Source organism: Triturus cristatus, chromosome 1_2 (genome assembly GCF_964204655.1).
Source record: "Triturus cristatus chromosome 1_2, aTriCri1.1, whole genome shotgun sequence".
In the NCBI taxonomy this organism is placed as follows: Eukaryota; Metazoa; Chordata; class Amphibia; order Caudata; family Salamandridae; genus Triturus; species Triturus cristatus.
The window spans coordinates 452,578,749-452,722,927 of record NC_140580.1 but is presented as its reverse complement, the minus strand read 5'-3'; the positions used below and the strand labels follow the sequence as shown (position 1 = coordinate 452,722,927).

General features: G+C 43.8%; 1 protein-coding gene across 1 annotated transcript; it reads left to right on the top strand.

Moving 5' to 3' along the window:
- The first annotated feature begins 48,253 nt into the window (after positions 1-48,253).
- On the top strand, positions 48,254-140,154 carry CCNJ (cyclin J). Its single transcript, XM_085606169.1, has 6 exons — positions 48,254-48,485; positions 49,347-49,461; positions 76,283-76,493; positions 107,900-108,199; positions 108,290-108,449; positions 137,197-140,154. The coding sequence occupies exons 2-6, from the start codon at positions 49,393-49,395 to the stop codon at positions 137,603-137,605; spliced, it is 1,149 nt and encodes a 382-aa protein (XP_085462295.1). The 5' UTR covers positions 48,254-48,485; positions 49,347-49,392; the 3' UTR covers positions 137,606-140,154.
- Positions 140,155-144,179: the final 4,025 nt, after the last annotated feature.

The window sequence follows — 144,179 nt, the reverse complement described above, 5'->3', positions numbered from 1 at the left end:
AATGGTTTTGAAGAAAGTACAACTTTGTTTGAAGTTGGTGTTGTTTGAAAAGGGCAGTTAGGGGAGTTCCATCAGGGTAGGGAAAATGTGGTCATCTGTCTGTACACCCTTGCTGCTGTATGTAGGATGGATGCAAAGGGCGCCAGCGTGGAGGCTGTGGAGCACTGCATTGCCGCAATCTCAATTTGAGAATTCAAGGGCTTGAACAGAAGCTCTGAAGTTGATCTCTGGGAGGAATAGTTTCATTTACTTTAGCAGAGAGAGATGGTGCTAGGTTGTCTTACTTTTCTTGCAGATGCATACCTTCAGCGTAAGACTGATGTCCAGGGTAAACCCAAGAGACTTGGCATTGGGTGAAAGTTAGGGCTCTAATTTTTCCTGGTTCATCACAGTGAGCCAAGTTTGGACTAGTTGTTGCTTGTTTTAATTACATTCATGTCTGGATGAGGTGCAAGAAGTGTTTGAAGCTTTGGATAACTGGAACAGAATAGACTGCACCAGTCCATGCCGTGCAGGAGCTGCCTTTGACGCTCCCATTGCGGTGCCTTTTTCATAGGCACCACCAAAGAACTGCCCACCAGAGACTGAAAAAGTTGTAATCTGGCGGGCGGTGTCAGTACGGCTTTGGCGGCCTAGGAGCAGGGCGGCGGCGTGGTGGCCTGCTCCCAGATCACCAAAGTCATAATTAGGCCTTAAGACCATTGCTATTCACAAATTGCACTTCTAATGTTATTGGAGACACAATGAGACCCAAGACAGAACTGGAGTAGGTCCAGCACCACACATGGCTAGCAACTGGTACTGCAGCACCCTCTCACAGTAAATAATGTAGGTAGGGACTTAAAATAAAACCCCATAGGAAATAATGTTACATGAAATTAAATAATTTAAAATAGTTACAAATATAAATCAAAATTATAAAATGTTGAAAAATCTAAACTTAATACATTGTTATAATTTATATAGAAATATTTTAACAGATTGTATGATTTAAAAATTAATACAACATTCATTTTTATTCAAATATAATTCAATTACATGTATTAATTGTATACATCACTTTTAATAATTATTAATGCATAACAAAACAAAAGAATAGGTGGGAATTTATTTTTTATTTATTTTTCACAAATATATTTTTCCTTTTTAACTGCATTTAAAGTACATCTGTAAAATAATGTAAAATTAATTTACATTAATATTTAAAATGCAATTTTTTTTTCTAATTGGTTTTAGTTAAATAAACTTTTTTACTTTTCCCTATACTTTACCATAGGGAGACTCTGAAGTCAGGTAAGAAATCTCTCTATGGGAAAGTATAGGGGAAATTTCCACTACTGTGTGCTCAAATTGCCCTGGGCCTACACCATGTTAGCATATTGCTCTGTGCAGTCACAACCACTATGTGTGTGCTTGCTGTGTAGTATGTGTACCTGTCAGTGGCACAATACATGGAGGCATGTGGGTGCCATTTTGGAAAACGAGGGCCTTGGAGAGGCATGAGTAGCTGGAGGAGCCCTCCCAGACAGATTTGTAGACTGCTACATTCCTGAGAGCTGAATGGGAAGCACAGTGGAGGATGGGATAGTCAGGCTCATTTGTGCCCTTCAAAGGGACTCTTTGAGTCTGGAAAGGTCACTGGTCAGTGGGGCCTGGGTACATCTCAAAAAGAGGATGGGGCTGCTAAGGGAAACACTGCAGATACATTAAATCACACAGAGCAGGGCAGGGGAATCTGTAACCTTGTGTTAGGCATAAATCTGTATTTCACTTGTGTTCGTATATAATACTACTTTTGTCATAAAAGCTAGTATCTGGCTAGACATTAATCTATTGGTATTAATAAATGTATTTTGAAACCCCCCCCCATGCCCGAGAAGCCTTGGACTACTTGCCCCGCACTGCCACTGACAGCCAAGTGCTAAAGGGGTATTACTTGCCCGTTGCTCAGAGCCTATAGTAAGTCTGGTCCCAGGACATCTGGTCTAAAAAAGGCCTCACCCCCACAGTTGAGCCCAGTAGCTCCAGCTTGCTCTTTGCCCTCTGAAGGTGGTTCAGACATAGGGGTCTTGTCTATCTCGCCTTCCTGCTTCTGATTCAATGGCTTTTATTCTTTTCTTTTGTTTGCCCCCATCCCCAAAGGAGCATTTTGAACTCACTGCGTTTTGATTGGATAAGTTGTATTCTTTCATTGCTGATGTTGGGGCCTTGTATTGTAGTGCACACTGTACTATTTTCTCTCAATGTGTGTCTCTCTCTGTCCCCCACTTTCATTATTAAAATGTTATCACTCCTTCTTCGATAGATTGGCATTTAAATTTTGAGGAAAACTCTGTATTAGTGCACAGTAATTGGTTTTACAAGGGATGTGGTCTCTCAGACTACACCAATAAAAAATAGCAATTGTTATAAAATAGAATCAATGATATAGGGAAAAGGATGGATTCATTAGGAGAAATGCAGGCGTACTGTTAATAACAGCAAAACACACCATGGGAAGTTATGAAGCAGACTGCATGTTGTTCGAGTTTAATCCTTCTGCCTTTTCCCTTTGAATCATCATTCAGAATCAGAGAGAGAGAGAGAGAGAGAGAATCATTTATAATGTGAAACAAGGCACCATGGACCATGATGCAGGTGACACATTTGAGATGGTCCGGTTGTTCTGTGCACTATCATTCTAATTCAGACATATACATTTAGATATCTTGCAACTTTGTTTGTGCCCTGGCAGTTTGGATCATTAGTTAGACCGAGTCCTCTATACTTGGATGCCAGTTATCATTCTTAGTGTTGCACAGGAATTTTTACAACTATTGCACCTAAACACTCCTTGTACCTTAGTGAAATAAATGGGCATAACTTTTTGTTTTTTGCACTTTAGAAATGTATCATAGTAGAGGAAATGGGTATTTATTTCTAGGTTCAGAATTTTTACTTTTTCATTGTCAGCCAACGATGTTTTTCATTAACTCTTTCAAAGCCGAGTCAAAGTCTGAAGGGCTCAAAATTAAGTACTTGTTGGTCATAGAAAGTTAATCTTAAAAAAAAAAATAATAATTTGAGATCCCTGAATGAACATTCGGTAGGGGATTACAAATGCTGGAGAGATTTATTTAGTTAGATCATCGGAAAATGTTCTTTTTCAACTACATCACACTCCACTGCATTGCCAACAATATATTTTTACTAAAATGACAATTAGAGGAATTAGATTGGCATAATCAAAAAATATATTTCACTACGATTTCCAAGTGTGACAACCAACTGAATTTCTAACATATTTTTGTGCTGCCACAAATGTTAATGTCTTCTTGAGATGCCAAAATATGTTTCAAGTCGAGACCATGTGCTTATCATGGTAAAATCAAAGCTGTATTTGTTTTATTTTATATACAATAAATTCCCTGAAAATAATATAACAAAGGGATATAATTTCATATAATTTCATAAGACCAACATAAACGCTAAATTAGCATGCAAACCAAACCATTATCAGAGCATTTTGCCTCACTTTTAGACTTTTATCTAAATAAACATTTAATTATGCAAGAATATTCTAAAAAAGTCCAGATAATAAGTTCATGGAGATACAAAACAGTATAAAACATTACAGAAATCAATATCTCTTATAAACATCAATAAAAGTGGTGTAGCCTTAGAAGTCTTTCATCACTTTGATATATCAAAATCTAAAATATAATTAAAACATATTTTATGGAGTAGAAAAGGATAAGTGTTTGCATGACCAAATACTAAATCAGATCCACTAATTATTATGTTTTTTGAACTACAAATGTACTCTATTTATCTGTTTGTTCTTGAAATGACTATCTACTATACTCAAAAATGAGTACCTAATGAATGAAAAGGAGAAATACAAATCTACTAAATGTTGTGTTTTAATGATACAAACAAATAAAACTTGAAGTGAAAAAATGTAGAATGTACTTTGCATCTTTCTGTTAGAATATATACCATACTGTAATTCCAATGAAAATCACTTCAATTGCAATGGTTAAACCAGTTAAGTACTTCATCAAGTGTTAAAGAGTACCTAAAATAAGATTAAACAACAGCACAAAAAGACGTATTTAGTAACAGAAAACTGTGTTAATACTGAAGAAGGGTAGTATTGTAGTCAGAAAAGCATTCCCCTTTTCTTAACAGGTATGATACATTACTATATATTTTTGATTGTACGATTCCAGCGTCTTCAGTTGTGGTTCTAACTGAGAAGTTATACTTACCCTTCCAGGATTTTCAAATGATTCCACATTTGAGACCACTTCCTACAACTTATGACAGTAACATCTTCTTTTGGTCTTTTCTGCCCAGTAGAAATATATGAATTTTGGAAAGCTTGCAGTATAAAATGAAACAACGGCAATTTTTAGAAAATGTGAAACAGTTTTATGAGCCTAACAACATTAATGGCTAATTAATATATGCAACTCAAGGTTGGGAAGGCAGTTTGGTATTTCAGTGTTTGGATTGTTTGCTTGCAGGTTAATAGATGGTGGCTTTCTGCCACTAAAATGTAATATTCAATGTAAAACAACAGAGGGACAAAAGATTTGAAGGTGTTGATGAATGTATTTGAATGAGCTTGGTCAATTATAAGCCCAGTAAAAAACATGTTGCCGAAAAAAACAAAAATGTAGATTTATTTTTGTTGCAAACAGAAGCAGAGGCACTTGTCAGACTGAAATGCAATGGCTAAAATCATGAACCAGAAAGACTCTGGAGATTAGTTGCAGATTAAAGTGATGATTCAGTAGAGCATGAGACATATAATTATATAGCTGAAAACAAGTGATGCATATATATATTTTTTTTCAATCGGACTATTCAAATTCAGTGTATAATGTTGTCATATTCTATGCCCTATTGTACCATAATATAATTACAGAGCCAGAAGTCCTCTGGAACCTTCATTTTAGTAGCCAAAGGTCTAATGTTGTGGGACCTGGCTGGGGCACAAATGGCGCTATTTGCGACATCCACAAAAAATGTAATTGATGGATCTTGGCTAATTACTATCTGATTGCACACCTGGAAGACACAGCTAAACTCTTTACTAATGGTCCATGGAATGAATTGTAAGCCTGGAGGGAGAAGACTAGAATTTGATACATTAAAGGCAAACCAGCTTTTTGGAAAGGGATGCCATCAAGTATCAATGTATATTAGGTATCAGTCAGCAGGGTAATTTTACCAGGTTCACCCTCTGTCTACTGTCAACACTGATATTAATTCCCCTTTGAATGATCCAATCTGTTGCAATCAAAGTGGCTTGCTTAAGCTGCGGACGATAAGCTCTTGTCTTTGATACGTTTGATGTTTACTGATATATGGTGCAATTCTCAGCATTTTACCTTTGAAGATAAACTGTGTAATCTCATCCCTAATTGTTTTAAAACAGGATTGCATTATTTCCCTGTTGTTTAAATGTGTTGTTATCGGAGATATTCACATTTATGTGGCACATGTTGACTCTTTTAGTCCAAAATTATGCTAGTTTCATTTGTACCTTGTCATATAGTAATGCTTTCTCATATACGCCTAGGTTTTTAACGAGCACCAAGAGCCATGGCTTCATAAAAGAAATCAAATTATTTTGAGCCTGATTCACAAAAACTGTGGCATGCCTAAGTTGCCTTGAGGTGGACAAAATCCGCAATTCACATCCTGATTCATTAAATCAGGATTCGTGGTATATCACTCTTGTAAATTGCACTTACACATATGGAAAATCCACCAGTATGACAGACTTTCCACATTTAGAAATGTAGGAAGGGCAGGGAGGAATATGGATGCTCAAGAGGGCATGGCCATACAAAATCAAAAAAATACTCACAAGGATGGGGACAGTCACAATTGAAAGCTAATTTCTCACTGTCATAACGCTTGCAATTCTAATCAGGTGAAAAGCAGGAGTACTTGTTTTCCAGTGTGGAAAAGAGATAGAGCTCCCCTATATTTTGTGCTTGAATAATGACAGGGACAAATATTCCTATAGATGTTGCACTTTGGAGCACTGCTGGAAATGTATTACTCCAGCTGTACTCATCAGAATCTGTGTGAATCCCACACAAGTTGAATGTCGTCTCCAAGCATTTGAACAAATTTTGGTCAGGGGACTTTTGAACACTGCCCTTTGTGAATCAGGCTGCAGAAGATTAATTATTCAAATAATAAAACGATGCCTTTTGGGTGAGCCAAAATTAAAATTATATGGTTTATGGGTGGAGATAGCCTAGACCAAGTTACTGATTTTAATTACTTAGGAAGACATTTAATTTACTGTGATAGCTATTTGAGCTTTTTGGGCATTAGAGTCTCAACAGTATAAGATATCTCTCACATCTTAACAATAAATATGATTGGATGAATTTTCTTTAATTGTTGCTGGTATTTCTCACTGCTCCTATGTTACTCTTTAACAGCATTTTGTATAGGATGTGTTAGCAAAAACTTCCACAATTTACAATAATGCCCTCAGATTGCTAATGAAGTTAAACTCTAGTGGAAATAATAAAGAGAGAAAATTGTATCCCTGGTGAGAAACGCCATTTAATATATTGATGTATATTTTTGATTGGTTTTGTTTGAGTTACATGCTACTCTATACTCCATCTGAAGAGAACGCCACTTTATTTTTATTCTAGTTTTATAAGTTAGAGAAATTCATACCATGTTGATTTGTGCTTTACCTTAGCTGTGCATACCCAGAGTTTTTGTAAAGAGATGTTTAATAATACTGCTGAAGAAAGCTCAAATATATCTGCAGGGAGCTCATCTATACAGTATTAGTGTTTTAACATAAGCCTACTTTGCTTACTCACTGCTTTGCTTAAGGCGCTGCTGGTATTTGGTTTAAATGTTTTAATTCCATTCAAGGCATATGACTGTGTAGCAAAGTGCTGGAGTGTACTGTGTTAGTTTATACAAAGGGGAGGGGGAGAAGGACAACGCCCAACCTTGTCCTCCTCAAGCACGCTAAAAAAAACAAAAGGAGCTACGGCGAAAAAAAGTCACAAGAATTATTTTACGTAAATAATGTGTAGTAGCAAAGAGAGCACAAACACATTGTTAAAACTGCCCTCACCCACAACAAGTTGTGGCATGCTTCAACATAGGGCTGCTACTGTACGTCTTTGCGCAACCCAATGCTAGAGGCAGACCAATAGGGAGGGGAAGACAGCACAAACAATCAAAGAAAGGAAAAGAAAAGGATCCATAAAAGGTGCAGACGAACAGTGATATTAAAACTGACTATAAGATATGAAAATAATAGTTTTATTCCTAGATTCTCTAGTCAGATATAAAAAAGGGTCTTGGAAAACCCTTGGATGGCGGTGATATGAATGAATGAGGTCCTCATCACCCCTCCGTTCTGCGTAGCAGTCGACATGTTTCTGCCGGAATCCGTTCCTTTAACCGGCATTCATCAGGACAAGGATCCCTATGCTACTCTTCCAATTCAAAAATTTACAAATCCCCTCTAGTAAATCCGCTGTACTAGTAATTACTCCACCTGTAAGTCTGGAGCTTTTGAAAACAATACTCATCAGAAGATAACTGTAAAATAAAAAATAAAAACAGTGAAAGCAATATGTACAGTGGTAAATCAGTATATACAAAGTTAAAATGAAAAATTGTGCTCACAGTGCTCTACAACATGAAAACAACCTGTTAGGTGCAACTAGGGTGTTTCTGAGAGATAACAGGTATCACACCCTCAATAAAGGGCAATCAATGGCCCTCTAAACCATTCATATCATAATCACAATTTGTGAGTGACAAATGTTTATAACATAGAGTGCTCCAGAGAGTCATGCTGATAAATGAACACATTCAGATAATAAAATGATGTAGAGGTACCGTACCCCACATGGTACTCATAATTGTAGGCATATCGTTGAGTGTGGTAACTCTAGCTCACATATGTACTCTTACTCGAAACAACTTACCGAGTTTATTATGATGAGTGCTAGAATTGGCACAGAAGCAGAGGGCGACCCCCTGTAGTCACACTCTGTGGAAAGATAGTTGTTAAGTGAGTCTATATGCCTCCAGAGTACCCGTAGTCATAGGGCACTATTCACCGCATTGATGTCTGCAATCAAAAGATCACACAGCACAACATAGTTAAAGTAAATATAAAAGCCATTATTTGCAGTAACGTAATAAACAGTGCATGTATCTTGACTTCAAAGTTCAGTAGGTTCAAATAGATTAACACCATATGAGAGAAGACTCGATGTCTGTCCATTTTCACCCTGCGTGTAGCTAATAGCCATGCCCTGTGGCGGACGCTAACGCTCCATGGTAACAAAAAGAGAAGCGGCGCCATCTGAATGAAAATTCTCCCCTGGCTCGTATCTTATCGAGCATATGGCTGGCTTACATACCCCTAGAGAGGTTTCTTGGCAAAGGGACACTTTCAACCCCCCACAAACCTCCCTACTTCATCAAGGGTGGTTCACCGCCACCTTGTTGGTCTTTTCTAAGTGCCGTGAAGGTACATGGACTCACGAGACCCCAGTATGCATATAGACACGTTTGTTCCCCGTCACATGCGTGCAGCGTAAAACGTCATGCGCCTTGGAGTAAGTGACGGAGGAAGCTAGAGTGCTAACCTTTACTTGTATTGATGCATATTACGGCAGCCATGACAGCCATAATGTCAACAAGCATTGGCATATCCAATAGGTCTCGCCTTTGGGACCTTATAAGTGTTTAGCCATGCAACAGTTGATGTTGTTGCACCAAAGATATTGTGCTGCATAACTAAATACTTATAAGGTCCCAAAGGCGAGACCTATTGGCTATGTCAATGCTTGTTTTAAACTTGCTGTGCTCTTCCACCCGAAATTCAATGTGCTTTGTGGCATGCTGGATGTAAACCTGGGAATGTATGAACGTGTAAAAAAAGTACCGACTGGCAGTTTGTAACAGACCTCTGCTTCTGTACACATGAAATGGAATGCAAACACACAAGGATTCCCTCTCGCAGAGCTAAACAGAAAGCTCATAAAATCTGAAATAGGATCATCAGGGAGCTCGGTTGAAATTAAAGGGTTGCTTGTAATCAACATAAATTATTATTCCTGTACATAATGCGCTTTGTTTCCTTTCAAGTATTTATTTTGAAGAATAAAGGTCCTTAGCATAAGAGTAGATAGTGAGAGCATTTCGACATAGACTACAATGAGCGCTATGGAAAGTCTTCCACTGTCCAGCCGGACAGAGGAACATTTATTCAAACAAATACACAGGGAATGAACGGAATAAAGGAAACAGCAAAAGGTGGAAAAAAGGCACAATCCTGTACCGAGCTTGGAAGGAAAGGAATTGAAAGAATGGAAACAAGAACGAAATAGCAGGCAAAAGATTAAAGAGCAAAAGGTGGCTTACATTACACAATAATCTTAAGTAAGTAAGCTCCTCTCTCTCCCCTCGATGTCCGATCTGAGACACTCCCGTGCCTCCCTCCTCGTATCAGGCACTCGCAGAGCCTCTTGCAAGGCTTTTTAAATCTCATCAGGCAACAGTTCAGATTCTAGTCCTAATGATGATCCCACAGTATTAAGAGCTAGGGATCGAAACGTCGACTTGTTTAGCAACACCGCAATTTAACCACTGTGTAAATCATATTGTGATGTTTGTTGGTATGAGCTTACTTAAGATTATTGTGTAATGTAAGCCACCTATTGCTCTTTAATCTTTTGCCTGCTATTTCGTTCTTGTTTCCATTCTTTCCATTCCTTTCCTTCCAAGCTCGGTACAGGATTGTGCCTTTTTTCCACCTTTTGCTGTTTCCTTTATTCCGTTCATTCCCTGTGTATTTGTTTGAATAAATGTTCCTCTGTCCGGCTGGACAGTAGAAGACTTTCCATAGCGCTCATTGTAGTCTATGTCGAAATGCTCTCACTATCTACTCTTATGCTAAGGACCTTTGTTCTTCAAAATAAGTAATTACCCGAGGTCCTTAGGCTACCAGATCGGGTCCCCTTGTTATTGTTACTTTGTTTCCTTTCAAGGGCAGTTCGTCTAACAGAATTAATTTCAAGGGAATTTAGTATTTTTTCAAAATAATGGGGTGCATTTATAGGCATGCTAGGGGAATGTATGCCTAAAATCGACAGATTGAAAATTCATAACAGATAGCTAATTCTAGACCTATTAATCAAACAGAAATTAGATCCAGTTTGCCATGTTATAAATTAAAACTCCTAGTGCTGTTTAAATTTAATTTGTAGATTTATCATCCGTGAGGTGACTACCCTGAGGTTCGAACCCGGATCCTCACCTCCCGAGTCTGCATCATATCCTCTTCTTTTCTATGATAGGTTATATCGGATGTGGACGAGCAACTGAAAGCTTGAGCTGCATGCTTGAACGTGTGCCCCTCTCTTCTACTGTTTTGGTTGTAGCCTTTGCATCTGAATACAGAAGTTGCATTGGTGTTTTGAAAGACGTTTTTGTGAGTAACAATAAGTGAATGGGCAGATGGTGTCTTGGTCTGAGTGACTTGGTTGAAATCACGGAATGTGTCTAGCTAACTCATTAATTCCATATTGAGGACGGGTGAATGAAAAGAAAGCACCTGCGAATTGTTCTAAAATTGCAATAGTCTTGGAAGTTGTAACAAGCACTGAAATACAAGCACGGCCGCAAAAGTTAATTGTGAGAGGGGGAGCACGAGGTGAGCCCACGAGTGGTGCGCGCGCGCGATGGGGAGAGCAGTCTGCTGTTCATGCTTGTGGCGTGCTCCTGCGCGCTCCCGCAAGGTGTATGCCGCCACAAGCACGAGTATGTGCTTCGAAAAACAGCAGAATGACGGCTAAAGGTCCTCCTAAGCAGCGCATGCGTGCTGCATAGGTGAGACCTAAAAACGTGTAGCACACATACTGAGGTCGAGCGGCAGAGACTGTGGGGTAAAAAAGAAAGAATGTTATTGGCACACATATTTTTATCTCAATTCTCTATCCCAATTTACTCATAAAAGGAGTAATATCTGTTTGACATTACAAGATTGTGGAAGGATACCCATATAGGTCATCATTAAGGAACTGTATGTTTCAGTAAGGGATAAAGTGTAAGTCCAACCTAATCTACATAAGGGGGGCAAATATATACATTAAAAAAATTTTTTTTTTTACATATATATATATATATATATACATACATGGAGCCAAGCTGCTCTATGGAGGAGTACTAAGCAACTGGACTAGAACGGGCCGGGTTGATTATTGTCTACCTAAGGATGCCCATGGAATATCATCATTGAGTCCTGTCACATGGCTTTGAATCCTATAGATCCACTTCTGCTCTCGTATAAAAAGAGCACGTGAAGGGTCCCTTGTGTTGGATGGGATAAACGGTTTGTCCAATACGGTCCAATAGATATCATCCACAGTATGATCCTTCTCCGCATAGCGTGAAGTGAGGCGCGCAGTTGTTCTGGTACAGCGAATGGTGCTTCTGTGCTCCATTATTCTCACTTTGACCTTCCTGCATATCATGCCCACATATATCAGGTCACACAGGCACTTGATTATGCAGATGACATTGGTAGAGTTGCAATTAGTATGCACTTGTTGTTCCCACGGATGATTCAAACCCACATCAACGTGTTTACTGTTGATGGTCAATCTACACACGTCACACGAGCCACACCGAGTATGGCCTGTGACTCGTGGAAGATCCCTAATACTCCGGGGGTCCCCCCGGGGTTTATTCTGCATCCTTGAATGGACCAAGTGGTCCCCGATATTGGAGCCTCTCCTGAAAAAGAACAATGGTTTTTCTAAATGGAGGCCACTGGAGTTAGGTATCCACCAATGCTTTAAGATGATGCATTTTATCGCAGTTGAGGATGTGTTAAATGTTGTAACACAAATGGTATTCTTTTTTTCAGGCCTCTCTACTTTCTCCAACAAGGCCTCCCTCCGGCAGCTCCATGCCCTCTTCTGTGTCCTGCGAACCACTTGCTTAGGGTAGCCTCTGTCTTTCAATTTATCAGAGAGAAGGGCTGCCTCCTCCCTGAAGTTCTCTGGTTCAGAACAGTGTCTACGAAGTCACAGAAACTGTCCTACCGGGAGATTTTCCCCGAGAGATTTGGGGTGAAAATTCCCTAATTCGAGCAGGCTATTTCTGTCCGTGGGTTTGTGATAGACTTTAGTTGAAATCTTTCCTTCATGCAGAAAAATCACCAAATCCAAAAACGGAAACCTTCCTTTGTAATGCTGGTGGTAAAATGCAGAAAAGGGTTGCGGCTATTGAGCCATTGCATGAACTCCTTTATAGATTCCTCATTGCTTCTCCAAATGAGGAGGACATCGTCTATAAAACGTTTCCAGGCTCGGATGTTATTTGTCCATGGGTTACCTGTATCAAAGATATGTTTCTGCTCAAAGGCAGCCACATACACCCCCGCCAGGCTATACGCGAAAGCACTCCCCATTGAAGTACCATGGGTTTGTAAATAGTAGGTGCCCATGTACTCAAAGAAGTTTTTTCGTGAGTGCTAACTCTGCCAGATGTAAGATGAATGGCCTGGGGGTCTTATATTTCCCTTCCTGTTCTAAGAGAAGCTCTTCCACTACCCGTAATGTTTCCAGTTGAGGAATATTGTTGTACAGGGATTCTATGTCTAATCCCACCAAATATTCATCATCCGGATTGAAGTTCATATTATTGAGAAGATTTAAAACCTCAGTGGTGTCTTTAAGGTAGGCCATTCTATTCTGGACCAATGGTTTGAAAAAGAAATCACAAAATTGTGATAAAGGTTCTAGAATCGAACCTATGCCAGCAACTATTGGTCTGCCTGGCGGTGGCCTTGTGGTCTTATGGACTTTGGGTGATGTGTAAAATGCTGGTGTAATGGGATCCTTTTGCTGTAAAAAAAATGGCCTTGTGCTCCGAGATCCAGTCATTGTTCAAGGTCTCCTCTATAGCTGTCGAAATTTCACTCTTTAATTCAGGTGTTGGGTCTCTCTGGAGGACCTTGTAATTTCTTTCGTCCCCCAACAGTCTCTGGCATTCTTGATCATATGCTGCCTTAGTTTGAATAACTATTGCCCTACCCTTGTCGGCTGGCTTGATGACCAATTCTCGATTATTTTTTAGTTCATTGAGGGCCTCTTTTTCTGCTCTTGTGATGTTCCTGAAAGGATGTGTCTGTTGTTTACCCAGCTCTTCAATATCATGGACAACTGCTCTCTCAAACATAGTGACTTAAGGAGGGAATGTGGAGCCCATTGGAGGGAAGGTGGATTTTGGGCGAAAATTTGTGTCACCCCTGTTCTCAAGTCTGTCTTCCCGGCCCTCAAAAAAGGCCTTCAGTCTCACAGATCTAAAAAAAAGTCTAAGAGCTCCTGGCACAGCCTGAAGTTGTCCAAGGTATTAGTAGGGACAAACCCCAAACCTTTATTAAGCAATGTCTCTTGGGAAGTTCTCAGTTGGACATTCGTGAAGTTAATCACTAGATTACCTCCCGGCTGGTGCCCGGTGAGGGATCTCGTGCCTTAATCCTGGTCACTCTCTGGTTGAGATCTTCCCACTGGACCCCCAGTGTTCCTCTTTGTTTCCCCCTGCATCGGTCCCTGCCTCTGCCTAAAAAAGGGGGACCTGGTGTCTGAGGATAGTGTTGATTGTTACCCATGCCCTGCATCGGTGGATACGGTTGGTACATCTGTGGCCACCCGAAGCCTTGTCCTGGATAGTTCTGGTACATTGGGTTGTAATTAAAACCAGGACCTTGGTGCTGTCCTCTACCTCTGCCACTCCCCCTTCTCCTTGGTCTGTTGTCAGAGTCACTGCCATCACTATTTGAGCTCACAGAGTCAGAACTTCTACGTCCTCCCTGTTGTCCTTTCTTTGCCTCTTCCAACTTTTTTTCCACATACTCATCTGAGGTGTATGGGTAGGGGCCACTGTAGAACACATCACCATAACCATGAAGAAAACCCACTCAGGAGCCCCTAAAGACCCCTGCCCTCGCACATATTCCACAGGGCTGCCGCCGCCATCGCACCCGAACTAGGACGGACCATCAACACCTCCTTCATGTCCGGCATCTACCCAGATGACTGGAAGCGGGCGGAGGTTAAACCCCTCCTCAAGAAGTCAACGGCCGACCCAACAGACCTGAAAAACTACCGGCCCATTTCTCTCCTCCCCTTCACGGCCAAAGTCACCGAAAGACTCGTAAATGCCCAACTGACCACCTTCATCGAAGAGAACTCCATCCCAGTCTGGATTCCGCAGCAACCACAGCATCGAGACTCCCCTCCTCGCAGCCACCGACGACATCCGCATGCTACTCGACCAAGGACACACTTCAGCCCTCATCCTGCTAGACCTCTCCGCAGCCTTCGACACCATCTCACATCGCACACTCACAGCCAGACTTCATGACGCGGGGATTCAAGGAACCGCCCTTGACTGGATCCAATCCTTTCTCTCTGGCCGAACCCAGAGGATCAGACTCCCTCCCTTCCTCTCCGAACCCACCAATATCAACTGCGGAGTACCCCAAGGATCATCGCTAAGCCCCACGCTCTTCAACATCTACATGGCCCCCCTCGCCACCATCGTCAGACAGCATGGGCTCAGCATTGTATCCTACGCCGACGACACCCAGCTCATCCTCTCACTCACGAAGAACCCCGAAGACACCAAATTCGGTTTCCAGGAAGGAATGAGGAACGTTACAGCCTGGATGAAAGACAGCTGTCTGAAGCTGTCCTTCGCCGCCATTGCCACCCACGAGTCGCCTGGCCACGCCCCTCGCAGTTAGCCACATCCCCTCCCCTCCTTATAAGTATGCACACGCCTTGGAAGCGCAGCGGGCACGCACTCTGCATGCCGAAGACACGCCAAAGACTAGCCCATCTGTGCCCGTCCGGGCCAGTACGGGGCTCGGGGCAGAGGACTATACACCCCCCGTCCACAGACAGCTGGTCAGATCCTCGCTAGAACTGCGTGCGTTACGCCCATCTTCCAACCCAAGTTGCTCCACACTTAATCTCCATAGCATTGGAGTGGTGTCGTGTAATAAGTGCAAGCAAACCACAACCATCCTCCAACCGTTCCCTGATGCTGTTAGAAGACACAGGAAACACAAACAACCTCGTCCTATCGAGGGAAGGGAATTCGTGCTTTATAGTACAAACTGCCGTTCACTTCCCAAGCACAGAGTGGACATTTTCAACCTCTTATTAGAGGCAAATCCCAGTGTCCTCTTTCTGACTGAAACATGGCTCCACGAGAGTGCGGGCCCTGATGTGGCTACTGCCCTCCCCGCTAACTACGCTATCACTAGGATTGATAGACAAAACCAGTCAGGAGGTGGAATTGCTATCATTTTCGACAGAAATGTGAAGTGTACTTTTGAACAAATTTCCATTCCGGACTGTGAAGCGGGCTTTTTTAAAATCTCTCTGAATCCCAATTGTACAATGTCCGGCATATTGATGTACCGGCCCCCCGGAAATTTTTCCATATGGGCTTCAAATTTAGCAAACTATATTACTCCGTACTATTTGGCATCAAAAAATTTCTCACTTATTGGCGACCTAAATTTGCATTTGGAGGACCCATCTATTCCCGCTTGTACTAATTTACTGGATGACCTGAAGGCCCTTAACTTGTCCTTAATTAACACTGGGCCGACACATAATAAAGGTCACCTGCTCGACCCCATTTTTTCCAACCTGACCGAGCTCAAATGGCATAACACTTCTCCTATCTGTTGGTCGGACCACTACTTAATTGAACTGAGTATTAAACTTCTACCCACTGCTGTTACGACTCCCGACATTCCTGCCATATCCAGGAAAAATTGGAAATCACTTGACATGGCCAAATTAAATGAGGCACTCCATGAAAACCCTCCTAAGAAGGGCCATAACATGAACAGCCTGGCTGAAGCCACTCATATATGGCTCAGCGATGCTGCTGACCACTGCCTATCTTCCACTTCCATTAAAAGTAACAGACACCGCCATCCTGCTCCATGGTTAATGACCTACTAAAAATAGAAAAATCAAGATGTAAGGCATTGGAGCGAAAATGGCGTAAAGACTATGACCCTGAAGCTAAAAACATCTATCACGTGGCCAGGAATTTATACCACTCTGCCTGTGCTAAAACATGTGCAGCTTTTGTGTCCCAGTCTATCACTGAAGCTTCAAACAAATCGAAAACTCTGTTTAACTTGGTCAAGGATCTGGCTGGTGCCCACACCACAGCTGTGGCTCCCCCATTAAACTCACAACAATGCCAAGACCTTGCTTGTTTCTTTTTTGATAAAATTGAAAAAATCATCAGGGACATTAAAACTAACAACACCATATTTCCCTCCTCTATTGATTTGGATTTTGCCCCATTCGGTGAAACTACCTTGGAATCGTGGCCACTCATAACGGTAGACACAATGAAATCCATCCTTAAAAACATCAAGTCCGGTTCCCCCAGGGATCCTGTCCCAATTAAATTCCTCAAACAACTTGATGACCAGTCCTTAGGAGTTATAGTTGATATGCTCAACGCTTCCTTTGAACTTTCTTCAGTCCCGACTCTCTGGAAACACGCTATGGTTACGCCACTGTTAAAAAAGCCTACAGCTAACCCAGAATGCCTGGCAAACTATAGACCCATTTCCCTGCTCCCTGTATTTTCCAAGTGCTTGGAGAGACATGTTCACACGGCTTTGTCCACCTTTGTCGAAAAGAACTCTCTCCTACACCCCTCACAATCTGGCTTCCGAGCTGGTTTCTCGACGGAAACCACTCTTCTTGGAGTCACGGAACATATTCGCAATCTCCTTGACAAAAGTCAGACGGTCGCGCTCGTGCTCCTCGATCTGAGCGCGGCCTTTGACACTATATCACATGATATCCTCATTAAGGCACTATATAGAAATGGTGTCCGGGGTAAAGCGCTTGATTGGATTCGATCTTTTTTGGGAGACCGGACATTCCAAATAACATCCTCTACGGCCTGCTCTGAATCGTTCAACGCCCCTCACGGCGTGCCTCAGGGATCAATTCTGAGCCCCTTATTTTTTAACATTTATCTCAGGCCCCTGGCTGACCTTGCTGAAAAATCCGGACTCTCCCTTATGACCTACGCAGATGATTCCCAAATCATTTTTTCCCTATCCCAACCAGTCACATCTTCCCCATCTCCCCTCAAACTTGGTCTTCAAAACATCCTTAATTGGATGACGAGAAATCAATTAAAACTTAATGGAGACAAGACAGAGGTTCTTCTCTTGGGAAAACAGCAGGAACTCTGGAATCCCATTCACTGGCCTGACCAGTTGGCCGCTTTTCTAACACCAGTGACTCAAGTTCGTAACCTGGGTTTTATCTTGGACAGTGCCCTTTCTATGAGCAAACAGGTCAATAAAGTTGTTGGGCTGTGCCTCACCATTATCAAATGGTTGAGGAAAATTATCTGGATGCTGCCCCCTTCCACCCAGAAGACTGTAGTCAATGCCCTCATCACTTCCCGGCTTGACTATGGTAACATTCTGTAACTCGGGTCAAATAAAGCTGTTGTCAGTCGACTGCAACTTGTTCAAAATGCCGCAGTCCGTCTGCTGTGTAAAATTCCTAAAAACTCCGAGGTCTCTAGCTACCGCCGTGAGCTTCACTGGCTCAGGGTTGATAGCAGAATTCGCTTCAAAGCCTTGACGTATATGTTCAGAATCAAGGCAGGTACAGCACCTAAATACCTTCTTGCTTTGGCCCATCCCTACTTCCCCAAACGTAATCTCCGTTCCCAATCTCTTTCAAATTTCTGTGTTCCAAGATTTAAATTGGCAAGAATGGGAGGCAAATCATTTGCCTACCTTGGTCCGTCCCTCTGGAACACTCTTCCTCCCTTCATTCGAAAAGAGGATAACTATGGCAGGTTTCGAAGAAATGTTAAGATCTGGCTTTTCGAACAATAACTTGAATAGCCAGTTTTTTCGCCCCTGACTGTCTTGGCTGTATCTCGGCGTCGGGAAACCCTTTTTGGGTAGCTGTTGCGCCTTACAAGTTCAAAAAATGAAAATAAAATAAGCTCAACTCAGAGAAATCCGAAGTCCTCATCCTCAGACCCTGCACATCCGCCTGGGACAACACCTGGTGGCCCTCTGCCCTTGGCAACCCACCCACCCCTACAGACCATGCACGAAACCTGGGCATCATCCTTGACTCAACCCTCTCCATGAACCGCCAGATCAATGCTGTCGCCTCCACCAGCTTCAACTCCCTACGCATCTTCCACAAGACCTTCAAATGGATCCCCCCCCGGCTGCAGAAGGACCGTCACCCACGCACTCATAACCAGCAGACTCGACTACGGCAACGCCCTATACGCCGGAATCAAAAGAACCCTTCTACACAGACTCCAAACCATCCAGAACGCCGCAGCCAGACTCATCCTCGGGACTCCACGCTACAAACACATGACCCAACACCTACGAGACCTCCACTGGCTCCCCGTGGAGAAGCGGGTCACTTTCAAACTACTCACCCCCGCCTACAAATCCCTCAACAACATCGGGCCCAAATACCTCAGCGAGAGAGTATCCTTCAACGCACCCAAGAGGAACCTCCGCTCCGCCGAACTCGCCCTGGCAGAAGTCCCACGCATCCGCAGAAACAGAACTGGGTGAAGAGCCTTCTCCTACATCGCGGCCAAGACCTGGAATGATCTCCCTGCGAACATCCGATGTGCACTAACCCTGCACACTTTGACGAAGGACCTCAAGACCTGGCTCTTCGACTGATCCAGAGCTGACCCCCACCCCCCAGCACCTTGAGACCCTCACAGGTGAGTAGCGTGCTTTACAACCCCTGATTGATTGATTGATTGATCTTGTCTTTTGAAAAAAAGTCAAGTCCTTCTGAAGTTTAGAAACCTTCGATTGCATAAGATAATCCTTATACTCTCCGATCTCTATGTTAGTCTCCTCAAGTTTCTTTTTATATGTGGCCAATACCACACTTGCCTTCAAACCCTGCTCACTGCTCTGTATCTGTATAAGCAGTGTGTCTGCAATCCTCCTAGCTGTCTTAATTAAAACCAACCAATCTCTGGTGCATTTCCATGCAATTAATGCCCCATCTTTCCTGAAAGATGAATCTTCCAAGACGATTAGGGGTTCATTGGTGACTAGTAAACCCCTAGGCGCTGCATTTGCTCTCAGATATTCTGTGAGAATGGCACCATGTAAAATGGATTATACATGTGATTTTCTAAGTTCAATCAAGGTGTCCCACCCTTCCCCTTGGGTAAAAACTTGGTTGATGGTTGTCTCTCCTAATAATGAGGGACCTGCTAGGATCCCCCAGACTGCCTCTTCATCAAAGGCTAGGCCCTGGTCTAATGCCATAATCGGTACTTGAAGTGTTCAAAAACAACAAACGCTATATGTAAGCACTGCTATATGTGGTGTCACCCAGGACACCAGAGGACAATAAATCCCCTACGGCTTAGCAGCCGTGCTCAATCCAGTATACACAAAGAGGGGGGGAGAAAGACAACGCCCTACCTCATCCTCCTCAAGCACACTAGAAAACACAAAAGGAGGTAAGACGAAAAAAAGTCGCAAGAGTTATTTTATGTAAATAATGTGTAGTAGCAAAGAGAGCAAAACACTTTGTTAAAACTGCCCTCACCCACAACAAGTTGTGGCATGCTTCATTATAGGGCTGCTACTGTACGCCTCTGCGCAACATAACGCTAGAGGTGGAGCAATAGGTGAAGATTATCAAACAACCCAGGCACACAGACCTGTACCAGTGTTATCACAGCACAATGTTAAGGCTGGTTGAATTTCATCTTCTCCATAGAGAAAGTGGTCAGTATCATTTTAAAAAGAGATGCTACCTGGTGCAAGTTTTATGTCACAATATTGTATAGAGAAACATTGTCTAACAAAAATTATTGTGTCCTAAATATCATTTGCTGAAATATTGTCCCATTGGTTTTAATGGGAGGATGTCTTTGTAAGCAATATTTAGGGCCCAATATGTAATAAGACAATATTCTGAGTGCAATATTCCAGTACCATGCCAGGGTGAATAGGACAGGCTGTCTTTTCATAAGATTTTCTGAGGAGGCATTCTTTAAGGAACAAAATCCAAGTTAGTTCCAGGTATAGGACGTTACCTCAGATCATCTCACTGTTAGCCAGGGCAAGCTGCAAGGATCCTGGATATAGGCTGAAGCTGTAGAGACACTCATTGGGGTATCAAAGCACTAATGGTCAGAGGTAAACCCTAAATGACTAGACTTCTATGTGATTTGTAGGGGTCCTAAGAGGTGCCACTCCCTCAAAGAGTTCCTTTGCAGGCTGGTGATTGGCAACAGATAGTAAAGATGATTGAAGGGCTTAATAAAAGTTGGATTGCTCCCTGTTAATTGGCAGGGTACCATAATAACTGATGGAGCATTGGGGGATAAGAATTGAAATACTCTCAACAACATCCCTGTAAGAAATGGGGTTATTAGTTGAAGGGGATAAGTCCCCACCTAACGTAATAAACACAACCATTGTCAGGGTGAACCATGAAAGTCTCTAAATAAATCTGAGCTTAATCTCTTGGTAGCTATGGCACAGAGCAGGCAGGTTTAACTTAGAGGCAATGTGTAAAATATTTATGTAGTACTAAAACACTAATAAAGTTGAAATGTAATGCAATAAAAATCCCAAAACAAATTAGAAAAATAGAGTACAGTGTATTAAACAAAATGGCACCAAAATGACAAAAGTCCAGTAAGGAGAACCGGAGATATGAAATGTTAACGTTTTAAGTACAAATAGCACCCAAAGCGCACAGTGACAATGACAGTTAATAGTCGTCGCAGAACAGGACCTAGGAACAATTTGATGCTGACCACATTAGAGCATGGTTCGGAAATGCCAACCGAGTTCATCCTGGGCAAAATATTTTACCGTCTCACTTGGAGAGCATTATTTTGCATTTGCATAATTAAACACATTCATTTGTTATGTATTAGATGACTGAAAGTAAGGTTCCCATTGGGAGGAGGAAAAGATGCTAACTGTACCTACCTGTTTGTCCGGTGTAACAACTCAGGAACGTAGCCATTCATGGTTCATTGTTTAGACATGTGAAACTGGAGGTATACCTGCTCACAGAGTTTGGAGAACACTGATTGGTTCTAGAGAGTGGGAACAAGCTGAAATGTTGCAATTGGTGATTTTGTTGAACTATTATAATTAGCACTCCCGGTTTTATGGTATTTATTTTTTAACATTTCCGTCTGTATTCATCCATATTTATGTTTTGTTAATGTTGTCTGTACTTACCCATATTCATTTTGGATTCTGTGAAAAAAATAAAGTTGAAACTAGTATATTTCCACATTTATGTAACCATTATATATGCATTTGTGCTTGAACGCCTGATAGGTTTCAATGATATGAACACCCACAGATGATAAATCAATGCCAGTATATGAAAACATGACCATTTTAGTATCAAGGTTGTGCATATCTACTGTTGTTTAACCCTCTTTACAAAAAATCCTTTCTCTTTTTTAGCCCCCTACTTGTCAATCCACACAGCTATTGGCCAAGCAGTCATGGCTGACAGCATTTAGAATAAGACAAAAAGAATCAAATTTCCAATTTAACTACATTAAAAAAACAAAAGACAGGAAAATAAATGGTTTTCTGTCTGTATTTATCTGTAAAAATCAGTCCAAATGGAAAACAGGGAGCCTTAATTATAATGTGTGTTCCTTAGACTAGGAAGCACACCCCTGCTTCCTGTCGATGGCATACTTTTGTGCACTAGAGAGATGCTTGCTGTCATCAGTCCGAGAAAATCTTTCTAACCTCTGCACATCTCAAAATTTGAGTGCAGAGGCTTAATGCTTAGCTTTTTTTATTCTCTCATCAGAAACCTTTATTTGGTTTTGTGAAGCTGATGCTTTATCTTTTGCCTATCCAAATGGCCTATTTTTTTACTTATCCTTGTTAATTTAGATTAGGGGTTTTCCTTTATGGAACACATTTTTGGGATATTCTGTATTCTTTATATAATTTTGGTACTTATAATGCTTTTTCTCATACTAAAATATCCGATTTTAGACAATTTAAATATGTAATGATTATACTTTTTTTGTAAACAGAATTTTATTGGTTTTCAACCTGTATACAATAGTTGGTAAAACATACAATCCACACTTCTGATCTGCTTTCTCAATTACTTGAGATAAACAACAACATAATCCCTCCCACTCCATCCCACCCCCCTCCCTGAGCCATGTTGCGAATCACCAAAACATTGTTAACAGTCTCTGATCCTGCGCTGAGGGGGTGATCCCATCAGTCTCCACTGTAATGGGTACTGTCAAAGGGAAATCAACATTAACTATGAAGACTGCTCTAGCAGCCCTGCTTAGTCAGGTTTTGTCAGCTCCCAGTGCACCGCCACCCCTCAGGGAGGACACCTCCAAGGCAGGGTCCAGCTCCTTCATATCATCAACCAAACTCTCCCACACTCAAGCCACCTCAAGGAAACCACAACCTCTCTTGGCCTCTTGAAACAGCACTCCACTATCATATCCTGCCCATCTTTCAAGCTCTTTCCGCCAAGTCATTTCTCTGGGCCCTGAGTGGCCTTCCAGTTCTGAGTGATTTCCAGCTTTGCCAAAATAATTGCCCAGTCTATAAACCTGTTTGTAACCTTATTTTTTTCCGGGTGTGGGAACCAACTGAACAGGCACCACCCTGGCAAGCACAGAACTTCACATTGGATAATATCAGCCACATAGGACGTGACAATCTCCCAAAACTCACCTAAGGAAGGGACTGACCATAACATATGATATATTTCCACCCCTACACCTCCACAACTAGGGCATGCAGCACCCACGACATGAAATAATCTATTTACCCTACCTGGAATGAGGTACACCCTATGAAGCACATACAAGTTTATTAATTTAAATCAGGCATTTCTAAACACCTTAGAGGTTTGCTCCAATATGCTCACCCAATCTCCCTCCAGGATCAGGATACCCAGATCTTCCTTCCACTGCTTCCGGGGGATGTCCAGGGATTTCATCGCATCTGCTTTAAGGGCTCTATAAAAGCAGGAAACTGCCGTGAACGTACCAGAGGTCATACATGAGAGATGGCAGCTCTTATGTATGACCTCCGTCTCCATCTATGACATATTCCTCTGACTGCCCAATGGAGTAAAGAGTGTTCCATGTCTGGCCATTCGATCGCCTGCTTGATTTAGAGTGGGCGGTCGAATGGCCAGTTTTCACTTTCTGTCACCGCCGGGTAAAACCTGACAGTAAGGATCAGTGAAAACTGAAAAATGACTCTCACAGCATGGGATGCAGCTCCCATGGTGTGGGGGCCTTTAGTATTTGTATTTTCAAAATCAAAATTCTGCTTTGGTATTTTGTTTTTGGAAATGCAAAAACATGTTAATGTTCGACAGACGGTACCATCATGTTGACGGTACCATCCATCAAACGTTTAAAACATTGACAGGTACCACATTGAAGATGGTTCCTGCCAAAGTTAAGAGATGTCCTCTTGGCCGGTACACATCTCTAAATTTGGAGAACCGTTACTATGTCAGGGCAATGGAGTATTTTACTTTGTCTCCCCAGCGGAGTAAATAACATATTCCTAAGTCTAAATTAGGCCCTTAGTCCTTAAAGTTTCAATCCTCCACAGGAGTAAACTTCTAAACGCCCCCAGGACCTCATGGGAGGCACTTAAGAGACTCATTGGGTGTCAGGCACAAGCCAACAACAAGGTCCATTTGCCACTGGTCAGCTGGGCATTTGCAGGAAACGGCCTCTTGTAACTTGTTGCGTCCCTGTAGCTTTAACAGGAGATCAGCCTTCTGACCCTGGTGTCCACTTGTTTTTCCTGGGTACAAGAGGAAGGGCAGGCCCAGCCTTCGGGCTCTTCTCAGATCACAGACAGCAGGGTAGTCCTTCATCTGTATTTCTGAGGTCCAGAGTGTGTTCTGTGCCTGGAAATGCCTGGCATGAGCTAATGGGTGGGAATGACCCCTTGAGATGCAAAATAATGGAATAAAGATTCCCAGGGCTAACACTAGTTACTAGGCATTTCCAAGATGGCTAAATACTTCGGCCACACTCAACTTGGGATCTAGGAGCTGGGGATGTGTGTGGGGGTGTACTGTTTTAATCATAGTGTCCCACATCGAACACTAAAATTTAGTAGATGCACAAGAATTGTTTGCCATTCTGTTCTCGCCCTACGAAGTGCTCTTCCAGTGTTATATGTAAAGCCGCAGTAGATCTGTCAAGCAGACTTTGACACTGTAATGTCAAAAATAACCCCACCCTGATTGGAACATTCCTGGCTGGGGTCTAAGGAAGGGCCCTGCCCAGGTGTCAGCTAAAATGTGCCTGTGACAGTGGAGTCCTCTTTGAAGTGTGCCACAAGTGTTATATGAAACTCCTCAGCAGATCTATCTAGCAGGATTTGTCAATCAAGCAGGATTTGATACTTTAATGTCAAAAAGGATGCTCAAAGCCCCACCATTCATATGCTGTTAAGTTCAAAGCAGTCATCTGTGGAATTCAGGTCAGCCTGTTTGCTCCCGGGAAGCACTTTACACGTATTCACACCAATTCAAATGATAATTACTGGCTGGCAGAAGAGGCAGAGCAAATGCAGATAAGCATCCAGGAATTTCAGATAGGGATAAAGTAGCTTTCCAAATGTTACCTTTCCTTAATATTTAGGAAAACTTATTTTTCTAGCTAGTCCCATTCTCACAATACACTACGAGTATTTAATATTGCATCCCATTGTTTTCCTACGGGCCAACCAGCCTTGCTACAGTGAAATAGTTTTGGGGCCTTTTCACTGTAAGGATATGTGTAAAGTTAAAAGGCTACGTTTCCTACTTTTAAAAACCATGCACCCTGCCTTTTGGGCAATAAGGCCTACTTATGCATACCTTATAACTATGTAAAAGGAAGGTTTAGCCCTTTCATAATGGGTTATTTTGACAGGTCGAATTTGTAGTTTAAAACTGCAACAGGCAGGATATAAATGGGAGGCATGCCATCATATTTGCACTGTCACTCTGGCTGATGGCACAATGTGTGCTGCAGTCCATTGGTGACATTTAACTTACAGGCCCTCAGTACTCTTTGGTACCTGTTAGAGTTGGGGGTCTCTAGTTGGCACAGGTAGGTACTTGTGACAAATAGGGACCCTTGCCTCTAGTCAGGGTAAGGGGGGTACACTCCTAAAATAACCCCTGCTCACCCATTTGGTAGCTTGGCACGAGCAGACAGTCTTATCTCAGAGGCAGTGTGTAAAGCATTTGTGAACACATACAGTAATCCAGTAACAACACTACAGATGGACACCACACAGTTGTATATTAAAAATAAGTATTCTTTATATAGATTTAACACAAGACCATAAACGACAAAAATCCACAATACTGTTACTTTAAAATGGTAGAATTCAGCTTAGTTCTCTTTAGATCTTGTATGCGACACTTTGAGTCAATGGGGCCGATTCACAGAACTAACTTAAGACAAAATCCTAAACTTACTACTTTTGGTATTCACAGAAGTTAGGATTTTGTCTTAAGTTTGTCTTAAGACAAACTTAAGACAGACTTAAGACAGACTTAAGACAGACTTAAGTCTGTCTTAAGTCTGTCTTAAGTTTGTCTTAAGTCTGTCTTAAGTCTGTCTTAAGTCTGTCTTAAGTTTGTCTTAAGAGAAACTTAAGACAAAATCCTAACTTCTGTGAATACCAAAAGTAGTAAGTTTAGGATTTTGTCTTAAGTTAGTTCTGTGAATCGGGGCCAATGTACCTTAAGATGCGACACGCAGGGCAACGAAAGTGTTGCAGGGAAGGTGATGCGGTAGGTCCTTACACGCAAAGGCGGTGATGCGTTGAAGATCTGGTGCAAAGAAACAAAGATGGCGGCTTCTTGGTGATGCGACACGCTTCTCCGATGTTGTGAGATGTCTCGGCTCGATGCGTCAGCTGCAGCGGTGACACCCTTGTCCAGTGATGTGACGACAGCGGCTTTGGCGGCGACACTCTTCTCCGACGATGCGAGACGCTTCCGCTCGATGCGACAGCTGCAGCAGCGACACCCTTGTTCAGTGATGCGATGACAGTGGTTCCGACGGCGGCACACTTCTCCGTGGATGCGAGGCGCTTCTGTGGTGCAGTGCGACAGCTACAGCTGTGACACCCTTGTTCCGGGATGCGACGTCAGCGGCTGCGACAGCGACATGCTTCTTCTTCGTTGCGAGACGTTTCTCGTGATGCGGTGCAATGCGACAGCTACAGCAGCGGCATCCGTGATGCGACGGCAGCAGCTGTGATGGCGACACGCTTCTTCGGTGTTGCGGGACGCTTCTCGTGATGCGGTGCAATGCGACAGCTACAGCGGCAACACCCTTGTTCAGTGATGTGACGGCAGCGGCTGCGATGGCGACACGCTTCTTCGGTGTTGCGGGACGCTTCTCGTGATGCGGTGCAATGCGACAGCTACAGCGGCGACATCCTTGTTCAGTGATGCGACGGCAGCAGCTGCGAAGGCGACACGCTTCTTCTTCTTGAGTCGCGCTTCCAGCTCCTTGCGACACGCAGTCCCTCAGAAGGCCCAAATACAGCTACAGGCACTTCCAAAAATCTCTTGGGGAGCTGGTGGTTGAAGTCTGTTGTCCCTGAGACTTCAGCAGGAGGCAAGCTCTTTTCTCAAGCCCTTGGAGATCCTTCACAAGTTGAATAAAGTGCACACAAAGTCCTTTCTACTTACTTTTGCAGTCAGGCAACCACTGCAGGCCAATCCCCCAAGCAGCACTTCAGCTTAGGGATAGTCTCTCCTCAGTTTCTTCTGGTTCCACTCCTCAGCAAAGGTTTCTTCTTGTTCCCAAAGTGATCTAAAGTTCTTGGGTTTGGGTCCCAATATTTATACCCAGTTTCTCTTTGTTCTCTGTAGGCAGAAAGGCCTTTGCCTAGTCCAAACCAGTTCTGGTCAGTCCTGGAGCACTTTGTTTACATGACTCCTTCTTTACTTTCAGAGTGCAGGGCAGAGACATCAGACGCACCACAGGAGGTGAAGCCAGCATTGTGGAGGGAAGGCACAGCCCTATTCAGGTCCCAGGTGCAACTCCTCCCACCCATCTAGATGCAGATCTCTCTATTCACCACTGGGCTGACCCACCCTGTCTGCTGGAATCCCCCAGCCCTGTCACTCAAACTCCAGACAAGGAATACACAGCCTAGCAGAGGCAGGTTTGAATGGTTAGACAAGAAAATACCTACTTTCTAAAAGTGGTATTTTCAAACACAGAATATTAAAACCAACTTCACTAAAAGATGTATTTTATCATTCTGAGTTCAGGCATACTAAATTCGAATTTCTACCATGTTCCCTGAGTCAGTTAGGATTATAAGGTGTAATAATCAAACTGCCTATTCTGGCCTATGGAGAACAGGTAGCCTTGCAATAGTGAAAAACGAAAATGGCTGTAATTCACTATTAGGACATGCCACACACATCAGGGCATGTCCTACCCTATACTTACAATGCACCCTGCCCTTGGGCCTACCATAGGGGTGTCTGATATGAAGAAAGGGGAAGGTTTAGGGACTGGCAAGTGGGTGCACTTGCCCAGTCAGCATGACAGTACCAGACTGCACGCAGGCTCTGCAATGGCAGGCCTTAGACACACTTTTACAGGCTGCTTCTGTGGGTGGCACAACCAGTGCTGCAAGCCCACCAGCAGTATTTGGTTTACCAGCCCTGGGCACTCCTGGTGCACTGTACTAGGATCTGACAGGTGAACCAAACCAACCAATCATGGAATCACTAATTACCTTACAATAGGGAGCACTTGCACTGTGGCACTGGACGGCAGTGGCACAGTGCCCAAAGCATCTAACACCAGCAAAAACACATGAGGCAACAGCAAAAATGGAAGGGAGACCCACGCCAAGGTGCCAGGTCTAACAGTACCATATACTACGAAGTTAAATATGCCAATTAAGAGTATCTCGTCTTACCATGTTGAAAGGGGGAGTACAAGCACTTTATCTCTGGTTTGCAGGGGTAAAGTGCATACAGTTCTACAGTCAGCAAAAACAGTCAAGGCAAGAATATGGGAGTACAATAGGCAAAATAATTGTGTAATTATCAACTTCACCACATTTCAAAAAAATAAATGCAGAGCTCAGAGTTTTTCTGCAACAGCAGCAAATCTAATTCAGTATGACCTCATGGAACAGGTATCCGGTCTTGTGAAGCCCTCTTCAGCTACTGCCTACACCTAGCCCAGCTGGAAGAATCCGAGCTCCAAAAAAGTGACTACGTTCAAAGGTAGAAATCTTCACCTGGTGAAGGCACAAAAAGCATCCAGCCGGCAAGTGACCTTCTCTGGGTGCCTTCACGGAAACCTCTTCCAGCTGCTTTCTGACGATGTGGAGCCCTCTTCAGTCACAGCCTGGTGCCTCACTGAGGATTTCCGAATTCCATTTCTGCGACTAATTCCGAAGGTAAACCTTCTGATCACGCTGAACCTGGTTTCTGTATCCGACCCGTACTCCATCGCAGTCTTAACTTGCGCCTAGGTACCAGTCAATGGAAAGCAGATTACTGTGGTTGATGTTTAATGCTATTTTCACATTTAAACTTTAAAAATTCATAACTCCTGTTTCACTTATCAGGGTTTTGTCATTTTTATGTCATTTTATGTATTACAATTAATTTTATAAATTGGTTTGGGACTTTTCTTGTGTTTTTTTTTCTTCACTTTATTACTGTTTTGGTACTGCATAAACACTTAATACTTTGCCTGTAAGTGAAGGCTGTCTGCTGTGTGCCATACCTACCAGGGAGTTGAACTCAGGTTAAGTGTCTTTAAGTGTTCACCAGGACAAGGGTTGTGGTTATTACTTGAAGTGGTTGCTCACCCCCCTCAACTAATACCCCAATTTCTTACAGGAGGTGGGAAACAGAAAATAAATATTCTTTTGCGTTCTCCTCAGTGCCCTTTAACGTGACTGACAGGACAATGGTGCGAAGACTAACTGACAGGGGGTTAAAAAGGGATAGGGTTTTCTAATAAATCTTTAAACAGCTGCAGAAGTGCATGTGTTTATAGTACAATAATAATGATAATGTTTTTCCTATAAGCTTATTTCATTTGAGTGATCCGTCGCATATGTCTTCTTATAGCACTAAAGCCCATCAAGAATTTAAATATGAGTGTGCCCTTATGAGTTAAATAAAACTGGGAATATACTAGTTGCAGCTTCATTTTTTTACAGAACTCACAATAAACATAGATAAATACCGATAACATTAGTAAAAAATAAATATAGAGAAATACAGACTGAAATGTTTAAAAAATAAATATCATAGAACCACGAGAACAACACGTGGGAAATTGGCTGCAGGTCACTGGGACAGAGAAAAAATATTAAAACAATTTTTTGAATCAACACTGAAAGATTTAGTACCTCTACCTGTAAGGTAATTTTTTTTTAAATCTTTTTTTATTAACAAACTGATAAAGCAGTCAATGCATACAATCAGGTCATGAAATACATATGTAGTACATCCATGCCAATAACAGGTTGTTTGGAACATTAGAGCTGTGGGAAAGAATGTTAGGATAATAGAGACACACATCAAGGAGTCAATGGCTTGTCAAGGGGGGCCACGTACGGGGGTTCACATATGTTGCCAAGTTAGTTATTCCATCTTGTCCAGATGTCTATCCATTTTCGGGGACAGCCACATGACACATACACAGTTTTTTCTCTTATCATACACCAGTCCATATCGGTTTTCCATGAGACAAGCGTCGGTGGTGTTATTGCTCCCCATAGGCGAGCGATATTTTGCTTAGCCACCATCTGACCAAGGGTTGACCAGATTTTGCCTGTGGTGTTAAGATCTGTCGGTTCCCATACATTTAAAAGACACCTTTTGGCTTCAAGCCGCAGTTCAACCCCCCAAACAACACTCATACATTTATGTACCTCCTTCCAGTATGCATGAATCAAAGGACACTCCCAAATAATGTGGAGGAAGGATCCGTCCTGACCACAGTTTGTTCTACACATCCCCTCTTCACTTCTACCCATGATAACCAGTCTGGGACCAGAGAGATATATACGATGTAGGATTTTTATTTGGACCAACCTAAGTTTTGCTGAGATAGCCACCTCCTTCGGAGAGGAGAGGGCCTCCTGCCATTCTTCGTCATCTAATTCCAGGCCGTTCCGCCCCACTTCTCCCTTAGTGCCTTTAAAGGATCTGGGGTATTGCGTATAAGTTTATTGTATGTGAGTGAGATAGCTTTCTCTGATAAGTGACCGTCCAGCAGCCTATCCTCAAGTGGGGAGAACTCTGGTAGGTTGGAGCTGGCCGGTATGTTAGTCTGGAGGGAGTGTCTGACCTGTACATGTCGGAAATAATCTGAGTCCGCTAACTCGTGTGTCTGTTGGTGCGCGTCAAAGGTGATCATCCCATTACGTCCCCAAAGGTCCCCTATCCGTGAGATTCCGATTAGGTCTCATTTATCGAACACCTTAGAGTGCCCCAGTGTGCCCAGGGCTTCCGAGTCCCATAGTGGGGTGGCAAGTGTAAGTCGGTTTCCCCACCCTAAAGTGCGGTTTGCTGCATGCCAGATTTGTACCGAGAGCTGTGTGGGACCTGTAAGAGGGAATTTGTTTGGTTTGGTGTATAGTGCCTGTTGGACTTGGCCCTAATGTTGGTAGTGGTTTTAGGCCTCTGGGCACTTAAGCACTGTGGCCCAGTGTAAAGTGCGTGCGCTCTCTGAGTGCGTGTGGTGAGATTGCCCTGCCTTCCCATAGGAATGCATGGAGGATATGTATGTCCATGGTAATTCCTGATGTGAGTGGAGTGCAGGGTCGAGTTTAGTATGTACGAACTCGTGAGACTAAATGATGCGCAATGGTGTGCGCAGATTTATTGTGACCAGTGGAGAAGTGCCACTTTTAGAAGTTGGCAATTCTCTGTGCTGTGTGATGTGAATTGCATGTCTGGCTTGTGATTGACAGAAGCTGAGAGGGCAGGGGAATTCCAGGAGCCAGGGTGGGTCTGCCCGGTGGTGAATAGAGAGATCTGCATGTAGATGGGAGGGAGGAGTTGCACCTGGGACCTGAATAGGGCTGGGCCTTCCCTCCACAATGTTGGCTCCACCTCCTGTGGTGAGTCTGATGTCCCTGGCCTGTCCTGTGAATGGAGAGGGGAGCTGAGCAAAACAAAGTGCTCCTGAACCAGTTGTATCTGGTTCTCCCCTTGCCCTACAGTTGTAGAACAAATGAAAGTGCTGTATAAAAGAAGGGGCTGTGACCCCATGAAAATGTTCTTGATTGTGGACTTGAATCTACCAGGGGCGTGCTGCTGCTGGGGCTCAGGGGAAGGTTTGCCTCCCTGGGCCCTGCCCTGCCCCTGGATGCCTGAAGGACTGCTTCTTTGGACCCTTCTTGCTTTTCTTGATACCCATGGACTTATTCTCTTTCTTTATTTGGGCAGAACCTTTGCTGGGACTTGTCCTCCTTGGAGAACAGGGCTTTTGGTGCTTCTAGCACGCTGTGAGCACTTATTTTCATTTTGCCAGGAGAGAGGAGCTGGCGTTTGCAGCACTGCAATGCCGGAGGAAAGCGTGGGAATCCCCAGCGTAGGGATTCCCCTGCCGTGTGCCTTGTTCGGCGGGTGCCCACTCCGCCGGTATCTTTATTTAAACTAGCGGGAGCCCACCCCGCTTTATCTTTATTTTAATTCGCGGGTGCCCACCCCGCTTCAGAGAGAAATCACCGCCGCGGCCCGAACCACACATCGAATCCCTTCCGGGCCGCTGCCCAGCGCGACCCGGAAGGCAGGCAAGGCTGTGACGTTGTGGGCGGGGCTTCCGAGATTTGAGAGAAGAGTCCGGTTCTGGGAGGAATGTGGGCCCCCATGTGTGAGGGGGAGCCCCGCGGTGGTGGCTGCCGGAAAAGAGAAGTCCCGGGTCCCAGGAGGGGGCCCGGGTGAAGTGCAGAGAGTTGCCGGAGGAGTGCCCCATCAGCTCCGGTGAGTGAGGGCTGGGCGGGATCCAGTGCCGGCATCTTTTTCTTGAGCGGCCCCGCCTACCAGAGGGCCGCTCCAACGCTGGGTGCAAGTGCTTTTTGTTGGGCATATTTGTTTTGAGCGCCAGTGCGCTCCAACGATGGGCAAAGCTTCTTTAGAAACCCTGTGTGGTGCCAGTGAGGGCACCGTGCCAGACAGAGCCTGTCTAGTGGTGGGCCGCTCCAACGAGAGGGGCATGATGATCTTCAGAGCCCGTGCGTGGCTCCTACGCTTGGGCAGAATTAGTTTAGAGCTCCGTGTGGCCCCACCATGTGGATATTTATTTAAAGTGCCAGTGCGCTCCACAGTGCTTGGGGGCAAGATCTTCTTCTTCTTTAGTGGCGCATGGTTATTTCAGGAGCCCGTGTGCTCCATGGGGACATGGTTATTCTCAGAGCCAGATGGCTCTAACGTTGAGCACATTTGATTTCAAGGGCCACTGAGAGCCCATGCCGCATTTTAACTTTTACAGCTGCCCAGCAAGTAGTGGGCAGCTGCACCATTTAGGTCTTTCATTTTAGGGGACATGCTGGATTAAGGAGTGAGAAGCACTCCTTCGTCCCCATCTTTTCCTAGTGCCAGCTGCTACGTTTAGGCCTGCGCAAAGTGCGCACCCTTGACTGTCGCTGCATTGGCAGCAGCCCTGACTTTTGGACAGAGGGCAGGTAAGCCCCTTTGGGATGGCCAGTTGGCCAGGGGGATTGTTAGGTTTATAGGACACCAGGCCCTACTGTGATTTTGGGTGCTGGGAAATGTGATTCCTGTAGAATGATTTACGCACCTGTGTTGATACCTCTCAATGTGTTTTATGATTATGAGGTTGGCTCGCATATTATGGTTTATGCTAGTGAGATTTATTCCCTAATGTAGTTATACTTAGGAGGTCAGGGTCTAATGCGTTTAGACTTGTGAGATGATGGCCTCATGTGTTTATAATGGTGAGGTTGGCGCAGAATGTAATGTGCGCCTGATGTGATACTGAGCCTAATGTAGTTTATGTTACAGGCTGATGCTAAGTACAGTGGTTACCAGTAGTTACTGGTTGTGTTCTATGTTTATGATAAGTTCTACATTTACTAAGTTCACTTCGTGATAGTTCTGACAGTGGTCCAGGTGGCCCTGTCATGTGTAAATAATCCCTTGTAGATATGACCCAGTGCCAAGTGGCACCCTGTATAATATGTGCTTACTATTCTAATGTGTTATGATAATACAAAGGCTATTTTTATATATAACCTTGTGTGGAGTTCCTTTTGTGGTGTGCCTGGGATGTTGTTGCTGTGTGCGTGCGCAAATGCTTTACACATTGCCTCCGGGATAAGCCTGACTGCTCGTGCCAAGCTACCAAGGGGGTGAGCAGGGGTTATCTTTGGCGTGTAACTTCCTTGCCCTGACTAGAGTGGTGGTTTCTGCCTGGCTTTGGCGCAAGCCTTAGCCAACCAGAAATCCCATTTCTAACAGTAGCTAACACCCGGGAGCATCCACCTGTCCATCTTGTAACCTGGGTCCTCGTCCCCACGGTAAACACCCTGGTTTATGGCTGCAAGGTGAGCTGCTCAATAATATTTCCTGATATCTGGAAGTGCAATACCTCCATCGTACCAGCCAAGTGTCAATTTCTGGAGTGATATACGCGGTTTACCGTCTCATAAAAGGGCTCTCTGAGTGGATTCAATGTCTTTAAAATACTTTTTGCGCCACTTGGTCCGGGAAATTTTGAAGGGCATAAAGGTAACGAGGCAGTGCCATCATTTTAAAGAGTGGCGCACGACCCAGGAAAGATATCGGAAGCGACTTCCAAGCAGCAGTGTCCCTCTTGAACCGCTGTAAAGGTGGGAGGAGGTTTCGATCATAACGGAGTTTGGGATCTGTGGAGATGAAGATACCCAAATAAGTGAATCCATCTTTTGCTGTTTGAATTGGGCAGCCATTCGGGACCCTTGGAGGGTTACCGTGCAGGACATACATCTGTGATTTGCTCCAGTTGATTCTATGGCCAGAGTTTCTTCTGAAGCTCGTGAACATATCAAGGACCACTGTCAGTGATTTCTGAGGGGAAGCCAGATACAGGAGTATGTCGTCTGCTTATAAGGAGGCGCGATCCTCCCAATCAGCTGCCCATCTAAGTCCCCTAATGGATGCAACTCTCCGTATCCAGGCCGCCAGCGGCTCAAGGGAAAGTGCAAAAAGCAATGGCGAGAGGGGGCACCCCTGTCGTGTCCCTCTTTCAAGGGCAACAAGCATTTGCAATGCATTAGGTCTCACATTTATAAGAGTTTGAGCTATTGGCATTGTAAAATTAAAATGCCTTTTATTTATGTTTTGGTTTTAAAACAAATAAAAGGCATTGTCATTTACGTCAGTAGCATAAACTCGCATAAAAGCAGTGTGTGGAGTGCAGCAGTGTGCGGCGTGCAGCAGTGTGCGGCGTGCAGCAGTGTGTGGCGTGCAGCAGTGTGAGGCGTGCAGCAGTGTGAGGCATGCAGCAGTGTGCGGCGTGCAGCAGTGTGCGGCATGCAGCAGTGTGCGGTGTGCAGCAGTGTGTGGTGTGCAGCAGTGTTTCGTGTAGCAGTGTGTTCCATGCAGCACTGTGTGGCGTGCAGCGGCGTGCAGCAGTGTGCTGCATGCTGCAGTGTGCTGCGTGAAGCAGTGTCATGCAGTATGCAGCAGTGAGTAATGCAGCAGTGTGCAGCAGTGTGTGGCGTGCAGCAGTGTGCGGCGTGCAGCAGTGTGTGCCGTGCAGCAATGTGTGGCGTGCAGCAGTGTTTCATGTAGCATTGTGTGGTGTGCAGCAGTGTGTGGCATGCAGCAGTGTGTGGCATGCAGCAATGTGTGGCGTGCAGCAGTGTGTGGCGTGCAGCAGTGTTTTGTGTAGCAGTGTGCGGCGTGCAGCAGTGTGCGGTAGTGTGCTGCGTGCAGCAGTGTGTGGTGTGCAGCAGTGTGTGGCATGCAGTGGCATGCAGCAGTGTGTGGCGTGCAGCAGTGTGTGGCGTGCAGCAGTGTGTGGCATGTAGCAGTGTGCGGCGTGCAGCAGTGTGCTATGTGCAGCAGTGTGAGGCGTGCAGCAGCGTGAGGCGTGCAGCAGTGTGAGGCGTGCAACAGTGTGTGGCGTGCAGCAGTCTGCGGCATGCAGCAGTGTGCTGCGTGCAGCTGTATGTGGCATGCAGCAGTGTGTGGCGTGCAGTGGCATGCAGCAGTGTGTGGTGTGCAGCAGTGTGTGGCGTGCAGCAGTGTGTGGCATGTAGCAGTGTGCAGCGTGCAGCAGTGTGCTGCGTGCAGCAATGTGTGGCGTGCAGCAGTGTGTGGCGTGCAGCAGTGTTTCGTGTAGCAGTGTGCGGCGTGCAGCAGTGTGCGGCGTGCAGCAGCGTGCTGCGTACAGCAGTGTGTGGTGTGCAGCCGTGTGTGGCGTGCAGTGGCATGCAGCAGTGTGTGGCGTGCAGAAGTGTGTGGCGTGCAGCAGTGTGTGGCGTGTAGCAGTGTGCGGCGTGCAGCAGTGTGCGGCGTGCAGCAGTGTGCGGCGTGCAGCAGTGTGAGGCGTGCAGCAGTGTGAGGCATGCAGCAGTGTGTGGCGTGCAGCAGTCTGCGGCCTGCAGCAGTGTGCGGCGTGGAGCAGTGTGCTGCATGCAGCAGTGTCGTGCAGCATGCAGCAGTGAGTAATGCTGCAGTGTGCAGCAGTGTGTGGCGTGCAGCAGTGTGCGGCGTGCAGCAGTGTGTGGCATGCACCAGTGTTTCGTGTAGCATTGTGCGGCGTGCAGCAGTGTGTGGCGTGCAGCAGTGTATGGTGTGCAGCAATGTGTGGCGTGCAGCAGTGTGTGGCGTGCAGCAGTGTTTTGTGTAGCAGTGTGCGGCGTGCAGCAGTGCGCGGCGTGCAGCAGTGTGTGGCGTGCAGCAGTGTGTGGCGTGCAGCAGTGTGTGGCGTGCAGCGGCATGCAGCAGTGTGTGGCGTGCAGCAGTGTGTGGCATGCAGCAGTGTGTGGCGTGTAGCAGTGTGCGGCGTGCAGCAGTGTGCGGCGTGCAGCAGTGTGAGGCGTGCAGCAGTGTGAGGCGTGCAGCAGTGTGAGGCGTGCAGCAGTGTGTGGCGTGCAGCAGTGTGTGGCGTGCAGCAGTGTGAGGCGTGCAGCAGTATGAGGCGTGCAGCAGTGTTTCGGGTAGCAGTGTGAAGCGTGCAGCAGTGTGCGGCGTGCAGCAGTGTGCGGCATGCAGCAGTGTGTAATGCAGCAGTGTGTAATGCAGCAGTGTGTAATGCAGCAGTGTGTGGCGTGCGGTAGTGTGCGGCATGCAGCAGTGTGCGGCGTGCAGCAGTGTGTGGCGTGCAGCAGTGTGTGGCATGTAGCAGTGTGCGGCGTGCAGCAGTGTGCGGCATGCAGCAGTGTGAGGTGTGCAGCAGTGTGTGGCGTGCAGCAGTGTGTGGCGTGCAGCAGTGTGAGGCATGCAGCAGTGTGAGGCATGCAGCAGTGTTTCGTGTAGCAGTGTGAGGCATGCAGCAGTGTGCGGCATGCAGCAGTGTGCGGCGTGCAGCAGTGTGTAATGCACCAGTGTGCACAGCAGTGTGTGGCGTGCGGTAGTTTGCGGCGTGCAGCAGTGTGCGGCGTGCAGCAGTGTGTGGCGTGCAGCAGTGTGTGGCGTGCAGCAGTGTGTGGCGTGGTTTGTAAACAACAAGAAAAGCGGACATCAAAGGAAGGGTGGGAGGGAACGAGCATATGGGGTGTGAGTTATAACGAAAGTTAATTGTTGTAAGAGGGGATGCAGGAAGTGAGGCCAAGCGCGCGCTGGCGAAAGCAGTCTGCTGCTTTCAAGTCCGATGCCAGATGCCAGCTTTGCGCTTGAATGCCTCACATGCTCTGGCCATAAACCGCATTCCTAAGGTCTTGTGCCCCTTACTAAATCTCTCTGAATGCGTGAGGCGGTACACGCGCAGGAAGTAGCTGGTGGCAAATGGAATGCGCGTAGTTGTGAGCGTAACCGCCACCCGATCCGCCTGGAAAGCCTTTGGGAGCATTTTCTGAAGCCCCTACAGAAGTCTCGCTGTGCGATCGCTTACGCGATAGCCAGGCGAGACCTAAAAACGGATGATATTTTGTTATAGACTACCACTTATGCCAGCGGTTCGCTATAAAGGAGTCGTACCCATCCTATGAAGTTGGGCCTGAAGCCTAGTCTTTGCAGCACTGCCATTAGGTATGCCCACTCGAGAGTGTCGAAAGCCATTGTTGCGTCCAATGATACCACAATGGCGTCTTCCTGAATGGAGGCATGTCGCCCCAGAACCCCGTGAAGTCTTCTAAGATTAAGCGCGGTATTTCTATGCGGCATGAAGCCCGATCGGTCGGGATGGACTAGTGTGGTAATCACTCGCCACAGCCGAAGTGCCAACAACTACGCAAGGATTTTTGGCTCAGCATTAAGTAGGGAGATGGGCCTATATGAGGTACAGTCCTGCTTAGGTTTCCCTTCTTTGGGAATAGCCACCAACGTGGTGATACGCTGATGTCGTGGGAGTTTGCCCATGTCCCTGCTGTCTTCAAACATGCTTTTTAAATAGGGGGCCAATTTGTCTGGTCTAAGCTTATAAAGTTCGATTGGCAGGCTATTAGGGCCCAGAGCTTTCCCTGGTTTTAATGCTCTGATCGCCACAGCTATCTCATCGGTCGTGAGAGGACTTTCTAACACCTCTGCTTCCGAGTCAGAAAGGGTGGGTAATTGAATGTCTGCCAGGAGGGCTATGGAGTCCTCTTCCGGGAGAGCCGAGCTGCTTCGGTACACTTGAGCAAAGTGGGTGGCGAACTCCTGTACTATATCATTGGGTTCTGTTAACCTAGCACCCGTAGCACTCTTATGCTCTGGGACCAATCTGTTTGCCCGTTCCTTTTTTTCCAACCAGGCAATCAATTTGCCTGCTTTATCCCCTTGATCGTACAAGCGACCGTCCTTATCTCTAGCTAGGGTATCGGCCGCCTCTGTTGCTAATACTCTGTATTCGGCTTCTTTGAGCTGCAATCTGTGGAGCGCTGCCTTGTCACCTCCTTCTTGTGCCTCTTCTTCGAGTCGAAGCAAGTTGCGCTCACATGCGACCATATGCTTAGTGTTTTCTTTTCGTAGCCCAGCTATGGCTGAGAGGGCATTGCCCCTGATCACCGTTTTGAACGCTTCCCAAAGGGTGGAAGGGGAATTTACTGTACCGTCGTTTTCCTGAAAATACTGATCGATGTTTTGGGTTAGCGTGGTTTTAACCTCTGGATTACGGAGATACCACGGGTTGATGGGCGCTATACACCCCACCCTTTTCTCCCCAATCGTGAGGTGTACCCATAGGGGAGAATGGTCTGATATACCCCTCGCCAGATGCCTAATTTCTTGTATAGTAGTGTTAAATTGTATGGGCATAAGGATATAGTCTATTCTAGAGATTGTGTGATGGGACCCCGAAAAGAAGGTGTACTGTTGGAGGTGTGGATGGTGCAGTCTCCAAAGGTCAGTGAGGCCAAATGCTTCCGTGAGAGTGGGAAGCCATGTGTGGCCGTGGTTGATGTCTCGGGCGGATGGCGGTCTAATACTCCCGATATAACTGCATTAAAATCCCAACCCAGACTGTGGTGTCCTTCTGGGAGAGAGAGCAAGAGCGTCCCTAAGTCTTTATATGATTAAACTTGAAGACCTGGTGGGATATATACTGCCAGTAGGGTTAGGGTTCGCCCTTCCCATTGCCCCGAGACCCCGGCGAATCTCCTGAGCGGATCGTCCCATGTGTGCGTGATACTGAATGGGAACGTGCATCTAAAAAGGATACCCACTCCACGGGAACCGGAGGTGAAGCCAGCATGCGATACCATTGTGTAGCCCCACCTGTTTAGAGCCTTACAGGAGCTACCAATTAGGTGGGTCTCTTGGAGCAATGCAACGTCCGGGGATTGACGCTTTATGTATTGAAGCACTATGCTTCGTTTGACCTTATCCCCAAGCCCATTGACGTTCCTGCTGATGAGTTTCAAACTTCTATCCCACTTCATAATCATGTAAGGTAATTTTTAATGTATTGCAACTGTCATCAATATAATCTGCAACTTGTGGTGGGTCAAGATGGCACATAAATGTTCACTCCTGTAGTGCTGAACATGTTAATATGTCACAAATGTTCTTTTCCTACAACTGCATCCTACCTACCCTAAATGTGAAGTGCTCTGATACCCTCTAGGGTCATGTACGCACCATACAAAACTTTATTTTAAAAAGTTAATGATAATAGGGGGAAAATATGTGACACAGCTATACAAGACTCTTACAAAACCTACAGCAACTGAACTTGAATGATGTGCAAGAGAAATTGCCTAGAACTTTCGATAAGAACAGTGAAGATGCAGTCTAGGAGCTGATTCTCAAATACACCCTGAAAGTTTCTAGAAATTCTATGCTTAAATGTCTGCAATTTAATATTATACACAGCTCTTCCACCTAAGCGGGTGGAAAAAAGGTTTTTGATACAAGAAGCAGCATGTCCATAATACATAAAAGTAAAAGCCACGTTTCATCACGTTATGGCTATGCCCAATTGTTATACCATACTCGGAAGAAATTACTGAAGTATTAACTGCAGTAACAAGACGGATGCCACTGCTGACAGCAGAAACCGGTTTGCTGGGCCTGATGCAAACAACTTTGGAACAAAGAGTTAATTTCAAATTCATAGACCTTGCATCACTGCTGGCAAAGAGAGACGTAGCTATAAATTGCAAATCACTCAGACCACCTAAAGTTGCTAGATGGAGAAAGGAGGTGGTGAATGACTGCCCTAGAAAGCAAGGTATTGCACATTGAGAGAAATAAAGCATTCCGCAATTCCTGGGATATTATGCTAGTGGAGATGCCTGATCGAACAGATGACAAAAGCATTAATGGAGTTAATTGAAATGATACAGAAATTGGGAACCCACACTTCAACACAACATGGGAGGGATGGCAATGTTAGCATTCTAATAAAGAAAGCACCATTAAGGTTGATGTTAGTTGTAAAAATGGAGTTTGCGCAATCAATATGAGGTGAACAAATGTAACACAATAAGAAATCATCCTGGCACTATCCCCCTAATTGAATGATTATGAGTCCCTTCTGACCTAATGTCATTGGGGGTGTCAGAACAAATATTGTTGCATAAACAACTCATAGATGAATAGCCTACAGTAAGCAAGCAGGAAGAACCTTGAAAAGTATCTTAAGGGTTCCTCCAGGGTTCTTCCAGAACAACGTCATTACAAAACAAACAGTGCACATTTTGTTGAGTACAGTGTCAAAGAAAAATATAAACACATGATGAATGTTTAAAGCAGTCATACATATACAATACAGTGTCAAAGAAAAATATAAACACATGATGAATGTTTAAAGCAGTCATACATATACAATACAGTGACAAAGAAAAATATAAACACATGATGAATATTATAAATTAGCCATACAAATACAATAGTTTCAAAGAAAAATATAAACATATGATGCATATTATAAAGCAGCCATACAAATACAAAATAAGGTTTAAGACCTAGCTTGGCAAAGGCCAGGAAAACATAGTTTTATACATCACTTTAGTGTTTAATTTGTAGAAGATACATATTATTAGGAATGTAGCTACATCAAATCCTACAAATGGTCATATGGTCCTGTTACCACCTCAATGTGTATTGTGCACAAACCCCTACTGATGATGGAAGAACACTAGAGGAATGCCACTGAGGGTAAGGTGGGGTGAGTTTGGGGTCTGAGGTGTCTCAGTCACTAGGGCCTCATGTAGGTAGCCCAATACCGGTCGGTAATGGTTGATTTTCGCTAAATATACCGTTACCGACCGGTATTTAGGCTTTTGCTATGTAGGGGGATAATTTCTGTATTCGGTAATTTACCGAATCGGTAAAATTACTGAATCGGTAATTTTACCGATTCGGTAAATACCGAATACAGAAATGAGATGTGGGGGGACTGTGTGGTGGGTGTGGGGATTCGTTATTTACCACCAACTAATAGTTAGTGGTAAATGACGAATAGGTGTGAAAATGCATTTTTGTGCACTGTGAAGTGTGCAATGTGGCAGACATACATGCCCCTAGGGCATGTATGTGCGCCACATGTGCACACATGGAAGAATCAGGGGTGCCACAGGGCGTCAATGTGACACCCTGCCACCCTTGAATGTGCTCCCCCCATTACCGAATCGGTATTTACCGATTCGGTAATGAGGCATACCTTCCCATTGATTCAATCAATGGGAAGGTATGCCTCATTACCGAATCGGTAAATACCGATTCGGTAATTACCGACTTACTCCGATTCGGTAACATTTACCGAATTTTTACCTACATACACTTTACCGATTCTTAAATACCGAATCGGTAAGATTCGGTATTTAAGAATCGGTAAAGTGTATGCCACCTACATATGGCCCCAAGTGAGGAACAAAAACTTCTGAAGTATGTAGCCTCATTATCAACGAGTGACAGAGCCTAAATGGGTGAGTTATTATATATTTTTCCCTGGATGAGAGTGATGTGTCTTTTGACTGTACTTTTGCAAATATAGTTTGGAGGATTTGCCATAAAGTCGGTGAAAAGACCTAGGAGCCCATCCATATCAGAAATTGTCCATCTGGGAACACCCAGCCAACTAGGTGCAAGTCTTTATTGATGAACTGTAAGGAACATATAGGTTGTTTTCTAAGTTCCGGTAGCCAGGTGGAGGCACAGTTTATATTAGGATGTTCAATTTTATGCCTGCCTATGCACACAAGGGTGACCTGCAATAGGGATCTTTGGTCTGTGAATATTCTGGAGCAAATTCGGGTTCAGCAAGTACCCTCCAATGAATCTTTAGTTCTGACTGAGGTGGAGATTAAAATGCAATACATTTCAATAACATGAACCACATTTGGCAGCACAAAAAAGACAGCGAGTGATTATGTTTCAAACCATTATGGTTTAATAAAAGATAAGTAAAATAACAACTCAAACCATCGGAATTATTTTGTAATTCAATAGCCAATACATGAATGCATTGGTCAATATATTCAAAGCAATCCAAAATCATAAGAGCAAAGCCAAACTGTTATAAAGTTGTCTCCAATAGAGGTCAGGCTAAAGTGTTTTTGCTAGAAAGCCTCTGAAAGGCAGTAGCAAGTATCTGCTTGAAAGAAATAGGAGTGGGAGTTCTACTTCTCATCTCCTCCGTATTAGCCTAAATCACATATTTCGAACATATGATTTTCATGAGAAGAAAAATAAGGTAAAAGTACAAATAGATAAAGCAAATTCATTTCTCTCTGAGGCTAAGGCATAATGAAGTATCTCTAAATGTCCTTAAGACTTTGTTATCTGCTGCATAATAAGATACATTCGTCCATGCTGTTCTCTACAGGTACTGGTAACCCCATGCTACAGAATTTCCTAAAAGTTATGTTATTATAATTTATAACGCGCACAGCTACTCAAAAGAGTGTCCTGGCACGAACCCAAGAGTCAACAGCAAGAGGGAAAGAGGCAGTGGAGAAAGAAAACAAGCTTAGTTGAACAGAAAAGTTTTAAGTTTCTTCCTAAATTGAGTAGGGTTCTGTAAGCTGTGCAGGCCAAAGGGAAGAGAGTTCCAAGACACAGCAGCCAAATAAGCCAGGGAGCTGCCCCCCTTTCTTTTCAGGCAGACTCTGGGGATGGTAGCCATAAGCATGTTCAAGGAATGCAGGAGTCTGCCAGCGATAGAAAACTGAAAGCGCTTCCTAAGATAGGCAGGGCCATACCCATAGAGCGCAGCATGAGCCGTTACCAGAGCCTTAAAGATGACCCTAGCTTTCACCGGTAACAAGTGCAGATTGCGCAAATGCTGCCTAAAACTGGTACGTTTGGGAAGGTCAAAAAGCAGACGGGCTGCAGAATTTTGGACCACCTGTAGTCTGTCTATAAGGTACATATAAAGAGACCTCTTATCTGACCATTCTGATTTCACATTGGTGATTACTCAAAAATAAACATTCCCCATAGACAAAATTTAATTACAAAACCTGATTTCTTTTTAGTCTTTTTATTTATCAAAACATTTATATTTTTTTATTATATTGGATATATATCATTTTTATGTATTTTCATAAAAGCATTTACACATAGGAACAATTTCAAAAGAACATTTATATTGAGAAACAATTGAAATGGCACAGCTTCTTAGTTTTGAAAAAACTATTTTGAATATCCACCTATCCTCTGTTAGTATGGATCCTAAGCTGAATGTTCTAACCTCTACAACCCTATAAGATAAGGATACTTTCACTAACCAAGCAGTAACACAGAAGGGGATAAGAATTTTATCATGGAATGTTACCGGGCTGAAATCCAAGGTGGAACTACCGGACTGGGGAGATTTTATAGATGCACATGAAATCTACCTGTTCCAGGAGACCTGGGCCCTGGACCCAATACATAGGGTAGGGTACGCGACCGATTGGGAGGCGGCCATCCAGGGTGCTAGGGGCAGACCATCAGGAGGACTGTGTGAATGGGTTCGAACTCATCTGAACCATATGGTTGGATGAGTGGATACTCATTCACCGGATATCCTGTGTTTGCTTATCTCCCATAGGAACTCACCTAAGGTGGCGATTATTAATGTGTACTCACGCCCGGCTAGCTACGGCCAGATTTCTAAGACACTGGATAGCTTGGACACCTGCTTGTCCTCACTTCCAGACAGAACACAAATGGTCATTGGAGGAGATTTTAATTGTCATTTCGAACCTCTTAATGGCCTACAAACCCCAATCACACATGAAGAGGATGCTGCTTGGGCTATCCCTGCATGCAATGCAGATCACACGAGGGGATGGACTCCGCTAGTTCTCCAGTTGACTTCACTCACCCTTAATCACTCACTTAGGGCTTGTAATAGCAGGTTTTCAGCTGATAACCCTGGGAATTACACCTTTCAGAAAAATGCCCATGCCTCCATAATAGACTACATTATGGTCAGCTTGGAAACATGGCATACAGTTCTAAACTTTAGGGTGCAACCACGTGGGGAAAGTGATCATAACCCTGTAGTGATAACACTGGATGGTTATCAAGAAGAATTAATGCAGGTAAATGTCAACCCCCAATCCTCTAATTTGATAAAGGTTGAAGGTGGCCGACGAGTCCGATGGGAAAAATTAGTTCAATCGCAGGAAGAATTCGCTTGTATGTATGATCAGATTGTTCCATTTTTGGAAAGGGCATTTGATGTCTCTGACAGTAGCGAGGCATTAGAAACACATGTCTCCCTAGGGAAAATTCACCATGACCTCTTTGAAACTATGGCGGGGTTCTTCTATAGTGCTAAAACCTGTAATAGCTCGAAAACTAGGGTGAAAAATCCCTGGTATAATAAATTATGCAGGGATACAAAGAGTGCACTGCTGATGAAACTTAGGGAAGGAGAAAGGGTGGCCATAAGGGAAGCGAGAGCTCTCCTAAAGAAAACTCTATTAGACACAAAAATTGAATGGGAGACCAACAATTGGCAGGCCATAAAGAAAGCATTAGACCAAAAATATACAAGGAGTTTCTGGAACCTGGTTAGAACAGGGACAGCGGAGGGTTCCCCCGCAGTACAGCCAAACCTTGGACAGGAGACTTGGCGAGTATATTTTGAAACGCTATACTCTCGCCAACAACCACCTCTATTAGAAACAAGCGCCCTTGACAGTGATCTCACTTATGAGATAACTGAGGAACCCCCGCTATGCACGCTGGAAGAGGTTCAACGCGGGACAAAAGGTTCAAAAGAGGTTCAACAGGCACTGGGGAAGGTTCTGCCAAATAAAGCACCAGGCCTGGATAGGATACCAGGGGACCTGTTTAGGAACGAACAGATAGTGTGGGCTCCATATCTCCAAATTCTTTTTAATGCTATTTTCAGAGGTATGGCTCTCCCTCCCACATGGGTTGGAGCAGAGATCATCCTGATCCATAAAAAGGGCTCTCCAACTGATCTAGCTAATTACAGGCCGATCAGCCTCCTTGACGTGGCCCAGAAAATGTTTGCCCGCATTTTGTTGAGCAGACTGCAAGAGTGGATAGAAGACTCTAATATTTTATCCCCAATACAGGCGGGGTTTAGACCCAAGACCTCAACAACGGATCAGCTGTTTAGATAACAGCTGATCCATTGGAAAACCGTAACTTTGGGAGGAGGAAGTCTTTATCTCACTTTTGTAGATTTAAAATCTGCATTTGATATGGTTGATCGCCAGCAGTTGTGGAACTTGCTAACCGATATGGGAGTCCCTGATTATTTGTGCCATCTTTTGAAACGTTTACATCTTGATACATTTGCCAGAGTAAGATTTGGCAAAAATGGAGAGTTAACTGATCCCTTTCCGGTTGAGAAGGGAGTGAGACAGGGGTGCGTTTTGGCACCAACCTTTTTTTCCCTCTTCCTAAACGGCCTCATTAAGGAACTTTTGGCAGTCAAAGACATTGACTCTCCAAGGTTGGCTAATCGTAGAATTCCCGCTTTAATGTTCGCGGATGACACGTTGCTCCTGTCTAAAACACCAATGGGAATGCAACGTGTCTTAGAGGGATTCAGCCTCTTCTGTAAGAGGAGGAACTTGGTGATTAACATACAGAAAACCAAGTATATGGTATTCCACGCGGACACAACCAATCCCCCTCACCCTAAAATGGATCACATGTTTCTTGAACGGGTACCCATCTTTGATTACCTGGGTCTTACATTAAATGACAGTATGGAGTGGGGCCCACAAATTCATAAAGTAAACCTGAAATTGATCCAAATGGCTGGGGGATTACTGAAAGTCTATAGGAAATGTGCTGCCAAGGTTATTGGACCCCCGGTAGAAGTATACAAGGTCCAAGAAAGGGGGGCAGTTGTCTATGGAGCGGAACTTTGGGGCCACTGTTCATCTAAAATGTTAACGCTCACTGAGAATAACTTTATGAGACAACTTTTGGCACTCCCTAAAGGTACTCCACTCATCCCACTAAGGTTGGATCTAGGTATAGTCCCGATTGCCGATCTGGTTGCTGCCCGCCCAGTCTTATACTGGAGACGACTGTGGAGCACTCCAGAGTTAGACTGCTATAAGGAGGAATTGAAATCGGTTATTTCAACAGTGGGAGCAGGGAATATTCCCTGGTTGTCCTTTGTTAGAAATTCCCTACAAGCAATAGGCTGAGACGATTTATGGTCAACACCGGATGTGTCATGCCCGGTTATGTAAAAAAAAACTTTATTGTATGCCTTGAAAGAACATCAATTGCTTTGAATCCTCCAGACGGCAGATTCCACCACTTTAACAACTAAGTTTGTGGAAGTCAAATCCCAATACTACTTAGAGCCGGCACTGGACTGGATTCAACCCTTAATGGCAAAAAAGCTCTACATCCAGTTTCGGCATGGTACACTCCCGCTGAATACATTTACCAACAAGTGGGTAAGCGCCACGAAGCACCCATGTCCAGCCTGTTAAGTGACGGAAGAAACTGAAGTCCATGCTATTTTTTTCTGCCCAGCCTATGTTAGGCCTAGAAAGAAATGGATTAAACAACTCTGTAAAAATCCAGGCATAAGTAATCATAGAGAAGCCTATAGGATAATGAAATATGACACTCAACCGGTTATCACTGTAGCAATCTCTAAATTCCTCTTTGCTATGTGGACTAGGGACGGAACATTATGAAAATGTCAGCGCAGAACCACATATGAATCTTTTGTTGGATATGCATCCTTTTAAAACTCTGAACTTTATTTATTATTTTAATGGAAATATGTAAATTATTGATTTGTGGTTCTTATTTGTTCATATTTTTCTTGCACATATTTTATATGAATTCATATTTGCTTCGAGGTTGAGAGATTGATTTTATTCTTCAGTGTTGGGATGGTTAATTATATTTTACTATATTTTAACTATATAATGTTTAATTGCAATTGTGTATATTTTGTGCTTTTGTGGCAGCAATGGCCGAAATAAAGGGTTTTTTTTTTATTTGATTTGATTTTTGAAAAGCTCAGTTTTGAAAAAACCCCATAAATAGCACCATCATCCTTTCATTCTCACCTATCATTCTACTCATACATACCATCAATCAAACCACACAAAAGGTACAATAAAAAAACACATCTATAGTGGAATCCTACTAGTAAGTTTCTGTCCACAATGTTTTACGGATCTAAATTGAAAATTAAACGAAAATTCTTATTCAATGTATTGGCAATTAGTTCTTCTGTAGGACTCCCAGATGTGTGATCACTGACCTGATAAATGCTGATCCAGCAGATTCTGGTTTTATTGGGTCATAACATCGGCCTAAACACCCGGCCACTCATAAGGATGGCCTCTGTACCGTTCCCCTACACACTAATGTAGCTTTATCTAAAAAGAAGTGCACACGCCTCATTGCTTGTCCATTCCGTTGCTCACAACTGAAAGGGTTTATTATTTTGTTTTATCAATTACCATACCAGTATTTGCAAAAACGCAAATGTACGAGATAAGCTATCCAGAGAGGATGCATTATGCTTGTTTCACCGAATGAGGGTCATAAAAACCAAAACATTTTCTGTTAGCCATGCCACTTTTTTTTCAGGAATTTGATGACGGCTTTCGGAGTTTTAAATCTCAGTCGCTAACAAAGTGAACAGTTGCCACAGTCTAACACTAGTTTGGATTTTGCATTTCGGTATTTGCTGAAAAAGTGTCATTTTTTTACATTGTAGACAATAAACATTTTAATCCATATAAATTGGTAAATTAAAGTAGAGCAAAAGGAACCTATGTTTTGATGTTTCTTTACCTTTTCACTAGTGCTTCTATACCCCAATTTAGAACCAAAATTGACACTATAAACCTTTTTTATGCAGTAAAGTTCTGCCCATAACAAAGGTAAAATTGAACAAATGTAGCAGAAAAAACAGTTCAAGGGTGGCCGAACATGGTCACGTGACATGAGCATTAGCTATAGTACGGCAGCCAATGGGATGGCCAATTATCTGCACATGTGACAAGGGCTGCACGAAAGTCTTTACAAGCCATAGAAACAAGACAACGGTTGGTTGAAAAAGACTGAGCAGATTGTAAGGAGAGCTGAGATTGGAGAATCGCGGGCAGCGTGGGTCGGAGTTCTGCCTTTGTATACACCGGACAGCTTTGGCCCTTTAACAATGGATGGCCGGCGCCCTGCAGCTGGATGGGACACTTCAGTGATATACAATTAAATACTGCCAATTTGGCCAAGAAATCCTCGAGGACATGCCCCTGGACTTCTCGGGCCGCGGTGAGGCGATAGGTAAGCGGAGCTCCCCGCTGCACTCCTGCAGGTTGTTGCAAAGTTTGGCTGCTGAGGCGGGATGGGCAGAGACAGCATGCCCAGTTCTTTGTTGCCGCCCTGTCGCGTCCCGAGTGGAGTGCCGTTTCCTCTTCGCGAATTCTTGTCCATTCACGTGCACTAAACAGAGTTCTCTGTATACGTTACAGTTCTTAATAATATACATCGAGTGGATTATCACGGGTGCTGGCGGTATCGCAAGCGTGGGAGAGTGATGCTTTTTCTGTGATAAGTTGCTGGGTTTCAGCTGTGCAGCGTCGGTCGTCTCTTGCGCTAGTTTTGTTGTGATGAGAGCCATGGTCGTTTAAGTTTGCTAAACTGGGATGCCCCCCCCCCCCCCCCGAAACTTTTATAATTACCTCCCCCAAAAATTATAATTGACATTCCTGTTTATCATGACCGATATCAATGACGAGGTGTCCGTAATAAGTGTCTGACTTTTTTTTTGGGGGGGGGGGGACAGGGGACACAGCCCCAACGGAAACTGCAATTAGCACAAAATATATGATTGACGTGCGGTGACCCGAGGTACCTCTGTGGTACTATCACGAATTGCATGCATAATTCACCGCACTGCCCCTCCTCTGCACTGGAACAACCTAGATACACGAGTGACAAACTAGTGGCATTTAGAGCAGCTTCTTCTTTAGCATATTTGCTATTAATCGGCGGGCCTGCACAATTACTGGCAGCTGATGGGTAAAGAAGGCTGTCGAAATACGATTGGGCCCCTTTAATTGGAGGCAAACGAAGTAGCATTTAAGAGGTTGTTGCATAGTTTTCGCTTCCTAGTTGTTTTCATTTTCTTTCTTGAACCCACAGGTCGGAGCAGTGTACGGGGGTCCCGGAGCTGCGCCTCTCCCATGCCATGGAGTTGGAGGGGCAATGGTGGAAGGGGCAGCTGGCTGCGGACATCCACCAGGCGCTTCGCTACAAGGTGAGTTGGAATCTGTTCATGTGTGCACGCGCATCTCCTCCTCATTGCGGTTCACTCTGCTCATTAGGATAGCTTTTGCTTCGCGCAACTGTTCCCACAGTAGCGCGTTGGGGCAACCCCCACCCTGAAACTATGCGAACCCAGCTGCTCTCCTCGTATGACTTCACACACAAGTACCAGGGAGCCGGGCTGCCCCACCCTGGGCCAATTTATCCCTCCTACCAGCTGCTCCGTTCCTGGAGGATCGTGGCTCCACCCCGGGCGTATTCAATTACGCCCAGTCCTCGTATCTTGTCTACAGCCTTTTGTTTTTAGTGCGGGAACTTTCGCGGTAGATTCCCGTTGCTTTCTGTTTTCTTAATCTCTTTATTCGTGCTATTTTAAATTCGTCTCGAGAGACACCTGGAGCAGGTGTATTATATGTCCGTAGTGTTTTCTGTTTCTGCCCATGGGGTTTCGTTTTGAGTTTGGACGGTTTCCACGCTTAACACATTTTAGCTCTTCGTTCAGTCCTAATTTTTTTTCCTGACATTTCCTAATTTACTAAACTGCATGTGTGCGAAAGCAAAAATGGTTCATTAGATACAGGGCAGCGTGACATTTCTATGTTCAGAAAGTTGCCTGCTGCCAGACAGTTCACCCGTCGTGATAGTTTCAACATAGTAACATAAAGTTCTCATGATCTCACACTGTGCGGCGTTTTCAAAATGGTTACAGTTGCTGTTTGATGCATTTTAGCGGTGCTCTTACATGTGTTTAAGTCTACATGTTTAAGTCGCGTTACCTTTAGTCACAAGTTGCTGTTTGGTAAACGAGTTCGCTTCTTGAAATAAAAAAAACATTTTTGGCAAGTGCATTTTCACTAAATTTGCACTCTTAGTTTGTGAAAGCTTTATCGCTCTCGTGGACGAGAGGGTGCCAGTGTATGTTCGGGGCAATAATGCCAAGCTGATATAGCTGCAAGAATTGAACTTATTTCCATAACTGTATCGTTTTGGACAGCTAAATGTTCCCCTATCACGTGCAACACTTATACATGTTTATGTACTGTCACGTCACAATCCCCGTTTCATGTGCACGCTTGGATTTGCATCATGGAAGTGCCCTTAGCCCACTCTTTGCAGAAAAATGGTTTATGTTGCCAGGTGTGATATTTTGCAAGCAAGGCTTTGTACCGCCTGAGAACAACTGTATGAGAACGTTTGGGAATTTTATTTGTACTGTTATAAATGTAAATGCATACTAGATTTTACTATTTTATTACTTTTACTCACTCAAACAGTGACATCTGAGGTAAAGCTGCAGACTGTATTCGCCTCATTAATGAATTTCAGGCAATCCTGGTTTTGCTCTAGTTGCGCTAGGTGTGATGGAACTTGTAGTTTTCAATTTCCACCTTGCATTTATGACCTACAAGTTGCATCATCTTTATTGCTGTTGGCTGTGTATGGAGCTGTTGATTACAAGAAAGAGTATGTAAGAGTTTTTGAAGATGCGTGGAACAGACCAGGTCAAGTGAAAGTAGTAAGATGGTTTTATCATAAGAGCCAATGCACTGAGGTGCTGAAAGAAGTAACGCTCTGCACAACTCGCACAGAATGCCTTCCTGGAAAAGCAAGATAGGGAATGGAAGATTAGAATGAAGTACGCTGAATGAGGGTAAAAGAAAGGAGAACTAGAACATAGCACATACAGCACCTGCATCCTTTGGGAGAATATCCCACACCTCCTCTCCCTGCAACATGCCAAGCCTAATATTAGTATTTATAGTAAACTATAAAGTCACTGGATCTTTCTGATAAACTAGCTCTACGGACCAGTATACAGGCTGTAACCGGGTTAATGTTAGCGGAGTCCTTCAAATTCTCAGCCACATCAGACAGTTAAGTCATTGTTCTAATGATCGTGAACACAAGCTTTGGCACAATTAACGTTTGAAGCAGAATTGCGTTCAGTAATTTCCTGTCACATTTTCAGAGCTGAACCCTTAAACTCGGCTAGCTTTGATCGCCTTTCCCCAAAATAATCATTGTTCTACAGTACCAAAGCTTTCCCGTATATTTAACGGTGAAGCCCTTAGAAAACTTTGACAATCCTTTCTTTGCAGAAGTCAGCCTCTTATTCTTAAAGTCCCCAACGCACAGCTTTACTTGCTTAACAGGTGTTCACTCATACTGTTATGTAGTTTTTTTCCCCTACGTTTTCTATTGTTTGTTTATGCATCTCTTCCAGAGAAAATAATTTGAAAAACTCGAATGAGCCATTCCACATCCATACCTGTGCGAGGCTTCCTACATTTAAGTAACTCAAATGGGGTGAAACGTATGGTGTAATTGGGAATATTATGTTATTATGACATTACTGAATTGGCAATATGTTATTGTTTTTGTGGGGGGTGGGGGGAATATCAACTTTTGGCTAGCTGGATGCCAATGCAACCACCACATTAACACTTTACACCAAACCGTTAATTTTCAATGCGTACAAAGTAGTATGCCTATGTGTGATTCCGAACATTGTGAAGTAATGAGTTAGTTTTTTGGTGTCACCTGAACGCCATTATCAGCAGTAATGGGATTGGGCATATAATCTCTTTGAAAGCACTTGCCAAGAAACCCTAACATGGGATTAGTATTAGGATTGTAAAGACTTTTAAGCTCTACCAACTTGGAAAAATAGTCATTTAAAATCTGAGTTTACCAGTTTGCTACAGCTCAACCCTCACAAGAACCCAACCAATTGAAACGCAAGCTCAATCCAATCGACATGGGAATGGGCATGAAAAATGACAGGGAGCATTTCAAGGCTTTTATCTAAGTTAACACACTGGTTGCAGTTTTGAACATTAGGAGGAATTGAATCCTCCATAGAGAACACCAGTGTATTGTCTTTAACTTATATATATATATATATATATTTTTTTTTTTTTGTAGGCCATTTTCTCTGTTATTTCCACAATGAGCAATGGCAATGATTTTCTTGTGAAAAAAGAAATGACATAAAACCATCACCTTTCATAATGAGGCCACCTTCTAAATATAATTCTTTATTCATGTTCAATTTCTTAAAATCATGTCATGATGAAATGTGCAAGCCTTGGTTTACAAGCAAAAGTGCAGTGACTGATTCTAGCAGACCTCTTCTCGATCAATCTAAGTATTACATTATTTTTATTTAAAAAGAGACGATAAAATCAACGTTTCATTGAGTGTATGAGACATGTGAGCAGCTGGATGGCGGAGAACTGCCTCAAATTGAACACCAATAAAACCGAAGTTTTACTTTTTGGCAGAGACCCATCCTTCTGGTCCACAGACTGGTGGCCAGTGGAGCTGGGTCCTCTGCCCATTCCAGCCTCCATGGCCTGAAATGTAGGGATCATCTTTGACACTACTCTGTCTTTCTGACATCACGTGAAGTTGCTTATCTCCTCTACCTTTTCCACTTGGAAAATCTTTCCATTTATACCACCAGAATTCCAGATAACAGTGGTGGCAACACTGATCTTGTCTAAACTGGACTACTGTAACTGGCTTCTGGTTGGTGTAAACAGGGAATTAATGGTGAAACTGCAGGTTCTTCAAAACTCGGCAGCCCGGTTGCTCTTTGGCATATCCAAATATTCATCAGCCATACATGCCCTTAATGCTCTTCACTGGTTACCTATGGAAAAAATCAATTTTAAGTCATTGTGCATCACCTTTAAAGCGCTACATAATCTCGGTCCGGTTATGTGAGTGATCGTTTTCAATGGTACAGCCCATCTCATACTCTTCAGTCTGCCTCTCTGAAACTAGTGAAGGTACCAAATTTCCGACTCCAGAGATGGGGCGGTAATAGCTTAATAAGCACCACAACTAGATTGTGGAACAAGCTGCCAATGGAGCTTAAACTCACCAACCTGTTCTCCTTTAGAAAAGGCCTAAAGACCTGGCTATATACATTATAGTCTTAAACCCATTCCTAGAGCCTCAATCAAACCTTTGGTATGCTCTTGTGTTCAGTTGCCAAGCACCTAGAGGCCTCAGGGTATTAGTTGCGCTATATAAATAAACATTTCATTGTGTATCATTGTGAATTCGTACACCATTTCATTGCTGGAGGAGACAACGTTGTGTGCAATGTGTATTTTATGTTTTATAATGGTTTATTTCTCCTAAGAAGTCAATTTTAAGAAAAGTGCTAGTGCTTAATAGTGCAGTTTGGTGAAGTTAAAATGGTGGATAAAAGATTGCAAAACTAAGGATTAAAATGCCTGAAAAGGCTGCATGCTTTTAAAATGGCTTTTCAGGCTGCCCTTTATGAAGAGTGCTCGTATTTAACAGTCTACCAGGCAAAAGCAAACTTCATTCGAGAGAGGACTTTACAGATTGGCTAATAGACGAGCCGCTAGCGTGCAAATTATGCGTATCGAAGGTCAGGTGATGTCTTGACCAATGGGGCTCTTCTCTAAATTTGGACCCCCAAGAATTAAAAAAAATATATATGTTTTTATTTTTAGCCAAATGCTAGTAACAGAATCTTTAACTCTACCCAAATTGGAGTCCGGTTTTAGGGCCTCCAACCATGCGTTCCCTGTGGTGATTTGATTGATTTCTACAGAAGCATCATGAGCATAACCTACCCCACTCTTCCATAACCTCTTCAATAAACATGTCATTATTTTGCCTGGTTATTCAGTATGATTTGATATTCTGTGCACGGGGGATATATGAAGTGCTGAAATTGTACTCCTATAATCTCCAAAATTATTTGAATAATCATGTTGACGCCCTAACTAGTTATGCTTATCAGTGGAATTGGCATACATCAAAATCTTCCTGGAATGCTACCACCCCTTGGATACTCCCAAACAAGATACGCATATTAGTTTCTAGAACAGAGAAGTGGCAGAGGCCAACCCAAATAGCATCCTGATAAACCGTGCAGGTCTATTAGGTGTAATAAATGTAGTGATAAAGGTGCGAGTCTTCCTTGAGTTTGATCTGATGTTGCGCCAGCTTGAGATTCAAAGTTCTGTAGAACATCTGCACTGGCTATCTTTGCCAGTAAATCTGGATGCGTGGAAACTGATGACAAGCAATGAGGATTTGTTTGTTAACAGATCATCCACACACATCTTCAGGCTATATATATACACAACCTAATCAGGTGCGTCAGCAACCTCGATGAAACCAGGTAAACATACCTCTTACAACATGTTGGGTAACTCTGCTCTAGCACTCATGGTAACACCTATAAGTTTGTTCCTAATGGAAAGAGCATCTTTCTTCAGAACCATGTTGAGTGAGTGGAAACCTTGTCACTTTACTGAGATCTTTGCGAAACACAGACTTGTATTTATCCAATAAAAGCCCAATAACCTCCTCTGTACTGCCATTCAGTATTCCTGATTATCGAAGTGCTCAAAACAAAACAATTCCGCAGCTTTGACATTAGGATTAAGAGATTCCGATCCTGCCTCGATGCCGCCATCCGACCACACTTCGAACATCAGTGGCAACATAAACTTTGCCTCTTTCTCTAAAATGCTTCTTATTTGAAAGCAAATAGTAGAGATGAAATATAACCTGTTTTCGTTTTATCATACCCATATACCTTAATGTCATTGGGTACCAATTTTGTCCTCCCATTGCTGATGGAAGTCCACATCTGATGCAACAGTAAAAGGAGAACCTAATTCCACCATGAATTAAACTTCCTTGACAACAATTTGAATAATACAGTTTGATGTTTTTTTTAATATTATTCAATAATTCCTAGAAGTTTTTGCACAAGTTCTTGCCTGACCAAACACTTTGTCATTGGTCCCCACTTTCTCAGCCATGCCTAAATCTGCAGCATCAACATCATTTGCACATAAACTTTTTGTGAAATCTCTTCACCTACACCAAAAAATCACCATATACCAAATGTATAGTTGCACTGGATGGCTTCATATATACATTTGAAAATTGTCCTGCACCCCAACGCTTAAAACATTCTTTGCCTGTAGATGGGCACTGTTTGAATGATGCTACATGAAACTTAGAATCACAACAAGTGCACAATAATTTTTTACATGGAAAATTAGTACCACTAGGTTGAGTTTGTGTGTTTTTAACCATGCTGTATTGTTCGGAATTACTTTTTATTAGCTGCTACTTTGGAGTTCAAGTTTAGAATGAAGAGATTGAGAGTTCAATGCTTTTGGTGGTGTCAAGTGTTTGACAATGAAAAGTAACTGTACTTGGATTTTCTTATTGGAACATCTAATAATGATTTTGGGCTTTTGGTGTCAACGTTGCAGTTTACTGTGAAACTTAAGACTAAAGATTCATTGATCTTTTGACGATGTATATAAAGCTGGAACAGATGTGTATAAAAATGAAACCGTTCCTTCACAATGTGTGGTTTCCTCATAAAGTGAGCCTTTTAACCTGTCCAACTAGTCTGTTAAGCAGTGATACGTTTTGGCATCTACACCCAGGGTGCTTGAAAAACTCCACCCGTTCCGTACCGTACAGATTCAGTAAAAGTGGTTTCTTATTGGAGTCAAGAACTCCCCTCTTCCCCCCCCCCCCCCCCCCATCATTAGAAAGCCCATACTTTTTAACTAATCTTAACAATTTTTCCCATTTACAGTCTCTGGCCCAGTTCATTTAGAAAGGGTGGTGAATGATTGCCACACTGCCTGGTTCCATACATTTTTGATTGAATGAGGCTGTTGGTGTAAAACCAAACATAGTAATAATGAAAGCACAGATGAAGCCCACCTTTGTAAAATGCAAATTTCTGCACAGGATTGTGGAAATCAATCTGATACACAAGCATGCTAGCAGTATACAGTACAAAGCTATAAGAGGACTCCAAACCGAGTACTCAAACTATTTAACGGTGTACCCGCAAAGTGTTATTTCCAACCTGTAGTGCTGGATAGACCGGAATCTCTGCAAATCATGGACATGAAAGATGCTAGAATTGCTTATGCTAACCGATCTTAATACACTGTATATCGCTGGCTACCTAGAAGGATTATGTATGTAATCTGGCTCTTAATTTTTTGGCACTGGGGATACTAAAGATCCACGGATTAACAGACGGAAGACAGCCTTCTGACTGATGGCCCACTCTGGCCCCCCGCACACTCACCCCACCCCTGCTTCCCCCAAATGCATGCTTTGACTATCTGCTTAATCCATTAATACATACGTGACCTTTTGGTCTCACTGCACAGTGTGTTAATTAGATGAGTTTTATGATTTATCCGTTGTATAGTTTTTTTTGTTCCTTTTTTTTATCGATAACAAACTATGGGATAATTATAGACTGGCATACAACAGAGCATGGTTTGAATGGCTGGAATTGACCTTTCCCATATTCTACAGACGAGAAAAGATTGCAATAACTGTTATTTTGATCTTAGTGTATATAGCCGTATGGAATACCGCTTGCATGGTCTACCCAAATTGTAACCAAGGGTGAAACAAAATGATTCTATGTACCCCACAGAATTGAGGTGCCCTAGTGTGAAATAATTTACTAAAAGCTATGACAGTGGTTGGATTTTGTAACATGCCAATATAAATGTTTGGAGAAAAAAAATGAAAGATGCTAGAAGCCAGTTTTGATGTTAAAAATACCGCTACATTGACTGTTACAGTTTGCTTCCACAAATAATCTTTCACCAAGGACGCCATGACGCACACAGCCCCTGGGTGGCTTGTGGCCTTGATCAGCACCTGCACTTTGCTTGAGATTGCACAGAGCATTGCTAGGCAGTGCCAAACGGGGGTCACCAAGAGCAAACAAGCGCCAGATGGCTTGCAGCAAGCCATCCCCTGCGCAAACCCCTACTGGGATGTAGACGTTGGAAAAAGGCTACCGTCGTTTGGGAAGCACAAGTCTGACTTCAATATGGCCAGTGCCTTCCATAAAGCTCTGCACAACTTACTTGGAATTATATAATTCAAGGGAAAGCGAAGGAGGGAATGTAGGGATGGAACGAAGAACATTGAATGAGGCTAAGAGGAGGTAAATTAGAATGTGGCACATTCAGCAATATCTTCCAACAAAAGCTGCTTGTCTTTAAGAGAATACCACAATCTGTCTCATGCCTGCTGGAGTGCGTTGTTCCTGTGTTTGCTTAAAGATGTTCCACAGTGATGGTGCCCATGGGCGGAGGAAGATCACCATTGATCATTCAGTGAAAAGGAGAATCGTTTGACTGGAACCACCTGCCATGTGTAGCTGGGAAATGTACATGCAGAGGCGGGGAAAAGTATGTTAGAAACTATAATGTTTGTGATTGGTGAGTTATTTATTAAGAAAAGTTGCAGAGCGCTGTAGACCTACAGTGCTTTGCTTTTGCACTGTGGCCTAAAGGTTTTTTGCTTGATGACCAGAAGTTAGAAGAGGATCATCCTTGATCTAGTGGTTAGAACAGACCACACTAGGCATGGTCAAGTTTCGAGTGAGAGAGACTCCAACAAGCGGTTGTAGAGATTCACTGTACGCCAAGCACTGTACTTTGCTGAAAAGTCATACTTTGAAAGAGAAAAGTCTCGGTAGCAGAGCTCCCCTTGGCAGATTTGACATTCCCAAAATGTATATTATAACTATTGCATGGAGCACCTGGGATGGGGGGAGGGGGGGGGGTGGATATAGAACACACTTGAATGTTGCTCTCTTGGGCAGATGTGGCCTAAGTTGCATGCTTCGAACCGTCCTCATAGATTTCTGGGTGTTCTCAGTTTGGTGTTGCACAGAATTCATAGTTCTCTCATGAGTGACGCAGCCCTTGTCATCTGAATGTTGAGGGGGGTAACTAACATTTACTGTGCACCCAGAAACTAAATATCGGTGTAGAAGTGTGACTTGGGAATCTGTGGCTCTCGCAGTGACCGCACTGTGCAAAATTTGCCCCAGCAACTTGTTCCCCTCCCCAACTATTTTACTATAATGGGCAATTCATTTTGGCAGTATTTTGTAAAAAAGGTCTGAGGTTCAAACAATAATTGGTGCAGGCAGGAGTGACGGTAGCCTCTGAGGACTTCCAATACAGTGTATATTCTAATATGGAGGCACAGAACTATAATCCATTCATTGAAATAAGCTCAATATTGAAATAAATGCTTGACATAGGTGTTTAGATTGTGCCTCAGAGCAAAAAAAAGTCAAAAGACCACTCGGTACAATAGTTGGAAAAATCCAGATGAGGGTGCCTGGGGAAAATCTCGTGGTTTTCTGAGAGAACAGAAGTAGTTTGTGAGCCCAATCATTCCCCGCATCTGCGGGGACAGAAGCATACTGTGGCTGCATTCTCTCCCAGCACGAACTGTCCAGGCTACTGTGGTCAAATAATTGTCTAGTGGGCTCAATCTTTCTCTACGTTTGCGGGGCCAGAAGTGCTTTGTTGACCCACTCTCTCTGCATCTGCAGGGACAGAAGTACGTACTTGCCGCAATTTGTCCCAGAATCTGCTGGGACTGAAGTGTTTTGGGCCTATTCTACCCTCAAATTTGCGATTAACTTTGTTCCTATCGTGGCTCTAGCTTTTTGTGCATTGGATGCCTTGCATGCCCAATTTTCGCACGGGGGACCTTCTTGAATTTGATACCTGAAACACGACTTGTAAGGATGAGCATTTCTTTCTGTGCCGTAGCCATATTTTCTCAGGTCGTTAAAATACATGAAAGTTAGTAATTTCATTTCTCAATCATTGTTAGTTATGTAACATTGATGTCAGGTAATCAGTCGATATTCCTTACATAATAACTGTGCAGAAATGGTTTGAGAAATTATTGAAAGGAACGGATGACCCATTTCTTTAGTTAATTTATTGTGATGTAATTTAATACTGTCTCATAAGCACTCATCTTATGTCTATTAAGGTAGTGCTAAACAAAAATCGCAGTCTCTGCTGTCTTATGCAGTGTATTTTGTCTGTATAGTGTATGCTTGATTCAATATGTGTTTGCACAATGATTTGGCACACAGAAGAAAGCTGATGACTGCTTATCTAGGTTACCATGTGAGGGAGTAGTTAGCTAGGGTGCAGATACTCAAGATAAGGTTTTGTGTGAGTTGTTTGAAGAAGCAGAGTGAGTGGGTGGTGGCACTGGAAGCTATTGATTAGAAAAGAGAAAGGCCGGACTGTGGTTAATGAAAGTTAAGTGTTGTGTTTTGTGGATGGTGAATTATACATACACTTGTATATAATGGAATCACGTTTGCAAATGTGAGGGTTAGAGGAACACTTGCTCAGGAATCACACCCTGGACATCAGACTAAAACAAAATGATGGTTCAGAGGGGGGCTACTGGTCACCTGGGTTTAACGAGTAGTTGCAGATCGTGCTACTTATTTAACGTATGATAAATTGTTTCAAGTTAGAATGGTACAAGTGATTATAAGGAACTTTGAAAAGTTCTGTTTGGTTTTCTGAAGCCCCAGTATTTGTTGCTTTTTGGAAGACCGCCAATTGGAATGACCGAAAATGTGCTGCTCATGGACATGTCTATAGGCAGCATGAATACATTCTTATCAAAGGAAATCTAAGTATTTCTTACTACTCTTTTAATTGATTCAATTGGTTTCAAGAGACATGAAGGATCCTTTGAGGCATTATGACATCAAGCATGTAAGTAAGTAAGTAATTTTTTATTAGCATAGTTACTTCAAACCATTGCTATACAAAATAGATTAAGAGCAAGTATAATAAAAGTACAATTCTATATAGAATCAGAATAAAAACAATCGCATTTCCTTAAATCGACTGTACACACGGCAGCTTCTTGAATATAAAAGTTTTTTTTTTTTGTTAAAAGATTGATCAACTTCATGTTGGTGAGATTATTTCTTCTTTCCCGGTTTCCTCATGAGCTCATAGGATCAGTAATGTCAATCAACAAGCAATGTTAAGACGATAATACAGGGACCGTTGTAGATTAATTTTTGGCATCTTTTTACCCACTGCCTTCATAAATTTTACGAAGCTGCAGTTCAAGCGAGGATCATGGGGAGAAAAGCAAGCAAGAACTGGCTTCCTTCGTGTGCGGATCCCTTGCTGATTGAAGTGGTATTTCAACAAGTGTTTCCGTTCATCGCGTAGTTTCTCACAAGTGCAGATCAAGTGCAGCATGTCCTCTTGCCCCAAGCCACATAGCCGACAAAGAGGATCAGCTTTTATTTTAATCCAGTTTGGAAGGTTATGAATGCAGGGGAGCAGGCCCAGCCTGTGCTTTAAGAAGCACATTTTGGCGGATTTAGAGTATCCCTCACCAAAATAGCTCTGTGGTGCCTTCGTTGTATACAAGTTTAGGATCATCCAGCCATGCGTTCTTTTAGAGAGGGCTGCCTTATCTTGAACCCATGATAGTTGTTTGATCGATTTCTTGACCAATTTTTTGAATGTTAAGTGATTTACTGGGGTATCCCAGAGCTGCTCTGATCCCGTGTTCTTCAGGCTGTCCCGTAGGAACTTGGCTGCTGCTGAGGACGGGTGTTGGGCTAACTCCATCCATAGATGTTCATTTAATGTTCCTTGTTTCGATTTCCTCACTTTGTCCCAGGCTATCATATAGGCTCCCTGCCTTGCCAGGACCTGAAGATCAATGCCAAATTCAAGCCTGATTTGAGCTGGTGAAGTTTGCTTGGGCAGGCTGAAGATGATTCTGTAGGCAGCTGTTATTGTATTATCAAGGATCTTGACGTCCCTTTCTCTAAGTGCCTCACTCCCGTAGGTAATCGTTGGGAGAAGTTTAGCGCGGATTACTTGCGTCAAGGGCAAAAGAGACGGGCCAGAAAGTTTGTTGTTTAGAGACTTCAGCGAAATTGCCAAAGATATCCCTTTCCCTCGAATGCTCATTCTTTGGGCGGAAAACTGCCCACCGTTGTCAATCTTCACTCCTAAATATTTATATATTGGAGTATCTCCAATTCTTATCTTTTCCCAGTACCTTGATGTTAATTTGCTTCTTTTCTTGCTGATGGTCATTGACTGGGTTTTCTCCAGATTTATTGTAAGCTCATTTTTACTTGAGTAGCATTGTGTTGCATTCAGGAGGTGCTGAAGTCCTACCTTGGTATAGCTTATAAGGACGATATCGTCAGCATAAAGTAGACAAGGTAGTTGCAGTCCTCCTAATTTGGGAGCGTGGGAGTTGCAGCCATTTAAAATGGGGACAAGGTCGCTTAGGAACAGATTAAATAGGGTGGGGGCCAGGACACAGCCTTGTTTCAGGCCCTTGTTGGTCGGTATGCGCCTGGACAGGACGGATCCATCCCCCACCTTTATCTGTACCCAAGTCTGTGTGAAGGTTAATTAGCAGGTCCAGAAGGGGTCTCGGTATCCCCCAATCGTTCAGTTTAGACCATAAAAGGTTCCGATTTATGTGGTGAAAAGCGGCCTTGTAGTCAATAAAGCAGAAGTGAATGGGCATTTTGTTAGATTCTGCCTTGTCTATTAACATGCCCATGCTCAAAATGTTAGTCATTGTGCCTACTACTTTGGCAAAGCCTGTCTAGTTAGCCGGGATTAAGGATCTCTCTGTTGCCCAGGCCATCAGCTCTTCTAGAAGGATGCCTGCAAAATATTTTGCCTGATTGTCAATTAAAGCCACCAATCGATAGTTTTGAGGGGAAGCCTTGTCTCCTGCCTTATGAATTGGGGAGATAATTGAGCCCTTCCTGGAGCTTGGCAGGATGTTGTAATGTCTTCTCTCCAGAAAAAGCGGTTCCAGGGCTGCTGCCCAGCCTACCACATCTTGTTTATAGAGAATTGGCGGGATTCCGTTCGGCCCTGGTGCTCCCTCACTTCTTCCCTTCTTGATTAAACGCTGAATGATGTTTTGTAAGTTCAGGAGATTCTCTCTATCATTTCGATCTGCCATACTGTAAAGCTTATATTATTGCTCGTTAGAGATTTTTGAGTGTCAAACTCGTGGGCCTAGTTGTTTCCCGCAGCCTGGTGAAAATGGGTGCCAAGATAGTTTGCCCATTTATCCTCTGTGATGTTAGATGAGACCCCATGGTGCATAGGTCTTATAAATGAGTTTATTGATTTCCAGAACCTTGCCCCGTCGTTCCGTTTGATGTCAGAGTGAAGTCTCGCCCATAGGTTATCCTCAGCGGATTTATTTGCTTCCCATTTTGATTTTTTCAGTGTTAATTTTAATTTCCGTAGTTGATCACGCTTTGCTAAGTCCGTAGGTTTCTGTTGAAGTTCTCTCATTATGCGATAGATTGAGGTTTTTATGCCTCTAATTTTTCCTTGATGTTCTTGAGAGAATTTGCTCGATCTTTCATTGCCTAATTGTGACTGTGGCTTAGGTCTTGTAGCGTACGTGGACATAGTATTTGTAAATTGTTCCCATTTTGTGATTTCGCTGTATCCAGTGCAACTCCCAAAATGCTGTTTTGCTCTTTCCACTAGAGTTCCGTCTATTGCTGCTGAATACTTTACTTTTTTAAAGTTGACGGTGTGGATTGACTCTCTTGGTTCTTTCGAGAGCTCAAAATTGGGTTTTGCAATCTTAAAGGTGGTTTCTTGGGGGCAGTGATCGCCGTCTCCGCTACGGCGTATCCGGTATGATTTTAAAAACTGGAATAATGGTAATGAAATGAAGGTATAGTCTAGGATGCTGCTTGTTCTTGTTGAATGAAAAGTTGCGGCTGGGGGATTGTCTCCAGAGGTCCTTCCATTTAAGGCCCTGATGTTAAAGTGTACCAGATCTTCCAGAATTGTATTACCTAGCTTTGTTTGCTTGGAGATTTGTGAGGTCGCTTGTGGTGGAATGTCCCAGATTGCATTTTGGATTAGTGGCTCGTCTTCTTGCGTAACACCCATAAGGTTAATGTTGAAGTCCCCAGTGAGAACAACATTTGTTGTGGGTCTTTCCCTTATGCAAGTCTCCATAAAACTACAAAGGTTTTTAGCTGCTTTTCTTTTCTTTCTCGGATGAATATAGATGTTAATTAGAGTAAAGTCATTTTCAGCGGAACCTGTTATAAGTTGTGGCAGGTGAATGTTTACCGCCAGCAAGGCTGTAAGAGTTGGTCTGACTTCTTTTGCCGTCAAAATGCTTGTGGCCGCTATATAAGTTGCTAGACCACCTTGAAGGTGCCCGTATTTAGCTGACCTTTTTGCAGCGGAAAAGAAGCGTAAGTAGCCATGAAGGTGCGGGGGGTCTGCAAGCCATGTTTCTTGAAATGCCACGACATCGAAGTTTCTAATGTAGGTCATAAACTCTGAGTCAGATATTTTGGAGGCCAAGCCATTAATGTTCCATGAGCATGTTCTCAATGAGTCATGTGCGGCCTCCCCTGGCTTGAGGCCGGTTTGTCATTCGTTATTATTTAAAGTTCTGGCTATCCATCTTTAGTCAGGCAGTCCAGATGGTTGTATGTGTTCGTCTACTATACGACATCAAGCATGTGTATACTACACTGAATCATCATTAGCTGAACGAATTGGTAGAGCTGCCAAATCCAACATTGACTGGATTAGTGTAGATTGGTATGAAAACTGTAGAAAACCTAGAAAAAAAATCATGCAAGTATTGCCATACAAGTTGGCTCTGCCTTCTCGTACAGGTTTGGTTCCTGTAGAATTACGATGTGAGTGAAAACACAAGATCACGTGAAGGATAGATGTGTCCCATTCCTGGTATTAACCAAAGTAAACACTGACCAAGAACCGCAGGCCTGATATACAAAGAAAAATTGTGATCACAAAGTCTTTCATTCCGTTAATCGTAAGTTTTGCGAAGAATGGCTATTTGTTATGTACGAAACCCATTTACAATTCGATAACAGGTTCCCGGATTGCAAAATGGGTTTACAAACCCAAATTGAATCACTATGTGGAAACGGTGTGTTTGGAGCATCCCTTCCAAATAGACATTTGTTCAGAAATGTATGAAAGTTTTGATACCAAAATCCAGTCACAAAATATAAACAATTTTATCGGGACCTCAAAGGATGTGTAAACCCATTTAAAGTGGGAAGGGGTCCCTTGGGGATGCCTTCCCATTTGTGAATGTTGTAAGAAAAAAAACATTAAAAAAGTTGATTGGGGAGTGGGCAATGGTCCACGGGACTACTGCAGACTCTTGAGCAAACAAAAAAACGTTTCTTTTTCAAACGTTCCCTTTAAAAACCAAATTAAACAAGCATTTGCAATGCAATAGGTCTCGCATTTATAAGAGTTTGAGCTATTGGCATTGTAAAATTACAATGCCTTTTATTTATGTTTTGGTTTTAAAACAAATAAAAGGCATTGTCATTTACAATGTCAGTAGCATAAACTCGCATAAAAGCAGTGTGCGGCGTACAGCAGTGTGCGGCGTGCAGCAGTGTGCGGCATGCAGCAGTGTGCGGCATGCAGCAGTGTGCGGCGTGCAGCAGTGTGCGGCGTGCAGCAGTGTGTGGCGTGCAGCAGTGTACGGCGTGCAGCAGTGTACGGTGTGCAGCAGTGTGCGGCGTGCAGCACGCAGCGTCCTGCGTGCAGCAGTGTCGTGCAGCATGCAGCAGTGAGTAGTGCAGTAGTGTGTGGCATGCAGCAGTGTGTGGCATGCAGCAGTGTGCGGCGTGCAGCAGTGTGCGGCGTGCAGCAGTGTGCAGTGAGTGAATATAATCGCAGCGTGAAGCACAAGGAAGGGGAGTGAGGAGAAGAGCAGCGTGAGGCCCAAGGAAGGAAAGTGAGGATAATCGCAGCGCGAGGCAGAAGGAAGGAGAGTAAGGAGAAGAGCAGCATGTGGAAGAAGGACGGAGAGTGAGGAGAAGAGCAGCTCAAGGGCGGAGAGAGATTACAAGAGCAGTGTGAGGCACAAGGATGGAGAGTGAGGAGAAGAGCAGTGTGAGGCACAAGGAGAGTGAGAAGAGCAGCGTGAGGTAGAAGGACGGAGAGTGAGGAGAAGAGCATTGTGAGGCACAAGGATGGAGCGTGTGGAGGAGAAGAGCAACATGAGGCACAAGGGCGGAGAGTGATGAGAAGAGCAGCGTGAGGCACAAGGACGGAGAGTGAGGAGGAGAGAAGTGTGAGGCAGAAGGAAGAAGAGTGAGGGGAAAAGCAAGGCAGTGTATATATACTCCAGCAAAGGACCTCAGGTAAAAGAAGCTTCACATTGAAATGCATACTGTTGTGTCTTGATATCAGGTAGCTCATGGGTTGCCTTAGTGACGGAGCCTGGATTCTTCTGGGGTATCCATGGGAACTGGATGCTAGACAGAGGAGTGCTGGCAGTTGCGGGGAGCAGATGTAACTGGGGGTTGCTCTCATCATCTTAATAAAGATGCTACAACTTTCTTCAGTCTGCTTGTCATAAAAGTGGCGACAGAGGATGGGATCATTTAAGCAGACAAAGGAAAAAGAGAGTCAAGAAGAAGTGAGAAGCGTCAACCCCCAGATGAATTGAACACACACTGCTGTTTGGCATCGTGATCCGGATTTCAGGACTTTCGAGGACGAATTTATGGTGAGATTGTTCCAGAATGGAAGTAGATGCCGTGTGTAAAAGTTAACTTACAACTGCGAACTCTGTAGGAAGAAATTTTTTTTTAGCCCTTACTAAGGAATACAGCAAGCGTGAGTAAGATTGGGCATATTCACTCACAAGCTGTGGAAGTTGTGAAAGTCATAGTCATTCGCGAGAAAATACTATATGTAGTAAAGGAAAATTGGACTGTTGACTTGGGGCATGAACGATTTTAACTACAGTGAGCGTGTGCGTGCGATTGCGTGGAGAAGAAACGCAGCGCATTTGAAGCGGAGAGTGAAGAAACCAAAGGAATTGGTTTTTTTAGCAAAGTTTGATCGTCGAGGGAGCCTCGCGAGCGCTATATTTAAGATTGCTTACATTTGAAACAGCTGTTGTGGCCACGATCCCGTTGCTGCCATAGATACGCATCGCGTGGATCAGCTTCGTGTTCTCTCCGTGTTCCTTGTTCTACGGCGGATGCGTGTAGTGCATCATGGGAGCGGCAGCGCGTCAAGACGTATGAGCCGTCAACGCTGTGAGATCATAATACAACGTTGCCATAGTAACTTATCCACCCGATGCACTGTGTAAAGGGAGAGATCGGCGCTCATGAAGTGTGCAAAGAGGGAATAAACAGTGACTAAAAAAGCAGATTTTTTTTTTTAGAACTTCAACAAAACGTATTCCAGGATTTACATCGTCATTTTAACGAGACACAGACAACGGTGACCACATTTGTTTTGTTAATTTGTTGTTTTATTTAACTGTTTACTTGAACTGAGTTCATCAAAACATACACGCTTGACTTTAACTAAGTTAAACAGTACACACATTACAAATACTGCATATATACATGGTATTAATTATAAATTAATCACGCTAGTGTAATTAATTAATAAGATGGATATATCATCTATTATTGCACCTCCTAAATTTTTACAAAACCCAGGAGAACCTACTCTACCTTGGGAGGATTGGATAGAATCCTTCGAAACTTACTTAGAGGCCATAGGTGGAGAGGACTTCCTAGCTTCCAGGAAAGTTGCAATATTAAAACATAATCTGGGTATAGAAGGAAGGAAGGTTTTAAAAACATTACCTATTGGCACTAGTGTGAAACAAATAGTCATTGATGAAAAAGGCAATGAGGATGAGAATAAGGAGGAAGGTGATGTAACAGAGATATTGTATGAGGATACAGTTGTCACTGAAATATGTTTGTGTAAAGAATGCTTTAGAGGAAAACTTTGGGAAGAAAACTAGCATAGTAGTAGAAAGGCATAAGTTCTTTTCTAGGTCGCAACAAGCGGGAGAAACTGTAGAACAATATATTTCTGTATTAAGAACACTAGCTTCTACATGTAAATTTAAAGATCTTCATGAAGAAATCATAAGAGATCAATTCATAAACAGAACCAGCAACATTAAAATTCAAGAGAGGCTTTTAGATCTGAATAACCCAACATTAAAGAAAACCATAGAAATAGCAAGAAGGATCGAAAATACTTCAAAATATGTAAAAGAATTAAGTACAGATAAATCAAGCACAACAAAAGTATGTGCAGTAGAAAATAAGAACATACACCAAAGTAACAAGAAAGAAAACATTAGCAATAAGACATATACTACTCAAAAATACAACAAAGCATGCTACAGATGTGGTAGCACCAGACATACAGCCGATTCCGAGAAATGTTATGCAGTCAAGGAGAAATGTTATAAATGTAAGAAAGTGGGTCATCTGGCACGCATGTGTAAAGCGGGGTCTGTATTTAATCCAAAATGGAAACATCCAGTAAATGCGATAGAAGAGGATGTTGAGAATGACAGTTCAGGTAATGAAGGAGAAGTAGAGATAATGGTCATATGCGATAATGTGATAAATGAGGTATCAGAGAACTATAATCCCCCCAAGTGTGATTTAGGAATCAATGGAACTAAGATAACGGTGTGGGCAGATTCATGTTCTCCATATACTATCATTGACAAATATGCGTGGGAGAAAGTTGGTGGTCATGAATTGAAAATGCCTGATGTTGAACCAGTGGGATATTGTGGGATTAAACTTCCTTTGTTAGGGTACTTTGAATGCACGTTATCTCACAAAGGCAGGACGACTACTAGCAAAGTATGTGTAGTGGAAAGGGGAAGAGCGTTATTAGGATGGTGTGAACAAAAAAAATTGGGGATCACATTAAATCCAAATCACCCACAACAGGTTCTCACTATGGAAGAAGCAGAAATTAGCAAATGGTGTACCAAGTTTCCAAAATTATTTAGTGGGAAACTAGGGTGCTTACAAAAATTTGAACACTGTATTAAATTAAAAGCACAAAATGTACCATGTGTTCACAAGGTGAGGAGTGTACCATTCACGTTGAGGGAGAAACTAAAATTAGAGCTACAAAGATTGTGCGAAGCTCAGGTAATAGAACCTATAGAATCTTCGGAATGGCTCAGTCCGGTAGTTTTGGCACAAAAACCGGACGGAAATTTACGAATGTGTGTGGACTTAAGAGATCTAAATCGAAACATTCTTATTGATCGTTATCCATTACCTCACATAAATGAAATGGTGTCTTCTGTGAACAATGCGGCATATTTTTCTCTGATTGATCTATCTAATGCTTATCATCAGATTAAGTTGAATCCATCTTCCAAACACCTCACATCTTTTATAACACCGGAGGGAGCTTTTCAATTCATAAGAATGCCTTTTGGCCTAGCTTCGGCATCGGCGGTTTTTCAGAGGGTGATGTCCAAAATTTTATCAGGAATACACAGAGTATTGGTGTTTCAAGATGATATTTTAGTCTGGGGTGCAAATCGTTTAGAGCATGATGAAACGCTGACTAAAACTTTGGAGAAGTTACAACAGGCAGGCTTAACTGTAGGAATCAAAAAATGCAAATTTGGTGTCCAAGAAATTGAATACTTAGGACATACCTTGTCTAAAGAAGGAGTCAAACCAAAAAAAAAATTATTAGATGCAATTACAAATGCTCCATCACCACAAGACAAAGAACAGTTACGTTCCTTCTTAGGTCTGGCGGAATTCTATTCCAAGTTTGTCAATCACTTTGCAGACAAAGTACACAGACTCAGAATCTTAATGAAGAAGGGAGAGAAGTTTAATTGGACAGAAGAATGCCAAAATGATTTCACTTATATTAAAGAACAGATTGTAAAATCTGTTCACTTGAAACCGTTCAATCCGTCACATCGGAGTATCATTGTAGTCGATGCAAGTGCTTATGGTTTGGGTGCTGTCCTTATGCAAAAGTATTTGGATCAAGAACGAATAGTAGCATTCGCGTCACGCACTCTGAAAGGGGCTGAGGCAACTTACTCTGTAATCGAGAAAGAAGCACTCGCGTGTTGGTGGGGTGTAACATATTTCAGGAATTACATATGGGGCACTCGCTTTGAGGTTAGGTCAGACCATAAACCTCTGATAGAGTTATTCACAACCAAAGGAGCTGCTAAGGCTACTCCTAGAATAGCCAAATGGCTGTACAGATTACAGGGATATGATTTTTCATTACAGTATGTACCGGGGAATCGCAATGTTAATGCTGACTGCCTTTCACGGTTACCATTGGAGGGTGATGACAATGACACAGACCACAATGATGATTGTGTGGTAGCGGAGGTAGTGGGATCGTGTAAAGGTGCTATATCTTGTGATGAATGGAAGGAAGCTTTAAACAAAGATAAGACCATCACAGAGTTAATGAGTGAATTATCAAATCCATCTGTTCCGGATATTATCTTAAAAAAAAAAATTTGGTGAATTCTGGACAGTATGGACAGAGCTATCTGTGGTAGAAGGTGTACTACGCAGGAATGGTAGGTTAGTAGTCCCGACTAGCCTTTACAACAGATTACTCAATTTGATACATGAGGGACATAGTGGCATGTCGGGAATGAAAAGGAAGGCCAGAGAGACATTTTGGTGGCCTGGGATGGACAGGAATATTGAGGAATACGTTCGTGACTGCATGGAATGTATGTGTAGTGACAAAACTCATAGGGTAGAAGAATCAACCATTTCCTCAACACAATTTCCAAGCAGACCATGGGAGAGGGTTGCTATGGACATTTGTGGCCCATTTTCATCCAAGGGCATCACCAATAAGTTTGCAATAGTACTAATAGATTATTATTCTAAGTGGCCGGAGGTAGCTTTCACAAATGACATTAAAGCCTGTAATATTATAGAGTTTTGTGACCAGATCTTCCGCAGGGAAGGGTGCCCAGAAAAGTTACTAACGGACAATGGTCCACAACTAATATCTAGTGAATTTAACTCATACCTGAACAAAATGGGCATCATACATCACACTACGGCTGTCTATAATCCAAGAGAAAACGGCCTGGTAGAAAGGTTCAACAGAGTGTTAAAGGAGTGTATACAATTAGCTGAGGAAAGTGGTGGAGATTGTAAAGAGGCGGTAAAAGAAATGTTGTGGAATTACCGTACCACACCTCACTCAGTTACCAAGGAGTCACCATTTAAACTTCTTAAAGGCAGGCAACCAGGTACCAAGGTTACTCCAGGGTGGATGTTAAAGGGATTTTCTAGACCAGTTTGCACTAGGAGTTTGGAATATAGGGTAATGAAACATCAGGATAAATATGTACAAAGACACAATGCAAAAATAAAAAGGAATGAGAGACATTTCACCATTGGTGACTGGGTGAGGACATATAGTGTTGGGTCTCAGAGGAGGGGGTTATCGAAGTGGTCTGTACCGAAGCGAATAACAAAGATTCGTGGTAACAGTGTCGGGTTAAACGATGGTAAGGTGTGGAACATTCGTAATGTAACCTTATGTAACAAATTGGAGGTGAAGTCTTGTGCATCAGGGAGTAGTGACAACAATGGTCACAAGGGGGTCGATGAAACATGTAAAGACAAACGTACCCGGAAGACTCCGAGATGGCTTAATGATTATGTAACTTATTGATTGTTCTTGTGTTGATTAGGATGTATAAAATGTATATAGATACCATTGTTATTAATGCTTAAAGTACACTTGTTATTCCAGTTGTATTATTATATTGTAAGGAAAGGAGATGTGTTGTGTCTTGATATCAGGTAGCTCATGGGTTGCCTTAGTGACGGAGCCTGGATTCTTCTGGGGTATCCATGGGAACTGGATGCTAGACAGAGGAGTGCTGGCAGTTGCGGGGAGCAGATGTAACTGGGGGTTGCTCTCATCATCTTAATAAAGATGCTACAACTTTCTTCAGTCTGCTTGTCATAAAACATACAAATACAAAATAGCATAAAATGTATAAGTAAGTAAAGCAACTATCTCCAGACATATACAATAAAGAAAAAACTCCATATTTGTTCTCTTTAAAAAAGTAAGAAAAAGAAAACAATATTCAACAGTCATTGAAGAAGGCAGCCCTTCACGTTTCCCTGTTTGCTTGTTTTTTATTTAAATTACGACCCCCCTCTTTCTTTAAAAGACAAAGGTAGGACCGGAAAACGACTTTGTAGCTGAAACTTTTAACAGCAGCATAAGAAGCAAGTACCAGACAGCTTTGAGTATTTCTGTTCAGTGTTCTGGCAGATCTGAAAGGAATGCTGTCAAACAGAAATCATGTTATCTCTTCAGTTACGGCAGCAATAAAGATGCTGACATCGAGCCAAAATGACAGCTCTGCTTGAGCTTGCAAAAAAAGAGTTTTACATAATGCTAGCAGTATAAGGTACTTGCAACATAAAGATGCCCATACAAAATGCACATGCACAGGATGGCTCCTCTCGGCATCTGAATGGCGATCACTCCACTCGCAAAAGCCATAGCTGACAGTTATTGAGTGGGACACTTGACAATTATGGAGTGGTTCACTTCTAGAAAACGCATTTATTGATACTAGTTGTACAGATTACAGTTGTACAGATTTAGTTGTACAGTGGGTTTTTTGTTTTAAATGATGTTGTGTCCTTTATTCACAGTCTGGTCTTTGCATTCGAGGGATACTAACATACCACACAGCACTGCGTTGAAGAAGAAAAAACAAGCAGGAAATGTGGGTAGCCCGTCCCCCAGTAAATGCGAGACCTATTGCATTGCAAATGCTTTTTTTTCTTTACTGATCCTACGTGATTAGGTGGAGGGAAGAAACCAGTTGTGGAAAGCAAAAGAGGGGTGGAATCTGAGAGAGCGGGTAAGCAACACAAAGGGCAGGCAGAAAGAAGCACCACTGGGGTGTGCAGGGGGAAGCAGCCTGGAAGGCACAGGTGGCGGACGCAAACTGACAGAGCAACATGGGGAGCTGGAAGTGAACGAACAAGAGTGCAACGTGGAGAGTAAGGGCACATTATGGAGGCTTAACGTGCAAATCTCCATCAAAGTGACCGCTTAAGACAAAGTGGTGGAAAATATTTTGTTTATAATTCTAGGGAGCGAAATGTGCTGTGAGAAGTGGGAAAACGCAAAGCATGGGGGAAACACATGCACTCTCATGGAGGGCTTTTAGAAAAAGAAGAAAGTCCCCGAAAATCCGACACTTGCAGAATATTTAAATGAGTCGGAGAGATAACTAGGCTAGGAGCAAGGACAGGCTAACACAAATAAAAACCATCGAAGATGGGGCCAAAAATACGAGTGTCAAACAAAAAGCTAGTGGAAAGCAATGTGTTGCTATCGGCAAGGCGGGAGGGGGAGGGGAGGAGACAGGCAGTACAGAGAGCTAGAGGGTTACGGGCAGGCGGGTTTGGGTGGACAGGGAGGGCGAAGGAACGGGGCGGGCAGGGCTGGGATGAAAGCACAGCTGAAGGCAGGGCCGGGGACTATCAGGTCTATATGGACAGGCAGAGATGAAAGCACGTAACTGGGTGAAGGCAGAGGCAGGATGGCGAGGCACGCGGGGCAGGCAGGGCTGGGGCCAAGCAGGTCGACTTAGACAGGCGGGACTGTTTGGACGGACAGGGATGTAGGCGCGGCCGAGCCCGGCGATGAAGGACTGGCTCTGAAATGGTTTTGCAGTGAGGGGTCTCTGCGGGTTAATGAGCTGACATCATGATTAAAGCTGACCATTTGTAATGTGTCTGGACCCCTGTGCACAGCCCGGAAAAGGTTAATGTGCTAAAGACGACTGCCCCTGACTCCCACCCCTGCACCTGCTCTCTCACGGGAGAAGGGAGAGCGAGGGAAGAGGGTGGAGAGGGAGAGACCGAGGGTGGAGAGGGAGTGGGCGAGGGGAGAATGAAGGGGCGAGAAATGACTGGGAAGAAGCGACGAGCAGAAGGAAGGGGAGGGAAAGGTTCGACAGAAAGGGAGCGAAGCGGCGACGGCAGAAGAGTGCAGGAGGGCAAAGCGTGGTGGAGCGGGGAAGGAAAGAAAACGACAAAACGAAAACAGAGGCGGATGGGAGGGGAGACGCCGGTGAGGCAGAGACCACAACGGAGAGTAAGATCGAGACAGGGAGAATAAGAAGCAGAAGGTGTACAGACAGGAAGAGTAAAGAGATCGGATGACAGAGAGAATGGTAAAGAAAGAGGGGGCGAGAGGCTGTTAGATGGAGGGGTGCGTAACGACGGCGTGAGGGGGCAGAGGTTGATAAAATCACGACCCTCCGTCATTAAACTGGACACCATAATTAAAACCGAGATTAGTGCGTGGAGAGTCATGAAACTGTAGATAAAATCAGAACTGACTAATGATGAAACCAAACAAAGTTACGAGCTGTTCTTACAGAATCATGAATTGCAGAGCTCAAGAGGTTGCCTTGGTATCGGTCTGGCCTCGACTGCATAGAACCTCCCTGGTGGGATGTTAATTGTTTACTCGAAGATCGTTCACGCTGTAAGAAATCCCTGAATGTGGCCTTAATACATACACAAGCTTTGGCAATGATGCGGCCGCGAAAGTGAAAGTGATCGAGATTACGATCACGTGCTACGGAGGAAAGACACATGGCGCTGCGCGCGTGCATGTTCACGTGCACTGAAGCTTTAGGCCACGGCAGCACTTTGAAAAGCCTGTATACAAAATGTCTCGGCCAGATCAGCGCAAGCGCTGAATCAGACGAGACCTAAAAAACTGGCTACATTTAAAATGCGTTAACAGATAATGGTGGTCTGCTTTACCCCAGCAAGCTACAATTCCTGTGATGGTATCCTGCCATATTGTTTTGTAATTCACAACCTACTGCTTGAATATTGATGAGTAAGGTCTGATTACGGCCTACTGCGGTTCAGAATTCTGTGAACTAACCCACAAGTACACAGGTCGGTTTGCAAAATTGCTATTCGTTCGTAAAAAGTCTGAGTACGGTTTGCAACCAATTTTTGTGAATATAAATTTTGTGCATCAGACCCTTCATTCTAATTGAGGGCGATTAGAGCTTCATGAATGTTCGCTCACATTCTGAGCAGTGTATATGCTTATGTTCTTCGATTCTGCAATTCGGATGGGTGAAGTTGTTCTAGGTCTGTTGAATTCCCTAACAAAATTCAGACCGCCAGTGCTAAACCTCCCTTATAGTAGGAAGCCTATCTTGAAAAGCTGCTCATGCTGTACTTGGATCTTTATTTGAGCGTATTTATTGCTTTAGTTCTGTATAATTCGTGGGAGAACTAGGTGAAGGCACTGTGTATTTGATTATAATGTTTAGTTAGGGACTCAGCCTCCAGAGGTGTTCAAACCAAGCCCTTCCTGAGCACCAGTCTCGCCCACTTCCACCCTCTGCTATACCGGGTAACGGGTTAGTGAAGACAATTCAGAATTCCAGTAGATTCAAAAGTTACCCTACATCCTCCAGGAACTGGGGCAATAAATGACTAACGAAACGTTTCCTGAGAGAATACTTGTAAGCAATTATTTGATCATTTTAGGAAACTGACACCTATTCGAGGTGAATGCCTTCTGCCTACTCTTCATGAAGTACCACTTGCAAGTCATGGGTACATCAAAAAATGCAAAACTTATTAGTTGTGCATGGAACACCAGCATGTAAAATATTTTGCAAAGAAATGTGTATACGTTTTGATAAATATGACTTCTTAATGGCACTCCTTAACGCTTGGGAATAACAGAAGTTTTATCTTTGAGATACCCTAAAAATAGATGTTGTGCAAACCCGATGTGCAGTGATTCAAGTATAGTTGCATCCAGAAATGTGCACAACTTTGCTCAAACACTACTGAATGGTACTTTCAAACAGTCCTTGCACAATTAACTAACCGTTTGCATTTTGTGTTGTGTATATATCTGACCACTGCTTCAGTCCTCTAATTGTTTTTTCCACGGGCCTTTTCTGAACTGCTAATTCAAGCAGCAGATAGTGAAAACTTGTCACTTTACTTTTTGCGTTTAAAGTCCTGGATGCATTACCTTTGCTTAAAGGGGTTTAGTTCACAGTTAAAACACTGGATTTCCATCCAAAAAGCCCACTAGAATCTTATAGGTTATTTAAACCACAGAAAGAAATATTTTTTTAAGTCTCGTCTGACACAGCGCATGCGCTGTTCTGGCGAGACTTATTGAGAGGACTCCAGAAAGTGCTACCAGGCCAGCCTATCTCGCCTGACTCAGCGCATGCGCTGGTCTGGCGAGACTTATTGAGAGGACTCCAGAAAGTGCTACCAGGCCAGCCTAGAGCTACAGTGCATGTGCGCGGGTGCGCGCGCCACGCTTTAACGCGATTACTTTCACTTTCGCGGCCGCAGGGCCGCTTTGCATAGCCAATAGGTCTCGCTTTTGGGACCTTATAAGTATTTAGTTATGAAACTGTTGCATGGCTAAACACTTATAAGGTCCCAAAGGCGAGACCTATTGGCTATGCCAATGCTTGTTTTGCGTGCCAACATGCAGAATAGTCACTTCCAAGATGTATGTGGTAAGCATGACGTAGAAGGGGTTATTCCTGAAAAACAAAAGTCTAAGTTATCCTCCTGCTGGCTTGGCTGGTGGTATTATTCTAGATGGTGTGATAACTTTGTGCATTTTGTTAGTAGCGTGGGGTGCACTTTACCATGTTTTGTTTTACTTGAAATACAGTTGTGTGTGTGTGTGTGTGTGTGTGTGTGTGTGTGTGTGTTCTCATGAGCCCTGAAAACATTTTGGGCGAGTCCAACCATTTAGTTTATGCAGGGCTTAAGGGGATGACGGGTTATGGGTCTTACTGATTATTATTTTTTATGGCACTTTGGTGGTCATTGTATGGAACGAACCATTGAAAATGTGTGTTGCCGTAAAATGCCTCTACTGCAGCATGTCATCCTGTTTTTAGTTTGTATTGTTGTTTTCCCAGTCTGTAACTTATTTATTAAGCTATTGGAAGATGCTCGGCAATTTGTTTCCATAAATGGGTATGCTTTTTTCCCCCCGTCTTCGTAGGAGCTGAAACTACCATCTTACAAAGGACAATCTCCACAGTTGAATTTAAGACGGTATTTTGCAGATCTGATTGCCATTGTGAGCAATCGATTCAAGCTATGTCCGGCTGCACGCCATCTTGCTGTTTATCTTCTTGACCTCTTCATGGACAGATACGATATTTCAATCCAACAACTGCATGTGGTCGCTCTTTCCTGTTTACTTTTAGCAAGTAAGTGTGTGACTGGCTGACATTGCTTTAATACAGTGCCGTATCTGGATCTGTAAACACTTAAGTCTTTCTGCAGCGTATACACTTTTCAGGCGCTATTGTGCTGTTCTGCCTTCATAAACTTGTAATGTAGGTTGCACACAATGCAAGTGCTCGATAGCTTAACACATTGTATACATTGAAGTTGACTTATAGTCTTCCGGCTAATTAACTCCGCGTCGTACTATCTGTTTTGGATGGGCACTGTCATTACTGTCTGTCAAAAAAGTGGTTGTTTCACTGTATCTGTACCTTTTATGCAAGATATTGTGGACAGATAATGTGTTTCCAGTATATTTGATCTTCTGGCTTTCTGCCTGGCCTAACAAACTGCCCTAGCCTAACAAACTGCCCTATTTAGCTCTGTGTTCTCACCCTGTTTTGTTCCCACCCTTCTTGCTGGAAACAGTCCAGTGTATTCCGAGACACACCTTAGAAACCTTAAGGAAGGCATTTAAAGCAGACCAGCAACTGCAGTTAAGGGTGATCCAAGAGTGGGGTATATAGGTAGATCTATTCACAACACCAGAAAACGTGAAATGACAAAACTTCACATTCAGGCACCTGCACCATCGGTCCCTGGGGAATGCCCTGTTGATAGCTGGGCCAAGGAAATTTGCCTATGTTTTTCCACCAGTCCCTCTGATAACAGTAGTGGTAAGCAAGTGCAACAGTTGCTTGACTGTAATCCCTGTAGCTCCTCAATGTACATGACAAACATAGTTTTTATATCCAACGAAGATGGCAAAGGGATAAATGATGAACTTGCCGACATCAAAGAACATTCTCTCCATCCATGAGGGAAGGTTATTTACCCAGAGACAGTCATCCTAAGTCCTACAGCCTGGTTCCTGAATAAATTTAGTTTGGGCATTTAGCTCTCCCAAAAAGATGTATGGACATTATTAAAGAGGTTTGAAGACCTAGCACACAGCAAAATGGAAAAGATATGTCTTGTAGTACAGAAAGGAGGAACTGTTTCTCAGTAGCTCACAGGACCCCACAGTTAACAGATATATAAATTACCTGCTAAATGAGAAGTCAACTCAATTTTCCCTAAAACCTCACTTGGCAGCCACAGTATTATACACAAGGGCACACAGGTAGCGCTTGACAGACTACAGTTTTTGCATGATGGCTTTACATAATGTTGCATGGCTTGACCCTGTATATTAATTGGACTGATTGCAAGGAACTCTGGAGGGGATGAATTACATGATGGTGCAGCTTTTGATTTTGGGCTCTTAATGGATTTTTTTCCACAGTGACCCATCTCCTTGTATATAACTTGGGGATGGTTCTTTGAGCATACAGATGGGTTATCCTTTTGAGCGATTGAATCAGACTGATGTAAAATGTATGAACTCCAGAAGCATCTTCTTGCTACTACCTCAGCCCGACGAGAGGGGGGGGGGGGAATGCACCCTTTTTTTGTTTTTGTTTATATTCATTCTGAAGCATACTTTTAGGGTTCAAGTCAACTTGTTATACAAACTCAAAATTAGCTCTTGGTTTCATTGAAGCTAAGGAATTATTTTGCCCACTTTATTCCTTACCTCCTTCCAAGGAAGTTGAGAAGATGCACTGTTTGGACATTAGAAAGGCAATCCTAACCTACTCTAAGACACAAACATTCTGCTTGTTGGTTAAATTGTTTAAAGCTTGTGGCATTTCCAGTCATTGAGGAAGACTTTCAATGGTGATCTAGATCGGTTTAGGTCCACAGTTGCATGTTACTGTCGTTTTGCAAGGGTTTTTCTCCCCAGGCGGTTTCAAAGCCACTTTAACAAGGAAATTTTAGCCTTTTAGACTTTGGGTGGAGGAGTCCATTTCGTACAGCTAGTTGGGTGATGGAGGAAAAGAAGCAAGTCTTTGTTTCTCTTTCTTGTCCCATTTTGTTAAGATTTTCTTTGAAAGTAGGGTTCTTATTGGGAAGATGGGGGCAGATCCTCCGTTCAGATGGAATGTGTAGCAAGAAGGACTAGGAAAAGTTCAGATTACTGTTCACTAGCACAAGCATTAACATTGGAGATTTAATTGGGTAGGATTGTGGTTTCTCGCCAGTTCACACTGGTACTAGTCACTTTTGCATCCAGTCATCTCATGTTTTTGGGGTTAACTTTGTCTCTCCTCACAAACCGAAATGAATATAGTTTAAACATGAATCTGAAGGCCTAATTATGACACCGAGGGCTACAATGTTTTTGGACTATCTTAGTCTGTTGTTTAAATCTACTGTTTTCCTGTGCTGGTGGACCCCCAGCTCTTGATAGTGCTGGAAAGTTCATTAGCCTAGATTACTTTGGTTAAGGTTAGTTTAGTTTTATCTGTGACAAAAAAACAGGTACTTGAGTTCTATAATTTGAATGGCGGTATCCCTCTGACAAACATGGATGTTTTCTCCTGATCGCTGTGGAAGCGAAGGTTTGGTAAGTTTTCTGGTTTTCTGGTTTTCTGGTTTTCAACAAAGACTATAACATTTTACCACCTTCTGATAACAAAGGATATGCCCTTGCTACTATACTATATAGACATGTACCCATCAGTGCCTCAACAAGACTCTCCTATATTGAAATGCATGGTTGCCAGCTGTACAAACCATTCCAACTTCATCTGACACCTAGATTCAAACTTCTCACCTCCACCCATCTTATTCAGAGTTCATTGCTAAACTCCTTGACCTTCTCTTCACTCTGCCTTTTACACCCTTTAATTTTCCATAAGATCATCATCTTAAACAATTCTCTTGTCTATAGGCCCATTGGGGAGAGACCAAGTAATCGACAGCCCAGCCGTGTAGATGTTTTGTTTAAAATAAGTACATAAAGGGCCTCCTTTTATTGCCAAAGATGTTTGTTCTTTAAGATTCTCAGCACCTTAAATAAACCAACACAGCACCTCCATGCTTCGCACAAGTTCTTGAACCATATTGTATACAGACTACTTTTCATTAGTATTGCCTCTGTTCTGATCTAATACGATAATTCACAGAAGATTGCGATTTATTTTACTGGAATGTAAACCTATACAGAATCCATATTTGCATTATAATAGTCATAACGCTCCCAAGGCGACTCTACCATCCTGGAGCGAGTCCACGCCTCCGGCAGTCTAACACAGCATACAGGGTGCCCCTCCTATCACACCCCTGAAACTCGACTTAATGTGATATACCAGAATATACAGGTCTACTTTAATATAGGAAAAGTATATTTTTAAATGAGAAGATTGTAACGTATTGTGAATAAACGATCATATAGGACGCTAGAGGAAGGGAGGGTGGGGGATATTGTTAAATTAAGTGTTAAAAATGTATTTTATTGAGTAGATACTAGAAAGAACTGGAAAACAGCTTAGCAGTGATGACACTTTTAATTTACTGTTTCCCTCATATAGTTGTAATACAAATATCGTTGTATATGATTGTGTATATGCACGTTTTTGGTTTGAGTATCACAATATGCCATATGTATTTATACAAATGTGTGTTATGCAAATATTACTACTCATCTTTTTGTGAAAATCTCAATAAAATTGTGTTAGTCATAAAGCTCAAGTTAAAAATAAAAATTCATTACAATATCATGGACTTATATTTTGTTATAGGAGTGATAAAGAAATCTTAAACTACGCCCTACAAAGAAAATAAAAAGACTAACTGCATAATCTTATTTTTAATATCGCATTTAGTGGAAAAATATTTCTTGATCGAATTCATTAAACCCTCCCCACATATTCTATACAATTTTCCATTAAAGAAACAATATCACCTTTTATAGGGTGAGATGAAATGGTCACTTCTGCAAGCCATGCTTTAATTTTCAGAGCAAAAGGTGAATGGTAAAAGGTGGTTGGAGCAGCAACTCCAATCTATTATAAATATCAGAATATAAAGGTAAAACATTCCTTTTGTACAACACCATCTCTTGTGACTCAAACAGCCATTCACTGATCACAAGGTGGCATTGGGAGAGCAAGTTCAGAAGGATAGCATAATGAGGGCAGGGGGCCAAAGGTTCCACCTAACCCACTCTCGTATCCTCTTTTTGATGGGTTTAGAGAAAGGGCATTGAGGAAAAACGAAAGCAAATGGTTGATTTCTAGTTTGCTCTTCTGTAGGTGGGGGTACGCCTTACTTCCACATTTGTGGATTTAAACTGCATCTGGAAGTACTGTAGTACCGCTTCTCCCACCAAGCATTTAACTAGGTTGCCATTGGCACTGACCGTATGTACCCAATCTCTTTTAGTCTTGAGGTGCAATGCATCCAAACACATTTTTGTTTTCCATTTCCAGCCTAAGTTTGATTCCATAAATAGCCCAATTTGCCTGCCTCTTCAGCTCTACTCAACTTTGAACATCCATAACTGTTATAAGTTGGGAAAGTACCCAAATGTACAAATTTTCCCTCACAAATGTTCCCGTTTGTCAGTTGTATAAGCATGTTCTATTTTATGGGTGCTACTCTTTTGCTCCCTTCCTTAGCAAAATACTTGTATTATGTTAGGATTGCTGTTAAACTTTCCCACATCCTTTATCTTCTGCCTAAGATTCTTTGCAGTTGTTAAAATCCGTCATAGGATTGAACTGGAAAATGTCTTTGGCAAATGGAAGTGCAGGTTCTTAGCACTTATCGTGGCACCCACCATATACAAGAAGCCTATTTGACATAGTCTCGCTTTCTTTTCATTCTGCCCTGCACCCTTCGTCCAGGGCCCCTCATTCCACGTCCATCGCTCAGTGCACTGAAGCAACCTAAACACTGTACGTGCATTGCCACCATCCCCTGGTTTTGTTCCATTCTTAATTTATTAACCCCTTCCATGCTCATGACGGAACGGTCCCGTCATGAGCGTCGGTTGAGCTGTGCTCATGACGGAACCGTTCCGTCATGAGCCCGCCCGCGCAAGAAACGGTCAGCACCGCGGCGGAATTTGCGCCGCATGGAAGGGGTTCAAGTATTTTAGAGCCCACTTTTACCTCATGCTAGGGAATCTCATTACTAGTAACCTAGGCACTATTGTTTGCACCAAAATTCAAATGTTGAGAGCATAGAGAACTTGTTTTATTGAATTCTAGTGATTCCTTTGCTTCGCCATACTTTCCACTTCTGTTCCTATGTAGCTCTGTTAAAGTAACACACATTTAACCCCTTGTGTGCCCCGCCCTTTCCACGCCCTGTGCCGGGCGTTTCATTAGCGGGCGGGGCTCATGACGAGATGGTCTCGTCATGGGCCGCGGTTGCACTGTGCCCATGACGAGACTATCTCGTCATGGGCACTCAAGGGGTTAATGTGACAATATGCCTGTTTATTGCACAAGATAATAACATAGGAACATATTTATGATCAATATAGAGCACAGAGGCCTAGTGTTAAGCCACCTGCAACAGGCTGCTGGGTTAAGGAGTAAAAGACAACAGATCAAAGTAGAGGAGTGCCTCTCTCCACAAAGAATGGGCATCTGCTTGCAAGTTATTTTTGTTCGATGCCCCAACTCCCAGGATCTAAACATTCCTTGAATTCTCTTGGCGTTAAGACTTGATGAACATCTGTCTCAAATCCTTTGTTCAGCAAGTATATTCAATATACGCTACTTGTGTTGATGCCACATACAGAGCCTGGAGGACTGCTTTGACATTAGCCAATCATTCTCTATAATTGTAAGACCTCCACAGCATAACGTCAATTCCAAGAATAACTTGTACTCGGAGTCATCTTTTAAATTTAACTATGAACAGTTTTACATGGACTTTTATACAAATGGATCGTCATGATGTTCCTGTCTACTGCCTATTGGTGGTGCCTGTGGAAGTGCTTCACTAAGCTCAAACTAATACAACTGTGAACAGTTTATGCAAAGTATCAATAGGATTTGTGAAACTGACACTCATCCTGATCAAAGCAAGGAAGGTGATGCTGCAGGGATCTTACACATAGATTCAGACAAAACTATATAAAGAACACTAATAATTTCAGATGTGGAGAATAGATTACTTTTGCATGAATATGATGACCTATCTCTCCTGTTTGAATGGTTTAAATTCAGAGCCACATTACCCTTCTTATAATTTAGAAGCTTCAATTGGCAGCAGGCTTCACAAAGCACTTCATTGTGAATTTAGTCTTTCAACAGGCTGTTTGGAACTGTCACCTAGGTTGTTAAATGTAAAGAGTTACTGCAGTCGCGTAGTCTCAGCTTATATTAATTCTGTTCAGGGCCACTGGAATTCTGTATTTATTTATTCATGCCTCTGCAATGTTTTCTGCAAAATTCTGCGTCTGCTCCATAGTTTGTGGATTTGAGCCCAAAAATAGATTCTGGATCAAAAGCGCTAAATATAGTTCTGTGCAGCGCCAGATCCTTTGCGAAGGTTAATGATTCACCTTCCAGTGACTGTTACTGGGTCTAGGTGTTAATGTGGAGCAACTTTGCCCAGGCATTATTTAAAGTTGTTAAAATCCTGAAATAACACTATGTCAAATTGTGCTGTCTAATGTGTGTGTTTTTTTTTTGTTTGTTTGTTTGTTTTGTTTGCCGCTTGCAGTCGATCCGGACGCCAAATTCCAGTAGACTGATATAATATTCTTCTCACTTTTTGGGAGCTAGGAGTACATATTTTGCTTGGGCAGAAGTTGAGTGTTTCTACAAAAAAAAGTGCTTGTCCTCCACACAGCTGTGATCATTTTATTTATACTTTCAGGCGCATGTACATGACTTTGTAATGCTATTAAAGTGGCTTAGGTTTTTAGTTTTGTTTCTGGCAGCAGCACAAATGAGAAGAGGCCAATTATTAACCTACTTGGATATTTAGGTCTGGCTCGACAGTGCAACTGTCAACCGACCATTTAACCTACATCGGTATTATTCTACAGTTCTTCGCTTCCACACAAATACATAATCCATTCCCATGCGATCTACTTCTAATGCTTCACATTACCGGACAGCGTTACTTTAAAGTCAAACTTATTGACCTTGTCAATACTTGTTGATATAGTGTCACAGGAATTAAAGGTTGGCAGTGCAATCACATTTTTGTCACCTCTGTCTTATCTGATGCATGTTAAAGCACCTTTTTTCTCTAGATGGCCCTTGTTTAAGTTGGAGGATGGAGTGTTGCTGCTGAGTGTAGGTTCTGAATGATGTGAAAGGAGGCATGGGTAACAGTGGCATCATTTTACCCTATTGTATCACCAGTGCATTCTGTGAGTGACTATTTGTAAATTTTAGCTATCCCAGGAAGTTTAGTTTTTTTCCGTCATAGTATATTGGTGCAGATTTTCTAGGCTTTATTTTGGGCAGCCTGATTTACTACAGCACAGAGAAGGGACTTGGCTGACCTGAGAATATTGTATGCAGTGGTGACTTTTTTTTTCCGTCAAAGGAAGTGGAACATCATGCCACATATGGGAAAACCAGGTGTTGCACCATTGGTGTTCTCCAGCCCTTTATTCTATACACCAACAATAAAGGAGTTCACCCTTCCATATCAAACCCAGGTAGAAAAGTCTTATGGTCACCAGTCTCAAAGGTCACTGGCTGTGCTCCTGTTTTCCTAGTACTTCAAAATGCTGATGTCTCTTCAAACACTCCTTTCTGGAATATTATGTGACATTGTATAGCATGTATTTGCCACTATTGTGGCTTGCACATCTTGCTCCCAAAGAAGCTCTTTGGTGTACTGCATAGATTCCACAATCTGGCAGTCAAATTATGGCTAAAGCCTCAAGCATACTAACATATCAAACTAGCCTTGAAAGCACCAAGTTGGCCCCTGGTGGATGTAACAAATATGTTCAAAATACAACGCTGACAGAGTAGAGAAGACTCCGTTCTCTGCACAAATGTACACCCCAGTTTCCCCCAACTAGAAATCTATGCTTAGACAACAAAACATCTAATTTCCCAATGTACCATCAAGCTGCTGAGTCGTGAAGGAAAACACCACTGAGTCCAGGGCCCAGACTGGAATGCACTGCAGCAATACCTTTGGGCAGAGGCCAAATATTATATGTGAGGGAAAAACCTGGAAACAAAACGAATGTGAGCTGCCTTAAGCCTGGTACTATCACATGGGTAAACCAAATACTGTGTTAATTCCGCACGGTTGTTCCTGGGTGGATCCTTTTTAGAGCACGTTTATTCTGGGTACCTATAATTTGTGAATACCTTGACCTGCTCCCAGTTTCTTCTGGGTAGTTTTGGTTGGGGGGGAGGGTATGCACCTTGACTGACTCATCAGTGCATGTAATTGCTGCTTCCTATTACTGTTAAGGGGTGTGGGCGGGGTGGGGGGGGGGGTAGACGGCGAGGGACACTATAGCCCATTTACTCTGGATGAAAATAAACCCTGCATGTAGGGCTGCCTGTTACAGGGTAAATCTAAAATGGAGCCCACCCACCAGCGACCAAGAAGTAAACTCTGAAATCTGCCTGGTACTAATGGTGAAGGACTGAATGTTACTTGCGTATCAGACCATAGCCTTTTTGATTTGTACATTGCCACAATTGTTTGTTTGTTTCCCTCTTAGTAGGTTGTCTAGTTTCATTTGTTTGTGGTCCTGCATGCCAGATTGTGACCTAGGGCCATGGCTGTAACCAGAGTATTCTGGGGTGTGCTCCTCTCACTAGTGGGTAGTCGCTTAAGAGTACTGTATTTCTTGTGCATAGCTTTGGACTATTCCTCAATCAGAGCTGGGTGGACTCTATGTATCACATACACTGGCTGCCTGTAGCCAATGCATGCATATCACTTGTCTGCTCCTTTGCCACTCCTGGTTAGCCTCTTAGATCTTGTGATCTAGCTGCATGTATTGATTTGTGCATGTGGTCACATACCTGTCACTCCTGAGTACACACTGTAGAGCATTTTCCCAGGCTGCCTGTAACGAGTGTATTCCTATGGGTTGTTCCTCTGTCGCATCTTGATGGACACTTTAAAATGATTTGTCAAGGCTGGCTGTATCCAGAGCATGCTTATGAGTTCCACCTGTCCTTGCTTGGAGGAATATAATGATATGCCTTGACTGCCTGTATCCACTGCCTGCTATGGGATCCTACTCTGTTGTTCCTGGATGGACTTTATAAAGAGTGTTTCAAAAGGGCACAATAAATTAATGCATAACACATCTTGTATCTCTCGCTTTTGCCTTCTTCACACAAACACAGCTGCCAATGTCTGGCTAACAGCACCACACTGGTTAGTCAGGCAATACTCTAAAATGCTTCCCACATGGGTCACGCTGCCTATCGCCACTCTTCCAACTAAGCAATCTGCCAAGATGAAACAGGCTATCTGTCCGCTGATGTGCTTTGTTGCCTCTTCAGTGGTTGAAGCGCTATATAATGTGACTACAGTACAATGCAAGCTAGTTGTGTGATATAATTTCCAACTAATTTTATGCAGAGAGTGGTGTTTTTAGTATTATTCATAGTTTCAGTAATATAAGGGAGTAATATACTGTTGTGTACCACTAAGTAGCTCATCTGGTTGTGATGTAATTCAGAAATGTGTGCAGAATGTACATCATTCTGTTTAGAAGGTACTCAGAAAATGTATCGTCATAAATGGCTGAAAAAGTAAAACTGTCTCAGTGGTATTTATAGGATTCATGTGTTGGCGGCTAAAGAAAATAAAAATTGTCGTTGACCTCAACACAAGTGAACAAACTGAGACCTTGACATTCATACTGTAGAACAGTGAAAGGTGGATACCATTGCTTGTTAGAACAGCATCATGTGTTTCAATAGTTGAGGCAGTTAAAGCCACATAAGGGTACTAGATTAGCTCATGCAGCTTGCCGCCTAGGATCTTCTACTTGTGCCCACCCCACACCTTATCTAGAAGTTTCTTCACTCCCACTTAAGTAACTTTCTGTGTTTATTGGCAGAAAAAATATCTTGTGGCGAACTCCTGGAAGACCATGGCCATTTGATCAAATGTAACTTTGCACACAAAACAATCTTTTATGTTCAATCGATTAGACATCGCATATGCTGTCTGTTGTGAGGCATATTGTGACTGTAAGAATTTGGCTTACAATTTAGATAGGGAGGGGCTTGACCACTTCAGGGAATAATCAGCCTTTGCCAGGGTTAACTCTCAAAGTCACTAATTTAACCTGAGCTCAACCCCCTGGTAGTTATGGCACAGAGCAGGCTGGTTTAACTTGGGGCAATGTGTAAAGTATTTATGCAGTACCAAAAAGTAACAAAGGCAAAATGCAAAACAATAACAATCCCAAACAAATTGGAAAAAATAAGAGTAAACTTTAATAAACAAAACAACAATAATTGATTAGGAGAACATGAAATATGAATTGATTAAAGGTTTTAGTAGAAATGGTGCCAAAAAGTACAAAACACCAATGATAGTCACTGGTCACGGTGGAGTGGGAACTAGAATCCATTTGAGGCTGGCTACAGTGGGGCATGCAGCAGATGCTCAAACTAGGTTTATTCTGGTTAAAGATTTTGCCTTCTGTCCAAATCATTTAAGCTCACAACCCATCACAGGAGTACATTTGAAAGCCCCCAGAACCTCAAGAAGGCACTTGGAGACTTGTAGGTGTCAGGCGAAGGCCGACCGAGTCCAGTCCAGTCCAGGTCAATTTTCCACTGTTCAACTGGGTAGTTGTAGTAAAGGCCTCTTGTATCTTGCAGGAGGTCAGCCGTATAACCCTTGGAGTTCACTACTTTGCCCTGGGCACAAGAGGGAACAGGTCCAATCCTTTCGAGTTCCTATTAAGCCACTGGCAGCAGGCCCAGTTCTATTCTTTCTGATCTTCCACAGGTCCAGGAAGTGTTCTGATGTGGGTGCAAGGTGCAACATGTATGCCTGACACTAGCTAGTGGACTCCTGGGCATGCCTTGACCAGTGAGGTAACAGTGCCCGGGGCCTAACCTACGCACTTTGGGTAATTTCTAGATATCAAGTCTTCAGCCACACTAAACCTGGGCATGGAGGGCTAGGTGGTGTGTGTGCATAGTGTACTTTGTTAAACCTAGTGTTAGCTCACATCTAACATTAAAATCCAGCTAGAGGCAGCCACTGTTCCCACAAAAAATCTAGGAACTGGTGGGACCAAAGCAGAACCCTTCAACAACCAAACAGTGGAACCACTAGAATTGTCTTGGCATACAGTTCTATTCCCATTTCTAGTGTGCCCTAAGGGTTTATGAAAACCCAGAGGCAGAAGTATGGTAGGACAAACGCAGAGTACTTCCGCAACCAGACAGTGGAGCCACAAGAATCGTCTTGGCATCCTGTTTTCTCTCACTTCAAGTGTGCCCCTAGTGTTATATGTGAACCCAGCAGACCTGTCAACTAAGATTTGAAACTCAGGCAGGATTTAACACTGTCGTCCGTCTGCTTCAGAGGAGTCCTTACTGCCCATTGAGGTCAGTACTCCGTATTGTTTGTTTGTGGGAGGCATTTCGCACCTATTCAAGATAATTACTGTCTGGGTAAGGTAGAGAGACCATGCAAATTAGCCTTCAGGAACTATAGGCAGGTAAACGTAACTTTCTAAAAGTACGTTTTCCATAATATTATTAAGCCATTGAATTGGATTTTTAGTAACTATTAAACATTTTGTTTAATTTTTCTAGCTGGTCCCATTCCTAAGGTACAGTATTAAGATTTTAATCTGCACTCATGCCACAGTCAAAAGTTGCTTTTGGGTGCTAGTCTCCGTAAGGATATGTTAACATTCCATTTCTACATGGCCTACCTTTAAATACCCTTACTTGTGGCCTGCAAGACCTACAAATGGGCGACTTAATAATATTTATAATTTAGGTTTTTACTTCTCAAAAGGATTAATTTTGACAGGGTGTATATGCGAAATCGACCATCTTTAAGGGGTGAGCACAAGTGCGTTACTATTGATTTAACAGGGGTGAAATGCACAGAGTTCTAAGTCCATCAAAAAGTGAATAAAAGCAGGGGGACCATGCAGGAAAGGTGGGATATCTACAGTAGCTTACCAAAAATAATGATGGGTCCATTGCTAACGTTTGGTTGGCTTTCTCTAATTCGCCTGCTTGTTGTTCGTGTCCCATATCTTGTTTGCCCCTCCCATAGAGCATTATCTCTTTACCATCTTTGATTGGCTGGCATCACTGCTTCCTCTGCTTGCTTTTCAAACGTTACTTTTTAGGTCTCGCCTAGCATTGGAGCGCGCATGCGCTCCTTGCGGGGTCTTGTAATCTGTAAGATTTCTGAAGGAGGCATGAAGCGCCGCCCATCATTTTGATGGGCTGGCGTCCTCATTTATGCTAAACGCTGGCCTCCGATTGAAAATGAGGCTTATTGGTTAACCCCCCTGTCTCCTTTTGGCCCTGCCCATCCGGGCTGGATCGTTTCCTTGTGGCGTTACATGGTCTCCTTGAATTAGTCGGTGGGCACTTTTTTCTGATTCTGGCAATGACGACAGCTTTTCATTATTTGTATGTTCATGCTGAGCGCGGCGCCCGCTTTAGGGACACCGCAAGTTTTATTTTTTGCAACTTTAAGACTCCGCGTGGCGCTCGCTCCAGGCTCTCCGCGCTTGCTTATTTGCGCTAGCTAAATGGCTTGTTTCTCATGTAATTTAGTCAGCCAGCACACGAGCAGCTGCCCACGAGAAGGCCAGCTGAGGAAGCTGAAAACGCGGTGGCGCTGAGAAGGAGTCTTAGAGGAAGGCGGAGGGGGAAGAAGCAGCATTGCGGTCCGGCTGCTGCAGGGCAGCTCCCGCCACGGCCATGCAGCCACCAACCTCCTGCTGTTGGGCGCCCTCAGCTCCTGCATGGACTCCGCCAAACAGGGGTGCAGCAGCAAGGTCAGAGCGCGGTGTTTTCCAGTCCATGAGCTTATTCAGTCCTCTTACACCTCCTCCTTGTCTGCTTCCTCCCTTTCACGTTAGACCCCCCTCATGTCCTCCTTTCTCCTCCAGCATATTTCCCATCTTTCCCGTTACCATCTTTATTGGGCTTTAACCCCCCTTCCCCCCCCCCCCCCCCCCCCCATCCTCAGCCCCCTAAGTAGCGTCGCTTGTTCTACGGCTTTACGTCTTTCCATTTTTCACTTATTTTTCTTTTCACTTTCACCAAGTCTTGAACTTGTCTCTTCAAACCCTGGACTTCCTTTCTCCATCCTTACTTCCTCTGTTTCTTTCTTCCTCTCTCCTATTTCCCCCTCCCCCCTGCCTGTGGTGCATTAGGGACCAGCTGTTGCATTTTTCTAGCATTAACAAAACTAGCACATGCAAGCGCGTCCTTCTCTGCCTCCTCTCTCCACCCATACACTTGTTTGGCCTCCCATCTCCTGGCTGCGGGGCGCTCCCTGCTCCCACCGAGAACAAGCATTTGCAATGCAATAGGTCGCGCTTTTATGTGAGTTTTAGCTATTGGCATTGTAAATGACAATAACTTTTATTTGTTTTAGTTTTTAAAATGTAAATAAAAGGCATTGTCATTTACAATGCCAATAGCTTAAACTCGCGTAAATGTGAGCCCTATTGCCTTGTAAATGCTTGTTTCTTTTGTGTGAAGCACTCATTGGACTGCATGTTTTCAAGCTGCCTTCCTCTTGTATCTCTCTCCCCCTTCACCTGTGTTGCTCTCTGTTGCCTGGTTGCTGCTCGCTGCCCTCCTGTGCTCTTCTTGCTTCCCCCAAACGTGCCCTCCATGTTGCTTTTCCCCAACTGCATGTTGCTTTGGTTGCAGCCCACCCGTTGCTTTCTTGTCCCCTTCAGCCATCCCCCATTGCTTTCATGTGCCCTCCTGTGTTTTGCCGTTCCCCCTCCACCCTCTGTTGCTTCTAATCCCATTGCCTGCAAAAAAAATGGTTTGCACATTTCTTTTCTTACAAGTTACTGATTCAACTGTGATCTGTAACTTAAGGGAAAAAAAAGCACCCGTCTCATTTTGTAATCCCTCATATGTATGGTATCGCTCTGCACAGCCTTGTGGATGCTGTGCAGCATGGCTTAACACCTTTGGTAATGCCAAAGGCCACAAATGCATGACCTATTGGTTTCATCAATGCTTGTTGAAATTTCCACAGTGGGAATCTCACCAAGCAACCAGATTAAAAAAAAGACTGGTCACGTTTTGGCATTCATTGAAGACCTAGTGGAGGTAGTTGTTTTTTAGGTCTCTCCTAGCAGCGCATGCGCTGCTTGCTCTGCGAGATCTATTGTCGTCGGGTTGCTTTTGGAAGTGGGGTAGAAGCTCCGCCCATGCTTTCTATTGGCCAGCGTCATCCTTTATGGTAAATGCCGGCCTCTGATAGAAAGTGAGGCTTTTTGACGACCTCCCTGTCTCCTTTAGGCCCCGCTTACCCGGACGGGATTGTTTGCAAGACTGCTGTCGTAATGAGTTTTCCCCACTGCAGGCAGGCACATGGCACCCTTTCACTTTCCATGGCGTGGCAACCGCTTGTTTATTGAGATGCTAGTTATGCTAAACACTACGCTATCTTTCTGTAAAGACAGTACTTCAAAGCGAAACCGGCTTGAGCAAAGAAGCAGTCTGAAACCGTGCAGGCCCGTCCACGTCCCTCCCTGATTACGTTACACTTTCGCCCAGCCTCCCATGGACAGTCCCTGTCGGAAGCGCGCAGCTTCCAGCATGTCGCCGAGCTGCCCTAAAGTCCGAAGCAGCCCTCGTGTTCCCACGCACGTCTTGTCAGAAGTGGCCTCTCTTTCCTACTTTCATTATTAGCCCAGGCATTCGACCAGGAGGGATGTAGTTCGCTGCCATTCTTCACTTAGGAGATTTTAAAGCGCAGGAGACCCTGCACCATGTGCACTGCCAGGCTGCGAAAGGGCGTCCTCCTGTCCACCGGCTACCTGCTGGTGGGAGCGGTGGTGTTTCAGTGGCTGGAGCAGGGAGCAAAGACTGGGGTTAAACACAGGACCAGCCACCACAAACCAGACTTCCTGCGCAATTTTTCCTGTCTGCGGCTGAAAGATTTGGAGCTTCTTATTGAAGTAAGCAGGGTGCGACAGAACCACCAAATTCATGGAAGCTGCCCATATTTGGTTGACGCAGACTAATATTGTATTGTAACTGCATTTATATAGTGCTGCTTATCCCTGACAAGGCGCTGGGCCGTTTTTCTGGATGGGTACTGTGTAGCATGCTACTCCCTGACTTAGTTGGAAAACTATGTCTGTCAAATGGCCCACAAGGGTACTGTCGATTATTGTCCATGAGGACAAAATTTCTGCTCTAGTCTTGTTTTTGTGGCTCGCAGCACCCATGCAGGAGTGAGAGATGGCATAAATGAAGGTTAAGAAGTGCTTCATGCAACTATGCAAGCCCTCATGCAGGCAACCTGCCAGTGGCGTAGCAAGCCATAATGCTGGTGAGGACAGCAATATCAGGGCTGTAACAGGCCCCTCAGCATAAAGAGCACTGGTGCCACTGCACCTGCTGCACCATTGATAACTATGCTCCTGATACCTACCTACCATTTGATGTCACAGTCTAATAATAGTTGTACGGCTTGTTCAGTACAGATTTTGTGCAGTTCAGACAAGACTTAGTAGCGATTCATTTGTTTTTTGTCCTACGTTACTTAGCGTACAACAATTGTATCGTACAACCTGTAATATTTACAGGTAATCAAATCTAATGCAGTCTCATATCAACTGTGAGTAGTTTACTCAGGTCTGGTTTTCACTTTACATTTTGATAGCTGTAAAGTAGTTTTCCGCTAAAATGTGGAATTGCAAATATTATGTTGCTGAATGTGTGTTATATTGTATGTTATCGTGTGGTGTGCTCTTTCGCTCTCTTAGAGCTCCGTACTGAGTTCCCTGGTACTATGGTTCTGCAACACAAGCTCTTGTACTTGAGTGCAATAGTTAAAGAAAGAGGAACAATTTTTACCTGTCAATTTTTTTTTTTTTTTACTCTTTAATAATAATAAAATTATGTGATTAGCACTGGAAATCCAGCAGCTCTGGCCTTTCTGTAGCCTGTGCAAAAATGTACCTCACATGGTTTCAACAATTGCATGTTGGGCATGAATAGTTTGCTGGCTATACAATGTGGTTAAAGGAGACTTTGTGTAGGAGTCAAGCGTGCTGAATCAGTTATTAGATTGGGTGTGTGTGTGTGTCCACACGACTAGAAGAAATAGAGCGATGTATGAAGTTATGCCAAGTTATCTGGTACTTGCATTGTGCCAGCAGCTGCTACTAGTGTTGCACCAAGGCTAGTAAGCTTAGAGCAGTGTTAACAGTGAGACGTCTGTCTTGATGTGATAGATTTACAGTGGTACAGTCAGTGTGCTATCCAGAGACTGGACTAGAGAGATACAGAAAATGTTAAGTACAGGGTGTGGGCTTGTGCCTCTGGTTTAGAGAAGTGCCAGTGATGATACTCTGAGTCCCAATGCCAAAAGCCATCAGTAGCTTGGCAACTGTGAGCTGTGACTTGCGATGTTCACCTATCTTTTGGGCTACTTTTTCTAGTCTGAATCAAGGGGTTTGGGGTTCATTGAGATCTCCTTTCAGACCTGCCCTTTTTTAGGTCGAGCCTGGGCAGCGCATGCGCTGCTCTGCGAGGCATGCTGTACTACAGTTTGGACTTAAAGCTCCGCTCACACTCCGCCCATATTTTTCATTGGCTTGTGTCACTGTCCTTTGTAATTGCTGGCTTCTGATTCGTTAATAGGCTTGTTAATACCTCCTTAGCACTGCCTTTTCTTCATTTGTAACCTCCCATGAGGACTGGCCCTTTTACTTCTGTTGTTACACGGTATTTCTTATTTAGTCTGTAAGCACTATTTTCTCTAATGAGTTTCTCCATCTGCAGGCACAACATGCCTTCCTGCAACATTCAATGCGCCATGCGCACTTTCACTTTCAAAGCTGCCCGTAACAATGGAGGCTGCGTCTTTGAAATGAAATAGGTCTCGCATTTACAAGAGTTTGAGCTATTGGCATTGTAAATGACAATGCCTTTTATTAATATGTTAGTTATCAAAACGGATAAATAAAAGGCGTTGCCATTTACATTGCCAATAGCTTAAACTCTCGCAAATGCGAGACCTATTTCATTGAAAATGCTTGTTCTTGATAGTAAGTTGAGTGGCGGGTTTCAACACGTGATGGGTAGATAAGTCCTGAAACAAGTTAAAGTTAGACGACCTTATAACTAATATCCTACATGCATCAAAAGACCTGGAGCAATGACAACATCAGTAGTTGACATTTATTATAGCTTTTAGAAGATGTTACTTTCACTTAATACACGTTAAACAGTGGTTTAAAATAAACATCTGTGCTTTAGCAAACGTTTGGACATAATATAACCATCTGGAATAAATTATCAGGATGTTTCTTGATGCATGTACACATCCCTCCATAACAGTGGAGTTCTGTTATCTTTGGGGAACAGAACTGCAATCCTTTTCAGCTACCTGATATGAGAGTCTGGTACAAGGCTTTGTTGGATGCTAAGCACAGATTCTTTTTTAGGTCTCTCCTACGTGCCAGGTTTTAGCTGTCCGATTGTGAAAGACAGTTTGTGGCCATACAAAAAAATTACAGGGTGCTAGAACCTGCTCATTGTTTACAGTGGTTGGCTTTATGTCCCTTTCATTTACTTGCTTCTTATCCAGTATTTTGTCATCCTCTTCTTGTACCTCCCCTGAAGCTCAGTCTCTGTATCATCCTTTTGATTGGCTGAATTTGTATCCTTCCACTCAGGGCCCAGCTTTAGGGTGTTCTGACCTGTGCAGCTTCTCTGACTTCTGAGTTTGGTGGGCGTTGTGTTTGGAAATAACTTATGGGTCTCTAATTACCTGCGGCAAAGTTCCTTGTTTGCAGCAGTTTTCAAACAACACGAAATATGCCAATAATAACTCTGATTGCTATTCCTTCCGGAGAGACGTTGGAGTTTTGTCTAGTGACCGTTTCACTCCTAAAGTAGCAGAGGAGTAATATATCGGCTGCAAAGAACGCGCACCATGCAGATCACAGAACTTGTGTATGTGGATAGCTCTATGCTATACTGCTTTTGAAAGAGCAATCCTTTTGTTACTTGCAGTTCATAAGTTACAATACTAAAATACCTATGGGTTCTATAAACTCATCAAAGAGCTGCATGCAAATCTCATGGTATAGTTTGAGATGTTGTTTCCCCCCCCCCCCCCTCAGTCTACCATTATCATAATGTCCCCTTTGTGTGAGAACCCCAGCGATCCCATTCATGTTTTTGCTTTTGGGGGCTTCTCAGTAAGGTGCAGCTTGCGTGCCATAAAGCTAGAGGACCCACATCCATGAAAATGACCGGCCCCTATCTGTATTAGCACACATCCTATGTTGGCGGCTTATGAAATAATAAAAAGCGACCCTGTCTCCAGCATTGAATCTGACCTAAACTTCGGCTAATGAGGTGAAGTTACTCTGGGCTCCACTCCTCCCCAAGAGGTCATCACAGTTGGCATTTCTACAGCACCTCCTGTTTGCAAGTAGTCTCCACATAGGTCTGCTCCAAATAGGTTTTTCCTTTGCTGTAAATCTTCATTTTTCTTGCTTCCTGGACCACCTCAACCTCCTGGGCAGCTTTTCGCTGTGGATTTGTTGTTTCTGAGGACATTTTGAGCCAGGGAGCTCACTCTCATTTTCAACTTTTTGGGACTAGTGGCAAAACTACAACTATACCGATGTTCTATACAGTAAATTCACCTGACTGCTCCATTACGAGCATAAGCCAGAGGATTATGATATCTGCTGAACATTCTTTACAAAACAGCCCATGATAGATCATACATGCCAAAAAGAGGCATCATAATCTGGTGTGGAATTGTCAGAGAAATTGCCACCCTCAACCTCAAAGGTACAAAAATGGACGAGTCTACTATCCTCGACAAAACCATCAGGGATGTTCCTCCCAAAGAAGATACCTTCCACAACCGTACAGTTGACGATCCCACTGTTGACAAAGGACTTTTAATTGCTGTTGACTGTGGTTACTTCAGTATTGGGGTTTTAAAGAATTTTCCTCGTTGATTATACCACCCTCGATAGCACTTCGGTCATCCGTTCCAGCGTTCCCTGCTCCAAGCTTTGCTTTGACATTCCATCCACACTGCTGCCAGCTCATATTTACCCCAGTAAGGTGCTACCTAGACCACATGCAAAGATTTTCAAAACTGATATTGGAGTAGAGATAATGACTCTGCAGAGGAAGGCCACTTTGGCTCTGCAGACATGCATGTCAAATGACAGTATGGTGCTGACAATGATGGTGACTATGGACAACAATGTCATGGCTGCCTGAAGGCATTCCCATTTACCTACCACAATGAGGATTCTCCTCATAAGTATGACTATCGGAACCGACGTTACGACCAACATTATGACCGACTTGAGCAAGAACATAAAAGGGCAAGATTCAATGAGCCATCAATGATTCAAGTGTCTTAGAATATGCTATGAGACCTTATGATGTCCAATTACTCTGCCGGATATCTGGTAATACAACAACCTTGGCTGCGATTTCAATTCACCCTCCGTACAGATCCATAGCCTGAACCATGCCAGTTGCCAACTCATTCCCTGCCACAGCAAACCACATCTTCACTGCCTCCTTTAGCACTATCACCACCACTGCGACTCGACTATCAAGACTCCGATTTGAGTATTAGGGAGAAAGAGAAAGTAGAAATTTCTGACAGCCTGTCATTGAAGATGAAGAATAGGACAATTATATGTTGGTCTCCTGACTGCTAGATTCTCCATATGACCTTGCTAGGTGTAATACTCTTACTGAAAGGCATCAAAGTACTTTATTTGACCCCCTTATCGGTCCAACAGGTGGACTGTTTTCTGTATGATTTCTGTATATTCCTTTATATGGCTACTGTTCCAGCAGTAGTGTCAAAGTTGGAGAAAAAAATACAGGACACCATAAGCAGACTCCTTATTGTACATGTAGCTCAAAAACACTTCGGGGACTCAACACCTTTGCATAGCACCCCTGGAGAGGGAGGGTTGGCATATGGGCAGCTTTGGGAGACCAGGTTTATCCATTGCTGCCAGAGTAATGCTTGCTACTAATTCCCTAGCTGTTCTTGGCATATGTGTCTTGCAAATGTGGAACAACCACATTTCCATCTGAAATTACTGCCAGAAGATAAGGAGGAGGCTAGAGTGATTCTCCACAAGGAAGCAAAAACATCAAAGGCTACTGTTGGCTTATCAGGGACTGATCTAATGTGGGTTTCCACATGCGCTGACGTTCTGAGATGGCAAGGCTGGCTCCTTTAGAACAAAGATGCAGAGTCAAATTCTGGGCATGTCCTAGGATGGTGATACATTGTTCAGATGCCACGTCAGTGAGCCGCTCAAACCGGTCAAGATTAACGCACAAACTGCTAAGTCATTATGAATCCCACAAGTCTGCTACCCTCAGCATTTCGAAGTCCAGAGGAAGGATTTCTCAAGTCTTTACAGGATACTGTCAGTAATACCGGCAGCATTATTCACCTTAGCAGTACTACAGAGGAGCATATTACCCGGCTCGCAACCCTAGAAATTTGGGATAACAGTAGCAGTCTTACTCCACCCAGGCCAGGGAACTTGGCCCCATAGACGACCGTGGGATTTCCCCAGGTGACAGTTTGAACCTCTACCACGGTTCGACCTCCCATAGATATTGGTTCGAAGGATCTCTGCTTATTTAAACAAGTGGTCATGCATCACCTCTGCCAAAAGGGTACTGAATCTTGTCCAGTGGCAACATACACTGAAGTGCCTGGATACCCTTTTTTATTGCGCTATACAAATCAGTCAGTCAAAATACTTTATTCGGTCATTGCGACCATGAAAGTGCAAGTGCATACAGTATAAAATTACAGTATTACTAGAATGTTGATAATTCAATGTATGAACGAGACTGATAGATCAAGAAGTATCAACTTGATATAGATATAAAACTATAGTTAAAAAGATAAAAGGAAAAACGATGGAATGAAAGAAACTAAGTACTGATAGGTGTGAACCCCTATTGGGTTATATGCAAGTGCAAGCAGTACTAGAATACAATGTGGCGAGAATGACCATAATTCAATCAGGACATAGCAACCATTTGTCCATCTAATTGCCCTAGATAAGAATAAAAGCTAAAAAACACCGATTTAAAAAGAGATAAAAAGACGTACAGTATAAAAAGCGAATTAAAACAAACATTAACAATTCTGGGGACATGCCTTATGTCTTCTTTAGTGCATGGCGCCTGATAATCCACATTTTCCCTAGACATGTTGCCACTCTGCAGACAATTAATGGCCTAGAGTCTGATTTTAGAATGTGTAATGGTTCTTGATGGCATCAAGTTCCCCTCAGCCTGCAAACGGGCTAGCCATTTAATTCTCGGGGATATGTATAGTGGACAGGCAAAAAAGAGGTGTTCTATCGTCTCATCTGTCCCGGGGCAGCTATACAAATCAACATAACACTTGTGTCCCTCGAGAGACCACCTTGCAACTCTCCTTCATCCCTCACAGGGACATCAACATCTGTTGTACTTAAGAGAAGAGAGCCTAACAATAAACTTAAAAGGTCCATCAAATCTGTCCCTACAAATAGGGGTTTCTATTAAAGTGTCTTTGTTGCAAAGAAGACATCTGGGAAGTGGTGACTGATGTTTAGATCTGCGCAATTTAAAGAAGTTCCTCAAAAAACAATCTTCGAATTAGTCACTCTACAAGATGTTCTTCTGCTTTTACAAATGGGAAGCTATAAGGCTTCTCTAGATGCACATTTATTTTCATACCCCTGTACAACACAACACTGAAAATACCTTAACTGTTAAACCCTGTCAATTTTTAGGTCTCGGCCTGACGTAAGCAGTGCATGCGCTGCTCTCGTCTTACGAGGCTTCTTGGCATCAATACGATTCCAGAAGCCTCGTGCCAGCTCCGCCTTCAGTTTTGATTCGTGCGCGTCGTTTGGCGTCACGAATTATGCCAAAGGCAGTGCAATGATTGCACTGAAGGCATGTCAATCCCTCATTGTTGCCACCCTGTCTCCTTTTAGCCACGCCTAGCGGGATTGGATCTTTTACCCGCGGTGTTAGACTATGGCTTTTAAATACTGGGGAAGCACTATTTGTTTCCCCTTCCCTCTGGCTCTCTCCCCGAGACTTGTTTATTTCATTGGTTTGCCGCGCGGGCCCCTTTCACCGCGCTTGTTAAAGAGGCAGTTGGTGGCCCCATTAAAGATAAGCTGCCCTCCCATGTTTTACGGCTCCGTGTGGCTTTCTAAAAGTGACAGAGGTGCCCTCGACCCGGCAACAGATTCCCAAACGATGTCATTGAAATGCCACGGTCCGCAAACGCCATAAACCCGTGCTTTATGTGGCGTGAGTTTGCCTTTCACAGAATGCACCGATGTCACCTGGTGTGTGAGCGGCGCCGAGATGTTTGAGGGACGGGTTCCCACCGTCTACTCTCTCAGGCTGGTCCCTTCCCACCTCTGGGTGGCGGGGGGGGAAGCGTCGTCCAGTGCACCCCGTACGTCGTTTACTGACGTGCCGGGTAGGATTGCCGGCACGTTGTTTACATAAGGTGGGTTACCGGCACGTCATTTACCTATGGTGGGTTACTGACCCGTTACCCGGCAGTCGTTTACCATTGGTGCCAGGGGGTATTACCAGCACGTCCTTTACTGAAGTGCCTGGTGCTGTTACCCGCACATCGTTTACTGAGGTGCCGGGCGAGGTTACCGGCAAGTTCTTCGCATGTGGTGGGTTACGGGCACGCCGCTTACCTGGAGTGCCTGGTGGGGTTACCGGCAAGTCGTTCTGCACTCTGCTTACCTGGGGTGCCTGGTGGGGTTACCGACACGACGTTCTGCATGACGTTTACCTGGGGTGCCTGGTGGGTTTACTAGATCGTCTTTTACTCAGTGTTATGGGCACTCGATTTCCTGACGTGTCTTGCGGAATTACCATGAGGTGGGGAAAATTAGCAAGAGAAAAGGGACGCCCTTTTTGTAATTTTACCGGTATCTACATTTCCCACTGAAAACTAAACCTTAACACAAGCACAGAATTGTCTGAGTAAATAAATACACGAAAAAGGAACAATAAAGGCCGCTTTTCAACAGAACTCGTGTTTATTATGGTCTAATTCAATGTGTATAGGTTAAACAAAAATACGTTATTCGTGTAATGGGTCGAACGTTAGACAAAAAATGGGCAAAAAAAGTCAACCGCAGAGGTGGTGTAGTGCATACTCGCACGTATACTATGTAATATTTATCCTAAATTAAAATGTTGTGCGTTTGGCATAGCAGTGACGCAATTGGAACTCTTGTGAATGCTTTTATAGCAGTTTTTCCCGCCAACGCTTGACCTCCTAAAGTGGTTGTCTATCTCGTTCGACATCGGAGACTCGGTGCAATAATGCTGAAAGGTGAAATGCCACGTCCTGGTTTTCAATCTTCTGATGCATGCTACATACATTTACTTTTTTTGGCTCTGTAAGGGTATCACCTGTCAGTCGATCTGGGCGTATCTGTCTTTGGGAGTTCTAAAAAAAATCAGGGACGAAATATTCCGGTGTAAAGTGAGAGATACACAGCATTATGATTAGGACGCGTTGTCGCAGTAAATTTAGTGTTTGTCTATCGTTTATCTTTGTTGTTTTTTAATTTTTTTTTTTTTTATTTTTTTTATTTTTTTACAGTTTTATATAGTGCAAACTTGACCTGAATCGGGTATCAAAGCGCTTTAGATAGCACCAGTTGCATTACATGAGGACACATTCATTTTTGTTAGGCACGGGGAGATTAAGTGATGTGCACAGATTCAGAGGATGTTCAGCGTCATTGCTGAGATGTGATTATTTTAAAAAATATATATTTTAGAATGGTAAGTTAAAATGGGTTGTAAGGCCGCCCATCCTCTCCCATTCTCACATTTTGGCTCCGTGAAAGTGTTAATTATATTTGTATTTACTTATTTTATTACGGTCTAGAAACTACTTTTTCTCACTAGGTGCAGCACACACGTCACCCGTGGAACACTGGATCAAGTTGAAGGAACATTTCTAATGCAGAAGCAGCATGGAGTTTGGGTCCTGTTTAAAGTAGACCACAGAAAACCTTTTAGTGGGCAGCGAGGCATGGCATATGTACTAACAGTTCAGTGGGCAGCGAGGCATGGCATATGTACCTGGGCAGAATTAGGCAGCACACCGCACAGTGCTTTCTTCTGTTAGAGATATTTGCATTGTGAATACAAAAAGGTTCATGCGCCTCAGTTGGTTTCCGCAGAATCACAAGATGTGGCAGTCAGTTGCAATGCCGGGATTAGATTTATGATCCCAGGGTTGCAGGGTCAGCATGAGGCACGTATTCCCTTCCATATTCCCCATGGCATTCTCTACCTCTGTGCACTGCTGGGAGGGGCGCCTGACTGCTCTACCTCTGTGAACGCAACATCTGACTCCATCCCCCCCCCCCCCCCGCCCCCCTCCCCCCTCCCGAGCGCCCCAAAAGTGCTGACCAGTACAGATCAGTGTAGAAGGCAGATGCATGCGCAGCCTCTCTGGGGCTAGTCTGTTGCCCTGCCACGCGCTATGCAAACGTCCGATAGGCCCCTGGGTCACCATGTCGACCCATCCTGGTCTTAACACCTAGGGGTCTGCAGCCGGAAAAATGTAGAGGCGCACCCGCCCTGCCCAGAAACTTGGCAAGCTATGATGCTCCACCCCAGGGCCGAATGCGCGGGTTGATTTTCGTTCTCACGCGTTTAGTATTTTTATGGTAACCTTCTTTAATTTTGGTTTTCTGTTTAATTGCCGGAACTAGTTAAGTTTCAAGTTTGATTTTCCTTTTCAGCAATTGTTAGCATATTTATGGTGATTTTTTCTTTTTTAATTATTTTGAATGTTGGTTGTATGTTTAACTGCTGTGGTTTAGTTCAGTTTTCGTTTACCGATTATCAGTGCAAGTACAGAATTAAAAGAACCAACCAGGGCAATATACATGCACATATAGGTGTATACATTACATATTTTTGTACATGATGCATTTTACCCCAGTCTTGCTGTTAAGTTGCACTAGAAATAATAGCTGTCAGTCTCCCAAGTCGGCAGGCTCGGACGCTGTATTGGCTGTAAAAGTTTAAAAATGCATTCAGATTTCCACAGTAGGAGGTTCAATAGACTGAGCTATGAGGTTATCTTGTGACTAAGCGTGTCAGCTAGTATGTTAGCACAGTGGTGAGACTGTTTTGCAGTAGCACACAGTTTCCAGTACTAATAAATTAGCTCAGGTGCTCAATGTGCCTGCTGCAGAGAGCACCACGTATCCTCTCCAGGTCATAGATCCAAACCCTAGAACTTTGGTCTGTAGGTTCATTCATTTAATATTGTGTTCCAGATGGAACCCACAGGTAACTGTTTCCAGTCCTCATCAGAGGGTTATGCAGCCTCAACAAAGACCTGGGACTATTGTGCATGGAAACGTTTACGTGCATACAGCGCTAACCGCAGCTTTCATTCTTTTGAGGGTAAGAAGCAGAGTACTATTGAATTAGGTAGTAAACAATACTACAGTAATCAATGCTTACTATTAAACGCAAAAAAGAAGCTGTATCTGTGCATTGGCAATATTAGTATAATTAATAACCTAGCACTACAGTGTAGTTATGTTAGGGTGTTAACTGACTGTCTTCAGGTCAGTGCTTGCACAGAGGGCTCAAGGGCATCGGTTTATGATCGATTTATATACCTACCGCAAAGTGCAAGCGAGTGCTTCACCCACCACTAATAACCAGCATTAAAAATGCAATAGGTCTCGCCTTTTATTAAGTTAAAGCCATTTGCTTTGCTATACAATACCATTAGCAAAGCAAATGGCTTTAACTTAGTCAAAGGCGAGACCTATTGCATTTTCAATGCTTGTTTATCCTTCTATGGGCATCCTATTCCCCCCACTCCTCCTCCACACGCTCATTTACAAAGTGCATGGCACCAGTGTAGGCTTTCCTTTGATGTCAAGGTTACTCCGTCTGTCCACACATGGACAGCTTGCTGAAAAAAGAGATCACATTCGTAGGTACCAGACTGAAAGATGACATTTTTTTTGGGGGATCTATTAAAATTGTGAGCCTAATGTTATGAAAATTATTCACTAAAGCGAAAACACAGTACATTTGCAAAAATTTGTATTTTCTCGTACCAGACATAACTAGGCCTAAATGCCATCTTGAATCCTAACAGAGCCTTGATGTGTGTTTTCATTTTTCCTCTCGTACATAACAAAATGGGTGTTGTTATAGTGCTCTGTGTAGATCTGTGTTCCAAAGAACTACGGAGAAAGCCTTGTGTTACATTCAAGGCCCTTCCTATCTGTGTTACCATAGGCCTTTTCATTTTTTGGGACGGTCATTGTTTTGAGTGTATTTGAATTTGTTGGGGCACATCCGATGGCATTAGGTCAAAAGGGGTGATTTTTATATTAATATAGGGTAGGGATGGTGCTAGATGATGCTGTATTACAATTTGTGTTCTGATTTGTCGGTTTGCATATTGACACCATCACCTTAGGCTGACCCCACGATGTTCACTGTGTATTTTGTTATATAAGGAGTTATTTTTCGAGGTGAGAAGTTGTTTTGTTTATCTAAACTTTAGAGAGCGGGCCATTGTCAGGCTGTCTCCTGATTACTTAGATTACTATTGGTCTGAAATTTGAATTTATTTCAATTTCTTTGCTGTATCTGGTTGAGCCTTATGCTAATTTGCTATATTGATTTACGATGCATTTTGAATAACTATTTTACTTTCTGTACCGCACTTAAATTATTTAATAAGCCTCAGTGGTTTCAGAACTTTTTAAAGGCTTCTTATTTGATTGTCTATGCTGATTTGTTGCTGGGTGGGACACTTTGCCTCGTATGTTCTTGAGGTTAACATGGACTCCAATGCTTCCTAGGTGCTTTATCTTAGATTATATGATAAGATTCCATCAACAGAGTATAACATTTGTTGTCAGATGTCTCTTTCACAAGCACTGCCTGAAGCTTAAATATGCAAAATCCTTTCTGTCTCCGGCCACCAGGATCCAATTTTCAGGAGCCATTCTTGATTCCAAGAGAAGAAGGCATATCCATCAAAGGACGGCATATGCTGCCTTCAAGGTACTTCCAAACTCTTCTAGAGCACAAAACTCACACCAGTACACAATTTGCAAATCCTTCTAATGGATGATGTCCTCATGCATACAATTGAGTTCTAACTGCCATCTTTTCATGATAACTCTGCATGAAGAATTAGATGCAGAATGGATGTGGTCCTAGGGCATCTTCGATGACTTATCTTAACCCATTGGATCCAATCAATCCTTTCATGGTAAATCGACCGATGTAAGTCTGTCCTTCGAGTATCCAGTTATGTAATGACTATGGATGCCACCTTACAAGGATGGCTAATGCATCTGCAGGAGATCTGGACTATTGTGCTTTTGACTCCAGCAAAGTCTCTTCTGCATATCGAGGTGTTGGAACTCGGGGTGATACACCGAGGTCTTGCCTCCTTTCTTCCTAGGATAGCTCCATTTTCAGTGCTTATTAGAACAGGTGGCACAGCATCAATATTCTGTCTGAATAAACAAGAAGGAACTCGCACTCAAATCCTTTCACAAGACACACAGTGCTAGTGTACATGGGTGATCAGAAACGGATTAACCCTGAAAACATCGCACCAGATCCAGCGACTGATTGGCAGACACACTCATCAGGTCGGTTTGAGAGTGCCATGAGTGAGATGTAGACCGTCACATGAGGCACACCCAGACGTCCTGAGAAAAAGGCAGCAAGAACTGTAATTTCTTTGCCAGCGGATCCTTGCATCCCAAAATAAGGGAAGAAGGGTTTATTGATGAATTAAAGTGGTAAGTTCGCCTACCCTATTTTTGTCATTCTCCTCATTTCCACAGGCCTCGCCTAAGATCAAGAGGGAGGGCCAATTCATCCTAATAGATCCAGCGTGGCCATGGCAGCACTTACAGATGCGCCTGGACAACAACCCATTTCTCCTGTCCTACTGCAGAGGTTAAGTATTGCACCCAAACCCTTCATCTCAGTATAACGTCTAGGCTTCAGGATTGCTATCCTAATCATCTTGAAACACTGCAGGAAAATCGTTAGTTGGGCTAGAGCTCAGTCCACAAATAAGACTTGGAACGTGAAGTGGCAGCACTTTTGTGTTATGTACGAGTCAAATTGGCCTACATCCAATTCGGATGCAACCACAGGACTTGCTTCCGTGTCATCATTTGGCGCGGTCTGGTCTGAAGTGTAATTCAGTACAAATTAGTCCAGCAGCTATTTGGACATATAGCTGGCATGGAACAATGCCTTCTCTTCTGTTTTTGAGACTGAACAAAGAATGTATGAAGGGTCTTTTGAGGACATTTATGCCACTGAGAGAACCCCTTATGCAATGGGAATTGAACACCATTTGGCTCATTTAATGAAAAGTCAGTTTGAACCACTTCATAAGACAGTTTTGAAATACCTCTCCAAAACGTTGCTGTCCTCAAAGCCCTTCTGTCAGTTAAAAGGATGGGTGAGCTGCAAGATTTACAATAAAATAACCTTACCCCATATTTACTAAAGATACAGTAGTACGGACGAAATCATTTTTTTTTCTTCCCAAAAGTTATGTAAGACTTTAACTTAAGCCGAGCCGCCAGTTGTTCTGAAACCTTTCTGAAATGCTTCTTCACTAATCAGATGGCTTTATATTGATTGAAATTGGGGCATAAATGATTAAGCTTCAAAATATAGCTATAACTTTAGAATGTCTGTTTGTGTAGTTTGTTAGGTTTGTATGGCAAACCTAAATAACGTTTTCTGAATTATAACTTTTTTGCAACCTTTGTGTGTGTGTGTGTATGTATGTATGTATGTATGTATGTATGTATGTATGTATGTATGTATGTATATATATATATATATATATATATATATGTATGTGATCAAGGCTCCACGGAGCCGAAACGCGTCATGGCTGACTTACCTCGAGTCAAATAAAACAACTACTGCATTCAACGGTGGTCCGTGCTCCTTTACTGTGGACTTACAGACGCTTTCCAAGGCGTAGGCGCAGGAGTGCTTTCGATATATATACACACACACACACCTGGTACCAACGCTGGAGAACCGTAGTTCCGGCTATAATTTTTTTTGTAGTTTGAATAAAAATGCAAGTGCAGTGAGAATACATATAAAACTGACTGAATATTACTTTAGGTGCATGCACGTGGCTATGCTTCCGACATAACCGTATGCCCTGTCATGCTCCAAGCACAGCTTAGAGCTATTCAGTAGTCTAAACATTTGCCACGAATGTGAGACTCTAGTGTACTGTAGAAATGTGGGTATGCACCATAAATTGTTCTTTTACAGTTTTGACCGATTTCCCAAAAAATACATTGCAACTGAAAATGAAACCAACTTCTTTCAGAATGTACATGCTTTCATTTAACAGTTTTCGGGAGTTTGGTTTCGGTTTCCATTTCTTGTATGATTCCAATTTTTGAAAACCAATCTTTTTCAGATTGTTTTCCTATTTGAATTAACTTATAAACCATTACATTTTAAATTCAACAGCAAATCATCAAATGTTCAACCAATACCTGTTTTTAGGAAAACGCTCCACGCATTTCTCCACAAGTTTCTAAAGGAATGTGTATGGAAACATATAAAAAATCTATAGCAGAATCTACGCTTCCTATCCAGAAGTCGCATTTAAATCAGAATGCATATCTGCAAAACCTAAATTACTATATTTAGTATGATAAATTTCCAAATTGTAAACACATCTTTGAATTACTTCAGATGTACTCAATACATTATCAATCAGGGAGTTGTGAAGCGCGCTACTCCCCCTTGAGGGTCTAAAGGCACTGGTAAGGGGGGGGGGGGGAGAGAGAGGAGCAGCTCTGGTCAGTCGAAGAGCCAGGTCGTGAGGGTCTTCCTGAAGATGTGCAGAGTGGGTGCTTGTCTGATGTTGATCGGAAGCTCTTTCCAGGTCTTTGCTGCGACTCTTCCACCTGTTCTGGCTCTGCGGATGCGTGGGGTTTCGGCGAGGTTGGCAGATTGGAGGTTACTCTTGGGTACATGGTAGGCGATTCTTTCGTTGAGATATTGGGGTCTGATGTTGTGGAGTCATTTGTATGCATGGGTGAGTATCTTGAAAGTTACTCTCTTCTCGACCGGAAGCCAGTGGAGGTCTTGCAGGTGTGGGGTGATGTGTTTGTGTGGGGGATGCCGAGTACGAGTCTGGCTGCGGTGTTCTGTATGGTCTGGAGCTTGCGGAGCAGGGATTTGTAGATCCTGGCGTAGAGCGCATTTCCGTAGTCTAATCTGCTGGTTATGAGTTTGTGGGTAACAGCCTTTCTTGATTTGGCGGGATCCATTTGAAGGTCTTGCGAAGGATGTCGCGGGTGTTGAAGCAGGTGAAGGAGACGGCGTTTATCTGTCGGGTCATGGAAAGGAAGGAGTCGCTTATGAACGATCTTGTTATGATCTCACTTATGAGTGCATTCAAAGAAATTAGTTTGTTTATTCATCCACTTCTAAAAATCGTACTGTCAAACATTTATCTAGCTAACCATAGTCTATTTTAGCATACCTTGGTTCAACTATGCAAATATGTTCTATAAAAAGATTGTTAATACCAAGCCGTAATATACAAATAAAATGATTGTCCACATCAGTTCTTAGCAGACTTGTTCTCTTACGTTTTTACATGTTGTGCTGTGTCAAGGCTCTAGCTGTTAGTTTTTTAATAATCTTCTTATGTCAATGAATGACTGATAAATGTTATTCTTTCTTAGTTAAGTATGAATGAACGTCTCAAAAATACTCTCATATTCGTACCTCAAGAGCCGCAAGTTTTTGATGGCTATTGTTTGTGTTGCCGCATCTACATGGAAATGCTAACTTTGCTAGCGTAGGCCACATCACGTTCGGATCAAGCCTAACTCGCGCACACCTAGCCCTAAAGCATCCATCCGAAGTCAGGTAAATTAGACTCCATGTTAGCTTACTTGCATACATGCAGTTCACCAAAGCCGCATTCTGAACAAAAATGCCTCAAAACAACCTAACCACCACACACGTTTGTGTTGACGGATCTGTCTTACTTCACACTCTTGCCCTACCAAATGATATAAAACTAAAAGTGATACTTTATACACCGTGTGAGACTGATTTCTCAACATTTAACTTTGTTTTGTCTGGAAAGGGTAAACCGTGCTTTTATGAAATATGCGTCCAGAATAATGTTACTCATAAAGGAATGGATTTTCAGCCGGTGTTTCGTTTAATCTCTTTTATTATTTCAGGTAAATTTGAAGAAAAAGAAGACCATGTACCAAAACTGGAACAGCTCAATAGTTTGGGCTGTATGACCAATATGAACTTGGTGTTAACTAAACAGAACTTACTACAGATGGAGTTGTTGCTGCTGGAAACGTTCCAGTGGAACCTGTGCCTCCCTACCGCTGCTCACTTCATTGAGTACTATCTTTCCATTGCTGTGTGTGATACTGACCTCCATGATGGCTGGCCCATGGTTTGTTTGGAAAAGACAAAGCTGTACATTGCCAAATATGCAGATTATTTCCTTGAAGTATCTTTGCAAGGTATAGTGGCGTCTGATGCATTGATAAACAGTTTATATGGGCTTTGGTAGGGTTTTAGTTGTATCTAACCTGTTGCTTCTTTTTCCACAGATTATACATTTTTAAATTATACTCCATCTTTAGTGGCTGCTGCATGTGTCTCTGCCTCTAGGATTATCCTCCGCCTGTCCCCAACATGGCCTACTAGATTGCATCGCCTTACAGCATACTCCTGGGAATTTCTTGTGCCGTGTATTGAACGCCTACTAATGTAAGTATGCGTTCAGTTTCAAAAAGTTCAAGCTTTCAAAATGTCAATGTTTTGCAGTGCAGAGAATCTTTTAGAGACATGAATTTTAGTATATCTATAACTTTAAACTTGATTAACAATTACTGATTCGGAAGTGTGAGTGTGCATTGGTGCATGTAGTGTAAAATTGAGCAGCCTCTGCTGCTCAAGAAAGGTTAGATATGGATTGCTGCTTTTCAAGAGGCATCAGATGGAGGGGATTGCTCTATTAAATATTTTATGTATAGTCTGTGCAGAATCGTAGTTAGCAGGGTAACAAAAGCAAACCATTTATTTATTGTATGGTACAATGTTTGCATTTGATATTCAGCTGAACCTGTCTTCATTGAAAGTGTGTGATGTTACAAGTGTTTTCAACAAAAGGGAGCTTTGTTGGGGTTTCAGGATTTAATTTTTTATTCTTGTTAAGGCACTGGCAATTTACTTCGGCATACGTTTAATGCCTTTCCAGCAGAAAAACTGTATAATATGCAGGTAGTCTGCCGCCAAAATCAACAAATGTGCATCTATCAAGTTTTAAATATATCTGATTTTTTTTTTCTCTACTCCAGCACAGCATAATGTCTGCATTTTCTTCTTTCCCCAGTGCTAATTAATATTTTTAGGTCTCGCCTAGCGTCGCAGCACATGCGCTGCTAGCTCTGCAAGATCTATTGTTTTTTGGGTTGCTGTTGAAGTGGGGTCGAAGCTCTGCCCATGCTTTCAATTGGCACGTGTCATCCTTTATGGTAAACGCAGGCCTCCGATTGAAAGTGAGGATTTTTGGTGACCGCCCTGTCTCCTTTAGGCCCCCGCCCACCCGGACTGGATTGTTTGCTTGCGGCGTAATGCTGAGGGTTGAACTTTCTCCCTCGTAGGCTGTTTTTCAGATGCATTATCTGTTTGGGAGTTGCCATGGCGACAAGAAACCAACGGCCCGGATAGGGACAAGGGCCGTGATTACATCATTTATATATTCCAGCACTGACTGTCGTCTTTTTATTTCACGGCGCTGTAAATATAAACGTTTAAACAGCAACTTCGCAAATAGGCTTGAAAGTGTATAAACTTGAAAAGTGCAATACTTTGCTCATTTCACACTAAATATAATGGCGCTTTTAACTTAAATATAGCTCTTAATGGTGCCCTTATAACCATTTCCAAGTGCTGGCAGTGAGGCACAGTAAAACTCAAGCATGCTCCGCCCACGCGAACCTCATATCAGTTCTCCCCCAGCTTTCAGCCCTCGTTGAGTCAAAGAAGTGCTGGCGCCTCCGGGAGACGGTCAAGGCAGGCGCTCTCCCTGCTTCCACTCTCCTCTCGTCCATCTCCACAGCTCTGCCTGCTTCCACTCTCCTCTCGCCCCTCTCACCAGAGCTTTCCCTGCTTCCGCTCACCCCTCGTCCCTCTCTCCACAGCTTTCCCTGCTTCTGCTCTCCTCTCGCTCCTCTCTCCACAGCTCTTCCTGCTTCCGCTCTCCTCAGCTCTTCTTGCTTGCCTCTACCGTCTCTGCCCACATTTCTTACTGCTCACCCTGTGCTCCCTGGTTCACCTCTCCACGACTTTCTGACTCCCTTTCCTCTTTCGTCCCTTGGAGAGGAGAAAACACAAACTTGAAGGAGGGCAGAAGACCGCTCCCTGCCTGGATGGACTATCCTAGTCATCCCTCATATGCCCCAGTGCCAGGATTGTTACAGAACAATTCTGCAGTCGTGACCTCCAAGGATGGACGGCACACAGCCTCAGGGCTGCCGGCCGCAACCATCACATTTCTTCCGTCATAGTTAGGACGTAGTTTGAAAGTTAAGGGTCATAGAGCACGATTACCCGGGTGGGCAGTGGTTATTCTGAGGCATTCACCTGTCACCTCAGTGCCCACTACGGTCCTAGTTCGAGGCGTCAGTGGGTGCACTGGCCAAGCACGCCCATGTCTGATACCCCTCTCTTGTTATTTCTAACTGCCTCTCACTATCCCCTTCCTGCTTATGAGGTTTGTGGCTTTTTAGGTATTGGTTTTGACAGTGCAGCTATATATTGTCAGATTCCAATAGACACATGGTGGGCCTTAGGTCCGCCTCGTTTAACCTTTGCTTTCCTTACACATCGTTCATGTTTATTACAGTTAATTAAAACCATTTCTTCTAATACCATAAAATGATTACAATAAATTATTTAATTTACGGGGCAAAATAGTGGCAGTTAATGCATTTAGGTGCAAATAAATATAAAATAATCTACATAGTAAGCGCCTTAAAATTATTTAAACAAAGTGCGATAGGAAAAAAAGATAAAATCGCAAGCAGTGAAGTCTATTAAAATAAGGACTATTACGTAAAATGCATGTGATCCTTGCCGGATCGCACTGTAAATGTCCCACTGTGTGGCCCGTAGAAAAAAAAAAGCATTGGCACTGCAATAGGTCTCGCATGTGCGAGAGTTTAAGCTATTGGCATTGCAAATGACAATGCCTTTTATTTATGTAACTAATACATGAATAGAAGGCATTGTCACTTACAATGCCAATAGCTAAAACTCTCGCAAATGCAAGACCTATTGCATTGCACATTTTTGTTATTAAATGCTGTGTTACGATGGACAATGTAATGTTCATTCACTTCAGGGATGCTAGAGAATCCAAAGGGCAAGTACTTGGCAACTAAACCGGTAGCAGCAGGCTGATGCAAGGTCCTTTTGGCTTTTTTTGTTTGTTTGTTTTTTGGGCCTCTGAGTGAATATTTTTCGTGAGACTTTCTCTCTCACACCCACATTTCCTGTGGATCACATACTAGATAAGACATACCTCTGGTAAATTAATGGCCAGTGGTGCCAGTTGGCATGCGTATTTATTAATTTTCCCTTACCGATTTGACACTAATTTAATTTTCCCGCGTTTGAGACTGTCTCCCCAGCAAGAACACCTTATGTTTTGTTCCAGTACATAATCTTTGCTGATTTATGCTTGCTTCCACTACACTGTTGATTTCCTTGGGATTTCTTTATCCCTTTAAACTTATCCGCTTTCTCTCCTTTGTAATTTACAAAAATAATTTCTTGCATCTCTCATGCTAAAATAATTTCTTGCATCTCTCATGCTATCTCGCTTGTAGATCTTCCAATGTCTTGAAAGTTGCCCCATGGATTATCTCTGTCTTTGTCATGGCAAAATAGCCTCACAAATACTCTTTTTCTCATTGAGAGCTGTGTCTTTCCCCCCCCCCCCCCCCCCCCCACCTGCTGGCACATGACCCCTTGTCTTCTATCCATAATGTCTTAATACCTTCCCCACTGTGCTGTAAATCTAGGACCCACAATGATGGGAGGAGCATATCGATGCTATCCATGCCTTACGATCTTCATAAATATATAGGTACATCAAGTGGGTCCATATAATTCCATAATCTGTTGCCGTTCCCACCAGTCTTGCATGAAAAGGTGCCCTATCCATTAATCTATCATCCACCCCCAAAAAAGAAGTTAAAAAATAAATTCTAATGGATGCAGGTGTATATGTTCATTTATTATTTGGCTTTTCCAATGCTCGTTTTCATTTACATCGTTGTAACAAACCATTAGATCCATTTACGTTTATCCTGATAATTTTAATGTGAGTGGGAAATTATAGATTTTTTCCTAAAAGCCTGCATTGGCAGGGATACTCTGCAATGTATTGAGGTTCCTTTCTAATTATGATCCTCCAGGAATACATTGATGACTTGCCCTTAAGATCTTGAAATAGTAGTAACGCTGCCCAAGGCTTTGTAATTAATAATTTCTTGCATTCATTTTTACTCCGATGAAACAGGCGAAGTTATGCTGAGGAGCACATTTTGTGCAAATAGTCCTATACTTTGCTGTAGCTAACTTTTACCTATGTTAGAAATTAATGTGATTTTACTGGTGGGCCACCAGGTTTTTTGCACCTTTATTAGGTGCTGCTGCCATAAAATATTTTTGACCCATACCTGTCTTTCACGCCCTCTGGCTCTACTATGCACTCTGACGGCTATCAGCATGGTTCTCCCGTACCATGCTTGCACAGTCTCTGCCAAACACACCTCCCCACCTTCACCTGTGCAGGGCTTGGCCTTGAATGCTCAACTAGCCTCACCCCCCCCCCCCCTGTCCCCCACCACCCCCTGCCTCAAAATGGCAGGAAAGGAAAACTAAAAGTATATTAAACACGTTTTATTTTTCCTTTCCTGCTGAGTCTTTGGGGGTGGGGCCATGGGGAACGATGGGCTCAGTAGGAGTGGTTGTGCACTCTGATCAGTGCGCATGACGGTTTGGCCGACTGTCTGAGGCTGGCCAAATCGTCATGCTCACTGAGGCTGTCTCCAACCCAAAGAGGCTCCCAGTCTCCCTGGGAGCTCAAATCCTGTGCAATGAGGCCAATCCTCACAGTGCTCTCATGACATGAGAGCAGGTTCACGATTGGCCACAATGGAGTCTGGAAGCCTGTGCCTGCAAGGAGAGGAGCAAAAGAGTGCATCGCTGCCTGCTGCAGGTAATTCGTTTTTTCGTCTTCCCAACCCTCTTCCACAGCACCAGCCGCTGCTGCAACAAGGACTACAACCCTGTATTGTATCTGGCCACCCCGAGCTAGGTCCTGCAGTCTCATGCCCACGCTTTTTGAAATCCTCAATTAGGCAATGCTTAACCCAAAATTACCAGAGTGATGAATGAAAATGCTTTATTCAGTCTGAACAACTGGTGATTCCTTTTGGCACATCTGTTTCACAGTTTCTTAGCTCCTTCACGTTGTAGATGGAGACCGCCCTCCCAGTGAAGGTTCAGCCAATGGAGTCCAAGCTCTTGTAAGCCTAAGCCACGCACTGCACTCCTAAACATATGGTCTTTGTTTCAGAATGGCTAAAATGCATGAAAAAAAAACTCACTGTAAGGCCTGCTGAGCAGTAAAGTGTCACCCTTTCAATAAAATTGCCGTATAGTGTCTGCAGCACCTTTTTTCAGTCCTAACGTAGTGGAAATGAAAATGGTGATTGGTTCTGCTAAGCCATTTTACATAGGCCCCCTTAACCTACAGCTGTACTAGAGCATCACTGTTGGAACACAAAGTGGCCTACGCAGCCCTTGAACCAGGGCCTCTATCCCCAACTGGTCGCCATTGAGACTTGCCGATGTGTGTGAGGTTCACCTTCTGCTCATCTTATGTTTAAAATTGAAACTGAGCACATTTGGAAACTGCGTTTAGAAATTGTTTTTAGAACTTGTATAGTGATTGTAATAGCGTTTGGAAACTGGACAGTGTGCACTGCTTAATAGCTGTCAGAACTCTGTTTTTAATCTTACTTGCTGCTAATACTTAGTCCTAATTACTTACTCCGCACTCTCGCTGACCAGGGTGAGCTGGTGTACTTCTGCCTGTCAGAGCGGGTCACCGAATGCACACCATCTTGTTCAGCGGTCTAGCTGATCTTGCCGAGAACGCTCCCCCTCTACTTAAGGGAGGGTAATGCAAGCGTGCAGAGCACGCGCCGGTGGCGCACCAGAGGAAAGCCCGTCCGCGCACTGACCACACACCGCGCCAGCCACGCTGCTGGTCAGGAACACCAGCTCCCCGGAGAAACCAGAATCCGCTACTCAAGGGAGCAACTCCTACATATAAGTGAGCGAGATGTTAAGAGTCCTGTAGCAGTGAATTTGAGGAAGGGAATCATCTCCATGGCAGATTCACCTCCAGATAGCCTTAAATGTGGTCTAGTCAATTTAGATCCTTAGTTGAGCATCATCAAGAGGTTTTCATTATGCTGGAATGTCATGATTTTGATGCTCTGTTTCTAACGGAAACCTGGACTTGAATCGATTCGTCAGTGGAATTAGGACTTGCCTGCCCATCGGATACAAAGCCTTCCACAAACCCCCAACTAAATGGGAGAGGTGGAGGGGTGGGAGTAATATTTAAAGAATAATTGAATTTTACTCCACTTCAAATGAATGAGGTTGAGGGTACAGAACTTTTAGGGGTCTCCCTTAAGGAGGATAGGGGACAGCTATTGTGCTATAGCCCCCCCCTCACAGGACAGAGCCCCCAATGTCTGGCACTGATTGACATAGTGTACAATATGTCACTGACCCACTCCAGTTTGATCCTACTGGGTGACTTTAACCTCTGGGATAACGGGGATCTTGGCACGGCTCTGAGAGAACTAGCACAAGCATGCAAGAGTCTCAACATGCAATAATTAGTGCTACAACCTACACACCAAAGAGGCCATGTCCTAGATTTAATATTTGCTAATTCCACCGAGGTTGAAGTACTGCCTTTATGCTGGACTGACCACTTTTTAATCTATTTATTGCTTGCACTACCCAGAGCGAACAATAAAACGACTCACCCTGTGAACCTCAAGGGAATGGACCAGACTACTAAAAAACATACAACTCCCACTATTAACGGAGAAAAATATATTTGATTTTAGTAGGACAGTGGAAGAAAACTATCAAACCCTCTGTGTTCAGATAAACTAAACTCTGGATCCGAGAATACCAGTTAAGAGGCTGAAAAATGGAGATAAACCTTCGGCCCCCTGGTATAGTGCGGTTCTGAGATCACAGTGGAAGGAATGTAAACAGGCAGAAAGAAAATGGAGGAGGCTCTATGATGAAAAAGATAAAAGAACCTTCAAAACTCAATGGGCACATATAAAGAACCAATTGCTAGATCAAAAGCCGAATATTATGCTAAAATCATCTTGCAAGCACCGAATAGGGCTAGAACTATTTTTAATATAGTAAAGGATCTATCTAAGCTGGCATGTATAAGTAATAAGATCACAGCTACGCAAAAGCTATGTGACAATCTAGCCACTTATTTTGATGAGAAGATCAACAAAATCATTAGCGGCCTTATCTAAATAATCCAATTGAGGCGGATGATGAAAATGACCTGTATACGAATGAGGAGATTGATCTATCAGCGCCAACTATGTGACAGAAACAGGATGAGGGTACAGACAAATACAGTCAGGCTACTCTAGTGTTTTCAGAGTCCCACTGAGGAAATGCTCACTAAAGTAGCCATGACTGTTTCCACCGGGTCACCAATGGACCCTCTCCCGCAGAGGATTTGCAAGGAATTCAAGTCAGAACTCGTTCCTTGGCTGCATCAAATCTGCTGCCAATCATTGACTAATGGAGAGGTCCCTGAGTGCTGGAAACAGGCAATGGTGACCCCGTTACTCAAGAAACCAACACTCGATCTGTCGTGCCCGTCTAACTATTGACCTATCTCCCTGTTACCCTATCCGGTAAAAATCCTTGAACGAGTAGTTAGTAAATCCTTGTCTCATTATTTAGAGGATAATAATCTACTAGATGAGCTGCAATTTGGTTTCTGTCCTGAGCATGGAACTGAAACAGCCCTAGTGACTGTTCTTGACGATTTGAGAATACGAGCTGACAATGGTCAATCGGTTATATTAGTGCTGCTGGACATGTCCGCCGCATTTGACACGGTAAACCACAGCATTCTGCTGAAAGAACTTAGGAACATTGGAGTTAAGGGTCAGGCATTAAAATGTCTTCAGTTCTATCTATTGGACAGGACACAGGCAGTGAGTATTCAACCTTCCACATCCATGAAGACATCCGTCCAACATGGGGTCCCGCAGAAATCGGCAATTAGTCTGATCTTATTCAATATATACCTGCGTCCACCTATCCCTATTATTAAATCTTTTGGAGTAGAATTAGTCAACTATGCTGACGATACACAGCTTGTGTTTTCTTTGGAAGGAAATCAAACAATCCCCATGGATAAATTTTAGACGCGTATGCAAAGTACCACAAATTGGCTTAGAGATAACTTCCTCCAATTTAATGGAGAAAAAACAGAAGTTGTATACTGCACCATGAGTACAATAGCTCCCCCCCCCCCCCCCCCCTTCCTGTTGATTTCCGGCTCACCTCTCAGATACTCCGTTAATTCCAGCTAAAATAGTATGTAATCTGGGGGTAATGATGGATGTCAATCTTCAGCTGGACTCACAAGTCAATAAAACAGTTGGTACCTGTTTTTTTCCCTGATAAGGGCTCTACGAAAGATTCTCCCACTATTGCCAATCTCTGCCAGAACACACGTAGTGAGGAGTGTTATTCTGAGCAGGTTGGATTACTGTAACTCCCTGTATTTTAGAGCACCAAATTCCCTGATACTGAAACTGGAAAGAATCCAAACAATAGCAGCAAAATTAGCTATGAATCGGCAGCGCAGGTCCTCCACATCCCTGGCCCTAAGAGATCTTCATTGGTTGCCGATTCAGCAGAGAATACAATTTTAAATCTTTCTGCTTTGTTTTTAAAGCAGTACATGGCCTGGGTCCTAAACCACTCCAGAGAAAATTCACGTGATATGCTCTCCCGAGAACTCTCCATTCGTCAACAGCAAACTCGGTGAACAGAACAACATTTAAAAGATCCAGGACAGGAGGGAGAGCCTATAGCTCCACGGCCTCACAGCTGTGGAATGTACTCCAATTCAACATTAGGCAAACTGAGCATTTGATGCAGTTCAGGAAGAAGTTGAAAACCTGGCTGTTTCCGAGGGAGGAGTAATGCACAGATTCATTTTCATTGACTTATGATGTCCTATTCTGTTCTCCTCCCTCCCCGAACCGTCTGCCTTATCTTGGGGTTGGCGATTAATCGCACACTTTAACAACAAGGTAACTCTCAGCGGCAGGATACCTGTTGGGGAAAGTGTGCTATATAAATCTAGTTTACATTACATTACATTGCAGCTTATTGGTGGTTTGGTGGTTTAAAGTCTTTATTTCGATTTTTACATCATAAAAGACAATTGAAAGCAATAGAAATTAGACATACATAAGATAGTTAATTTAAAACCATCACAATTACGATTTCATAAATTTCAAAAAACATTTCAACGTTAAAAATAGAATTAAACAGTATAATAAAGACCTAATACATGAAAAGACCCGTAGAGAAGTTAAAAAACGAGAGCAAGATCAAGGTGCCTGCAGATATCTTGCTCTAATCACCCATGCCCACCCCAGGAATTTGGCTACGCCCGCAACTACCACCTCAGAGGTATTGGTACGAAGCACCCATATAGCCTCAGCACTCCCTCTGACTTTAAAATGGCGGCAAATGGGCCTAATCCATTTGCTTCTTGGAGCATAATAAGCTGGACATGCAAATAGGAGATGGCCAACACTCTCCTTGTGACCAATGCACCAGGGGCAGAAATCACTCGCTCGATTAGACCAGTTCTTGGTGAAGGATCTTAAGGGCAGAGACCCTACTCGGAACTGGTGGTAGAGCTTTTTGTCAAGTGTCTTAGTTATAACGTCCCAGTAATTCTCCAGGAAAGGGTCCAATTTGTGGGACAAGAACCTTCCTGTTAAGCTAGTAGAATCTGAGGCGATAACTAATGCTTGGCGAACAAAAGCCCAGTAAAGTGCTTTAAATTCCTGTTTTGAAGGAAAGGTGGTTGAACCCGGGGAAACCCACAGCTGATTAAGACCCATGTCATCCAAGATCAATTTCACTTCACGAAGCCAGGGTATACTACTAGACCCCCAAATAGATCTTACTTCCTCTAGTTCCCTAGCAAAGAGGCTTAAGTCTGGGGAAGTCCAGATACGTCTCCACATGGCTACTAGCCTGTATCGATCCATTTCGTTAATTGGGTTGCAGCCCATATCCAGACATAGTGGTTTGATTGGAGCTGATTGGGGGAGTCCTACCAGTTTCCGCAAGAATTTATTTTGAACTTTCACCAGGGTTGATAGGTCCATATGCCCCCAAAGGTCTGCCCCGTACAATATCGCGGAGCTTACCTTGGTAGCATAGATCTTAAGTGCGGGTTTGACACGTTTAGTTAAGGACCTTTTTTGCTCCTGCAGAAGACAACTAGTAAGGCGAGCAAATTTTAGGTGTAATGTGTCAACCTGTGGTTTCCAGCGGAGACGGTAGTCCAAGGTTACTCCTAAATAGGTCATAACCTCAACTTGTTCCAAACTGACTCCATTCATGCTCACTGAGCTCCTAATGGGGCGACTTTTAGTTAGAACCATAAATTTAGTTTTGCTCGCATTGATTTTTAAATCGTTGACATTACAAAACTCCTCAAATCTGGTCAATGCGATTTGCAGACCGCTACGAGTCTTTGAGAGAAGTAAGGTGTCATCGACAAAAATGAGCATAGGGAACTTGGTCCCGCCCAAAGAGGGTGCATCAGTGGGGGTCTTAGCAAAGAACTTGACCACCTGGTCAATGAACAACAAAAAGAGTGTAGGTGCCAGAACGCAACCCTGACGGACGCCACGTGTTACGGGGAAGCAATCTGTCACCTGCCCTTGGCCTCCCCACCTCACCCTAGCAAAATTTCCCTCATGTAATCTTACAATCATGTCCAATAATTCTAACGGCAGTCCCAAATTTCTAAGAACGGTCCAGAGTTTAACCCTTGGCACAAGATCGAAGGCCGATTTTCAGATCTATAAAGGCTGCGTAGATGGATCCGCCGCCCAACAGCACCACCTTCCAGTAGATCAGACAAAATCTGAAGACCTGGTCCATGGTGCTGGTACCTGATCTGAAACCGGTCTGTAGGGGGGGACAGGATACCCTCCAACTCCATCCACCCCTGAACTCTGGCAAGGACCATCCTTGCGATGACCTTTTGAAGTGAATCAATTATACTTATGGGACGGTAGTTTCCCGGGACTGAACGGTCCCCTTTTTTAAAAATGGGGAGAATCTCCGCCCCCTTCCAGGACACGGGGATCCGGGCCCTCTTGGCAATAGCATTCGCTACCGCAGTTATATAAGGAACCCAGAGTTGGGGATTGATTTTGAATAAATCAGCCGGGATGGAGTCCATCCCTGGCGCCTTCCCCCTTTGGACCAGGCGGAGCGCAGACTCAGTTTCCAGTGGCGTGAAGTTTAACTCTTGGTTAGGAGTAAGAGTAAGGGTAATTTCCTGCTTGGTTAGTTCAATGTCGATTTCTAAAGCAGGATCCATAAACTGGCCAGAATAGAAATCAACCCATGCTTCTGCAGACACATGATTAACTGGAGTTTGGGAATCTGGGTTTCTGCCCCACTTAACGATTTCCCAGAACTTGATCTGGTTGCCAGAAGTACAAGCGTCCAATAGGTCAGACCAATGTAGGTCATCCCACTCCTTTTTCGCTTCCCACTGAATTTTTTGTACATTAAACGTGCCTCTTTTCTATCGCTGGAAATCCTAGATTTTACTGCTTTGACTAAACGACTATGTGCCTCCCTGCAGTTTTTATTGTACCATTTCTCATGGGATCCATATGCCTTTACTTTGCCTTGTGTGGGTGGAAGGGTTAAGAGGGCTTTAAGAGTAGCAAAGCACCGTTCGTGAGGATCACAAATCTGATCACTAACATCCATGGTGGGGGCAAGAATCGAAATGTCGCTCAAAGTCGACGAGACTACCTTCATTATGCTATCTAAAGGGGTCGGATCCTCCACCACCCTGGACCATCTGAGCCTTCTTCTATCATTTGTCAAGATAGCATCACCTGTTAGATGAACAGCAGTTATAGACCTGCCGAGTCCACCTGGGAGTCTTATGCTTAATGACAAAGGGTTGTGGTCACTTACAGGACGAGACACAACTTCCATATCATCCAAGAGTGACCAATATTCCATTTTTAACAAGATGTAATCTATTCTACTTTTCCTCACCCCATTGTCAAAAGTGGGTTTTCCATCCTTATCAGAGGCCGTACGACCATTGGTTGCCCTCAAACCCCAGTCCAGACACAACCCCATCCAGTGTAAAGCTGCCTCGGAGCCTCTTTTAATATTATTCAAAGACAGCATCGGGATATTCCAGACAGTGTCCTCCTCAAATCCCAGGTCCTCCCCCGCATTATAAAGAGGCTCAAAGGTGCAGTTGAGGTCCCCTGCTAGGATGAGTAACTTGTCTCTCCCTATCCCTTCAAGGTAAAAGTCTAACACATCTAGGATACTAGGACAGCGCCCTCCAGGTTGACTACGTGCATAGATGTGTATGACTACAATGTCCTGGCAGTTATCCTTACTTAATCTAATTCCCAAGTGGTCCGGGTTATCCAGAACAATTTCCATTGGTCGGTAGCCAATGGACTGTTTAACCCAGATCACTAAACCCCCCGATGCTCGACCTTTATTGCCCCTTCTTGCTGGTTTAAAAAAATTTAGGAACCCGGCCCTATGAATTGGATCAGGGGCCCAGCTCTCCTGGAACAGTAGGATATCAAAAGTATCAATAAAATCCAGCCAGTCCTCTGAAGCCATACGCCCCTTCAGCCCTTCTACATTCCATGATGCTAATTTGAGTGTCACGACCTGACTGGGTGTTGTTGTGCTATGCATGCTACAATGATCCACTCCCAAAGATGAAACTATATTAAATTAGGAACCCACCACCATGTTATCATCTTGATGATGATATGCAGAGTCCACCACCTTCTCCTTCTCCATGATGGCACCCCCCTGGATAGATACCTCAGTACAGACTCTGTCAGCCCCACCCACTTGGTTACCCAGAACACTCCCGCTGCCAGCTACCGGGTGAAGTCAATCGATGCACTCCAGGCCAGAGAGGGGTTCGTAGCGATTAGACAATAAAGGGTGCTGCGGGATGTAAGGTGTTCTATCAGCATGATATCTCCTAACAGGTCTTCTAGGGAAGGTATGACTAGAGGGGAACTCGCAGGATCGTCTGGGATAAAAATACCCAAGGCCCAGGGTCTGCACATCACCCAACCTCCCAAACCTTGCTTCCCTACGCAGTAAATCTACCACCCAGGGATCCTTAAAGGCTATAATGATGCAGTCCCCCTCTAGGTCCTTGGTACAGTGGCCCACCCATTCAACTCTTCCCACAAACAATATTTCAGTTGAGGAGGAGGGGGGGGGAAGAGGGCGGTTTTTATTTAGCCAGAATACAACTTTGTTTCTGAGGTCCCCATGTGATTCATTTGAACCCTCCCTAAGTGGGGCAACACCTGTTAGAACTATCTTGTATGGGGTGGCTTCTGAAGGTAGTCCGACTGCGATTGACTGGCCATGAGCACACTGCCCTCATCCCCACTGCCTTGTATGTCGTCAGGGTTTGAATCACTCTCTGAAGAAGTCAAAGATAGACCTTCCCCCTCCACCTCACGGTGCACATCCACCGCGGCTTCGACCAAGTGGTTGCTCGTACTCGGGGCCAGTGCATCAGGGCTGGGTATTGTGGCCAATTTTCCTAATAAAGTGCGTTTCCCGCTAACCAGATCTAATGAGAGCTGTTTTTCGACCATGGCTATCTCTTTTTCAAGAATACCTGTAGCCCTGGTGATAAAGGCGTCTAAGGGGCCAGAGACTACCCCCTTGGTAGTCTGCAGCTGTACAGTGCGTTCCTTTCCAGAACGTAAAGGCATGGTTACCACAACAGGGTGATGTTGACACGATATGACCAAACAATATAAAAAAGCAGGAGGGGTGGCCCAACCACGACCGGCCACGGACGGCCACAGACAGTCCCGCCCTTGTCCCAGGCTTCTCCCGGGACGCTCCCGCACGCTCCTGCGCAGCGGCAGGCTATTACTGCTAAATACACACGGGGCGTGACAAGCAGGTAGAGCGGGCCAGGTGTGGCAGGTTGGCCAGGCAGGGACTCCTGGGAAATGGAGTCCCTGCAACTCTGCTCGCCGCCCTGCTAGTGACCCTCAGCACGCCCCAGCAGTCCTCCAGGTGTCAGCACGAAGTCCGGGGCACCCACTGGTTTCCTCCTCGAAGCGGGATCCGCGCAGCGGGTCCGGCGAGATGTAGCGCAGCTTACAGAGCTGCGGAAGGGTCCGATGGGAACAACCACCAGGCGAGGTCCGTTCAAAAGGTTGCATCCTATTAGTTTCCTTACCCCACAACCACCACTCACAAGAATCCTCACTGCCATGTGCACGCAGTGAAACGCCAGAGGATGAAAAGGTGTTAAAAGATGTTCATTTGTTGTTGTTCGTCTGGCAAAATATGTTGCTTCGGGAAGTAATTGCATAGCACTTGCTGTAAAAAACTTGGTTCCAACTTTCTTTATGATTATAAGAAAAAAGGTACATTGCTTTTAGACCACATTGTATCACAATAGAATAAGACCTCATCCTCAATACAATTGGTATTTCTTTTCATTTTGTTTTTTAGATTGAAGAAACTGTTCCCTAACATTTTCAGGTATTAAGGTTTTGTATTTTTAATAACCTGTTTTATTTTTGATAATCTGGGGTTACTTTTTTCCTCCAGGTAAATGAGGAATATGAGTGCGATCTTGCAGGCAGTGTTTTTAAAGATGGCCCCCAGCGTTTCATGGATGTAGGATGACTAGAGTAAAATGTACAACTTTCATGAGCTTAATAATAAAGAAAGCACATACTCCAGTCGATAGGAACAGTTATATAGTCCATAATATTCCTAAGTAGGACCTCTACAGCCTCTTTTGTTCAGAACTTGTAGACGTCGCCATTTCAACTTCCGATCTACTTAGTCTTCCGATTTTCACCAAATAAAATTAATGACGGTTAATTAGACTGATCGTTGCTGGGGCATTCAGAAAAAGTCCAAAATGAATTAAAGCAATATACCTATACCAACACTAAACATGTTCAGGCATGCTAATACAACCAACTTTTCTTTTGGTACTAAAAACTTAACTTCCCTTCCTTTGTACCATTGATAGAACCCACTTTCTTTACGTTGTTTAGAAAATCTACATTTTGTGTCCAGACACAGAGGCTCCTGTTTTGCTATTACAAAGCTTATTCAAAACATTTGGAGCTATTCCTTCAGTATGCTTGAAATAGCTATTTAAACTGACTCACCAGAGCGATCTACCACTTTCATTACATCTTTCAGATGTGTACCCACCTGAATCTCATTTGACACCATTAACAGAAAGTGCTCCAAGCATCATAGTATCCACACTAGCCTGTTGCATCACCCACTTGACCCATGTCGCCAGTGGTAGTGAGACTACTGCTTGGTGAGGTAGCTTTAAAGCAATCTGTCATTATTTTGCACCCGTAAATATTAAATTCCTTGTAATCTCTTCATACACTTACAGGCCTGTCACCATATACAACTTTTCTGTTCTCTGGAAAGGCCAGATAGGATGCGGATCTAAAATTTGTCTTGATTCATTCAGAAATGACAGACCTTTATCTTTCTGTCCAATGCCCTCATGTCTTATCTGGATGCAATTAAATATATCAGCAACATGATGGATAAAGCAACTATGAAACCTTGTTCACGCCCAACGCAGTCATAATGTGGTTGGGGCAGTATCTGCATCTTGACCCCCTTCAACAGTCTACATACAAGGTGATCAACTTCTAGTGCCGCATCAGTATATGCAGTTACTGCTGAAACAACAAGCCTCTAAGAATTCACTGTTCTATACTCTTTGCTGGGCCACTTCCAATAAAAAAAAATTATATGTACAATAGGTGTTGAAGCGGGATGCAGATTCTGTTCCGTATACCTTTTAGGTGCCCAAAGGACACAATAGTACTTGATACAGTTCTCATCTTGCTCCAAGATCTCACTGTCCCATATTTCCCTGAAATCTTCCATGTCATTTGAGCTAACAAATTCTCTCCAATCACATTATGTACTTTCCATCAGGAACTTCATGCTCTGTAGGTTGTGGATACCATACCTGAAACGGCCACCATGATGTTATCAAGCTCAAGTCCACTGCTTGTCTCCTGACCTGCAGCACTACCTACTCTCTGAATGGGGAAATTGCATATTTCAGGTGGGGGCCCCACTCCTGAAGGGGAATGTCGATTGCCATTGCTTCTGTATCTGGTCTCTAGCTAAAACACTGTTCCATCTGACAGCTCAGTCGGGAGGCAAACCGATCTTCGACCGCGTTTGTGCTGTAGAGTTTCCTCTAAAGGAGGATCTAACCTCTTGTCGACAATATCTCTGCTCCCAGTCTGCCACCTTGTTGTAGAGTCCCAGCAGAAACTTCTCTATAAGGTCAGATAGTGGTGAGGTGCTGCATGGCAGAAAGTTCCTGTGGCTATACATAGTGTTTGGTTTTTGCCTAACATGTCACTGTTCATTCCAATGAGAACACCACTTAGGTGATATCTGCCCAGAAGACTTTGTTCCAGAAGCCTTGTGGTTAATTCAGGTGCTGTTTAGCACACTGCAGCATTGTTCTTTTCAGAGCGTTTTCTCAGGATTACTGTTCCATGGAAACTGTACTACTTTTCCTAATTATAGATTCATGAGCTGTCAGATACTTGCAATTCCTCAGAAGCATGATGCTCAACAGGGGACTACTGTTGGGCAGTTCTTCACTTGCTGTTACAGCACTAAGTATCATGTTGCCGAGATATGAGGAAAGGGGTTTGGATGGGGACTGCCAGGAGAGAGGACACCACAAGAACCGTGAGGTTACACCTCAGTTAGAATTTGATGTAGTTTAAGCGTGTGCATAGCTACGTACCTGAAATTAAAGTGGTCTCCTTTATCTTGGCTCGCAGGACTGGTGGGACAGTAAGGGTTTGAGGCAATAGCTATGAAGAATATGCAAACCGATTTACATTCAAATAGCACATGGACTAATTGACAAAAATCTGATGTCTCAGAATTCTTGATTGTCTTGCTGTGCTAATCATGGGTTTGAATCACTAGTTTATGTATGGATTCAGTTATGAACAAGTATTTCTGTATAGTAAAAAACCCCTAGTCTTTCATGGCCTTTACTATCGTTTGGCAAGTATGTTTCCCAGAATTGCAAACACAAACAATTTAGCAGAATTTATAGCTCAAAGTGCAGATTTGTAACGGTCTCTTTCATTAATCCCTACTGAGTTCGCCCACTCTGCATTCATGTTCCAAAGTGTAAAAATTCTAAACTCCACTAATAATTGTTCCCAAATGGTGCCTATATTTCAAGGGGAGTCCCATTCTAGTCCTCTCAGACACTGAGATGTCCACTTTAATTCGTTTCACAAACAAAACCTCCTCTACTAAAGTCTCTCTGACCTTCTTACCTGGGTCTTTGGAGATGCATCTGTGAACTGCTCCCGATTTCCCCACCACAGGGACAAAGCGCCACTCATCCAGTCATCAACACTAGAATGCTCCAGAATACCAAACGTGGAGTATGGGACAAAGCTCCTATTTGAAGCGCAAACCTCTGCTGTCAGCCTTATGCCCTTGTGGGTCCAGTACAGTACATAAGCCTTTCAATGGCTTAATGTTTTACAGCATAATATACACCCGAGCACCACCCCAGCCCACCAGCATTGTTCTCATTTGTTTGCCAGTGTTGTACTTTTTTAGGACCACCCAAAAGGGAGCCCCAATGCCTGTCTGAGCACACCATAAACCTCCCTGTACAGCAGACCGACTACGTCCCCTACCTTGGGAGTACTAGGAACCAGCGTCATTATTTCAGTTGGGAAATGTACAGTATTTTTTCTAATTATCTTTCCTATTTTGTTGCATTCCTTTAAAATTCATGAACCGTTTAATTGCCGACAAACGCATATAAACAGTTGACATGAAGACATTTTGCCAGAAGCATTTCTTGTGTCCAGATTAGTTAAGTCATTAGCTAGGAGAAGGTGAGTAGGTTTCATTGTTACTGTAGGGAGAACACATTTGTTTTACTCCGCTATCCCTCTCTGAGGCAGTTTTCTATAAATCTTCCCAGGGTTCCAAATATCCTTCCCATTTCTTAAGGCACCCCCTACCCTCATGGACCTATTTTTCAGCCTGCATACCAGTGTCTTGTATGTAAGCAAGATTATTTTTCGCAGTTGCCTTTCTGATAACTTCGTTTCAAGTGGGGTCTAATTTGAGGAAGAGCTTATTTTCTAGAATGAACACCCTGGGTGTGCCTACATTGCAAGTGTTTAAAACCCCTGGTACTTGCCATTCAGGAGTGAGTTTTTCAATAGGCTGGAGGGCACCCTAGTTGCAGGGCTGCAAAGCGTTTCCCAAATCATCATCCCTCCACCGCCATGCTTGCTATGAACTTCTTGTGGTTGTACATAGTGTTATAAATAGTATTTGGAGCACCATATATCCCCTAGGCTGGAAAGCCCTATTGAATACTAGCTCAGAAATCACTCCAGTCTTTGTTTTCTCCAGCGCATCACTTTCCACAGCAGTGTGAGCTGTCAGCCCGTTTTCCCAGTCCAGATTCTTTGTAACTACTTTCTATGTCCTAACCACTGTAGCCTTGTGCCTCAGTAGGGACTCGAGTGCAGTAACCTATGGTGTCGCCGAGATATCCCTGTCCATCCGTGGTGTGCCTGCCTACCTGATTCAGTGGAACTTGTTGAGGTGCAAATGACCATTCATTTACAACCACCAACACTTAATGCCCAATAGTATTTGTGTAAGTTGGAGTGCATTATCCCACCATCGTGTACTCGCCTCTGCAGTGTTTCCAAAGAGACCTTGATTGGCCCCCATGCCACAGTACTGTGTAGCCCGGCTGATCTGCGTTCTTGAAAAAGGCTTCCAGGGCACAGTAGGGTTAGTGAGCATTCTGATGAGGATGCAAAAGCTAAGGGAGCACTATCTTTTTATAGAATTCCACCATACCCATGAGTGAGTAGTAGTGATGTCCAGAGGTGGATATCATTTTTGGAATTGTGTTCTGGAAATTCTGATCATCACTTATGATGCATACTCTGAAGTACTTAGAATCTTCCCACTATACTCTCAATGAGGAAGACTAGTTAGACCGTTTCCATGCCGAATAGGGGTGTGTCTCTAATGTTTGCCAGTTGATACTAAATCCTGAAGGTGCTGACGATATTAATTATTTTGTTAACTGGGACTGCAGTGTCTGCCGTATAGAGAACAAGGTCTTCCCCTGAGAAGTACAGTTGCACTTCCCATCTTGAATTCCATGCAAGGTCCCAGATGAGGATGTTCTGCCATACCCATCTTGCTAGCTTTTCTAGCATCTAGAAAAAAAGCAAGGGAGATGGTGGACAGTGACAAGTACCCCTCTGAAAGGCCCACTGGTTCAGTTTGAACCCTGTTCTCCGACATTTATACAGCATCCATTAATGATTGAGCATGCAGCTTGCATCCATTTTATGGTAATCCTTTGGATAACCAAGAGTAAACTAAAAGCGGCAAATCATCTTACTCTTAAGAGGCCTGCTATGTAGTCCCAGATCGGAATGATCCACCTGCCAGTCAATGAAACTACACTTGCATCATTTATCTTGTTTAACATCGACTCTTAGTAGTCTGCGATCACCGTACCCCTCCACTTTATATGCATAAAATCAGCCATTGCCACACCAAAACATGTGCAAACGTACGAGCAGTCAGATAACATCCTATGCTCTACCACAAGAGTTGTTATTTCTGCAAAGTACACAAGTTTAGATCTTGCATTACCAGTGATATCCTTGGGCATGCAGTTTTCCAATATGCATACGATAAAGGGCTCTCGAATTCCTCACCATATCTTGCATGGACTGGATGTGCACTCGCTGCAGTCTTCACACAGTGCTCAATATAATGTATGCCCAACATCTCATTATCCAGTGCATTCAATGTCTTTGAATCCGGTGGCTGCTTCATTAAAAACCAGCTTTGGCAAAGCCAGTAGGTCTTGCCTATGCAAGAGCTATTGGCTTTGAATGTGTTTTAGCCATGTTTTACAACAGCATGGCTGCTGTTCAGCATGACTAAAAGTTAGTTGCGTAGAGGAGAGTGACGTTGAGTGTCTTAGAGTGTTAAAGCAAGGAGTGGAGTAGAGTGGCAGAGAGTGGAGTGTATTCGAGTGGCATAGTGCAGAGTCTCAAAGTGACATACACTGAAGTGGCATAGAGTGCAGTGGTTCTGAGTGAAGTGACATTGAATCCAGCTGCCACAGTCTTATAATGAAACATTAAAACACACCGCCACTGTCCTATAATGAGACCCGAAAATACACTGCCAGTGACTTGCAATGCAATCATATTTCAAAAATTAAAGTACACTGCCACTATCTTGTGGTGCAGTTTTACGAGCGACATGAAAATACACTGCAGCTGATTTAAAATGCAGACACCTGGGAGTCATAAAAAGACACTTATTTTTCAGTCTTTGGTCGGTTAAGAAAAACAAGCTACCCCAGACTTCCAAATCAGCCCCATGTGAAAAGGTGCTCTTGAATATATGCTGCTGTTCCTTAACTTCTTCCTTTTCTCTGCTGATCCATAGCCATGACACTCAACCAGGTAACAGTACCTTTATAAATAATGCATGCATTCAATGTACAATGCAATCCTGTGGGGGAGACAAATGTACACTGCTGATGCCTTCTAGTGTAGTCTAATGTAGCACATGGAAATATTCACTCACTGACCTACAGTTCAATTGAATGGGATGCATAAATATGCTGGAACTGACTAATACTAAAGTGCTATAGGGAACTTGAAAATGCACTGCCATGGGCAATGCAGTTGAATTCCACAGAGGAAGTGAAAATACATTGCCACTGAGGAATAATACACTTTGTTGGCAAACATGTCTGTGTGTGAACGGGTGGGTAGAGGTTGTATAGAGCTATACTTGTGTGGTTGTGTGAGCACGTGGGAGAGGCACAACTAAAGATTGTGTAAGGGGAGCCGCTGGCGGTCTGGATACGAGGAGATCCTTTAATTTGAGGACTCCATTGGATGGAAGAGTGGGAGGATAGAATCTCCCTCTTTACTGACGATATCCTACTTTGTGGCAAGTCCGTACACCACACTTCATAGAATACTTCATATCTTTGAACTCTATCGTAGATATTCTGGCTACACTATAAATTGTGACAAGACTTTAATTTACATACTTAGTGGGACGGATGTGCAGCTCCTCTGCTGCTGTGAGGCCAGGGTGGTTCCTGATGGAATTTGACACCTTGGGTTTTTTATCACTACGGACCATCGGGGCTTTCGAAAGTGTAACCTGGAAATCCCGCCACAGAGATATGAAAGACACGTTAGTGATAGATTTCTTACCTTTAGAATAATCCCCAGGAGTCAGTCTGGATCAAGAAAGTTTCTGCTTAGCAGTACCCCTGCGCGCCAGCAGGCGGTGCCGTGCAGCTCTGCGACAGTCACTGGTGTCGTGCACGCCGGGACGATGTCACGGAGACTACTTAGGCGCCACCCATGCGCACTGACGGCAGGTTTTTCCTTTTCCGCGCAGATCTGGATTGAGCACGTACCTCGGTCAATTTTTTTGACCACTTTTTGAGACCTTTTGTCTTCTGGTGCACGTAGGGATGCCCGGCTTTAAGTCTTGCGGGTCGTGCCACCGTAATATGTCGGTGGTGGACCCCCATGATGTCTGCCTCTACTGCCTGGAGACCAACCACGACTCCCGGGATTGTCGGGACTGCCGTGCCATGGCCCCGAAGGCATTACGGGAGTGGCACAGGAAGTTGCTGGAGGTCCGGCACTCCTCTCACTGCCGCTCAGGGTCTAGGGGCCGTTCGCGGGACCGGAGCCGTCGCTCCTCGAACTCTAAGTCTTGACCTTCAGATTCCGGTAAGAGACCCCATAAGAAGTCGAAGAAGCATGTTTGCTCTCCGACGTCCCTCTGTCGCTCCCCGGAGGCGGATGTGGGGGGCAGGGGCTCTGCCCCTGCGGCTCCGCTGGAGCCTGGGAGTCCCGCGGCCTACCCGCTATACCCAGGTCAGTCGGCGACTCCCACACACCGACAAGAGTTTCTTGCTGCCTTGGACCGCCTGTTTAGGCCTCTGGCTCCCGCCGGTGCGCCTGCGGGCCCCGCAGCCCCATGTCCAGATCCTGTTGACCCGGCGGCACGGCCTCCGGCGCCAGCCCCGGAGCCACTGGATCAAGCGCCTGCAGCTCTGGCCCTGGCACCACAAGGTGCAACGCCGCTGGCTCCGGCCCCGGTGCTGCCCTTTGCTCCGGTGCTGCACCTGGCTCTGCCACAGGCACAGCACTGGGTGCCGTTTATCCCGCCCCTGCCTCGGTTCTCGGACCATTTCGTTCAGACCTGGGATCCTCATTGGGATGGGGCTCCAGTTCAGCCCCAGCCAGCGCCGCTCCCAGCGCCGCTGGCCCCCTCTCCGGCTCCGGTCCTGCCGCCGCGACCAGCTCCTTCCACCTTTGAGCCGGATGAGGACTGGGGAGGCACCGAGGACCCCCTTGCGCGGCAGTGTGACTCCGAGCAGGTTTGGGTGGATGACCTTCAAGACGCGGGTGAACTTGATGTGCCTTCTGACCCGGGGTTTGCCTCGCCTCCACCTACTATGGAGGAGGGCGCTTCCTACACTATGGTGCTGCGTCGAGCTGCGGAGACTCTCCACCTCGACCTCCCTAAGGTGGCCCTTAGGACCAACCTCCTTACGGAGGTGCTCCAGGTGGCGTCTGCGTCGTCGGAGCTGCTGCTCCCTTTCAATGAGACCCTTGCCGAAGTCCTCTTGGGTACTTGGTTCTGGCTGACCTCGGGGGCGCCGGTGGATAAGCACGTCGCTAGGCGTCATTGCCCGGTGCCTGGTGATCCCGCCTTCTTTACAACTCGCCCCACGCCTGAGAGCCTGGTCATTCAGGCCTTAACATCGCAGAATGCCTTTTCCTCGACTCCGCCGGATTAGGACTCCAAGAGGCTGGACCAATATGGCAAGAGGTTGTTCTCCTCAGCCAGTTTGGGGTTGAGGTCGGTTAATACCACCTGCTTGTTGGTCCGTTACTCCCACGCAGTGTGGGATTCGGTGGCGGAGGTTCTGCCTCAGTGCTCTGAGGAGGTCCAGGGTTTCCTTTCCCAAGCAATTGCAGAGGGCAAGGATGCGGTGAAGTTTGCCATCAGGTGTGGTTTGGACACTGCTGATTTGTTGGGCAGGGCGATTTCCACGACGGTGGCGTTGCGGCGCCATGCCTGGTTGCGTTCCTCTGGCTTCTCACCCGATGTCCAGAGCTCGCTTATGGAAATGCCCTTCGATGGCTCCCGCCTCTTTGGTGATAAGGCGGACAATGCCCTGGAGCACTTTAAAGACTCTTGTGCCACGGCCAAGTCTTTGGGTCTTTCCTCAAACGCCTAACACGACGGGGTTTCGTTCCTTTCGTGGCCAAGGCAGGGGTACCCAGGTGCGCTCTTGCAGCAAGCCTGTCCAGAACCAGCCTCAGCGAGGCTGCGGACACGGGTTCTGCAGGGGTGGGTCTGGTAACCAGCATGCGGGGCAGTCCACTTCCACCCCGGCCTCTTCCGCCTCGAAACCTTCCTAATCCGAGCTTCAGGGGGCACCCCACGCCAGTGGGTTGCAGGATTCACCTCCACCACTGGCGCGAGTGGGTGCTGCAGATAATCTGCCAAGGTTACTCGCTCCCCTTTCTATCCTCCCCTCCAGCCATGCCACCTCAGTACCACCGCATGTCAGGGGATCATTTGGCTCTTCTCCATCAGGAAGTCGCGGCACTCCTGGCCAAGGGGGCCATAGAGTACGTTCCCGGTCAGGAAGTAGGGAGTGGTTGCTATTCCCACTACCTCCTGGTCCCCAAGAAGGACAAGGGGGCCTGTGCCCCATCTTGGACCTCCGGGACGTCGATCGCTCGTCGATCGCTTCCTCTGGTGTCCACGAAGGTGATGGCAGAGGTCGCAGCTCATCTGCGCAGGTCAGAGGTGTCCGTCTTCCCCTACCTCAACGACTGGCTGTTGAAGGCGGGTTCGCCCCAGGCAGTGGTCTCCCACCTCCAGACTTCGGCTGACCTCCTGCATCTGCTGGGGTTCTCCATCAATGTGCCAAAGTCGCACCTGAGTCCCTCTAAGAAGCTCCCCTTCATCGGAGCAGTTCTGGATTCAACGCTGTTTCGGGTTTATCCTCCCAAACAGCGAGTCCGTGATATTCAGGCTATGGTTCCGCTCTTTCAGCCTCTATCCTGGGTTTCGGTCAGGATATCCCTCCGGCTTCTGGGCCTGATGGCCGCCTGCATCCTGCTTGTGCCGCATGCCAGATGGCATATGCAGGCGCTGCAGTGGGACCTGAAGTTCCAGTGGGCGCAGCATCAGGGCAACCTGTCCGATCATGTCCAGATCTCAGAGGGCACTGCACGGCAATTGCAGTGGTGGCTCACGAATCGCGATTGGGTCCATGGCAGATCCCTCTCCCTTCCCCAACCGGAGCACACGGTAGTGACTGATGCGTCCCTCCTCCTGGGCTGGGGAGGCCACATGGGGGAGGCGGAGATCAGAGGCCTCTGGTCTCCGGTGGAGTCCTGGCTCCATATCAACCTTCTGGAGCTGCGGGCGATCCGACTTGCACTGAAGGCATTCCTTCCCGCTGTCCAGAGAAGTGTAGTGCAGGTGTTCACAGACCACACCACCGCCATGTGGTATTGCAACAAAGAGGGCGGGGTGGGGCCGTGGACCCTTTGTCAGGAGGCTCTGCGCCTCTGGACATGGCTGGAACATCAAGGCATTACCTTGGTGGTTCAACACCTGGCAGGTTCTCTGAACGCCAGGGCGGACGAACTCTGCCGCCGGTGCATGGTGGATCATGAGTGGCGTCTAAACTTGGACGTGGCGCAAGGTCTCTTTCTGCGATGGGGAGAGCCATGGTTAGATCTATGCGCCACCGAAGAGAACGCGCAATGTCATCCGTTCTGCCCGTTGAAATTTCCAAGGCGGCACTCGCTTGGAGACACTTTTCGTCTCGAGTGGAGCTGCGGTCTGTTGTACGCCTTTCCGCCTATTCAACTTCTGCCCAGAGTGCTGAAGAATATCAGGCGCGACCGGGCCCAAGTCATTCTTGTGGGTCCGGACTGGGCTCGAAGAGTATGGTATCCCTAGCTACTCCAGTATGAGCATCGATTTACCCCGCTCCGTCTGCCTCTTTGGGAGGATCTTCTGTCGCAGCAGCAGGGGACGGTCTTCCACCCGAACCTGTCCAGTCTCCACCTCCATGCTTGGAGATTGAGCAGCGACAGTTGACACCTTTCGATCTTCCTCCCGAAGTCTGTGATGTCATCTTGGCAGCCAGGAGTTCCTCCACTCAAACGGTGTATGCCTGTCGGTGGAACAGATTTGTGGCATGGTGCACAGCTAAAACTGTGGATCCCCTTTCTGATCTGAGAGTGCTCTATTGGGGAAGTCGTGGCACATCTTGGCCCAGCCCAAGAGCAATCACAGTGAAAGTCTGGCACACTGCAGCTCTGGGCTGGCGTGGTAAAATCACCCAGGCGATGCCACTTGGGGAACCCGCACAACTGGGCCTATTGGCCAGATACCAAGGTTTCAGGAGATGGGATGTAATAGGTATCTTGCAGGTCAAAGACTTGTGGGCAAACGGAGTGGCCAAATCGTTTGAAGACTTACGCAGGGAATACCAATTGGTGCCCACAGAGTCCTACCGCTATCATCAGATTTGACACACCCTGGGGGGAGTGATACCGAAGGGAATGTAGTGCCGGAGGCGGCGCTGTTAAAGGACCGGTTGTTTGACGAATTCATGCATAAACATGCCATCTCCTTGACCTATCGCAAAATTCTGAACAACTCCCCAGACCCCCTACTGCACCTTCGAGACAAATGGTGGGGTGGGGGGGAGTGGACCTGGGGCAATTTGATGATGATGATGAGGGGCAGGAGGCGATGGCGTCTACTAGAGCAGTGGCCAACTGCTCTTGTTTACTATTGGTACAGTTGAAAATCCTACACTGAATTTACTATTCATGTATGACCGTGGTCAAGAAGGGAAGGGCTGAGTCAGTGGGGTGTCCTAGGGGGTGTGGTCAGAAAGGTACATTTTTCCATTTGTTGTTGGAGTGTCCAGTACTCCAGCCCTATTGGAGGGTGGTGGCAACATGTATGATGCACACATGTGGGGGAGGCATAGAGATTTTGCCAAAATTATGTTTATTAAATGTATGTGAGGCAACTGACCTCTCAGCTGCTGATAAACTTTGGGTCACCCTTTGCTTCGCTGTAACCAAACGAAACATAGCAAGATTGTGGAGAGGAACCTCCGCTAGACACTGCAGGAGTGGAAATCTGACATGGACTCGTGTATGCAAGCGGAGAAGGTAGTCTGAGGGGAGGGGGTGTCCACATAAATGGACGACGGTATGGGGACGATGGAATGATAAGAGGGGGATGTTGTGCACACTTGTTGTGGGAACTGACTTGAGTGACTTGGAGTGACGGGGCGATGCAGATGGCCTCGCTGAGATGGATGGAAGGCGGTGGTTAATACCTGGGACATTGGATAATTCTAGTAAACTCCCTTTGTCATTGCTGTGTCATAATGTTTTGTGTGCTGATAGCTGCTGTCATTGCTGTAATGTGCTTTCTCATTGCAATAAAAAGAGTTGTAAAAAATAAAAAAAAGATTGTGTAAGGAAGGAGACCCCTTATTGTGTAAGGAAGGAGACCCCTTATATTTGTGGGCCTGGCCTCACTCATCAGTGACAGTAGCCGTGTCTTGCGATGTGTACACTAGCAGCGGTTTCCACGGTAACTAGGCAGTGATGCTAAAGGGAGGGCCTAGCAGCAGGTGACTCCGTGTTTCCCCGAGCAGCTCTCAGTGCAGCCCTCCCTCTTTCACCACCGAGAGCACCTTCTCTGCGTGCCGTGGGAGGTATGCCTGGGGTCAATCCGACTGGCATTCTGCCCAACCGGCCAGCGCCTTTGAAAGGGCATCCAGGCACTGCACTGCACTGGCTGAGTTATAGTGCTCACCCTGGCCTCCAGCATAGGCTCTAAATTCGCACCTTACGAATCCACAGTGTAAATAAACCTATTTATAGTGCAAAGATCCCCGGTTAGTTGGGTTGTTTTTGGGGGGGGGGGGGCGTTTGTGGTTTTATAGAACACATAAGCACCAGTTGCATTACCCAAGGACTCCTTCAGTTAGTGCACCCCTTTCCGCTCCCTGTGCTCTGCAAAATTGTGTTGGTTTGTTTAGCAAGGCTGTGGAGACTTCCCAGTCCTCATTCTGTGGCTCTTGCTACAGGGTATCAACATACCAGAAACCATGTGCAATGTGATGGGGGATCTCTCTGTTCGATCTCTGGCTAGAGGCTCGGTCTCTAATTCACTGCACAAATCCACATATCCAGAGGTGAGAGAGCAAATGACGCCATGAGTTAGGGTATTGTAATTTTGATGTGAGAGGGCCTCTGTCTCTCTTAAGAGCCAAATGCAGCTCCGTTTTCTTCAGTGAAGCTCTCCACATTCCAATTTTCAATGATTATATGAAGTTGAACAACTACTTAAAAATGTTTGGAAGAATAATCTGCAAAATATGGCTTTACTTAATTAAACATTTCCTGTTGTCTATTTATGTCCGTGCTTTAAGGCTATGCCTGCCAGTATGCTCCGTGTCAGAGTAACTGGCGTGAAGGGATTGCTGGAGATGATTTCACGAGATGATTAATAAGGGAGAGCGAAGCCTATAATCTGCGAAATATGGCTTTACTTATTTAAAGGGTATCTGTTCAGAAAATTCACTACAACACTATGTAGGGTTAGGCCCATGATCAGTAAGGCTAGGCCCTCTGTAACGTCAAACCCCAACACAAGTGCCAGTACTGATGTCAATCATTTAATTTCATTCACATACCATGATCACACACCTCAATTGTCATGACCATAAATCAATCTATTCCTGTTTTTTTTTTTTTTTTGTTTTTTTTTTGACAAAAAGACTTTTTAAAATATATTATTCATAAACTTGAAAAACTATTTCTAGAACTTTTCAAAACACGGGGATATTATGAACACAATATTTACAACCGAAAATAAATCACATAGATCTTGCACAAAAATAATTATAGCATTGCATGCAGACATTACAAAAGCATTTAAAAGCTCAGGTTCTGTTAGTATAAAACCTTATTTTAAAGCAAAAGGGCCCTTTAGACTTCAACAGTTTGTAGCGCAGTAATTCAATTTCTTCCCACAAGGGCTGCAACCAAACAGTGTCCCTATAGAGTTCCAAGAACAAAATCACAAATTCTTGTAAATACAGTTGCTAATGAGCTTTAGTGGTGCCACATATCTAGTACACTTGTTTGGTAAATGGTAAAAAGTTGACACGTTTCGAACCCTTCTGTGTCTCTTTTAGGGTTCTCCTCGAGACTCTGAACACTAGTGAGCTCTTTTCTTCAATATTTGTAATTTTACTACAAATTCGACCTCCAATTCACTGCAATAGCAAATGGGGAAATCAGTCCCAGATTAGATCCACGAGGGTCCAATGCCTTTTCTCTCTCTCCCTCTCTCCTTCTCCCCCTCTCTCCCTCTCCACGAGATGAATGCTGCCATTATGATTTATGGTCATGACAATTGAGGTGTGCGATCATGGTATGTGAATGATTGACATCAGTACTGGCACTTGCGTTGTGGTTTGATGTTCATAATTTCGAGCACCGACGTGAAGAAGTTGACCAAGATTGGAATGCTAGCTACCTAAATCTGAATAATCCAATTCATACCCATTTTAAAGCGCAACATTTACTAGATCATGTCTTTCTTTAGCTTGGGCTAAAGGTTATCAAGATCAATTAAATAACTTGTACCTGAAAAATGTACTGGTGTATTTTCTAGTACTTCGTTTTATCAAGCGGTCTTAGTTATCTCGTGCTTTTCAGCGTTTGTTGCCATCCAGAAGTGCAGCGGCATTGTCGTTTTTTAAAAACCTTTTTAAAACTTCAGATCGTGCTGAATCACTTGTAACTGTGGAAATATTCATTTTCTTCCATAGAGCCCATGACAATGATGTCAAGGAAGCAAGCAAGCAGAAAGGACAACTTGGACTGTCATCTACAGCGTGTATATTTCAGACTGTTTCACAAACTCCACATCATATACAACAGCATATACCTCAGTGTCTTCATCAGCCACACCAAACCCAGCTCCAGTTTCATTACCCAGGATCACAATCGCAGAGCTGCCAGCAAGTTGTGTCAACAGGCCACACATCATCATATCCACTACAGACTTGTCCTGCTGCCATACCAGCCAGTGTTCATGCCAGAGGGCAAATCCAAACTAGCACAAGTATGTCACTGGCCGTACCAGTGGACGTAAAACCTTGCATTGGTGTTTCATATAACCGAAGTTACCAAGTTAATGGACACTTTCCCTGCATAACACCCTGCTATGACAGGTGATGACACTAGATGCATTTTGGTGTGTATGTGTGTATTCATGTGCATACCGCGGTTCCCAAATGGAAAAATAAACATTTCAAGTGTTTAAATGCTTTAAAAAAAGGGGGGGGGTTTGTAACAAAGGATAGCAATAAGACTATTAACCATTCCTGTAACTATTACTCAGCCCTCAAACCCAAAAAACAAAGATGGTGATTGTAATTTCGAAGGACTCTTGGTATATCTGAATATGCGGTGCACTTTTCATTGAAAGCCCAGTCTTTTGGCACTTGTGGTAGGGAAGACTGATAATGGCTATTTATGCAGAACTATTGCAGTATTATCATCATAACACCATATTTATTTCAGAGTATTCAACTACTAGGAGCATACAATAATTTTCTTTTGTCTACCACTGTTGAACAGTTAGAGCCCATTTTGTACTTTTCATGTGATCTGAAATCTAAAGATTCACTGGGATGCGACAAGCATATACTTAGCAATCTTATAATGTCTGGTGCTTTTATCGAACGTGTTATGTATCTTTTTTGATCCGGTTAAAAATAGAAACCAAATTGAGCAATAACTTTATTCCTCAGGACATAAAAAGCAATATTCCAGGGTGTTTTCTTTGTAATATGACACACTCAGGGAGTGATTTTGTTGAAAATATCCTGTGCCTATGTGTTGCACTTAAAGAACACATCTTTTTTTTTTTTTTTTTTTTTTTTACTAGGTGCTTACTGTAAACAAAAAAGGCAGCATTTGTTTTCGAAAGTAATTAAATGTCAAAGGATATTGTACGTGGATATGAAATATGAAGAAGCATTTTGCAACTTTATTTAATGTTGGGCTCATTGCACTTTCTTGTACTGAATAGAAATGTCTGGAGTTGTCTACATGGCTTAGAGAAAAAGAGTTGCTTGTGGGCAGTTTCGTTTAGTGATGACTTTACCAAGGAATTGTTTGAACCATCCAGAGAAAAATTACACCTGTTTATGGTTCATTGGCAAGGCAGTTGAGATTATAATGAGTTGTTTGATGAACAGCAAATATTGATGTTTGTTGTCAAAGTGAGCAGTGGCATAAAGTCTAAGGACAAATTGTCCATGGTGCTACTGATGACTGGTTAGTTTTTCTATAAAATATTGTAGAGTACTTTTTTTTGCAAATGTGATCTACGTATTAAGCAAAGCCGGTCAGCAGCACCTTCAGCTCATGATGTTGGGCAACTTGATAGCTATGTGCATTACTCTATAATATTTCTCAAAAAAAGTAACACATATAAGGTGTTTCGAGTTCCAGCATTACTCAAAAAATGCCAACAGAGCAAACCAGCAATGTAGTAGAAGTGGTACAGTGAACCGATTAGGAGTATATCAAAATTCTTATGTTTAGTTATGCCTAAACCCAGTTTGCCTGCAAATTTAATTCAGGTGGGCTTGGTGCCTGGCTTTTTTGTACTTGTTGATTGCCTTATTGCTGGCATGGTGTTGATATGAAAAGCATAAAAATTGGGACCGTTGTGCTCTTTTTAACTGTAGAGATGCAATCGGTGAGCAAGAGAACATGTCCAGTGCAGTTTGTAGTTAACACATCTGCATTGTGCAAAATCTCAGTATCGCGAGCTTGTAAGGAATGGATCCATTTGTAAAGATGCTCAAATTGGACCACTGCTTTAATATAATTCCAGAAGGGTTTGTGGAAATAATTTCTTCATTCAGATTTAGGGATGGCATTCATATTCTTTCCTTAGTGTTTTTTTCAGTGTAATAAATGGATCATTGGATGGGGCTCTATAAATTTATCTAGAAGCATACCATGTAACTGCCTCCAGGCAAACATTTTTGTACAACTGAGACTTCACAGCTACCCAAATTTAAAAGCAAAAAACGTATATTGTAACATATTATTTCAAAGTTACATTTCTAGGTCCTTCGAAACTACCTCATTAATGCTGTTCTGTGAATGTAATATCGTGTTTAAGAACTTTGCTGAAAAGAACACTAACTAGCTTTGGTTACCTGCTGAACGTTTGCAAGATAGTTTTACACTCTCCAGGGCCTCAGTTCAGGCAGCCTTAAGGTGTTTTACACTTCGTTTTGGGGGCCAGTAACATGTCTTGATTTGATTTAAAATAATTATAGTGACTAACATAGGTAGCATTTTCTTCAACTGGAGTGGGTGGTTGATACTTCAGTGGAGAGTCGTATTCCATTCCTAGTAGTAGCCAAGAGCATTCGTAGGCAAGATATTGCAATTTGAAATTCCTAGAATTTTTTTATTTTTTGTTATTTATTACATAGTGTAAGAAAGGCATAGATTGCAAACCTACTAACAGTATATATTGAATATAAAAACAGGAAAACAATATGCGCCATGAGCCTTAAAATGCATTTTTAAAACTAGTGGTTTATCGCACACAAGTTGTGGATGACTAGTTGAGATCATGTTTAAAGTACATTCAGTTGTTAAACTGTGTATTGCCACAACAGTATATTCTGATTGAGTGCTGTGCACTTTTTTCTTATTTTTTTTTTTTTTTTTTTAATAAAAGTAGATTTGGGTAAATTTTTCTTTTGCTATCTTTTCTTAACTTGGTGGAATAATGACTTGTAGCATAACATACATTTCCCCACTTGCTCTCCTGCACCCCCGTATGCAAACTCATTTTGCAATTGTACTGCAGTTAGTCCATTTGGTGTATTCTTGAGTGCCACAAGGTCTTCTCAACCACCCCACCATTAGTTTCTTCCATCGTCTGCTTCACAATGGCAGCTACAGTCTCAACTCCTAATATCTGTGCTAAACAGCTGAAATTCTGTGTCTTACTTTCTGCCTACAACTTCAGTATCATTGACTCTGTACCCCCTCGCTTCACTGAGTCCTATTTCCCTCCTTCATAGATTTACTTTCCTAAAAATCTACCTCTACCTATTTTCTCATTTCCACCCCTGCCTCCCTTTCATCTTCCTCATCTACATGTCCATCTCTGCTGACGTGGCTAACGATCCATCCATTCACCTTTAACAACATGTATATTCTTTCTGGAACACCTAGATGGTGTTCTCTAAACAAATCTGAACTTTGCTGAATTTTGCAGCTCTTTTTACAGTACACTAAAATTTACCTTCAGTGCATCCTTTTCTCACTTGATTCCATCTTTTGTATGCATCGATCAATCAAACACCCCACTATGGAAATTGTGAAGCTTCAGAAAAGGCAGATAAAGTTCTACCATTTTTCTTTTAAACCCATACTAGATGCTGACATTCTCAAATTCCCTGCTTCCAGACACTGCCTCCTCTCATACTGCTATACACTTCAATTGTATATCCCAGCCTAACATAAATATCCGGCAATTGCCCCCTCCACCCATCTTTCATAGTGATAAGATCCAGACAATCTCCATTTTTGTGTACCGTCTTCCCAGTTCTACACACCAGTTCTCGACCAGCTGAACATACCCTCCTTCTTCAGCCAACCTCTTAATGCTCCTTCTGACCCTTTTACCCCACATCAAAACATATTACCTCCCCACTCGCCTCCATCTGTTTACTTACTCCCTTGTTTCAGCCTTTTACTGTTCTTTCTCCCCCTTTTTAAAACTATAGAGACCACCACACATTGTGAAGAAACCATCTACTAATTCTACAGCCCCTTAAATACTATTATGTACCACTAACCCCTTGCAGACCATCCTCCGAGATTCACGACCTCACCACCAACAACCCTCTGTTCTTGTAAGGTGAGAGAAAGTAGTCCAAGGAAGTTGTCTTTATTGCTTCCTTTCTCTCTGGCTACTGTAGTGCCCTCTCCTTTTAGTTCATCTTTCTTGAAAAATCTACATTTGATACTTTTATTCATGAGATATTATTATCAGCCCTGTCAAGTTTATGCATTATTGGCTGTGCATGGTATAGTTTCTCATACGATGCTGACTGGTCTTATAATTTACCCTGTGCATCCAACTCTATGCCTGTTTGCTGTTAATCGGCAATATTTTATTCCCTAATCGTATGTAAATAAAGTTTCAAAGCGTCTGCTTTGCCATATGGTTAAAACTCCTAGGTTAGGCATGCGTAGCAATAAACATTAATCATTTTCAACCACGATACAGATCAATTCCTTTCTGAAACATACTTAAAATTGTGCATAGCTGTACAACTTACGAAAATATGTGCTTATAAAATAACATTTTTAGTAGTTGCACAATTTGCCTAAAAATGCACAATACCCAACAATTTGCAGGCTGCCACTCAAATTTCATTAAAATTATCATCTAATATCAATAGATTGAATCCTAGCCTTCTTATTCCACCTTCTTATTCCAGTCCCTACGTATATGCCAACTACACCAGAGGATCAAACTCCAATGCTTCAGCAAAATCTCCAGACGTGTACATAATCAAGAACTGCTGGTATCCCGACTCGTTTGCAAAGCTTGTTCCCAACTACTCCATATCCCTGCTCACAGAGTTCCAAATTGCTGTATAGAACATCCCATGGAAGCAAACAAAATAGGTGTTTCAAGAGCAGGTAAGTTTGCGTTACATGGTGGTGATATCAACAAATTCAAATGTGTCCTGGTTTTGCAGCGTGAATCTTTTCTGGATTCACTATGCTGTGCATTATTCTGCCATCTAGTGGTTGGGTCCAGAATTGTAGTATTTCTTCTCTCTTTGTTTTTGTTTTTGTTTGTGTGTGGCCGGTGGGCGTCAACCTACCACCATTTGGTGTCCCTCCGTGTCGTAGATGTGCCTTCTCCGGAAGCTCCCACTTTTGGTCGCCACGTTCAGATTTTTTTCCGCTGTTGGGTCTAGATCGAATCGGAAGGAGCTCCAGAAGTTTGGAGAGAAGAATTGACGAAAATTAACAAAAACATCAGGAAAATAACTTTATAGACGTACCGCCCATCGAGTCAGCGATCCAGGACGCAGGAAAGATGAAAAGCCCAAAACTTTAACATCATACGGACAATGCACATACAGGGGGCTCCCTGTGCGCGGTAATGGACAAGACACCATTCAAGTTCTGCGACCATTATCACCACAAGTACACCTACAAGGATCAGCATCTGTTCTGTAACCTTTGCTTGCCGTTGGACCACCAAAGCCACGATTGCAACGCATGCTTGGCGTTCACCCCGAAGACTTTAAGGGTGAGAGAGAGGGGAAGAGAAGTGCAAATTACAGCATGCAGGGTCAAGGACCACCTCTGTTGCTTGGAGACCTGGGCCTCTCCCGTGCAGAGGAGGACCACGTCACCGAAGGGCCTGAAGGCGAAGAGGATGCGCACGTCCCAGTCGTCGAGGTCAAAAAGAAAACTCTGAAGGCGGTAAGGGAAGTATCGACCCCCCCCCCCCCTCCCCCCCCCCCCCCCCCCCCTTAAACAGGCGGGCAACCCACGAAAGAGTGACTCGAAGTTCTCGAATGGAGCCTTGGGCCAAAACATTCGACGACCACAAATGCGTCCAAGAACAAACAGTCCGTCGGTTCCTTTGACAAGGACTCCCAGACAGCTAAAAAACAAAGGCGTCGAAGATCAGTCACCGAAAGGATTCTTGTACGAAAAGAGAAAGGGTTAAACAAGCTTCGACATTGACGTTGTCAAGCTCCATAAGCAAGGCAGAAAGTCTCGATGCCTAAACGCAAGCGTCTGAGTTGAAAAAGAAAAGGCTCGAAGCCAAAATGGCGAGTATCTTGCAACTCTAGAAAGATTTTGACAAGAAAATGAAGCAGTTCAAGATTCCGCTGAAAATTACGACCGACGTCGAAGAATTAGAGACGCCAGCAACACCAGAACCAGTCGAGTAAGAAGAGTACTACTTTGAAGGAGAGGAAAAGGACCAAACCTATCATGGTTCGATGACCTCGGATGCACAAGACATACAGTGGCTAGATCTTGACACAGAATTTCCAGAGGAAGGGGTGGACTCGTACCCCTCAAGGCCTTCACCACCAGTTGACATTGGGATGTACAATCAAGTAATAAAGAAAGCAGCAGGCACTTATGGAGTGCAATTAGAGAAAGAAAAGCCACAATCATGTTTTCTTCTAGAGACCTTGCTGCCTACACACCCAAGGAGCCAATTCCTTCCCATGCTGCCAAGTATGTTGGACCAGGGTAGGGAAGCCTTTAAAGAACCTGCTACATGCAAAGCAGTCACACCAAGGGGTGAGAAGTAGTACAAACAATCCTCAAAGGATCCTATGTGCATCAGGGTGTCTGTGCCAGCGTGTTCAATGATCACTTCCAAGACCTGAAAGAGAGCAAATGTACCCAGGAATGTGGGACCACCACCAGACAAAGAGCAAAAGAATGGATCTCATGGGAAGAGGGTGGAAAGAAGTGCGGCAATACAGTGGCGCATCACAAATTCTAATGCATTAATCAACAGACATGCATATCCGCATTGGGAGGAAGTAGGTGAACTACTAAAACACCTGCCAGACCAATTCCAAAGCAGGGCAAGCCCCTTAGTTGAAGAGGGAAAGAACATGGCGAACACATGTTTAAAATCAGCCCTAGATGCTGCAGAAAAAGCTAACCGACAGATGATCGGGGTCACTGAGAGAAGGCACGCCTGGCTACG

Coding starts and splice junctions, on each gene's coding strand:
- CCNJ (XM_085606169.1), top strand. CDS start 49,393: ATGGAGTTGGAGGGGCAATGGTGGAAGGGGCAGCTGGCTGCGGACATC. Junction 49,462..76,282: donor ACCAGGCGCTTCGCTACAAG/GTGAGTTGGAAT, acceptor CCGTCTTCGTAG/GAGCTGAAACTACCATCTTA. Junction 76,494..107,899: donor TTCCTGTTTACTTTTAGCAA/GTAAGTGTGTGA, acceptor TTATTATTTCAG/GTAAATTTGAAGAAAAAGAA.